We start from the raw sequence: 143,258 nt of genomic DNA, 5'->3' as shown, positions 1-143,258 counted from the left end.
ACACAGAAGAGGAAGAGCTTGAACCTCCTACAAGGAGCATAATTCTACTCTTGATATCTTCCATTTTCTTTCTCCACCATTTTTCTGGTGAAGGATATGTCAACCCCAGGCTACTATAATACTCCATCAAACTAACCCCTATGACCCAGGAAACCCTACATATAAAGATGCATCTTCATGTTTAAACACTTCAGTATTCATTTGTCAATAAACCTTCACAATTCTAGCTCTTACAGACTTCTGGAATTTAAAAATATTTGAAAAAAAATAAGCACAGAGAGCAGCCAACAAACAAATGCAAACTCCCTTTATTATCTGATGTTCATAAAAAAGCCTAAACAAGAGTCCCTGCCCCTAAACAAAAATCCAGACTCTCCCTGCCAGCACTCAATGCAGTTTCATCTATTTCCTTTTTCTAATCCTCCTTTATGCCCATTAGCTGGTCCTTTTAGTGTAACATAGCCCAGCTGCATCTGCACCACTACTATTTAACCCCTCATTGTCTGGTTCCATACTTCAGTATGTACAGCAAAGAGGAGAAAGCTAAAGACCTATGGGTTGCCATAACTAGTCTTATCTGAATTATAATCTTTTTAAAATACCCTAAAAGTATAGACTCTTTTAACCCAATTTTTAGTATTTATAGAAAGAAAAAACAATCAGTATATTTTGGCATGGATAAAAATCAACTTAGATCTGAATCATGAGCATAAGAGTTGGGTGCTAAATTAGCCAGAGTTTACTCACAGCCTGGTGATGTTCTCAAAACCAGGGGAACTTAACCTCAGATTTGGCTGCTGGAGATTATCATTAATTCAATTTGTTGGTCTCAATATGCAGCTTACATGCCTTAAAATTTCTTCCCTTATTTCTCTTGGCTACCGATTTACCAAGTAGAAAATAAGCAGTCATTAGAATACACTTAGAATTTAGATCTCTCCTGAGGATTCACTAGACAATTTAAGTCCAGTTAGACTCTTTCCTGGAAGGAACCATTAGAATGGTTCTTTGAGGCAGCCTGGGATTTAACAACTTTTATTTGTCCAGACTAACAGGGAAGTAAACATTTCATGTAGGGCATAAAGCATTGACCTCATATCATTCTTGCTTTATGCTAAGGATGTTATTAGTAACTCAGAGATTACAGCAAACACATTTGATACTGATAGTTGATCAACGTAGCAATTGACTAATTAGATGAGGTGAGATGTGAGGATTCCTGGGGTATGCTAGTTATGTAATTTGGAAATATTTACCTCCAAGTCACACCACACCTGGAAGTGATTAATTTTTTGGGTGCAGTGTTCATATTATCTCAATTCAGGGAGCAAATTTTCTGAGTCTTATTGTCTCAGATTGTACCTTGATTTTTGTATTTTGACAGAGCTAGGAATCCATAGCACAGATTAAGAAACCTTGAACAAATCCAGAAATACAGTCCTAGTCCTGGAGGTGGTTGCTTTTGCTCCTCATTCTACAAAGATTCTCTCATTTGCTTAACATGTGGGCTATGAAGGGTCCTTTTTGCCCACCACAACGCTTCTCCTAACTTTTAGGGTAAATCCAGGTGTGAATATAAGCAGGACTCTAATAAATAGCCAGAGCTACTGGCTGGACTGAGCTCTAACCAAGGATTGCTGTTTGGTGATTTTTAACCATCAGGGTACCTAAAGACAGGTGGTATTTTCATGAGACTCCAGCATTGCTCTAAGGAATCTAAAATGAACCTTCTTGAGCTATTCTGAAAGCTAGTCAATGCCAAAATGTTCCTCATGTATAGGTCAGAACTTGATGCTTTTTAGGCATATGGGTGTGATTAAATTCTTCTACAATATTTTTCCCTCTCTGTGCAAAACCCCATATAAACAAGTGAGATCTGATCATCCTAACATGCATAATAGTGAAAATTCCATACACAAAATGCTCCCAAATGTAAAACACAAAGAATTTAAGAAAGAAAGAAAGATATTTCTTAACTATCTAAGTTATATTTATCAGCATTTTTATTCATAAGATAAATGTTATGTTTGTTATGTTTATCTTGTGTTCTAGATAAGTAAGGAGTTATTCTAAAACCTTTAAATAAACTGAATTTAATCCCAATCAAAAAGTCACACTTTGAGTCAGATGTGATGTCAACTTTGAAAAAACAGGGTTTCATTATGAGGTATTGTTTATGTTTTGTAGAGTTCATAGGATCTTTGTCAAAGCAAAAATCATGAAAGCTCGTTTCTGAAAGCATTGATGTGTATTGTATTTATTTAGAGCTAAGCTTTTAGTTGCTTTCCACAGCTCTTTTCATCAAAAAGAACAGCATATTCTGATTTGAACAGCAAAAATATCACACTGCCTGAAAGGAAGGATCTGGCTTTCTATTTGTAACGAGTAGGACAAAGTCTGTTGCAAACATACTTGTGCAGAGATTTAATCAGCTCTTTTCTAGATAGTTATGAAGAAAGATATTCTCAACAAAGCTGAGATATGATATTAGAGTGTGATCCACCCACTCACAGCTGTCTTTTAAGCCATGTTTCCTATTCAGAAGCTACTGTTCCACTGAGGTAGCATGACTTGATGTGGACTACCTTTCGTTTCTTGCTTTTCCTGATTTGTTCTGCATTGGAAGGGAAGTGGAGACAGTGGTAATCAGCAGAAACCACCCTGAAGCACTCGAGGTCAAAGTACTGCCACTGCCCATATGTTAATAAGAACTCAGTATATAAGGCAGGATTGTAACAGAGCTAATGTTTGCCTGAGTTTCCAAAACAACTAAGACAAACCTGAGTGTTAATCTATAGAGGCAGAGATGCCCAAAGTGTTCTGTAATCTGCATGATTGAGAGAAATTTCTGAAAAGTAAAACTTGAAACGAAGGTGTTCTGGGGGTCCTGTAAGCAAAATGGTATTATAAGGTATGCTGAATTGTGTACTAGGATTTGACCAAAAAATCCCACAAGATCAGCATATTTTAAGCATTTTTTGCTTTGCTCCTTGCTTTGTTTTTTTTTTTTCTTTCTAGGAGCAAGAAGCTAGCCACTAAGCACTGATATCTTCACTTCTCTGCTAAGAAATGCCCCAATGAGGAGCACAGGAACAAAGAATAGTTCTGAAAATTTAAAAAATAGGTGAAATCACTTTAGATTTTTAGGGAAGGTTTTGGTTGACTGGGACTTTGCTGGTGTAATTCATCCTCCTCAAGAAAAACTATTTGTTTGTTATACTCCCTCTAACTACCACTTCCAAGAAAATGAATATAAAAAAAGGCAACAGCATCCTCAAAGGGAGGACTATTACAGATTTTTGGCACCAATCTTCTTCCAGATTGCATCTATTTTTTAAGCATTTTCAAGGTCCAGGAGTATGGGGGCTCCCAGATCCCACATTAGTTCAAAGAGTTAAAACATTCAGCAAGCTAAACTCCTTGCTTTGGCATGTCTATCAAAGGCTTTGAGCCTTTAATGTAATTGAAAACAATTGTCCCAGTGGGGAGGTCTAACACTCTGACCAGTTGCAGTTAAATACTTGAACTGCCTGAGAAAACTAGAGGGGTTATAAGAATTCAAGGGTAAACTACATGACACAGCTCTGGTGATAATAATGTTCCAGAATTTACATTTATTAATATTGCCTTCTTTTGGTCAGACTCCCACAGGAAATCCTGAGGACTACATGTCTCTGGCATGTTTTATCTTAGATAGTCCCATCCTTGTGGTATTGCGTGCTGATAGCAGGACAGAAGAGTACCTTTGAAAATCTCTGGTCTTTATAGAAGCTGCGGATGACAACAAACAGGACCTTCAACACTCTGGGAAGACAATCCATCTACTTTCCGTAGTTATCATTAAAATGTCTTTCAGACATAGGTCATAGCTGGAAACCTATAAAGGATGTCTGTGTATTAGGCACTTCCCACAAAGCCTGGTCCCTAGCGATTAAAATTTATCACATTGTTCTTCTGGTCACAAATACTGCTGATATGTGTCATTAGTGCAGAGCACTGCTCATAATATTTTGACTTTACTCCAAACATTTTTTTAAATTCTGAGTTTCCCATAAAGAACCCACTCCTGAAGTTTTTAAAGACGCACATTACTTTAACATACTTAAGCCTGTTTTAAAGTTAAATGTACAATTACACAAAATGATTTGATGAGAAGCTCCACATCCCCCACTCTGGTACCTATGATGTAGCAAAGAGTAGTTGTGCCTAAAATCATACAGCCTTATCAGTATATAGGGCAGTTTATAAATACTCCATCTCCTTAAAAGCCTTGTCCTGACTAAGACATTGCTTAGTGCTGCTCTCTTTGAAAGAGTTTCTGGGTTTGGGTATCTAAAAATTTTGTACAATTTTTAAATTTGCATGTTTACTGAAGAAGAAACACAGCATAATTATTGTCTTAATCTACCTTTCTTGCTAAGGTGAAGTTATTTGATGTAAGCTGTACTAGGTCTTTAGCTGTGGGCAACAAAGTCCATTTTTTGCCAGTTTTTCTAAGAAAAACGTTTACAACATCACACCACATATTGCTTTTCTGTGTATCATACTATCATAGAATGGTTTGGGTTGGAAGGGACCTTAAAGATTATCCAGTTCCAACCCTCCTGGCATGGACAGGGACACCTTCCACTAGACCAGGTCACTCAAAGCTTTGCCCAGACTGGCCTTAAACACCTCTGGGGATGCATGTGGGTGTGTCTCTGCTGATGACCTTAGCTGCTGAACCTCTTGATCAACTGTAACAAATACTGAACAAGCAGCAGCCTCATATGCACACAAAAATTCATCTTTCATGGAAATAGTTGAGTGGGTTGAGAAAATAAATTGTATTGTGCTGTTTCTGAGGAGGAGGATGATGCCTGGCCTTATCTTTATGGGACATTGAAGAACCTACTTCATAGCACAAATCTTCCTTCTCTGTGCCATTCCTGGAACAACTGACACCTTGCTACCTGGGACCTTGTCCCACAAGCTACTGTGTAGGGAGTAGCTGAGTCTGGCAATGAAAAGACAGAGGACAAAATAACGACTGACACGGGAAGGCAACATTCATTTCAAGAAGAATCAGTTTGCAAGCATGAAGAAAGAAATGTGACCTGCATGAACATCTGATATAGAAACCAAGTAAAAAAAAAGTCATGCTGCCCTCACAATCTTCTTCTGAGAAGCACTATATTCAGTTTATTCCTTAGAAAGCTAACTTCTTTGTCTGTCACTCACCTTCTCATATCTGCTATTTGCTGTCTCATCCGTTTTTTATGTTTCTCCTCCCTTTGACCAAAAGAAGTCACATTTTCCATCACAAAGACATTTTGTTTTGTGCAAGCCAGGGAGTACTGCCCTGAAAATAGCCCAAACTGAAAATGACAGAGATCTCTGCCCCATATCTTTGATTCTTCTCACTAAATGATGTATTTGAGAAATACAGGAAAAATTAAAAACAAAAGATAAAAGTTAAAAACTTAAGCTGTGGTTTCAGTCATCTGTGCCCAGAGAAAAATGGTCCTTATTTGCATCTTTGGATTTCACAGCATTTTAAAATGAACAAGCAAAAAAAATCCACTCACCTGTGCTCACAAAATGAAAACATTCCCTCTCCTTGTTCCCAGATGGCACCACAGCAGTTTCTGTAAAATTAGCAACATGAAAAAAAAATTTTGCTGATGTGTGAATAGGCTGAAGCCTGATACAAAGAGTATTAAAGTCTCTCTGGCCAATGCCTGCAGTGGGTTTTGGATCAGGCTCCATGGGATACTCGAAAGCAAATTTCCAAAGGAAATTATTTTCCCGTTATGCCCTCCTTGCAGCCATTCCCACAGAGAGCACAGCTCGCTCACTATTTTCACAGAAGCCCTGGAAACAGCATGTATAGTATTAGAAAGCCAGATGATAGAAGGCACTGGAGTTTGTCCTTTGATACATTTCCAGTAGAAATTTCTTGGTTGCCTTCCCCTAAATGTTTTTGGATCAATTTTGTGTAGATTTGTGGGCCTTTACAGGGACAAGCATCACCTCTCCCTTCACACCAAAGGTGCTCCAGCATGAAGGCCATGCTGAGCTCTGTTGAGAAACAGGGTGGATGGTGCCTCAAGGACAAAGGCTGCATGATGGTAGGGACAGGAGAACCAAATTTCAACTCCACCCAGAAACTCTGAGGACTCCCAGTGACTCAGACTGGAACAGGACTGCTTCACAGAGAGAGGAAAAGAAGGTGGATGTAAAGAAGAGAGGGTAACTCAGATCCAAGCTGGGTTGCATGGGGGCCCCCAGCATATGAATACATGAATTCCACTAGCCTTGTGATGTTTTGAAAAGTAAACTATGGAAGAAAGACCAGAAACTTCAAAGAAATTCCTGATTTGGAAATTGTCTGATGTAAAAGGTGTTAGCGTAGAGGAGGGTAGAGAAATAGCCTGTTCTCAAAGGCACTCTACAAGAGGTCAAATGTTGGTCTGGCTCATATGGCCACTTTTTCCAGTTGTACAGTATATTGTGTAAACTAAATATAATGTAAAGATGCAAAAGCTTCCAGAAATGTCATCTTACAGACATTTGCTTGGATGCAATCCATGATTATGTGAAAACATTTACTTTGAGATCTAAAAGCCTTGGGTTACGTGGGTGTTCTGTACATTTTGCATTGGAACTTATACTATAGAGCCAGAAAAGACTGAGAGACTTAATTTGAAATTACTTATGTTAGTATACTGGCCTGTGCTGTACCCAAATGTAAATGTGGCTGAGTATATGTGACAGAAAAAAAAGATAGTTCATGGCATATTGGAAAGAACCACCAGAAAACTTTACAAGTGCCTAGGACCTCAGTCAAACCTCTGCTACCAATCTTATGCTTGCTATCGCCCCAAAAAACAGGTTACTAGAAAATCTCTAGACCAAAATAGAGGTAAATTTTTCAAAAAAGAATGACACTTATTATCCAAATTTTGAACTGAGTTCACCAGTGTGTTCTCACATGACAGGGCAGGCATGACATTAGACTCAGGTATGGTCATGCCCTTCAAGGGACAGAGGCTAGGAAATGGCCTTTTAGAGATCACAAATATCAGTTATTGTCTTAAATCATTATCTTGCAACTTCTGCAACAAGCACCGAAACAATATGCAAACTTCACTGTTTCTCAGTGTTAGGCATATGTTTGTGATGGGCTGGATCAAGCAGCTGTGCTGCAGGGGCAGCAGATTGCAGGAAATGATGGACATTTGTATCAGGTCTCAGTGACTCATCTTGCTCTACTCTTGAGTCTATTTAATTTCTTACTTATGAAAGTACCTCAATATCCCTTTACTGTTTATAATTTGCTTTATACTTAACTAAAAGAAAAAAGTTAAGGATCTCTCCTCCCCATGCAGTCAATACAGAGATGCCCTAGAGCTTACTCGTACTAGTTCTAGAACTGCAAGCTGCACAGCTGCATCTTTTAAGTCTCTAAATAGATCATGCCATTGGAGCTGAACATACTCTTCAGGGACCTCACCTGGAGTGGTTACTGTACAGCACCTGTACTGCTCTGGGTAATGCAGCAGTTCTCTTGTAGCCAGCTGGAGGGTCTACAGCACCTGGTGTAAAAAGGTGTTCTGAAAAGTACTCAGTAGTCTTCAGCAATGGCCAAAAGCATGTCCTTGGCTACTGCAGTGGGTTTGGGCCTCAGATGTTCTTAACCCAAGACAGATCATCTGTGCAAATCCTGAGAAGTGTGCTCCAATGACTGAGACTAAAACAAGTTTGAAGCTGTTTTGCGTCTGTCTGTCATCTGGAATGAATGCCAGAGGTACTGGGGAAAGAGAGGTTAACTCCTTGTAAAATGTATGTCAGCGTTACGCTCTAGGCCTGGAAACAGGCTGGATTGCCATGAAGTCACGGTCCACAGCTGTGGCATGGGGGAAGTAAGGTTTACGGTGCTGGCAGTTTTTTGAAAGACTTAAAAAACTCTACAAGAACTCAAAAAACACAGTTTCCAGAACATAGATTTTAAGAGTGAAATGAGCGCAATGGTAATTATTTAAATTTGAAAACAATGAAAGAAATGTGAGGATCAAATTAGTTAATGCCCATAAAATATCCAGAAATGTCATTTGGATTAGGATTTGGAACTCTTACTGCTGCGTCAGTGTAGCTGTGTGTGGGATAACCTGCTATAGAGATTGAACCCAGGGGCTGGGTCCTGGCTGTTTGCTATCTGCATGCCGTGAAATTCTAGCAGGATTCAGGCTCTTTCAGGACTTTGGACGCAAAGCAGATTCAAAAACTGCAGTATCAATATCCTGATAATTAAAACATTTTAAAGGTCACATTTCATCTGCTCATAGGAATAATTTAAGAACACCAGGAATAAGTTCTGTCTTTCTTCTATTCAAAAGATTCCTCCCATTTCTGTTAGCAGATAGGGATTCACATAAGGAACTTCATTGTAAAAAAGCCCCACATGGCTTGGCCAGTATATTTTTATTGTATATAATACTGTTTTATATAATACTTTTTCTTAGTGTTGTTTATGCAAAAACAAGAATCAGACAATTATGAACTGAAAATTATGCACTTTGTTTCTTTCAGCATCAGAAAACCATATTTTGCAAACGAAAACCTGAGCACCCTAAGGAATATAAAAGCAATGAGCCAATATCTTTCCTGATGTCACAGCCCGAATTTAGTTTAGAGATACACATTTAGCCAAATTTAGCTTTTCTTAAGCTGATAGATATCCCTGATTTCTCTTGGAAGCTGATAAATTTCTCTCTGAGAAACCTCAAGCTGATATACCTGGTGTACTGGATACAGTTCTGATGTCCCCAGCGTAAGAAGGTCATGGAGCTGTTGGAGTGAGTCCAGAGGAGGGACACAAAGTTGGTAAAAGGACTGGAGCACCTCTTCTACAAAGACAGGCTGACAAAGTTGGGGCTGTTCAGCCTGAAGAAGAAAAGGCTGCCTGGAAACCTAACAGCAACCTTCCAGTATCCGAAGGGTCCTACAGGGAAGCCGGAGAGGGACTCTTCGTCAGGAGCTGTAGCAATAGGGCAAGGAGTAACAGGTACAAATTGAAAGAGGGGAAATTTAGGTTAGGTATTAGGATGAAATTCTTTATGTGAGGGTCATGAGACACTGGAGCAGGTTGCCCAGGGAAGTTGTGGATGCCCCAACCCTGGCAGTGTTCAAAGCCAGGCTGGAAAAAGCCTTGAGCAAATTGGTCTAGTGGTCTAGTGTCCCTGCCCGTGATAGGGGGGGTTGGGACTAGATGGTCTTTAAGGTCCCTCACAACCCCTAACATTCTATGATTCTATGATTCTATAAAATAAATGACATAGCACTGAAATAATTGTCACGTTGCTTGTCAAGAATTCCTATTAATTTCCTATTTTTCCCTTAAAAGAATGCCATGGCATCACAGAACTCACCAAGGCTTCCCTCCACTTAGTGGCTGTGCCTGTGCTGTATTACAGATATCTGTTTGTGGAGAAGTTGAGAATTAATTCAGACCCCAAAGTCATTGCTTAAATGCATTAACCACTTAGGTTTGCAACACACTGAAGCAAACATTGTTTACTTCATGTCTTTGGAAATGGGTCCTGGATTTCCACTGGAAGCTGTGTGAAAATTTAATCATAACTGTGAAAACTGGCAGCAAAAGTGTGCCTTTTCATTTAGTGAATGTATTTGTGACAGGGAAGGAGGAAAAAAACAGGGTCAATCTGCCTCAAGTGGATGTTTTGAACTTCCATATACTCAGGCAGATATGGATTTGGCTTCTAACAGAGCAGGCTAAAACCAAGGCCTTTATTTTATGTTCACTTAAACATTTTGAGCCAACATTAGCTGAGGTCACAGCTGAAAATAAAACAGAAAGTCCTGTTCTACTTTTTCATGCCCCAAGAACATCTCCACCTTTTGTTCCAAAGATGCAACAGAAAGTGAAAAAAACATTATTTTTTAGTCAAGCAGCAGGGACAGGACAATTCAGGACTGAGGTTTCTGTGGTAGTTCTGGCTTGTTTTGGTTTGGTGTACCTGCAGTTAGAGCCTCAGTTACACCAACCTGAATTCTCCTGATGTCACAGTGCCTGCAGGGTACTCTTATATGCTGCATATGCTGGTAATGACCCCCTCCTATTTCCTGCTTCTCAAAAATGATACTTTCTGTGGAAGAAGTTCTACTTAGAGCAGAAAAGAAATTAACTCTAGAGATTAAGAAATTCATTATTACCTGAAAGGCTCACTCAGTCTCTGCAAGGAAAGTGGGAAACAGAAATAAAATTTTGTCATTTGGACTGACACTAGCAACACTGCTGAAGGACATGAATTTCAGAGGAAAGCCACTGCCTCTCTATGTTTAGTCAGCACCACTGGTAGAAACATAGTAAAAAGCAGGGGGAACTGGCTGTAATTAAAGCCTTGATCAGCTCAGGGGTTCTTTTAGTTTCAGCTTTCCAAAATCATGATCCCACTTGGTTTTAAAATTGCTTCTGGATCTCAGTTCTGTTTAATTTTATTTCTTCTTAATGGTGCCCAGCATCTATTTTCACTACCTGTATTGTGAAGTTTGGTATTGTTATCAAAAGCCCATTTCTAGAGGTAGCTTGTAATAAGAACAGCTTTCATTAATGATAATCAAAATTATTCTTACAGTGACAAAGATTAATTTGTAAGTCAAATATATTTTTGAGGCTCAGAGGCCTCAAAGCACATGAGGCAATGCCATCTAATCATCACAGCTGATAATTCACTACGAAATACAGGAACTCTAAGCACCATAATGATTCCAAGATGGATTTTCTTCTTACTTAAATGTGAAGCAGAAAAATTATTCTTTGTTTTGCAGTTTATAATTTTAAATCCTTTTAATTAGGCACTTTTATGTTTATTTTACAGTTACATATAAACAGTACCATTTTGTGCTTTTAATGATCTCTTTGCAGTTTCTAATTTTCATTCATTTTACAATTGCAAGCTTTCTTTCTTGGCATTTCCATCTGCTTCCAGACATACACTTCTATAACCAACACTAATAAATTTTTCACCTTCCATTGACATCACAGAGAGGTACTGAATTTCTTTAAAGAGGGCCAGCCCAAGACCTATGAAACCCCTCTCTTTCTTTATTTTAAGAGGGCAGTCTTGCCATCTGCCTTGCCCATCTGCCTAACATTTAGGTCCACACCTAATCTGTGCAAAAATGCTGTATTCCCATTGATCCCAGGGCAGTCCCACTCATGTATATGATGGCTTATGAATGTGAATGTTCCCCTTCTGTGGTGGCAAAGTTACGCTACAGAAACAAAATCCCACTTGGCTTCTTTCTTGGTTAGAGATCTAAACTAACAGTTTATTGCAGGCCACTCAATTATGAGAGGTCTCTGAAAGAATGACCAGATTATGAACTAGCAACAGCTGGACACAAGGCCAAGACAGGCCTTTGATCAGACATACTGACTAATTGCTTTCTTATTCCCTCATTTAAGTTTTAAACTGCCCCAGAGATCTTTCTCCTAGGCTGTACGCTGGTACATTTTGTCAGCTCTTCACTCCAGGGACCACTCCCAAACACCTCAGGTTGTACCATGCCCACCCTCCCTTTTATGCTCTAAAGCACCAGTTAGGTGTCCATGGCAGTATTTTGGACACCTGAAATGAAAAAGCATGTACAAAAGGACATTTGTATTTTAGGGCCATAGGGGATCCACAGAACTCTTATGTTCTGTGCGAGCCCTGGGCAGGGCAGACACAAGTCTGTACATAATGTTTGGATTCCTGACCCTCTTTTCCTTATCAACAAAGATATGGCCTACAAACTATACAATTCAGTGATGAAGCTCTCACTTTGGATATTTGCAGCATTAAGAACTAAGACTTTTTTCTGTTCCTTTTTTGCCCTTTCATGATCTTTTCCAAACAGCAGTGTTCCCTATCTATATACTTAGACTTATATACTTCTACTCCAAACCCTTGATTTCCGTGACTCTGATGGATCATGTTTTTCTCAACTCTTTCCTGAGCTTCTGTCTTATCAGGCTTCAGTGCAGGTCACTAGTCTCTAATGAATTTTATAGGTAATCTGGAGAATGTTTCTAATATGTTACAAAGATTCTGATAAGCTCTTTTTTCATTATCCATCCTAGAGTGTGACTCTCTGGGAGTGAAACCACTTCTCAGGGCTGTTAGGTTGTTTAATGCCCACATATTTATGTCTTAAGGTCAATAAGATCATGCTGGCTGGCTTGTAAAGAAGTAACATAATTGCACCCCCTGCTAAAACCTGATGCAATACTGATTTTAGTCAATAGAAAGATGGAAAATGCTGGTCCTTTTTCAGTGAAGATATTCTGAGAAAAAATCATGAGTGCACAGAGCTTCACTTAAAATAGTGACTGCTCTCTGTCCCGAGAGATTTTCGCTTTCTTGTGGTAAATGCTGTACAAAATGGACTGAAACAATCAAACAATGCAAATAATAATAGGTGATTTTTCCCTATGTATATTTTTTCAGAACAAGCTACATGCATGTGGAGCAGTTCCACTTATTTGTGATCCTGTTCAAGAGGGTCTCTCTGTGACTTTTTTTAATGTGTTCTGAAGCTTGAAGATGTGAGTTGGGGGAAAAATACAGCTAGTAACAAAGAGATTCTAGCTGATCTTTGTTGGGAAAGGAAAGGTTTTTCAGAGTTTGTTCTAGTGAGACATCTAGCTGCCCTTACATGCTAGTATCAGTATAAAGCAGAAGGAAAATGGTTGCATACAAAGCTGAAAGTTTCAGATGTAATTAGGAAAAAACGTATTTTTATTAATCAATAAGAGTGAGCTGAACAATCATATCCCTGCTGAGGTCCCTTTAAGTCTAATACATGCCTAAATTCAAACATGAAGGTTCCAGCACAAATAATCAGATTATTCTCGCCCTAAGAGTTAAGTGCTTTTCTGGAGTAAGATCTGTATAAGAGAAAAAGGGCCAAGTCTACCCAGCTGCAATCCCAGGGAGCTCACGCCAGGTTGGAATCTACTCCAGGATAGATAAATGGCTGCGTATCCATAATTTACAGGACTATAAATATCAAGAACGCTGCTGATGTCAGACGGGAGTGTACAGTCCTCCATCAGGTGACATTTCCTTTGGCTATGAGATGAGTGCCTTTTAGAAAAGGACTACAGGACTGAACAGCCACAGCTTTTTTAAAAAATTTCTCCTTAAAACCCTCTATGTCCCAGTTACTATGTTTTCCCATTGATGGTTTTTAGTTTATTTTAGCAGTGCTTTTTTATGACATGATGTGTCTGTAACAGCTTGAGCATTTGAAAGATTAAATGCCATCTGTCATGTTACTCACATGGGTCTTAGCACGTGCCCCTTTATGGAGACTGCTGAGGGCTAAATTTTGCCCTGACCCATTCAGTTTTTGGGCTCAGAACAGAAGTGTGGCACCTGGAGGGGAAGACAGACACAAGAGGTGTCTATTCTGAGTTCATTCATGGACTGTAGCTACTAAGTCTTAATTAGTTAATGACTGTTTTTGTTCCATTTCTTGGCATGCTCATACTGTGCCTCCAAAAGGGAATGGATGAGGTCAAAAACTTAGATATTGCTTCTTCATCAAAAAATGAAGTTTTAAAAAGTCCAGGGCTTTTATTCTGAAATTTATTATGCATTCTTTATTTTGGCAGGTCTGAGATAAACCAGCAAACATACTAATGAAGACAAGAACTGTCCTGAGGAAATACCTCCTATTAGTTAATAAGCAGACACAGTGGCCTGGATTAGGAAGAAACATGACAACATTGTTGAAAATGAAGACATGTATCCTAAGTGAAGCCAATGGGTTCACAGAAGCCAGGGCTGTGTAACCTGCTGCTGCACATCAAGGTTCCAGGAGAGGAAATGAACATTACACATGTTGAGAGGAATGATACACCAGGGTGATATAAATTTACCGCTTAACTGCATTCATCTTAGAAATTTTAGAGTAGCATTTCTGTACTGAGAGAGATTCCAGAAGAATGGCTGTCCAGTGCAATGTGCCTTCCAAATGAAAAGATGATTGTCAGCTCTCTGGTTCGTTAGTTTTTATCTCCACTGATAAATGAACATTGAGTGGTCAGTTGTTGACAAAAGCCCTCTTTTTAATTGGATATGTGAACTGGACCTTACATAACCTGGCAACATACCATCATCCCTGGACCTTGTCACTCAGATAAAACCATCTTGGCTCCTACAGGAATGCGGGTGTTCAGTGTCGACATTTCTGCTGTTTGGAGGAGAAGATCCCAGACATATATGCTCTAATATAAAAACAGAACATCTTCCAAAGTTTTGGTTAAGTAGAAATTTTCCCAAAATAGGCAATAACCAAGGAAACCACATTTGAAGCCAACTAGAGAAAGCTGCATAGCTTGCATGTTGTTCATAGGTCTGGAGGCAGATATGACCAAGGACACTGAGAGCTATTTGCAAGAGACTAGGGAGAGACCAAGGAGACCCAGAGTCAGGAGTTCTGCTGTCACTCAATCTCCCCGTGGGCCTCCTGGGAAAAAGAAGTTCAAGGTGTCACTAAAGAGACTGTGCCCACATCTGCCGAAGATTTCGTAGCTCATGGTAGATCCACTAGTAGAAAGAATTTGCCAGCACTGTCTTTTTTTTTTTGAACAGAGATCCAAGATATATTCTAAGAGAATTTCAATGGCTGTGAAAGCTAGAGTTCATGAACTGCATACTTTTCCTTCCTTTTTGTTTTGTCTTCTGGATTTCTTTTTAGCTGTTGATTTATCTCTAGCTGGGAAATCTCCCAGTCTTTTGAAATACTTAAATTTTTGTTTTGGAATTGCAACAGGTCTGTATGAGGGTCAGTCAAATTCCCCATCACAACTGATAATACTGCAGACACTCCTCCTTCAGCCTCAGAACAGCTTCAGCTGTTCCGTACAGAGATGACAGTTCCAGCCTAGTCCCAAATCCTGGCCATCACCCCACTGCTACCAGTGCTCAGTCCTACACAAGGGATGGCAAACAGTCCAGGGCCCTCTCCTCACCCAGAACTACTTAGGACAGCCAAAATAAGACAGGCAGTTTCACATCTGTGTGATTGCTTATTTAGCCCATTGCATGGCAAGTGCTCACACAGGATGAGCCACCAGAACTCCTGAAAGAAGCCTGCCTACCAGGAGGAGAATGGTGATTCCAGCTGGAGAACAGCAAGGGCAGATCCCATCTGCCTTAACATAGCCGGCACTGGAAAGGACCTATGACATCCTCCCAACATCTGCCAAAACATCCTCCCATTTGAAACAATCCTAAACAGTCACTAGAGAGGGAAAGGTCAGCCTGTCCCTCACAGCGTGCTGTTGTCTTCTCATGCCTCGTCTTTTGAGGTTCGCGGTCCTCTCTCTGTAAGATAGATTTCACAAGTTAAGAAGTACTGAAATAGGACCAGTTTTGTGGTTTGTGTTTGTAGTCCATGGAGCTCTGAAAAGACAGCTTCTGCAAAAGACAAGTTACCACAATTGGCTTGTCAAGAGTGCTCTCCTGGTGTCTGTTGTGTAATCCCACTGCTTGATGCAGTTCCAGGAGACAAAATCATCATAACCAAAAGACAGTTCAAAGAAGGGAGACTGATAATAGGCCTGGTCTTAATTTGATAGCTGTATTGCTTAATTCCTAATTTATTTTGATGTTAGTTTTAATGACCCAGATTGAGTGATAATTTGGGGCTTCTTTGCTGGGTGTTGATGGATTTAAGTTGTTGAGGTTTTCTTTTTATTCTTTTTATCTATTTTGTTATGTCTCAGTTTGTTTAACTAACATAATAAAGTTATTAATAAAGTTAAATCATTTCTGTCATTGAACAAAACAGTTCAGAATCTTTAAAGAACTGAGTAGAGATCATCCAGCCAACTTAAAAGCCTGTATTTAAATCTTACTTCGTAAACTCATTTAAATCACATGTTCTTACATGTTCTGTCACTTGAAAGTTGTTTCCTTTGAAACTTTCCTCTTTATGCTTTCATACAGGAAATACGATAAACTTGTTTATTTCATTTGTCAGTTTTGTGTTTCTGAATTTCTTCATCAAATCTGTTATCTTCCTTAAGCATCCAGTCCTTGCCCAAGTTATGCGCAGAGAGGGGAATGGTTTTATTGCTGTATTTTCAGCGCTGGAAAGACAAGAAAAGAGCAAGCAGAGGTACTGGCTTCTGAGAACTACAGGAAAAAGAAGACATTAAATGGGCATTTTATTTTGGGGGCAATCTTGCAGGATGAGAAAACCGAATATTTTTAGGATCACGGGATAAATTCACATTGGAAAAGTCCTCCAGAGGTCAAATGGTTCAACTTTTCCAGTCTAATGATGCATCACAGTCAAATACTTGCTGATCACTTTACTCCTTTTCCTGGCCTTGTGTTTTCTTAGTTAGCTCTACTGTCTATTGCTTTGTACTTTGAACTGGCCTTATTGACTCATTAGCATTTGCATTACAGGAGTACGTTTTATTTATTAGTGAACTGGGAAGAGTTAGAAACAAACACTCTATAGGCTGGAGATCTGCTGAAATCAGCAATAAAGGTAATTTTTTTAATATGTTTGTGAAGAGGACCCTGACACACGTGGAAACCTCTCCCTTTCCTTGGTAGTGTGGAGTTTTTCAAATTCTTCAGTTTTCATGAAAGGGAAGAGGGTGATATAACTCAGACATTAACAAACCCAGGGGAAGGAGAGAAACAACAGCTTTTCACAGCTCCATTTCAAAGGGGAAGGAAGGCTGGGAATCCCCAAGGTCTCTTTAGGCGGGAAGAGTTAGTTTAAGAAGAAAAAGATAACTGTTGAGAAATAAGCAATTTCCAAATATTTTTTATCATTGCATCATTCATTGTCCAGCAAGAAATCTCTCCACTTAATGCCCTGAAGAGGAGAGACACTCTCTACTATGGAAATGTTGGTAGGGTTATCCATACTTTTTCATGCTTTGGAAAAGAAAGAAATGCTATGTCTAGATGCAAAAAAAGGCCAGCCTTATTTGCCACTGCCTGGTTTTCACCAAGTATAGATGTCTTTGTTTTCCAAGATCTATTTTACTGGTATCATTTCTCCTGCTGTAATCCCTCTAGTGAATTTTCAGAGGTGAATACCAAAGTTGTCTCTGTTTTTATGAAAGTGGCAAGGATTGGTTAAAATCACAGTGTTTAACCACAGAAGTTACTGAACTTACTACGGACCAATGCTAGGAAGAAAGCTCCTGGCAAGTCTGTGCTCAAGCAGCCCATGAGCAGATGAAAGGTAATAGAAGTGTTCAACAACATACACTGACCCTCAGCTGGTTAGTGAAACGAGGCTGTCAAACAAAACTGGGCAAATTGCACCCCCAAGGTTTTATTTTGTATTGTGTATGCCAGCCTTGGTGTTTCTGTTTATGTGGCTGGTAGCCAAAAAGTATTTAAAAGGCCTTTTCAGACTGTAGCAAAGAAAAATATTCCCTTCCCTATTTTGAACTTGGGGGTCTAGCAGACTCACCCTTTCTGTCTAGATGGTAGAAATTTGGGGTTAGGATTGCTTCTTTCCTTAGTGTTTGCACAGTTTACATCACAAATACATAGTGATTAATACCTACAACTTTCCACACAGAATGAGCCCAAATTTAATAATGATTGTAGCAGGATTTTAACAGTCATTAACCATGAATATTTACTTCTGTAAGTTTTCTTTCCCATGCAAAACATGCATACATGTGGATGCATTTTTAAGGAATTGGGAACTATTCAAAACAAAAGTTATTTTGAGGGTTAGGAAATAGCTTGTCTTACAGCTGCCAAGTGATTTTGGAATAACTCTTTGCATGATGGAGTGGAGAAAAAAATGGAGATAAAAACATCAGTTCTTCAGTTCAAGGAGACTAGATGTTTAAAAAAGGGAAGAGGAATAAAGAATGGAGGAAAGGAAAAGAAGTTTTTCACCTTCTTCTGCTTCTCCATCTAGATCTGCTTTGATTTTCTGTCCTGAAAGTGGGAGGAGAAGCTCCATCTACATTCTCCTGTCTGTGCCCCTTGGCGGGCTAGATAAAAAAGGCAGGCAGCCCTTCTCCTGGACTTTTGTCTCTTCCACTTTAAGCAGGTTTGAAAGAGAGAAGGAAAACACTCATTGATGGGCATGTGGAAATGTCATTAGTCACATTTAGATAAGTTTATAAATGTACAAAGTAGCTCTCAGGGCCAAACATAGGGTTGAGGTGAAACATCTGAGCCTCATCCAAAACTGGGGACCTTCAGCTGGTGTGAATCAGGTATTGTGATACATTCCAGCTGAGGCACCACTACAAGGACTCATTTCTACAGCCTGTAAAGTTCCTGACTTATATTTAGGATATTATAAAATGTTAATAAATAGTTGCAATATGTGAGCACTGAAAAACAGTAAAATGCAACAGTCCCTTTGATTTATTTTGTTCTCATTTTGTATTTTAAAACAGGAAAAGAGGATCCTTTCCTTTACCTTCAGCACGCTCTGTTCTAATTTCACAGGATGATGGAAACCCTTAGGATGGGCACAGCCATTCATGAGAAACATTTGCTGACTCCAGCCTCGCACAACCTATGAAAGTTGCGTACAGATACCAGTATTTCTATAAGCACAATACTGCTTTATGTTAATATTGTGGACTAAGATGAGGGCAAAACAACAATAGCAAACTATCACCCTTTCTTTTCCTTTTTCCTCTTAAAAATGAACAGGCATTTTTGAGAGGAGGAAGGATAAAACCTGTGCTGTAGTGGTGCCTACCTGAGTCCAGGACAACACACTGAAACTTCCACAAAATAATATTTTCATCTTAATGCACCTAAAAATTAAAAAGAAAGGGACATTAAAAGTTATAAGTATTATAACTTATTTAATATTGTTAAAAGTCAAAGTAATGCCATTTGTAGATCTTTTGCCTAACAGATGTTATTATGCAAGATGAACACAAAAAAACACCTCCAAATCTTGGTGATTTTTTGTCTTGTCTCCCAAAATTATCCTTTTCCCCAAAACATAAGAGTATTCTTTCTGGAGGTGGAGAGTATCTAATATATTTAGGATGGTTAATCAAATCAATCCTGTGGGCAGGTAAGTTTTTAAATATGTATTTAGGCAGTCAGAGAAATTAGTTTTGGAAATACTATCTTTTCCTCCCCCAAACTTAGCAGGAAAATTAAGCTCTGAGATAAAGTTAATCAGTGTAAAGTTTACAAAGGAACAAGGGAAGACAAGGAATGGGAAAGAGTATGGCACTGGAAGAAAAACAAGCACCAAGCCTTTTAAAATTTCTTGAGTTTAAGTTGAATGGCCACTACTTCTTGTTCAAACAAAGCAGTCATCTCTACTCCTTCCTGGTATCATGGCACATTGCTTGCAGTGACATCAACTCTTGATTTGCCATAAAGGGGAAACTGCTTGCTTGGATGTTGCTGTAGGGTCAAATGTCAGGGAGAAGATACATACTCTGCAAGCACAGAGGAGCAGGCACATATGGTTTGTCTTCAAAAGAAATCTCAGAGTTCTTCACCTGGCACTGTCAGGCCAGAAGGAGATGTCACACTGTGCAAGCCTGCTGTGTGGCATTTCATTTTATCAAACCCAGTCCTCACTTATGAAACCTGACCTATGGCAGACAAGCATTGTCAGAAATTGTGGGGACAGTGTGGGCTCTCACTAAGTCCCAGAGTGCTGCTTATACGGTGAAGCACTCCTAGCCCTAGCAGCTGCAACCTATTTTCACAAATATCTGACAAGTTTTTCTGGCCTCCTGCCAGTTTGAGCTGTACCAAACACTTCTGTCCTTCCCCTAGCTCCACAGTCTTTTGTAACTGCTGCTCAAAATTTAGACATGTACCAAATGAAGCTCCTTTCCTCCCCTCAATGTGCAGACATCCCACCCCAATTAATTAACCCAACAGTGGCTTCGTCTCTAGAAAGCTGTGACTTCCCACACTTTATCCCCCTTGTTCAGCTTAAAGACATCAGCACATTCCTGACTTCATCACTTGTTAACTCCCTTTTGCTAATAGCCAGTGCATGCTCTCTTGATGGCCCCCTCTGATTTGATATGACTTGAACTCTCATGAAAAAAATGCTGAAGGCTGTTCATTTGCTGTTCTGGCATATATAAAGCTCTGAAGGTGTGTTTTAGCAGGGCTTCTGTATCCAGAATTGAGAGGCTTTCAGACCTTCTCAGACTGTGTTGCAATGCTGTTCATCGTGCAAGCACCTGGTAAGCACCAGCAAAGCCTGAGTGAGAGGAAGACCTCTGCTGTTTTGTGCTTGATTACCAAAGGTTAATTCTTTGGAAAAGTGCCAGAGGACTTAATGGAGGCGGCAACAGCATCATTATATAAAAACATCCTTTTTTTCAGCAGTTATTCCAAAAAATCAAAAACCGCATTCAATATAGCAGCGTGATGTGTCTCCAAACAGATTTTTAGCTATGCCACCAAACCCTAGAAATTATGATACTTTAAAAAAATCTTACAATTTTACTCTCTATTTATATTTTAGAATGGTAAAATATATTTCAAGGATCAAAGGGTTCTCCAGAGATCATCTGCAATGCTCCCTTGCCTAAGTACAGGTTAATTTACATCTTTTTCATTCCAGACAGTTGCTTGTTCAACATGGTCCTTAAAACCAATCACTGATGAGGATCCCCTGATGGAATTCTCTCCTTTTCTTGAAATAAATTACAGTGTTTAGCTTTGAATTTGTTAGAGAGATTCTAAGCCGTTTGCTCCTAGAATTTTGTGTGGAGGTAGAGGGAGAGCAGCAATAGCTGCTTAGAAAAGAAGTCTGGAGCACAGTAAGCTGGGAAACTGTAAAACCATTAAACATCCAAAAAAAAATCAATGTAATAATATTCTACAAAATGTCAGGCATAATCAACTTGGAAATTCAGAAGAAGCACATACATGTTTAGCTGTTCATTTGACTCCAAACTGCTTGGATTAAAGGTACTTAAATGGTCAGACAATAATGAGATTCCCATGAGATTTCTTTCAGCAATCTTCACATTCAACTATAATAAAATAAACTTCACCTGAAGTAATCAAGACTAAAGTTCCTGAAGTCAGGGATGTTTTAATGTGAAAAAAATGAGTTGTTTGTCCTTTTCACACTACACAAAAAATATTCCAATCATTTCTAGCTGATTTTTTCACCTGTTTAGAGGAAGATCTAAAGTATTTGTTTCTAAACCAATACCCTTGAGTTAGCAGAGGTATCCAGCCCCAGTCACTGAAGGCTGTACTTCAGCTCAATGTTTCCTTATATCATTTTCTCTTCTTAAAGAACTAATTATACTCACACTTGAAAATCACTACAAAATCAATTGAAAAGCTGGCATTTTACAACTGTTGCTAGAGTTTATGTCTAGTAGATAACTTAGTACATGATCTGTTCCTCTCCAAACAAATGGTCCACAGCCTCCTGTGTTTTCATCACTCCCTGTGTTTAAAGGACTCCTCATTTCATACATCCCTCACAATATTTCTCAACTCTCAGTATTTACTGCAATTTTGCAGGTATTTATCACTCCAATGTCACCAGACCAAGTTGGTATTGTTATTAGCCTTCCTTTCTGCTTTGAGCTCTCAGCTGGCTTTAGGGGGAACAAAATGACTCTGAATAGGATCACCCCAAGCCATTCCCTTTCTTTCCTTCAAGTCTTTGTTTCTGCCAAGGGCTGGACTGCAAGGAGGAAGAAAAACATATGGGAAAGCTAGCAGTCCTGCCTGATGGTTGCTAAGAAGAGTGCAGACAGCTGTAAATTAGAGCAGCCTCTGTTATATTTTACAGCAGTGTTCCTCTGAGCAAGCCAAAACCTGAAGATGAGAAGGTGCTGCTCACTTTGGGTTGTGAGTAGAGGGGCATCGCAGGCCTTAAACCCAAAGATCCTCAGCAATTTTTTTTTTTTCCTTCATTCTAGACAAGAGATTGCCAGGATAAAGCTGTGAGGAACAAATCAATGAATATTCACGTTTCACCTGGTAACTCCCCATCTGCTGAGACATTTCTCCAAAATTATTGCAGTCATGATGCCACCAGTTGTGACAGGACCTAGGACTGCAGGAACAGGTCAACAGCTGAGATGGAGTTTGGGAAATTCTTCTGAAATGGAGAAAGTATGTCCAGACTGAGGTGCACATCTCAGCTCCTAAACACTAGTTTTCTAGTGTTGACCATGGCTACACTTTGTTTAACAAACCAGGCATCCAAGGCATTTACCTCTCCAGCCATCTCCCTCTGGAACTGCTGTAACATTGAATTTTGTGTGTAGAAAGAACAATGGCTAAGCCCATTTTTTTTCATGGAATACTGCAGAGATCACCAGTCAGAAAGTTTTTACTGACACACATTTCACGTCTATAGAGTGAAAATGATGTCCATGCCTGCAGAATACTTTCTTACAGTCTAGGTAGATTTTGTCCTATGAACACATATCCTTCACATTTCCATTTCCTCCTGCTTCCTTTGAAACCAGCACCAAAACTTCTAGCTAAATGAGAGTGGAAATCTGTTTGCAATTTGTGTGCTTTCTGTCAGAAACAATTGGGCACAACAGTAAGAAAAGTTTTCATCATACCTGTAACTTACACATTCGTTAGGAAGCAAAAGACGAGTTTGACTTCTGATGATCCGTATGTTTGCCTCCTCATTGTAAAATGTAAGTAACAATAACATAAACCAGCCCTGTTTAAACTCTTGTTTATAAAATTCAAGTAGTATTACATTTTTTTGAATAGCTGGCCTAGAATAAGCATTAAAGTAGCTTTCATGCAACACATAATGCCAAAAAATAAATGCAATTCTGCACATTCTTTCCTGAGAGCATCCACAAATGACGTGCAAGGCATACACATTGGCCAGAGGCCATGAGCAAAAGCATTGTGTTAAAACTTTGTATGACATCAAGCCAAAAAACTACTTAGCATTTGTATCTCAGATCTCAACTGAATTATGAATTAAATAACCAAATCAAAACAAAAAGCATACAGCACACTACATCGCGTATCTTGGTTATACGCACACATATACACATGCATGTAAGTGGCATGGATCTGTTGGGAATGGATATAACCTCGGTGTTCTTGTGTGTGTGTGTGCACGAATGCAAGACAGAGACAAAAAACATATTTGGAGCCTATATTCAGGAAAGAACACACTCCCTATGCCAGTAAGTGGATTATATCCCAGGTGGGCTCCCTCTGGTGTTGAGAAGATAACGTAGTTCCCCATTCAACCTTATTTCTTTTTGCCCATCAATGAGAGTGTGTAGTGGTTTGGAGTGTTAAAAAGTGCTAAATGTAACGTGGCTTTATTATGGCAGAGTTCCTTATTCACATAGATCCTTATGGATGGTATAGGATAGTATAGCTTTTCTACTATCTCTCATCCAGTGTTCATGAATAATATATGAGGCATATACATTTATATGTATCTATATATCTGTGCACTTTATTACACTGAGACAGATTTTCATGCATGTACAGATCACTTCTTACGTGAGACAAACTGCAATGCCTTACTGTGAAACTCTTTACCTGTAAGCAGTGTAACACTTCACAGTTAAACTGGAGAATCTGAATGCCCAGAGAACAAAGGCCCCACAACAGCCAGGATCTGATTCTCCAGTGTGTGGAGCATTTTTACAATACCTCTTAAGCTCAAATCATGTCTCTTGATAACACCTGTGTGCTTGTAGAAGTCCAGGCTAGAAACCATGTGAGGCACCCCAGCTAACAGGGGAATACACAATTATCTATTTAACTGCTAGATTCTCAATTTTGGAAACCCAGGACTCAGCATTGTTTAGGAGCATTGTGGCATAGACAATAGATAGAATAATTTTAGCCATGAACATTAACTGGGCACCTTAACCCCAATCTTCTTCCACTTTCTTTACCACCCATTTACCACCTTCCACACACCTAAGGAAGTAGTTCTGGAGAATATCTCCCTCTCATGCAACAAAACTGTCATTCAGTGAGAGAGTACAAGTACCATCCTTTCCCTTATTTGCCAGATGGTAGATGCCTAACTGTTTTGTGATGCAATCCTTTCCTTGGAAAAACCTCACCTCGCTTTTTGTCCTGAGATGGAGGTGGAATCAAGGTGACCCCAGCTTGGCTTTCTGGAAGAGCATGAACTACCTGCAGCCACAGCATACCTCTCCCCTGCTGAAGTGCACAGTAGAGCTGTGTGACTTCCTGCAAAATGACACAGAAAGGAGAAGGAGACAATAAACATACATCTCCAGCAGTTGTTCACAGATGTTTACTGACAGGAGAGAAGTTAGGAGACCAGGCTCAGCTCCCAGGCCCAGGGAGAGCATGTCGTGGTGATCCCAGACCTCTGTTCCTGCTCTCAGCATGCCCAACTTCCCCATTCCTCCTCCTCAGTTCCTGCAAGCCCTCCCTCTCCATCTCATTCTTCCCTTCCAGCCCGCGGCTTGTTCATTGCCACCCACACCCTGGCTCCTGCGTTCTCTGTCCTCACACCCTGTGTGCTGATACATGCTGGCAACACAATGCTTGGGCCAGGTCCCAGGCTTGGTAAAAGCAGGAGAAAAACTCAACATTCACTCTAGTGGCCCTGTTGGACTGAGTCCTGAACACATAAAAGCAAAACTGGTGTTAATTTTCCTTTCCCTCGGACAGTGCTGTTAGAGTTGGCACGTTCTCGTTCGACCGGTGAAATAAGAAGCGGGGGGGTGGGAGCTGGGGGAGCAGGAGCAGAGGAAGAACAGAAAGCATACGTAAAAGGAGGAATGATTGCACACATGTGCTATGAATTCTTCAGCTCAGATTAATGTTTTCCTGTGAATTTAATTGGCTGCCTTCTGGTTTCGGCCAGATGACCAGTTACATTTCAGGACAGCTATAAAGTGGAATCTAAATGAAGTATTTGGACAATGAGAGCCAATGTCTGTGAGCTTTTCCAGAAAATTATTAAATAAACAAAAAACACTAGAACTTCTAACTGCAAAGCATAATTATTATTCTTGTTCATTCATATGTAGTATTAATTTCTACTATGGACAAAAAAGCCACAAACCAACCAACTGCAGCTTCAAAAGGTAAGTTGTCCCTATATACTCATCACATATATGGCATTGAGATCTTTTCTCAATGAACAATCTAGCATCATTTATTGGAACAACTAGAAGGTTACATTGCAAATTAATTAAATTTCAATTTTCTTGTTATAAAAATGCTCTCCTTCCACAGTACCAAACAGTTGCCAAATAGCATTGAAAGAAAAAAAAACTGTGATAGCAGTTAGAGTGGGGGGAGCATACTTGAGTACCAAAAGTGACAACAGACTTTTACTGCTGTCCTCACTTAGATGTGGATTTAGTTCTTTTCACCAGCCTGTCTGCTCATCTGTGCTGGTGAATTGGCTCTGGTGCAGCCAGTCCAACCTCATGGAAGTGTCAGCATCACTCCACCTGTGGGCCAGGTTCTCCCCTTACTGCCCCCTGTGTGGGCTAATCTTAAACAGCTACCGAGAGTCATCACCCGCAAAGGAAAACTCCCAGCTGGCATCAACCCACCACAGCTCCCTCCTAGGCCAAGGACTCTCCTTCCTCTGTGTGGGCGTGGACACATGGCACAAGGCATTTTCTCATGCCTTTGGCAGTTCTTCACTGGTTGGTGGCATAATACACTGGGGAAAATGTCCCCAATCCAAATCACAATCTGTCCCAGCCTTATGAGCTTGCAGAACTAAGCAACACAAGAGAGCAAAGCGGAAAGCAGCTGTTCCTGCCTGGGGACAATTGTGCACAGAGTTAAAGCGGCCCAAGTGCCTACTCCCGCATTTGTTAGGAAACATCCTCTCCACCCTGCACCACAGGTCCCGTAGAGTCTAGAGCCCAGGGCAAGGCAACTGGTCCCTGACAGCTCTCACGAAAATGCTACATGTAACCAGATCAGAAGGCATCATCTGAAGTAAATGTGGTTCCATGGATGCTCCCCTAGAAAGGGTAAAGTTACATAATACTGTCAGAAAGAACAATTTGAAAGGCAAATTGTAGGGCCTTGGCTGTGCCTTATCATTCCAATCTAGCTCTGCCATCTTGGTCTGGACAGCATTTGTCAGAGCATCCTCAGGGAAGGGAAGGGGTCATCACATAATAGAAACATCTTGTAATAACATGACAGCACCTTTCAGAAACAGATGTCAAGTCCATTTATCAGCTCTAATTCATAAGTTTGTAGCATCAAAACTATGATATCTGAATTTACTTTGGTCTCTTATATGTGCTGAATTTGCTTTGCAAATAAAATGCATTGATTTCATTCAGCTGACAACAATGGCAAAAGTGGATCCTCTGCAATTCTGGATAACAGGTCATTTCTCTTTTAAAATGTACCCAGTCATCCTTAAAAGCATCTAGTGGGAGTTACATTTCCACAGGTACTGGAAAATCATATGCCTGTAATTCAAATGCCACAAATGTAAATATTTAGAATGATAACAAATTTTAATCTGTTTCTCAGAAAACCTTGTGACTCTGTTCAGACCTCATTTCTGCTCAGGAGGCAATAATGACTGAAAATGTCTCTAAGTGATATATATGTATGTGCCTAACTACCATCCCATTCTCTGAGCTCACTCTGGATTGAAATCTAGGGTTAGAGGCACAGCAAGGACAAGAGCCAACATCTGGGAATTGAAACTCAGCAAATCTAAACTGAAGTACAATGGAAATTTTTTAACAGATAGGGTAATTGACCATAAGAACAGTTCGTGGAGAGTTGTGATGAATTCTCTCCACCACTCACAATTCCTAAATCAGGACTGGATGTTTTTCCAGTAGATAGACCAAACAAGAATTAAGTCAGAGAAAGCTAATGGCCTCAGTTGTAGCAGGGGTCAGACAAGGGGATACCAAAGGCCTTTCTCGGCCTTATAGTCTTTGACTCTCCTAAATAAAGAGTTCAGGGTTTGCAGATTGTAGCATAAATCCTATTCTATTTCAGGCTGCTTTCAAACTTGGGCAATGAAAGGAGAAGGAAAATAAACAGATGCTGCAAGACAAAATCATGTGAGTGATGAACAAAAAGCCCTATCCATGCATCAAGCATGGCAGAACATCTTCCCAGGGGTCTGTCTTATCAGTGACCTGGTTTACTTTGGCCTATTTGTCAGTGGCAGAAAAAGAAAACAGCCCCAGAACCTGATAACTATATAGGACTGATTGTATCATGTAATGATAATGAATTTGAATAGCTTTATTAGAAGAGCAGTGTGGCCTGAAAGATCCCTCCCCTTTTCATGGACTTTTCTGGGTTGCCTCTTATCTAACAACAGGGTGTTTTTCCAGGGCACAAATACTTTAAAAGCAGAGAAGTGTTAAGAGATTCCTTCCTTGCTTGATAGGAGTTACCTCCTCTTGGATGTGACAATTTGATGGCTGAACTCCAAACCAGACCTGGGGAATGGTCTGGTTTTAAAAGAAAAAGGAAGAAAATAGTTATCTGTTTTGAAAGCAGGCACTATGACAAGTGTGCTTGGGAGCATAGCCAGCCAAACAGTTGACTCATCACAGCAGAGCAGACCATGAACTCCAGCACCATGGGGAGGAGGACGGGAAGAAGCAGAAAAGGCGAAGAGGGTAGTGAGAGTCTCTTCAAGTGGGTCTGCAACTGCAGGGTTTGGCCTATAGAAGAACCATGTCTGGGATTGCAAAATGCACTGCTTTATAAGGCTCCCCTCAGAGCAGGGCTGATTTTGGACTTTTGTGGAACCCTAAAAGCTGGTGACTTGTGGCCCATTTCATGTGTTGGTGTCTTCCTGTCATAAATTTCTCATAATGCATTTTCTGAATGAAAAGGAGTTTCTCAAAAATATTAAAAAGTCTGGGAGAAGACATGGAAAATTTCACCCAGCTCCCTGACAAGTCGTTATTGTGCCCCTTGTGTTCCTGTCTTCACACCACCAGCATGCACTGCAAGAAAATGTGGCATTTACAGGGATGTTTGGGAAGGGAAGTTTGGGAAGGGAAGTTCTTGGAAGACAGATTTCTGGAAGTCCTTAAGTACCTGCTAGGAGGTAAGAAGAAGGAAGAAGAAGATGAAATTTTATGCTACTTGGAACTGCATTTTCAGGATCTTTTTTATTATTTCAATCCCAAAAGAGAGTATATTCCTCAAGCAATGACGGCTTTTAATAGATTGGTGCCACAAACAGGCTGGGTGTACCTCTGAAAGTTTTGTAAAGATCAAAATTAAATCCATTGGTTGGAACAGATGGTTTTGCCTCAGCAAGCCCCATTCAGGATGCAAACTGTATCTTTGTGTCAGATACAGCATAAAATTGATGTAAGATTCCTCATCAAGACAGCCTAAGATGGAACAGATGAGACAGAAAAACATTGAATGAAAGAAAATCACTCATCTGGAGTGGGTAAGCTAATGTGTAATGCAGCTATGCATGATATACTCATGATCACATTGCAAATGTTTGGGCATTGGGATGTGAACCTATATTCCTTAAATGCCAATATTGTTCCAGAACCACAGCACTCACATTCAGAAAACTTTCCAGGAATGGTAGATTGACCTCATTAATTTCCATCTCAATGATGAATTACAGCCCACTATCAGCACCAAACTTTCAGAGACTTCTACACAAAGTTCAAGTTCACAGCAAACACTCAAAATATTGCTGCAATCTTTGGTGGGAGTAGATGCAAGCAAATAATCTGGTACCTTGTGCCTAATGTTGCTCTGCCTCTTAGACGTCAGAATAAGGATTAGGACAACCTATTGGATAAATAGTCAATTATCCAGTCTTTCCTGCATCCCCAAGAGGGTTTATTTTATTCTGTAAAGTATGAGGTTGGACTGCCATTATCATGATCTTCACTTGCATAGTTACAGATGTTGCAGATGGTCATAAGCTTATCTAGCTCTTTTAGAGGCCAGCCACAATATATTATCTTGATGACCACTTATGGCAGTGAACTCTACAGATTAGCTAAATGTTGGGAAAAGTGGGAATTTCCCTTTATAGGGACAAAATTTACCTCCTTTTAATTTTACTGGGAAGGGGTATACCTCTCAGAGTTTCAATTACATGAAAAGGTATGTCTCATTTCTCTGCTGGATCAAAAATAGTTTCAGAAACCATAAATACAATATGATATTTATCAGACCAGAAACTGCACTCATTTGCCAAAGTGCAAACCAGAATGAGACTTACAGCTCCTAACATGCTGGTGGCTTCCTGTAATGAGTTTGCATTTGCGACACCACAGCCTGCCTTCCCTCTCCCCCTCACCACCACCCCTCCCCCCAGCCTCCAACCTTTAGCTTGTCAGCACTAAGCTCTGTCCAATTATTCACCTTTTCAAAAGTGATTTATTTTCAGGATAACCTAATAATGTCAAAACCAACACTGTTATGCTCTATCACCCACGAGGATGGGCCAGAGAAGGAAGGGGGTAACTATACTGGTCCATTTTGCCTTGCACCTTTTACCTGAGGACAGATGAATTTTACAGCCATTGACTTAGGAATCATTAGGTCAGTTTATTGTAAACAACTCCCTTCTCCTCCTTCACACTTCCTAATAACATTACTCTGTAGCATTTCCAGCACTCTTCCCCACCTCCTGTTTCAGAGGGAGTTGTTTTTTTCATGCAGCTCCATCTCTGCTGCTAAGGCATTACACAAGCTGACAAGTGATTTGTGCCACTGAAGAAATTGGGTAGAGTTTGTCAGATTGTTTGTCTTCCAAAGGTTTTGTTAACAAAAATGAGAGCACTCTAGGCACATAGTTCTTTTTCATCTTACAAGAGACTGGTCGAGTCTCAGCTTAAAGACATGTAAACTGGCAGTTTTACATTCCAAATAAGTGGTTCAGGAAAATCAAAACTAGCAGAGTGCTTTCTCTGTTCCTGTTTCCTTTCTTGTAAGGATAATTTCCTCCACTGGCAAAATCTCTGTCCATTTCTACCACATGTGTTACCTGGCTGATGTTGGTAGAATATAACTTAAGGCTGTTTTTACTTCTCCCTCTTTTTTTTTGGCTTGTGCCCACTCAGTTGCTGCAGCACCAGTCATGCAGTTTGTGCTCCCTCTGCTCAGTTCAAATGTGGCACATGGAGGAACAATTTACTCTCTCCCCGTTCATGGCTGTACTAAAACCAGGCAAGACCCTGCACAAAGTTATGTGATGCTTTTAAAAAAAATTGTAACTGCAGCTGAAAGAGGGCTGGGAGAATTTATTAATGTTACATTCATTTATATACATGAGCAAAATCTCATGAACTCTTGTTCCATGACTGTGTTCATTCCTTTTCTGATGCAGCAGCCAATTCACACAGTGGCAAGAGTGTCTTTAAGACTGCATAGATACTTGGGTTTGAAGCTCCTGACGTGGAGAGATCCCCGTACTCTGTTTTAAGTAGGAGTCAACAGATGACTTGGGATAATCTAATTTGTGCAAGGAATATATTTCATTTACATTTTGCTCTCAGAAAAAGCAAAAGCACAGTAAACAACATCTTATCTACACACATATATTCAGCTCAATTCCATGGAGTTTTGCCATTGACTCAAATTGGAACAAGATCAGTCCTTAATCATTAAAAAAACACATTTTTACTCTTGTTCTTCTGCACTTTATGCATTATATAGAAATGGAAGATACTTCTTTTAAGGAATGAACAAGCATTCTGGCATATTCCACAGGATTCTGGATGACAAATTTTTAGTGTAATAAATTGCTCACTCCATGGCGAATTCTTATATGCAGCCATTTTGAAAAAGTTTATTTTATGTGTTCTTTTCTTTTCAGTCATGGGCAAAAGAATATTTGTTTCCTGACATTCTCTGTTATATTATGTTTTATTTAAAAGATGGAAGTTAGGAAAAAAGTCATTTATTCTGCTTGTTTCTTTCATGAGAAAAAATTAAAAAGGCAAAGTTTTTTAAATAATGTTCATTTTCAATCCAATTATAGGGCCTGAAATTCATCCTTGTTATTGTATCCTTGTACTTTTTCTTCATTAAAATTACATAAAAAGTAAGATTACCTATTTTATATAACTAAATAACTTTAAATGTTTTCTTCAATTGTCATCCTGGAGGTATTGACCATATTATTTATTATAAGACTAAATGAGGAAATGAGGACCTGAAATGTCACTTTAAAAGTGCTTTTTTTCAGTCCTTTCTGAAAAACTCCTTCTCACGTATCCCATATGACTATTAACGAGGCTCATTATATTGAAACACATTAATATAAAGCAATTTGCTGATTATCATGTAAAAATCCAGAAAGCACAAATAAAAACCACAAGTAGAATGGGTAGTGTCAAACCAAGAAGTTCCCGACCAAATTCCAAACACTGATCCACTTCTTATAGCCAGCCTGATCCCCTAAAGAGGAGATGGGGAACCATTACAAATGAAATGTTTCTGCTTTTTTGTTTGTGTATGAATGACACTGAAAAATGTTTTTTGTTTAACTGTTTTACCTGGCACTGGATCCTGATGCACTCACTTACATCCTAATGCTGAAAGATGCTTCTTATTAGGCCTTTGTAATATGTACAAGCCTATCTGAAGAGGTGTTACCATTCTGGTCATCATGAGCACTTTGGGTCAGGTTAAGTTATTCTCTTTCTCCTTCTCTGCTGAACTGTGAGCAGAGGTATCTGCCCAGCAGACTGTTAACCTGACATAAATTATCAGAAAGGCTACCACAACAGGAGGAGGAAGCCGAGGAAATGTGTGGGTTAGCAATCACCAAGCCTATTAAACTGCTTCGAAATCCCACCCTTTGGATTCATGTTTTGGCTTGACCAAGAGGCAGGTTGGTAAAGCAAGAGGATCTGTGAGAGTGTGAAAGGGATGACCCTGGAAACAAAATATTGGTTTTACATCGCAGGGTATCCGTTACAGAGAATTTCCTCTGGCGCCAGCAGGTATTTGAGCAGGCATCTGGATGGATCCCAAAGGGGGGAAGGAAATGGAGATGGAAGTTTTTAGAGGGGATCAAGATGTTAAGCCTTAAAACTGTTTGAATGACCCACAACAACTAACCTGCAAGGTTTTGTCTGGGTGATGACTTTGGTGATGTGGGGGGTTAAGGCTGATTTCTTTTCTTTTTTCCTTTTTTTTTTTCTCTCATGTTGGTGGGGAATTCCAGCCAAGACTGCAGAAGGGAACCAGTAAAGGAATGCAAAGTCCACCTTCAATCAGTGATGAAGAAAATCATCTGATCCATCGCAGCCTCCTTTTCTCTGCACAGGACACCCTGATCTTACAGCTGATCCTGAGAGCTCTTTGCTGCATTCCCAATGCTTTTTAAAACACTGTTAGTGGTATTGCCAACTACAATCACAAAATATTGCTAAATGGATTGATAGAATTTTATCCTGAAAGCAAATTTTGTCGAATATTTGTTCGGCTTGGGAAAGAAAATCTTCCTTGGGGGTCTGAAAGCTGATTCATTAAATCTGAGCTGTCTGCTGAAGTGCTCAGTAAAAGTGACTCTGATTTATTTGGATTTGTCACTATAAAGGTCTCTGGAGACAGATATTTATCCTATGGGATTCTTGACAAATTGGCCAAGTGGTCTGGGCAGTCCAGAGGGAGGATGGTCTTCTTTGACCCCTCACATGGCCAGAGAACAGGTAATTACTCCCCCGATCACAAACATGCACCGAAATCACATTGTTGCCAAGACTTCTCTCCCCACCCAGAATCTGGTTATGTGAGCTTGGACAAGGACTCAGATCTGTACTTGATCTCACTGAAAGACACATCTGAGATCAAAGTATAACCTATAGCTGTAGGAATAGGCAGATAATTGGATGGATTTATGCTGATGAGGGTATAGGCTGCTGAACTGGACCATAGCAAAGGTGTTTGTCCTGCTGTGGTCAGAATTTATAAAATACTTGATTGTAATGCTGAAAGATGAGCTTGGACACTAAATTTATCAGTATATTTTAACACCCTCCCACCAAGGTGGACTAAGTCAGGCATCCTTCTAACAGGCAAAATAGAAGAGATGGAGCTTGTCAAAAAGAAGAGAAGAGAATTTTCTGCTGTTTTCTTATGATCCCACTTGTGTGACTTTCCCCACACCATAGTGTATAAGGTGGAGTAGTGTCTAGTGTCAGTCCTTCCCTTTAATTATCCGCTAGCCTGGCTGAGAGCTGTATAAACATGTTACGGTCACTTGCAAGAAACAGATACTGCAAGTGCAACCATCTTTCCCTTTTAACTCTTTCTGTCTGTCCTGCCTCTTGTGGACCTCTGAATTTTATGAAACTGTTAGATCAAGTGCACATTGGCACAGTTTCTTTTCAGCTGACTTAAGCTACTGATTAATTTTATAGTTGTCACAGGGAAATATGCACCTTCAGGACATGATTAAGGCCACTTAAGAGCTATGCTGCCTCTCAGATGTAGGTGAAATAAATTCAGGATGCCGCATCCAGAAGTATTGTTCCAAATTACTGGAATGGAGCGGGTAAGAAAAACACAACTAAAGGGAAGTGCAGGAAAAAATCTGGGACAATGACAGCCTGTCTTGGAGTTAGCTTGCCATTACTTAGGGATTTTCACCTCTCAGCAAACAGTTCTCCTCCCTGTTCACACCCATGAGGTGAAAGAGAGGTTTGACTGATGTCAGTGTAGTAGTGCAGGCCTGAAACATTCAAACTAGAGCTAACCAAGTGGCATCTGAAATAAAGTAGGGGGGGAATTAAACACAGTGTGCTGGGGAATTCTGCACCAGGGACTGTCATTTGCAAGGAATGCACACAGATGAGTTAGTCTAAACCTGTATAACAGTAGAGGATTTGGGCCCCAAATAAACCATTCCAGATCGTGTTCAGCATAAAAAATGGTGTGAAAATAGCTAAAGTTCATATTAGAACCTCAGAAAGAAACACCATAGACTTTTAAAAGGCACTGAAGGTGGGGGTCAGTCTTGTAAAGGTAACAGCAATGGTCTCTTTACTCTACTTGGTGGCTGGATGACTTCAACCCAGGGGTTTTGCCTGGCAATCTGTCTTGCTAAAAGTCAGGGTAAGATAAACTGTACTCTGTCTCTGATTTCTGCAAGAAAGAAAACAATTGAACGACTGGTCATTCATCACTGAGCCACCCTCCCCCCTCTCCGACACCTTGTATAGGGTTGTATATTCTGGAGCTGTTTTGCTTTCCTCGTCCATTTCTTCAAAAGAAAACAAAAAAATCAAGTAGCAAGATATGTATTTTACAACTTTCCTGTAATAACAATGGTTCAGAATTGAAAGGGACAGATCAATAAAGAAATCACTTGACTATTATTATAGTTGCTTGCACATCATGTCACTTGTATCATTACAAGCCACATGTTCAAGTAAGTTTCATATCAAAGGGCCTCCTGATGTATTGCAGGGCCCAGCCTCTACAATTGTGCTCATATATATATTTACCTATTCATAAAAATTTACATTCATTTTTGTATACTGAGGAGCTCAAACTCAGCTCAGATGTAGCTTATGGAGTTATGAATGTGTGCTTTGACCATCCAGCAGTGGAAACTGGAGAATATTGTTTGAGAAGTTTCTTTAGCAACTTTAGTTAGATGAGTTTTTTAAGTTGCTGAGAAACAAACCTGGAGAGAATAAGCCTCAAATTTTATAAATTTGCTGTGAGACAAGCAGTCTGAAAAGGGGGAGGGTGGCAAAAAATGATGAGAAACAAAAGTAGTCACGATAGATGGTTGTAGGAAAAAAGCAGTACCTTGGGGGAGAAGAAACAGTTTGCTTGCTCTGATGAGCTGTGTATGCTCAGCTATCAGGGAAGCAAAGGAAGCTCTACTCCTCCTTCTAACAAATCCAGCTTCATTCTGCTTGTGGTACAAAGTGCTCTTCTTCGGGTGCCATGCCTGCCTGGCTGCTTCCCACAGCCCTGTAAAGAGATGCTTCAGAGCACAGTATCCTGCACACAACACGGCTGCTGCACAGGTGGTACCAGGAAAGTCCTAGAAAGCTGTGAGGTGGAATGGGGAAACTAAAAATAAATGACTCAGAAAGAAGATGAGTATAAAAGCTGAGTTCTCTACAGCCTCACTGTACCCTGAGAGTCTGCATTAGCTCACGGTTCAAGGAAGTGAGACCCTTCATGGAAGAGACAATTAGTTACGAAAAGGCATAAAGAAGCCCAGTAATGGATTTTAACTCTCCTAAGGGAATCCTGTGTTTTTACTGGGGAAGGATTACAGGAAACCAAAGTAACACTTTATTTTTCTTCACAGAGAGCTGGGGGACTTTGGAGTAATTTAGTCAATGGTGATTTGCTACTTGTGCTATAGTGTTACCAATGATGGTACTCCTGGTCTGTTTATTAAACTTTTGGCTTGTCACTCATCACTAGCAGGATCAAAATCCATTGTTTTTCTTCCTATGAAGGCAACTTTTCTATCTTTCAGAATTACTATGAAGTTGAGAGATGAGTGCTTTCATCTAAAATCAAAGTCAGACAAGTATCCATTTTGTAAGACATGTGAGCATAAAAATGTGCCAATGTAAACATCAGGTATCTGAGTGAAAAATGTTAATTGGCATTTCAAGAAATGAGGAGACATCACAAAGATATTTTAGGCTTTCAACATATTTGTAGTATTCTAACATCAATCATTTTCTTGAATCTATCAGGTTATTTATCTTAGCTACCCTCTGTATCCATTACCATAGTGCCTAAGCCACTCATAATGTTTCTGTAGGGCAGGAAAGTGTTCTCATCCCTTTTTTACCACTGAGAGATTGGAGTAGAAAGGATCCTACTTTTGTGGCCACTTAGAAAGCCTGTTAACATAGGAGAAAATCAATGCACATATGCCAGGTCTCTGGCTAGAGTCTTAAAGAAGAGTTTGTCTCTTTTTAATTAGCCCAAGTTTGCACTTGGTTAATTTGGACCATAAATAGTAGAAGCAATGTTGTGTTACACGTCACTGAGCCATTAGCTATAAGACTAATTCCACCAACACTTAGAAATGCAGGAACAATCCCGGGCTTGCATCTCAAAAAGGGTGCTGGCTACACACTACCAAAGAGAGATGAGAGACTCCAGTGAGTTAGGGCATGGGAGGAAGAGAAATAGAAAGATGATGTGTTGTATTGCTATGGGTGCTGCAGCAGGCACAGAGGCTTTCCCTGGCATTACTATTTCTTCAGGACAGAACATAGCTCCCACCTGGGAGAGCCCAAGCTGGCCCCAGACATCCAGTGTGCATTGGCACCCTATGGAAGTTTGCATTGTGACTCCCCTTAAAGGCCCTGTGCTCAGCCTGGCTGAGCAGCTCCCCAGTGAGGGTTTTGCATACATGGAAAACCTTTTTGAGGAATTCATTCACAGTGTTAATAGAAAACTTGTGTGTGCAATGTTACATATCTTTTCCACTCGGTGGAAATTTCAGTCAATCAAGCTCATAGTGATCACAAGGACATCTTTGTTCAGGCCTTACAGAATACACGTAAAGATACTTCTGCCAACAAATTTTGGTATTTGTTAAATGGAACTGTATATGATATCTGGTAAATTTGCTATGTAATCCAAAAGGCCTGCATGAGAAAGAGAGACCTGCCTTATTTTGGTTCAAAATTTGGCAAACGGATGGTTGGAACAAACTGAAATGATATGGAGATTGAAATAAGGCATCAAAATCCTTCCTTACTGTTAAAAATTGGGAGGTTCTGGATAAAATACCTCTCCACACTAGCCTCAACCATCATCTCATCTGACTTTAAAACATTAGCAGATACATATCTCAGTCCCATTCCATTCTTTCTAAAAAAGCCGGGGCTGCTTGAATCACTTGGAACAGATGCCTTAACTTCCTGGCAGTTTTAAAAAAACTTGCCTTTTCTGCTTTCAGTAGACTCAGAGAAGCTCTTAGATATTGTTTTGTATTTCCCCTTGCTGAACTGCGCAATTGTGCTGGACCTGGCTAACAGAAGGTCTGATGACTCATCTCTCTGTTTCCCTCCTTTAACCAGCTTTCCTTCTCAGTTAGTCACACCCCCAGTTAAGAACTGAATACTAGGAAGTTTGAGCATCACCCCAGATCTGTACACACAAAAGAAAAAAAGAAAAGCAGGGAGGAGAAAGAGAGCCAGACTACCTTCACAGTCTGTACTTGAGGCTTTTTCCTCCCTCGCTTCTGTACTTTCAGTTCTTTGGTCCTTTCTCAGCCTTGTGGGACTCCACTGAAACACACGTTTATGGTCCTCTTTGTATGCTATCCCCTGGTTCATTTCAAAAACTATTTTTTTCCCTTCCAAATTACTTAAATAGACTTTTATTATGTGCTTTTGCAATACCACTTTCTAAAACAACACCATTTTCTGTATGTATTATGAACTACGATATGCACCATAAAATCAGAGGACTGCACTGTGGCAAAGTGCCATGACCCCACTTTGGGGATGTTCCAGGAGCTCCAAGAGTCACAGTTTGTGAGGCATGTATAAGGCCTGTCAGAGTCAAAAGAAATGCACACTGACTGTGGTCTTTCCATGTCACTTGAGTAGGATGTGTAATCTGCTTTCTCCTTTGTCTTGCCAGCTAACATTTCCATTTCAGACCTCGTCCACCACACATACGCTCTTCAGCTGACTACTGAGTTTGTTGAACCCCTATGTACGATCGCACATGTGGATAGCTGAATATCACCAGTTTGCTGCTTTGTTATATCAGTATTTTTAGCCAAAATATTTTTGCAGCTATGTCACTGCAGTTCAGCATGTGTTTTTAAAGGCTTAGTGTGGCCACCTATGGTAAAATGCAAAGCCCCTGTGACAAATAGAGCTCAAGGGAGTCCAGCAGCACAAATTGTGGCCAATTCAATCTCTCATACAGTAAAGCAGCCCACAAAGAGCAGGTTCCAGAATGTGATGTTTCACTTGGATGGGAACAGAGAACATAGCCCAACCTACTGTGTTTAATGATGGATGCTGTGGGAACCCGACTTTCAGAAACTGTGAGCACTTTAAGTGAATAGGAATTTTAGAAAATCTGTGTCTACACATACACACATCATGCCATAAACAATGTGAGTAATAAAATCTCACCAGAATAGCTGACATTCTTCCTGCCACTCCCCTACAAAGTGTTCTTCTTTTCCAAACTTCCCTCTGAAAAAAAAACTTTTATTTTCCAAAACTATCTAATGTGCTAATTACTGGAAGGCGAAGCGAACTTATTTCTTATCGACAAATTTTATCATGTCTTAAATTCACAAAAATCCAAAGGATTAGCCAATAAAGAAGCATCACAGAAAGAGATATTCAAAACAAAACAGTTGTGCCTGCATTTTAATTCTTCAATGGCTATTTTGCATAAAATGTATTGGCGGTTTTGCATATTTCTTCTTCATAAAAGAGTCTGCAGTTTATGATGTAAAAATATTTCAGACATGCATTCTGGAAGCAATGCATAGTAATGGTCTCTGCAGTAGCAATGGAAGAGGATACCTCTCCTCACTGTCTGTGAGGAATAAACAATACAGGAATAAATTTGTATAGGAATAAACAATAAAACAAACATGACACAGCCACTTAGGTTTCACAGAATTTTCTGAGTTGGAAGGGACCCACGAGGATCACTGAGTCCAACTCTTCAGTGAATGGCCCATACAGGGATCAAACCCATGGGATTAGCCCCATGCTATTACTAACTGAGTTAATTTCTCCTAGGTTTGCTTCCTACAAACATCCTGCCAAAGGAGATTCACTAGCACACCTGTTCATTGAAAGCTTGGACTGAGCTCCCATGTCAAGGATTAGCTATCTTGTTTCTCCTTCAATAACTTCTATATCTTACATGCTTCTTGTTTCTGGAATTGATGATTAAGACCTGTCTTAATTCCTAATTAAGACACTGACCTTGTTGTCAGTATCTCTCTTAAGCACTAGGATATTTAAACATGACTTTTCTTCTACAGAGGCAGTTTTTCCTATTCTTGTTCTTACAGGCTGGTTTACCCTGTGAGCAGCCCTGCTGATTTTTGTGGAGCCACTCAAGGAAAAGGTATCAGGTGGCATAAGTCTGGGAGGTAAAAGTCACCCAGTTATTACATGTACAGGTACTCCTTGTGGTAAACAAAAGCTCTACTTACATTTGCCACAGATTTTGTCATCAATGTGACCAAAAAAGATTAAAATATTAAACCTGCAATTAAGTATTTTGAGTTTCACAAAGTATTTTTTTCAATATCCACTAAAGAAACTTTTATTGAACTCCACTTCCCAGGGTTTCCATGGGTTTGTGATATTTCAAGGTTTAAAACATCACATGAAATGTAATTATGGCTCCTGCATAATTTTCTACATAAATTATCTTGAAACTACAGTTTATTCCCTTTAAAATTTTCTAATCAATAAGACTGAATTTTTTCCATTCTAGGTATCCACAAAACCTTCAGATAGTTTAAAATGAAAATAGAAAGAAATACTGTTGGGTTGGGGTTTTTTTCCCCCACAATAAACTAAGCCAGAAAAGAGTTTCTCAGGCAGCTCTGATTTTTCAGGGCTCTGAAGTAAGAGATTGGGATTTCCTGGGGAGGGACAGTGATGCTGATATCACATGTGCCCCTTGGGCCAGTCCTTCAGGACAGCCCTTTTACTCTCTTGGCAACAGCATTACTCTTTTTCCTTGTGTATTGCTTTATGTTATTTTTCATAATGTCTTTTACTTTTCAAACTAAAACTGTGACCAGAAGCATACACACAGCACTGGAAATGAGATGTGAAAGGGTTTCAGACCCTTCCAAAGAGCTACTCCACTCTTACAAACAATTTTGATCAATTTCCCCAGCATAGTCCATACTCTACAATATCTTATGTTATTAATACTATTAGTGTTAGTTATTTGTTTATATTATATTATATTATATTATATTATAGGCATTATTTAATGTAAGGTGTGCTAAAGTATGCTTCTAAAGTCCTTCTACCATTTTACTTGGTTTCTAGGCGAGACCAAGAGTAACCAGGAGAAATCTCAGTGCAACCAGATTTTTTTTAAAGCTGCAACTTGAAAACACTAATCCAGTTGTAGTTTTCCTATTGATTATTCTCAAACCTGCCTGAGCACAATTCATGATCAGCTGTCTGCCTGTGGGTGACTTCCTTGGTTGTTCTCCAAATACAAGAAAACACCTGTATTAGGCTCGGGGAAATAATTTTCTTCAGCTCTGGGTGATCTGAGTTTCTTCTTGGGTGACTGTTTAATGTGTAGTGAAAATACAGTGCCGTGATAAAAGACACAGAACATCAGAAAATAAACCAAGCTGTGCCATGCAAAACCATGAGATACTTGTGGAAAGCTTGGCCTCAAGTTCCAAAGCTGTTCTCAAATTACCATGGTATTCCTGCACAGGGAAGGAAAGACTGGAGGCATAAAAAGTGCAACTTCTTTTCTAGAGGGAAATTTGTAACATGACCTAGACCAGCATGAGCCTGTGAGTGATGTGTCCCTCATCTGACACCCTTGAGACCAGGCATCCCAAATCTCTGTCCCCAGCACCCCTGGCATGTCCTAAATGGCCTGTCTTAGTGGGTCTCTTACTTAGGAGTAAGAGAGAGATGTGTGGTCCTGCATATCTAGAGCAATGCAGAGGGGAAAGTAATTTACAGGGTAAATCCACAGATTTTCACAGATATTCCTCATGCCAGCATTTCAACTTCCTTTTTAAAACATGAATGAAGAAGCAAATGCACTGGAAAGGCCAAAAGGACTTTAGCTCCATCTGTCTTTCCCAGCCAGTTATTAACCCAGTGGCCAGTCCGTAGTCCCAGTCATCTAAGTGGAGAGGCAAGTGGTCCCACCCTTATCTGGGGGGCTGCAGCCACCCCAGTTTTACCCTTCCCACAGGATTGGGTTGATTTCCACTCTGTCACTCTCTACTCCAAATCAGGTGCTGTTCAGAGAGTCAGGAGGACTGGGCAAAAGGTGAGTGAAAAAGGATTGAAACCTGGAGTCAGATTAGGGGTACAAACCCTGGGCTTGCCAGGAGAGACATAAGGAGCAGGAAGGTTGGAAACACAGAAGTTCAAGTCATGTAACAAACAAGAAAGTAGGAGTTACCTGGACATTAGAGGATATGTTGGTTTTTTTTAAGTCTGCCCACGCTGCCTGCCTTGGAGAGGGAATAATGGATAAATGTGTTGTTTTAAGAGCATATAATAGTTTGTATGCATAAAGAACTGAATAAAGAACTTATATATGTATAATATTCACGTATATATAATATGTACGTGAGTATACATCACATGCATGCAGTAATCTCCACAAAACGAATACAAAAATGTGTCCTGCGTCTCCTCAAATGTGTGTGGCCTGTATTAGGTCAATTTTAATGACCCTGACTATTTAAAAATATAAAGTAAAAACTACAAATGTGTGGAAATTCTAACGGCTCACAAACATGTATTCATATCTTGATACTCAGAATGCATATGTAGCAGCATACTAAAGGCATTTTTTAAAAGCCAGATCATTCCTTCTGCTTTTTACAACAAAAGTTTAGAAAATACTGAAGTGAAGTTAAAAATAAGTGATGGAAAGGCTATAAGTATATACTGGTTTAGTTGTTTTGTTCTTCTGGGAATTTCTGATACTGAAATTTTGATGGGATTTTGTCCTCTCTGGTCATTCATGCTTAGAGACACAAGCAACTTCAACTTGGTTTTCTGTCATCCTTGCTCCAGTAAGAGTCTTTTAGCTCAACTGTGACATCAATCACTTGAACTATAAACCTCTGCAATGGATACGGCCATTTAAATCTCCACCTGCACAAACAACAATAAGGCCTAGAAAATAAGGTGACTCATAAATCTTAACACTGGTGATCATTAATATTTTGGATCTGCAAGAGCAATGTTATTGGAAAAAAAAGTAATTCATTAATTAGGACTGATATGCTGACAATCTGTTTAGTTTAGTTTAGTTTATATACAGAGAAAACACAAACAAGGGCACAGTTAGCACAACACGAATTTAGGAGTTAGTGAATTGCCCAGAGGCCAGGGCTTGGAGATATGATATCTTAAGGTACTTATCCTATTGTGAGTGGGAAGGTGTTATCTTCCAGACAAATGATAAAGAGAGGTGGTTAAAAGTTTAGATCTACTGTTTTTTCTTCTAGCTTATATGAGCCAAGGAAGAAAGATGGATCAAGAGATAGGCAGGAGTTCCTTGCTGGCTATCAAAAATGACACTCTGCCTCCTACTTTAATCTGCAGTACAGTACATAGCACTCGGCAGACATACCAGTTTGGCCCTCCACAGTTTTTGTTGGGTTTTTCAGCGCATGCAGAAAACCCTATGCGATGCTCACACGAATCAGCAAGAGACTTTTCCTGTGGCTCCAGTGACTTTGGATTAACTATGAAGCCACTGACATCTGAGGCTGCACATTTTTGTCCAGAGCTACGAGAATCCTCAGATAAGCAGCTGAATAAGTGGAATTGTTCCTGCAATAAGAACAGTCCCTGCATGCAGATCTTTAGACCCTTGTGTTCAAAACCCAGGCTGTGGGGCAACCTGTGAGGTTTCAGGAAGAGCATGAGTAGGGAAGGAGCTATGAGAGCAAGTTCCTGTTTCACTGGCCTCTTTGGACTCCAAATGTGGATTTAGGGAACTATTTTATATGGAGAGGAAGAAGTGATAGGACAAGGTTAACTGCTTTCAAAAGCCTGCTCTACTGAGACTGAATACACACGTGCATAAGTTTGTAACAGGAGCATAAGTCAGTTCATTCAAACTATGCAGCAACCCGCTCATTCCCACTTGTGGTAAAACCACTGGGAATATTTGGCTTCAGTGGTTGCAGAGCCTGGCCTAATGCTCTCAGTCCCACCGCTCCCACAGAAGGGGCCTTATCCCTTATCTTGCCTCTTTATTCAGGCAAAACCTCTGACTTTTGAGCATGCACGAATCAGCCGACAAAACACTCCACGGGTACTGCAGAAAGAACCACTGACATCTGCTCTGCACACCAAGTAAAAGTTTCTTTTCTGTGGGAACTCTACCATCCAATAAACATCCCCCCCCCCCGTTTCCTTCATTTCATGCACACCCTTGCTGCCCCATCCACAGCCATACAGACCCTCCCCAGCAGAACAACACTCTCCCTCGGCTCAGTGGGGCTCACAGACTGCTGAGATCTTGGCCACTTGGCACACCTGTGGACCAGGAAGCCTCCGCAACATTCACAGCTGGGAGGACTCAAAGACTGAGAAGGGACCGGGACTTGTCGGACGTCACCCCGGAAGGCTGGAAGAAGTCAGATCCTCCTGCCTCCAGCCCCTGGGCTGTGACGGCAAGGTCCACACTGCTGGCCAGGCGGCGGAGCACTCCCTTCCTGGAATATGCTACTAGCTGGACAGGATGCATTCGCAAATATAATCATCCACAAATCTCCCCTAGATTAGGTTACAGGACAGCATTTCGACGGCACGCATTACAAAGCTCCCTGGAAGGCTTGGCTGGTGGATCTGCTGCTCTCTCTGCTCATGACCCATTTTGGCTTTCATCAAGAATTGTGACACCAGCTGCCTGGGTCATCTAGGAGGCAGAGAGGGGGAGAGCAACCCTGGGCTGTAAAGGGAAGTGGGGAAGGAGAAGAGGAGGAGAAGGAGGAGGACGAAGGGGGAGGATAGAAAGACAGAGCAGGGGGAGAGAGAGTAAGAGAGTTGTTTTAGTCCAGTTGTGAAGATTTGAATCCCAGTTCCGAGCTCTCAGCAAAGGCTTGCTGGGGTACCTCATTCCCTGTCCTGTGCAAAGGTCTGTGATTGGGGATGTGGTGTGCTCAGTGGGCAGGGCCCCTCCCCTGGGCTGGATCCGCCTCTCTTATCCCCCAGATAAATTACTAGTGTCCTCACTAAATTCCTCAGCTTTCTCTCTCCCTCTCTCTCTCCCTCTCTCACAAAATCTCACTCCCTCCCTCAAACACAGGCAAAGCGGGGTTGGGGGGCGGGAGGGCGGGGATCCTCTCTGGACTGGTATTGTGACTTAGTCCTGGGCGGGGAGGGAAGGGGAGGAAAGTACTGGCGCCCCTTCTCTCCTACGCTGCCTTGAAATAGATTTGAGGAGCTGCCCTTCTTTCCCCCCTCCCCCCTTTCCCGCTGGTCGTTTGGCATCTTCCAGACCATGTCCACTGGGTCCCTCAGTGATGTGGAAGATCTGCAGGAGGTGGAGATGCTGGAGTGCGATGGGCTGAAAATGGATACTAACAAAGAGTTTGGGGCGTCCACCGAGAGCAACGAGGAGGGATCCAATGGCGAGAATGGCTCCCCTCAGAAGGGGAGAGGGGCCTCGGGCAAGAGGAAAAAGGCTCCCCCCAAGAAGAGCCCTTTAAATGGAGTGAGCCAGGAGGGAAAGCAGGTACAGAGAAACGCTGCCAACGCCAGGGAGAGGGCAAGGATGAGGGTCCTTAGCAAAGCCTTTTCCAGGCTTAAGACCACCCTACCCTGGGTGCCCCCAGACACCAAACTTTCCAAACTGGACACCTTGAGGTTGGCCTCCAGCTACATTGCTCACCTGAGGCAGATCCTGGCCAATGACAAGTATGAGAACGGCTACATCCACCCAGTCAACTTGGTAAGTCAGAGTCCGCCGGGGCCAGGCGCTCTGTGCGTGTGCATGGGGAGAGGTGGGCGAGGAGCTGGCATGGGGCATGTGCGGGGAGAAAACTTTGCTGTGCTTCTCACAGAGAGTTCGGTGCCAGTGGGGTGGAAAGCGGTACTGTACAAGGGGACAGGCTCCCGGCTACCCTGTTGCCCTGTGCCCTGAGCACCAAGCCTCCTAGGCCCCCTCTGCTGTTCCTAGCAAACCCTTCCAGGAGACAGGCAGCCACGCTGGCCACAAATAAGCAGGGGCAGGCTTTACTCTTTACTGCCCCAGAAATGATTGAGAAACCACAAAGGGTTGATGCCAGCTTTCTACCTGCACGTATAGGAATTTGGGTAGAAAATGGTATGTTTGAGGAAGGACCCAGGATTTATTCTTACCCTGTGTCTCTACCCTAGTGTCTCCTGAAACAACAGTGTCCCCAAGCCCTAGCTTTTTTAAGACAGGACTCTTGGGGCTCTGTGCTCAACCACTCAGGTCTGCTGGGTCCAAGACATTTCTCCTATCCCTTTAAATTGGCACAGGAGAAATAAATACCAGTGCAGACTCCCCAGGGAAGGTGTCTGCCCCAGGCACACTCCACAATGCCTCTTCCTGGGCTCTGCAGTGTCCCTCCTTCTGCTCCCACCACATAAAGTTTTCCTAAGCAGCCCTGGATCTCCCAACCATACCCGGCCGCCAGAAATATCCAGTTTCCAGCTCTAAAAATATGAACAAATGATGTAAACCGGGAGTAAGCAAGATCTGCCTGGGCTCTTTTTAGACATACAGCCTTTACACTGCCCACACGTGCAGACCCTGACGCATAAATGGATCACAGAGAGGAGCTGGGGACGTTTCACTGAGGTCAGGCTCTGCCTTTTGAGCTCTGGACTCTGGGGGACAGTACGTTACCCGCTGTGTCAGCTGATAAGGGCCTGGGAGATAATTTTTGATTAAAAACAAAATCCTCAGAGCAACAGTATGGGGGAAAAAAAAAAAAAGTAAAACAAAACCAGCACCCAATATAGATATAACCTCCCTCCTCTTCCGCACAGAGGCACACCAAAACATGCTCCCCGAGCCGCGGGAGACCAGGGAGAGTGGCCGGGGGCTGCCGGGTCCCGAGCAGCTCCTGCGCCCGGGTAGCGCGGCGGGACGTGAGGCGACTCCCGCGGGTCGGAGTCCCCACGCCGGTCACGACCAAACGCGGGGGGAGGCGCGGCTGCGGCGGGGTGCCCGCGGAGATTGTGCCGGGGGGATGCGAATGTGCCGGAGCCAGGCGGCTCCTTTCTCCCTTCCTTCTGCCGCGTATCACACGGGCTCCGCCGCCCCGAGGACGCCCGGTGGGGCCCGCCGGGGCTGTGAGGCGGAGCGGCATCAGCCGCCGGCGAAAGGCAGAAGGGTCCTTGCCGAAGGCAGCGGCAACTGAGCCTGAGCCCCGCTGGGCGCTGCCCGAAGTGGACTCAGGTGGTGGATGCCGGGCTCAGTCCCCCCGGACGCTCCCGAGCCGGACCCGCTGGTGATATGAGCGTTGCAATGTGCATTTCTCCATATGTAACCCCCTTCCCACCCGTGTCTTTTCCTGGCTACAGACTTGGCCTTTTATGGTAGCCGGCAAACCCGAGAGTGACCTGAAAGAAGTGGTGAACACAAACCGCTTGTGCGGCCCGACAGCATCCTGAGCCCCGCGGCCAGGCCAGCAGCGTCCGTCCCGGCGTGGCCGTGGAGCGGGCGGCGGGGCGGGCAGGGACCCGCCGCGGCCCCGCCGCTGCCCCGGGCCCCGGGCAGAGCCACGGGGAGAGCCGCTCTCCCGGCGCAGAGGAGACCAAATGTGCCCTAGCAAAGACTCCATCCACCCTGAGAGATCCTGACTCTATTTAACTTTATTAAATGCGTGTACAGTCGAGTGTCCTGCAACCACAGCCTTGCTGGTTCAAGAGCTACTAGAGAAAAGACAGAGATCAAACAAAACCTACCACGCGTGTATCTTTTGTCTGAGACCTGTGAAATATGTAGATGCCTAGAAAAACTGACTTTGACAGTCATCTCTATGAAGTAATTCACCTTAAAGATATATAGATATATTTTCTTCAAGCAGATTCTGCTCTATTTCTGTGAATAAACCTTCCTTTCTACTGAACACAGAGCGGTGTTAAGTGTTCGTTTGAGACTCTCGGGCTCGGCGGGGAAAGGACTGAGCCTCCGCCGGCTCCGCCGCTCCGCGAAGCGGCCGCGCTGCGGGGATCCCGCCTCTCCACCCCGGGCCACGGGAGGTCTGCTTCCCCGGAGCTAAAGACCTGGAGCAAACCCTTGGGGGAGGGGATGACTGGGTCCGCAGCTCACCGCGGGAGCCCGGCCCGGCTCCGCAGCCCGGCGCCCGGGCGCTGCGGGAGTCGCCCCCGCCGCTCCGGCCGCTCCGCTCCGCGGGGACAGGAGCAGTGATCTATTGATGAAGTACAGTCGGTCCTCAGCGCCGAGAATTTTTAACTTAAACATCTCCTCTCTATCGATCAGCGTGCCCGTGGGAGATGAGGCTGAGATAAACAGGAGTGCGGGGCGCTCCCCCTGCACCGGCAGCGGCCGCCGGCAGCTGATGCGCCAGATCCCACCGCGCTGTTTAATGTTTCAGGGTTATGACCGCACTGTTTACAAGATGTCTTCGGTTATTTATACTGTTATTATTAGCAGAGGGGCTTTAAATTTCCGCCTCACTTGCTCTTTCAATACCATCCCTCGATTCCGTTTGATACCTGGGTACTTTCTTGCCGAAAGCAGGAGAGGGGCAGCAGGGGCTGCAGGGCCGTCCCCCAGACCAAACCCTCCGTCCCCGCTAGTTGCGGGGGCCGGTGGCAGGGCCCGGGGCGCGGTCACAGGCAGCGCGGAGGCCACAGACCCTCCCGGGGGCTTCTTCCCCCGGATATACCCCACAGGCCGGTGTTGAGCTGCTCCGGGCATCCGTGCAGACTGGATTGTGTTTATTCTCATCCCCCACTTTCCCCCGAGATAACTGGACGAGGTGGCGCGTCCTCCAGGCGACCCAAATTCACCAGTCGGGTTCATGCGTGGGCTAGGTTAGGTTTAATTAAAGTAGCTCGCTGTGAACCGAGGGCTGTGCAAACATCTCGGCCCTCATTATGAAAAGGGCCAGGCCCTGCTGTATCATCCTAATGGTTTTGAAAGGGAGAGCTGTTTAATTTCACTTTTGCACAGCTTTATCTCCATCCCACACAATTAAAAACAGACCTCTGCGCCTGGCCTAACCATGTGCAACTTCACTGCTGTGGACGGGACTGCGCCAGGTGAGACGCGCAGTTACACACCGGGGCTTGACTGACTTGGCGGCCACACACAGACCCTGAACAGACACAGCTTTTGCTGAAGAGACGAACGACTCTGGTAACCACAGCTGAACAGGCTGATTTGCTGATTTCTTTGCCACAGGCACTGGTAAATTCAGTGGGAATTGCTGGTCTGTTAAAGGCAGACAGAATAGAGGCCCCCAGCTTTAAGCTAAGGGCAGATGACTGATAGAGCAAATGTACATTTTAACCTCTAGATTTATTCACTGAATTGAAACTAACCGTTGTATTTAACCACTCAAAATCTCAACTTAAATCCATATTAATTAATGCCTGGTCAAGATTCATAGTGAGGTGCTGATTTCCTTCTAGAAAGCAGAAATTGATATGCATCTGAGATATGCATAAAATTGAATCAAATTTTGAATATTCTAACACATGCTTCTTTGCCACCCTGCCTTGCAATGCTTGCTAACTGCACTCAGCATCTTCCCACCTAAAGAACCATATGCAGTTTTCATTCGCCACCTGAAATACAGCACTGAAGAAAGGGAAGGGGGAAATACAATGGTACCCCATAAAACATGAGGAACACAGCAGTAACCATGTACCAAAAGCTGCAGGAACAGTAAGTGTTGAAGATGCTTACTGTGTACACACTGGCAGTAGACACCATTCTTCTCATACTGCTGTTCACTTTATCTAGCAGTCTACATTGCAAGCCTCCTGAGGACTAAACTATTCCTCAAACATCCTGCACCTTGCTCAGTCCTTGCCTCTGAGCAACAGTTCAGCAGCAAACAAACAAACAAAAAAGCAACAATAAAAAAAAATAAAAGCAACCAGCAGTACACAGAAAGGTAAATAATGACTTTACTCTGACTGTAAAACAAGTAGTGGCTTTATTTCAATTTTGAACACAATGAACATATTTTCCAGAGGCATTTATGTGGCTGGGACCTCCTGGTCCACTGACCTCTTGTGTAAGGGCACAGACCTGACAGTGCTGGCAGTTGGCTTCAACAGCCCAAGTTTCTTACATGAATTAAGAGTTCTACCACACACTTCAGGAGAACAATGAATGAAATTATTCTACCCTGCTGCTGAGTGCAATTTTACTGCAAAATATTTGCAAACAGAAAATGTATGTTTAGTCTGACTGAAGCAATTGATGATTTTGAAAGGAACTCACAAATGTGCTAAGAAAAAGAGGGAACAGGTTTAAATATTGATGTCAATGACTTTAAAGAAAATATTTTTTTTTGCTTTCTTGCATTTCTGTACAAAGTGATGCATTTTAATATTTACCAAAATATACTTATACCCCTTTTTCATGTGGAAAAAAAGTTGACTTGGTTTATCTTTCTGTTTCTACATGGACGTAGATGCAGCTGTGTGAGTGTATACATTCCCTCCTAGTAATGTTTGAATTCATTGCCTGATTTCAGCTAGATTTGACAGAGGTCTCAAAGACAACTAAGTTACTATAATTTTTAATTTTTTTTTGCATGTGTGAAAACAGGCAGCTGAGTAAAGAAAAAGTCTATAAATTTTGCAGCTGAAGGAAGGGCTTCAATATCAGTTCAGCCTTTATTAGATAGCAGAGCATACAGAGCAGAATGTCAGCTGTAGATGAAGCTCCAAACACTGCTTCAGTCACAGGATACAAGTTCATAGAAAACTTGCTTATGGACCTACGTGTTTTAAGATAAGAACTCTATAAAAGTAGTTTAGTTCCATTTGATTTTAATACTAGTATTCTTTTTTGTTTGTTTCTTTGTAAAGAAACCAGTTTCACCCAGCTACTTCATTACCATTTTTCAATTCAGCTAGAGACTAGCAAATCCTTTATTTGCAGTGCTGACTCAGTGCTCAGGCTCCTGGATTTGGTGCTGACATTGTACCGCTTCGCAGAAGCATTCACAGTCTGTAAGGTCTTACAGAAAATACCTTTTAGGCTTATCTTATCCCCTCACTGGGACGGAAATCTGCCAGCCTGAAGCATCGGCATAGCAGTGAACCCACATTGCAGACACCTGCAAACCGCCGTGCTGCTCTGGGCGCTGACTGGGGCGGCAAGGCCACAGTGCTGGTCGTGCCCTCAAACTTCAAGGTGCATAAGGAGAACATGTGCAAGATAGCTTATTCTTCAAAGTGCCTCCAAGGTCAAAATTCCCAACTCACCCCAGAAAATAAAAGACAGAAAATCTGTGTGGTTTCTTCTGTAGGGAAGCTGGTTTGAATCCTGAACATAGTGATAAGATCACAAGCACAGTTTTGCTTGAAGTATTTGTATTTATGACCCCTCAGTTGTGTCTGCCTGAAAAAAACTTGCTTCCTTGTTAACAAGTTACATATATTTTTTAGAAGACAATTTGTGCTGAAACCCTGCTGTCATTATCTCTCATTATAATTTGCAGTAAAAAAAATTTAGAATATGCAAAACACATTAGTTAATTGCAGGTAATAAACTTTCTAAAAGAGAACAAAACTTACAGATATCTGGTGTACAAGTGGAGGGTATAATCTGATGAAATTGCAGGATGTTTTCATTTTTGTCTGGATATCTGAATGCAGATTAACACTCACAGTCTCCCAAAAGCGACAGGATTACAAAAGAAATTTCAATTACATTGACATGAATTTTAATTTCAATGAAATTGAAATTTGTAGCAGCAAACAACCAAGCATCCTGTAATTTCCATGTATATACACACCTGGAAAAACCTCCATACAGAATTTCTCCCAGCAGCCAGATTCAAATTGTTCATGTCCGTTGCTGGCCCACGTAGCACTGACCATTCCCATATTAAGGCTGTGCTATCAAATGCAGACCCACCATCTTGTGCTCACTATTCAACCACAGATTGCTTCATGCTCTTCAGCCCAGCATACTTCATGGATGGGAAGTGGCATAACCAGTAATAATGGCACTTTTTTGTCACTAGTGCTGTAAAGTCACTGATGTATTACAGCTTGGGGAATTTCTGCAATCCTGAGAAGATGTCATAGGTCTGACCTAAAAGCTGTGCTCCAGGAAGGATGGGGAAATGCCACACGTTACCTTTGAGAGGACGGTTGCCAGCAGACTGCAAACCCAGAAAAGTTCTGCAAGTAACTGATTTTTCTTCAGTTCACTTCAGACACTGGTGTCTCCGGGTATAAAACTGACTTTGAGTAGGCCCACGCAGGCAGTCATCCCATTTCCCAAATGCGGCATGGACATACCCTAGGGTCACAACAGTGCAGGGATGACGCATTTTCTTGCCTTAGGGTTTTGCCCTTAAACTGAAACTTGTAAACAGATGAAATGCGTTTTCAAGCCAATGCGAGTGCGTGCGCTCAGTTACACCACCCTCAAAACCTTCTTGCAAGAAAAAAAAGATCATAACAAAAGCAAGAAAATAAAAACCAGTGCAAATCCTTCCTTCACTTTAAATTTTAAGAGCTCCTTTTCCTTGAGCAAAGAAAAAAACCCCAATCCTTATTTAGACTTCAGGCTGCCATGTAAACTATAAGACTATATCCAACTGTAAATATGGATTATCTACAGTCTTGAGTTTTCTCTTGGTTGTTTACAAGTTGTTTGAGAAACAAGGATCAGAAACACTAGGGAAAGAAATCAAGGGTATAGCTACACAGCCAGGAGACCAGAGGAAAGGGAGAAAAAGGCATAGAATAATTCTTTTTCCTCTGATTACTGCAGCTCAGTCCTTGAGGCAGGATGGGTTAGGGAAGGGAGGAACTATCAGCAGCTCCATCACAGACGGGTGGAGCCAGACCACCGGGGAGATGGAAACCGGGATGTTGAGAGCTGCAGCTGCCTTTTCTGGGAGGAACATCTGTGAAAGCCTGCACAGCAGCAGCAGGGGAGGAGGAGTGGGCACAGGCAGAGAGTGTTCCCAGGGATGTGCTCATACAGATAACTGTCCCTGGATGGTTTCCCAGGCTGCTGCAGCAGCACTTCCCTCCCCTGACAGGGATGAGGCAAAGACCATCATGTGGCACAAGCAATCGAAGTGTCAGCACAGCCTCTCGCTTCAGCATCCTGTTTCCTGTGATGCTTTTTGATGGCCGAGCTGACCAGAACGGGAACAGTTCTTCCTCGCTTGATAACATGTTGGTTTTTTCTTACACAGGGACTTTTACACTCTTGGCATCTCAGAGTCAATACACAAAGTACATAGAAGACAGGAGTTGCAGCATTTGGCTGTCCCCTCATGACCAAATGTTTTTCTACAGGAGGCCGCTATCATTATACAGATGAGAAGAAAAAGAGATGACAAATGACTGGCTGAAGGTTCACACGTAAGTTTGGAGTAGGCTTAGGGCACCAGCTCTTCTGGTGCACAAACCCGTAGGCTGTTCTCCTAGGCACACTGAAATCACCAGGGATGTTTGCTCTTTGAACTCAGTACAAAGATAGGAATCAGTAAGGTGTAGGGAGTGATCCTCTCAGGCTGTATATCTATATCTACATCTACACTTACTAGAATAGATAAACCAGGCTATGGACCATGCTCTGGCTCCAACAGTCAGTGCTGTGGCTGGGGTCACATCCACACATACCTGAGTTTTATTCCTCTAACCAGAGGTTAAGAACAGTCCCTGGCATATGCTACTCCAAAACCATGCTTGGATACTTTCTGGGGAAAAGTCAGGCCAAAGGCATAGCAAGGATCCTGCTAAAACCCAAGCACAAAGAAAGATAAGCCTCAGCCTTGTTTTATTTATCAGTGTCACTGAAGCCTTAGAAGCTACAGCAATTGAGATACTTGATGCCTTTGTCTCACCTCAGTCTCATGCTCTTCTCACCTGTTTTCTAGATCAAGCTGCTTTCTTCTTTTATGGGCCAAAAAATCTTAGTGGGGACCCTGTTTGCTATTTGTATCTCATAACTAATACATATGAAAACTAAAGATCATTAGAAGCAAGAGGCCAAGTTCAAGAACAAACCTAACATGAGATTTAAACAATATTATACCCTAAATTACGACATTGAAAACCTCTGTTCATTTGCTACTAGCTCTGCAGTACCTTTTCTACCTGACTTGTGAGTTCCCTGACACCAACATTTGACATATGCCCTCATAGTATCTCTTTCTCACCATTGCCAATTAGCATTAAGTTAACCTCATCCCAAGATATGGAATTGAGATATTCCTCTACTTAAGTCCATGGGAAGAATTCAGACAGCCAGTAGGTGCTGTCTGTACATGCTTAACATCGTTCTGCTGGGGTAGGAAGCAAGGTGGACAGGAGGAGTCGAGGCCAGCACCCCCAGTTTGGCTACAGATACAGCACTGCAGGGAAGCTGCTGAGGAACCGATGTTATCTTCCCACAAATCTCTCTTCCTCATTTCCCTCACACTCAGTCGTCTGATTGTACTTTCACCATGCTTCTCTCTTACTGCCAACAGAAGTCAGTATGCATAATCTGTAAATACCAGTCAGTCACAGAGGCTGAAACTACAGATATGTATTAAATCATTGTAAAGTTTACTAAAGAAAAGGCTCATTCAGATAGTTTGACTTTTATGGTGGGTACTTCACCACCATTTTCTTAATATGCTTATTTTATATTAAATAGTGTACCTAGCAATATATATTATGCAATATATAGATATACACACTATGCAATATATATATACACACACTATAAAAATGTGACATAAATATTTACATACTATGTAGAAACTATATTTATCTTTTCTATAAACAAACATATAAAACAATATATATTATAAAATTAAACAGAATGTTTGAATTCTGTGAGCTGGTATAAGTGCCACTTACAGCAGGGAGGTAACTTTAACAGTGCTGGCATAAGATATCATACTGTACATCATCAGAGAGGTGTGAGAAGGTACAGCTGAGTTTACTGTTTCACCTGATAAACTAAGCCCTGGAGCAAAGGATTTCTTTCCTGACAGACTTCTTGCTGGCTGCCACCCTGAGAGATGTCTCATAATTAACCTGCAGTATCATGTTTGCAGCTGATGACCATTTCACACAAGGTCATTTCCATGGAAGATCCACAACCACTGGTTGGTCCTAGGTACTTCCTCTTCAAACACGAATACTTCAATGCAGTCTTCCACTCAGACATCACAGTATTTACAACACAGCTGCATAAAACTCTCCAGCTAGCCTTCATTGTGGGCTGCCTCAGGGGGCCATCCAGCTTTCTTCTCTCCCCCCTACACTTCCCCAAGTCTACCTTGCACAGGATCTTATCTGATTGAAAGTTAATCCTGTAAAAATAGAAAACTCCAGATAACCAAGCATTTGCTTCAGTCTGATGAGAAATTTCCTTTTACAGAAACCTGCAGTTACTGCTGAATAACAACACAACGAAATTGCATCTTCAGTCTCACTGCTGTAATTACTGAACAAAAAACATGTGCAGTGTCCTAAAGTTCAGTTACCTTGTTTTTACTGCACTATTACTGATACTCCCAAGCAGCCCATGATTCCATGCTGCAGAAATGTTCAAGCACAGGAAACACCCTCCCCACACCTCCATCTCCTCTTTACTTTCCAAACAACGGACTGTAAAATAAAGGCATAGAAAAATGGAATCATGTATTAAGGAAGTGACAGTGTCAGAAATGGCCTCTGTGCCTTCTCTGTCTGATGCCATACAGCCAGCTGGTAAGTTAGAACCTCATGAAGATCCAGATCCTTGGCATCTCAGTCATATTAGTAGAGGAAGCCATGCAGCCAAGATAGAGTTGCATGGAGGAATGGAGACCAGGAAGGGGAGAAGGCAAGGATAGGACAACCAGTTTTGTAAACTATATAGGTATAGAATAAAATTGCAGCACAACTGATAAACTTACAAGTCAAATTAGGTAGGTGCCCAATCACCTTATTTGCATTCCACATTAATGTGATCATAGCTACTTGCTTACATTTGCACATTTTCCAAATATATATCTAAAGATGCAATCTTCAGAACGTTCTAGTCTAAACAGGAAAAGCTCAGGCTGACAAAGCAGTCAAAACTTTGAAATGGTAAGTGTTCATCTCTTCATCAGAAAAAATAATTTTCTTAACATCCAGGAATGACTGCACAATTCTGAGGAATATGTGCTAGAAAAAGTTTTACCCTGAAAAGAGTAAGCATGTGGAGACAGACAGTGGTAATGTGTGCTTGCAGACACTTTGTTTTGAATTTCTATAAACCTTTAAGGTTATGCTGAAAAAACAAAAGCTTAGGCCAAATTCAAGCAAAATCAGGGTTTATAAAGATTTTCTTCATAACTTGCAGATGTGATCAGCTATTCAGAAAAAAAAACAAATCAGCATCTGTTGTGATACAGCCATCCAGAACCTGAAAGAACTGTCAGAGTGAAGACATCACAACACTCTACCCCACTTAACTGTGTAATTGTAATGACTCAGAGCCTGAAGCTCATAAAGAACAAAACCAGCCTTAAGGCACTCTGTAAAAATGCTGGATATACCGTGCATAGTTACTGAACTATGGTAAATTCAGAATCCTGGTTTCCAAAACCTTGCCTCGCTTGCCTGTATTCACCCGGAGGCGGTGGGTTCCGCGTGGATCCGTGTCTATAGGAAGCCACAGGGTGGCAGCGCTGTCACACGCCGGTGTGCAGCCAGCCTGCGAATAGGAGAGAGAAACCGTCTACTCGCAGCTGATTTGAAGTGAGAACTTGAAATACTTATTCTTGACAAGCGAACCTAGTCACGCATTTCAAAGATTAAACTGAATCTAGCAGAAGAAAACATGCCAACTCTAAAGAATTCAAAATCTAAATTTCATACTGTTCTTTCTATCCTAATTAAAGCTATTCTGCTACCACATCATATAACCAAAGTACTAATTACAGAACCTCAGTTTCAGAAAATTGTCAATACAGTGAATACACTGCAGTACACCCATATAAATATATATACATAATTTTCATATACAGAACAATGTTCTTTATAAATCTGAAGTCAACTTGACATATATTTCATTTGTCCGTCGGGGCGGTGAGTCCTTAATGGGCCACATTGCAGGCACATTCCTGGGCTCCCAAGTGAAGCACAACAGCTTTTCCAAGAGAAAATATAAGTGTACCTGAAAAGCAGTTCATCACGGGCTCTACTCCCTATAGACAGACAGGCGGGACAGTGCCAAATTTGGAGGACTTTCCTGGACAGAGAGACCCAGTGCCATCCCAGGCACTCCCAGTGTCCACATGTCCCCTTCTGTCTCTTGTCTAAGTGTGCACCATGTGCTCACTTTGCAAGGATGAAACAATCTGCATATCGAAAGAGTGCAAAACAGCAGTCTTACTTTAGTTGTTTGAACATTAGAATCACAAAAAAAAGTACTGAGGGCCTCACAGAACTCAAGGGACGTGGGCATATTTGAGACTTTTCAGTCACCTGCTCATATCTTTTTTTCACTTGGAGTGAGCAGCCTGCTCATGCACCAAACTCCCACAGTTTACTGCTGTGGACTATCCCTTCAATACCAAATAAAGTCACTTTAAATTAAAAAAAAAAATTCAAATAATTTTTAAGACAAGAGGCAGTGACCAGAGCCCTGCTGCAGTACAACAGGCATGTATGGAGCAGGAATACTGGCAGCGTGCTCTTGCTGTGAGCTCTAATGCCTGCTGGCTTCTGTCAGACCAACGCTGACCACTCGGTTTAGTCAGAGTACGTGTGGAGCGGCCAAGCCAGAGACCAAGGGGGCTGTAGCAAGCTAAAGGGGAGACATGGTCGAGCTGAAGCCTGTTACCAGTTTTACAAGCTTTAGGACACGAGACAATGGCAGCAACTGATGCACAGGAAGTTCCAGCTGAACATGAGGAAGAACTTCTTTACTGTGCAGGTGACCACGCACTGGAACAGGTTATCCAGAGAGGGTGTGGAATCTCCCTCACTGGAGATACTCAAGAACCGTCCGCACGCAATCCTGAGCCATGTGCTCTGGGACGACCCTGCTTGAGCAGTGAGGCTGGACCAGATGACCCACTGTGGTCCCTTCCGACATGACCCGCTCTGTGATTCCGTGAGGAGCGGCGCACCGCGGGCCCGTCCCGGGGTGCACCCGGGCCTCCGGGGGCGGCGGACGACAGCGGAAGCCCTGCAAGCGCGGCCCCCTCCCTCCCCTCCTCCCCTCCCTCCCTCCCGCCGCCGTGACTTCCGGCGGCCGCTCTAGCCGCGCCGCGTCTATGCCCGCGGCGCTGGGGGATGTTTATTGTCGCGGGGAGTCGGCCCAGCACCCGGAACGCCGCCGGGTGACCGGCACCCACCGACCGGCACCGCGCTGCGCCCTGCCCTGCCCTGCCCCGACCGCCGCCCGGCCGCCCGCCCGCACGGTAACGGCCGCCACCCGCCGACGGGCCGCGCTCCTCCTCCTCCTCCCCCTCGCCGCGTCTCGGGTCCGCGGGCCCTGCCCGGCAGGAGCCGCCGCCGCCGTTGGGCCCCCGCGTCCCGCCCCTCTCCGCCGCCGCCCCTGCCCGGCCGAGGTGAGGGAGGCGGCGCGGGCCCTCCCCAGCTTCGCCGCGGCCCTCCCGGTGCCTCCCGCCGCGGTGCCGATCGCGCCCGGGGCGGGAGGGTGTGCGTGGCCGGGGCCACCGGGGCAGGGAGGGAGAGGAAGGGGCAGGGCATCCTGCGGGGGAACGGCCCGTTCCCCGACTAGCCTGGCCAGCCCGCGCCCGGCCCCGAGGGCTTTGTGGCGGCCCCGTGCCCTGCGGCGGCCGATGCCCGCAGAAGCCGGCGCTGCCGAGCGGCGGAGCCCGGCGGGGCCAGGCCGCCTTGCTGCCTGCGCTTTGTTTGTGCCGTGCCGGCCGCAGAAGTTTCGCGCTGGGGTTGAGCGGGGAGAACTAGTTGTTGACCAGAGCGTTGTGACGCTGGTGCATGTAGGGCTTTGAGTGAGATTCCCAGCAGCGGGAATAGGAAGGGTACTCGTGCTTCCTCAGCTAGGACGCGCAAATGGTAAAAATGTTTGACTGGGAGGGGGTGAGAAGCTTACCAGTTGCCTTAAAATATTGTGTTACAGCTAAACATGTTTACTTTTCTTACGACGTTTCATCGAATTGGAATGGCCACTGAACTTGTTTCAGACTTTTGTCATGCATATGATGATTTTCCACATATTTTAAAGACCAAAAGGACTCTTCTTAATGCTTATCATTCAGGCATTCCTGGATGTTCTGAGGGAAAGATGGCACAAACTTGAGTTCAAGCGCATCTTTTTTTGAATATGAATGGACCTTTTGATGAGAGAAAGATTTGAGGAAAATGGCCTGTTATTAATTATTTAAAATATGCTTTCTTGTCTTGCTCTTTACACTCTTTGGTTTTATTCTTGCAAATGAATTTGTGTTGTATGACCCCACGGAGATGCAGTAGGCTTATCCAAGAGATTTGACAGCAGGTTTGAGGTCCTACTTGCTTATGGTATAGCTGATATTATCATTCTGTGCATTGATCTAATTGAACAAATCCCTGCTTTGATACTGGCTTTGCTTGTATCTGAAAATTTTCTCCACCAAAATATAAATAGTCATGACTGTGCAAATCCTGAAAGGTGAGAATAGTGGCTTCAAGGTGGCCTTTTGCTCTAGGCACAGTTTAACTTGCCATTGCAACAGAAAGTAAAAGCTTGCCCCACTGGCTCAGTAACTAAAAAAGTTGTTTGGACCAGAGGATGTTCTACACATCCATATGTTGCTCTTGGTTTCAGGGAATCATTCACCTGCCACTGTGGCTGTATTATGTCTAAGGATTCAAGCAGATTTCAGAGGTCTGTCACCTCCAACGTTTCATATGGACCTGTTTTCTGAGGGGCTGAACATAAATCTTTAAAAGTACATCTTCAGTGGAAGGATGTAATCAACTCTCCCCATTCCTGAAAGGCTTTATTTATTCTCCATTCCCATATGGAAACATCCTGCAGAGGTTCATGTTAACTTCTTCAAAGATGCCTTTCAGGCATTAGTTTGACAAATGTCTACTGATGCAGTAATGATCAATATCCCTTCAGCTGGGCTGTTGGACTTGCTTGTGGAGCTGGTCAGTTTGTGAACTGCTTTGGAGAAAGGTTAAAAATAACCAGTAGAAGTTGCTTATACTTAGACTGCTGGTGAAAAAGGTGTTTATTAAACTGTTCTGACATTAACATAACCATTGTTAGATATCCCCCATCTACCTTTATAGCTCTGAGTTTCTTGGATCAAAGGTAGTCAAGAGCTTAAAATAATACTTTGTTTATATACCCCATCCCAAGTGCCTTTCCTCTTTCTTTGATGATGGTGCTGTGGTTGGTTTGGAACTTTCTGAAGACAGAGTGCTGGTTTTTTTTAGATTGTAAGATTTCAGTGCAGGGCCTTTTGTCTTCATGTGTGTTTATAGAGCATCTAAAATAGTATGTCCATACTTCTAACAGTGGATGTATAGGTAATGCTTTAAGAACTTTTGTGTTCATTCCTCCCTCCAAAGTATTTCTCATTCTGTGGAGTTTCTCTAGTTTCTAGTGTATCTAGTGTAGGATACATTACAGTGTCAAATATCCTTGCATTAGCTTTTGTTGTTGTTTTTCTTTTTGTGTTCACAATCATGCTAAATCCAACTACTTTTTTTCCTTCCTGTTTTTTTTTTTTTTTTGGTTTGGTTTGGTTTTTTTCTCCTAGGGTAATATTCCAGATGTATCCCTGAAATCTATGTTGAAAAGCAAGAACAATCTTCTAAAATTTCCCCAATAAAACAAAATAATGCAAACTTCTGCAGAGATATATTTGAACTTCTTCCCTCTGTTGGGTTAGATTGTGTTACGCTGGTGCGAAACAACTTGAAATCAAAGTTAGCTAGTTTCTTATGTTGGAGAAAGTCAGATGAAGTACATCATTTAAAAGAAATGCTGTACATGTAGACAAATTATTTTCAAATTTAACCTATTATTAAATTAGCATTAGCTGGCAAAACATCATTTTGGAAATGAGATTTAGACTGCCAAAATTCTACAGTTCAGATGAGAGAACCTTCAAAGGGCAGAATTAATCAACAAAACCCAAGCTGAGCTCAATAAAATCAACTTAAGCATTTGCAAATCCTGAACTGGAAAGAACCAGATGTTTGGTTTCCACTTAACCTCTGTTCTGCAAGTGTAACTGCATAAGTATGGAATATAAATAGGCTTATATGTAAGGAGCCCTATTTTCCCCATTTTGCAGAAAAGATATAGAACTGCAGAAATTCAGGTTTTGGGAAATAACAGTCGGTGCTCCGGTAGCGTGTATGAATAGCAGAGAATACCAGAGACAGCTGGGAAAGAGGAGGATCAGAATGTTCCAGCTGGTCATGCTGCTGGAGATAGGTGTAAATAAGAACATCTTTCTTTCTTGAACATTGTTAGACCTTTTTTGTAAACATGTTCCTCAGATTATTATTTTTTTGATGTAGTCCATGTATTTTTATTTTTTTAAAAAGTTTAACTTGCTCTTGTTCTCATGGTTCCTGTGAATTGGAAGTTGTTTGAGGCTTCCCAAAGAAAGGTAACAGGACATCTTCCTCTAGATTATTTTTTTTCTTTGTTGTAGGTAAGGTGTGAGACATTAAAATGAAAGCTTAAGTCAAAGATTGTGATAGGTTACTCTTGCTTACTGCTTGATCACAAGTATCCAAGCCTAGAAACATTTTGGTTTACCCAATCTTTCCAAACCGTGCCTTGGAAAAGTTTTAACTTTGTATTTGTATGCTTGATAGGAATGGGTGTGTTCGAAATCATTGCCATAATATATACAATTTCAAATTAAAAAGCCCCTCTCTTAGTGTCTGTTTTCTTGAGCTTTCCGAGCATGGCTAATTAAAATAAGGGTATACCACTGTAATCTGTGTAATTTTTGTCCCCTTAAAATCTATGCAAGTAGATTGTACTTCTAACCAAGATACATTGTAATTGCTGAAAACATCCTTGCTGACAGCTCCACAGCCGCCTTTTTGCCTTAATAATAGATCTTTTCCTTTTAAATTGTAATTTTCCTCTCTTTTCAACCACTTTTTCCTTTGTTCTGAATGAGCATGTGACTTTTCTCCCTGGATCTTTTTAAGATAAGCCATATTTTATGGGGACATTATCATACGGTACTGTGGTGTGCTTAGATGTTAGCAACCTTTCAAGGGTGTTATGCATGATAGTGGTGTTCTTTCAGAATGTAGAGGCTCAGTGTGCCAGCAGGCGATTGCTGACAATTAGGAGACACTACTGATTGGAGGTATCTTGTTGACAATCTTTCCTGGGTTCCAGTAAATGAACTCAGCAAGAGCGGGGAGCTGGAGCCAGGGTGGAAAACAAATGCCTCTCTGAAAATGCCATGGGTTCCAGCTCCGTGATGGCCCTGCCTGCATGCCATTCAAAATCTGCACATGTGCTATCTTTGGATCTGGTGCCATAAATTACTTGCCCAATCTGTAGTAGTCCATCAAAACCAGATGGGATAAGTAATCTCTAACTTTGAGGATTCATGTAATTTTTGGTTCAATAAAGAAGATAAAAAAGGGATCTGGGAGTACTAATTAGTTACTGTTTGTTCTCTTCTTTTCCTGCATTTCCTCCACCCCCACACATAACCTTTGGTTTTTCTGTTTTCTTCTTGCTGTTTCTTCATTTCTTTTCTGTATTATCATCCATCTTGCCTTTTCTTATACTGGACAAGCCAACAATTACAGAATAATTCTTTCAGCAGGAAACAAGCTGCAGAGTGTAAGCAGTGACCACCACAGCAGCTGACCCAGTACGTTGTGCACATCTGCCATGTAGTTTGTTACTTCTGTATTGTCAGTGAGTGGTAGTCAAAGATGCACCTTGAGTTCTCAATTACAGACTATGGCATGATGTTTAGGGAGTTGTAGTCAGATGGAAATACTGATAATAACATCAGTATTGTATCCTGAAGATTTCTAATATGGAACATAAGGCCAAAACATTTAAAGTGATATAAATATTTATGGTCTCTTAGGTATGTTATTGTTCTTGATGCATGGTGTCCTACTTCTTCCATGGTAATGACCATGTGAAGCATTTCGCATATGTGACATATTTTCTTTGATTTCATTCTTTGCTTTCCCTTTTGTTTATTTTGGATGGAGTACTGCTAAAATTTTTATGTAAGTCCTTTTCACTGTATACCAATGATCTTATTCTTTTCCCCTCTTCTTTTTTTCACCTGAGATCTATTTGAGATGTCTGCTGTCTTGGCTTTGTATGGTTACTGAAGAGATATCGGGTGTTCTTGGGCTGGGGTGAGTGATAGCCCAACTCCTGGTGTTAGGATTCTTTTTCCCAGTTGAGGTGTGTGTAAGGAGTGTCGCCTTTGATGTGCGTGGGCAGCCTGGATGCCTCCTGGGTGCCTTAGGTTTGCAGTACATGCACTGGGTGGCCATCCTGTGCCTTCAGTTACCCGTGCTTTTCCTCAGAAACACTCGATTTCTCTCTGCCCAGACAATGCTTTCCTGTGGGCAGTGCAGAGGGTCAGCCCAGGCTGTTGCTGCCACCATTTTGTATAGTTTGCTTTAAGCTATTATTGGGAAAGATAGGCCAAGAGTGCTGGATGAAGATGGGAAAACTGTGGCAGCAGGCTGTCTACAGACTGCAGTTTGTGTAACCTGTGTTAGTTCAAAGTTATTTGTAGGCTCATCCATTCCAACACAAATGTCAAACTGTTCAGAATTATCAACTTCAGTCAGAGAAGTGCATTTTCCTGAGGTGTCTAATGACATCCTCAAATGAGCTGAGGAAAGGTTATCCACTGGAGCTATGGAAGAAGTTTCAGTAATCTTTACAGTGTCCTAATATACTTGGTAAGAATTGTAACATATTTAACTGGCAATTTAAAATATTCTTTTACACATATATATAATGTCTATGCACTTCATTTCTATTAAGTCTGGCAACATGGCTTTGAACAAGCTACCTCCTATTTTCTAGCACAAAGGATGTAGACACTCACCCTCCCATCACACTGTTAAGTGAGTCAGAGTGTAGTCACTTCTGCTTCTTGTCTCTTTTAAGGGGCAAATGTATACAGTGGCATTAATAGGCAGATTGCTATTGGTGTGTTTAATTTTTGTCATTTTTGCTTCTCAGGATGTGATCTTCGTGGTGAGCTGGTGAGAAAACTGAGTTGTAATTCACCCCAATGGATGCGGACAGTGATGTTGCACTGGACATTTTAATCACAAATGTAGTGTGTGTTTTTAGAACAAGATGTCATTTAAACTTGAGGAAGATTGCATTAGAGGGAGCAAATGTGATATACAAGCGTGATGTTGGGGTAAGAGATTCAGCATACCTCAATTATCTGTTTTTAGAAATGTTCCTTAAGCTAAACATTCTTCTGCCTGATACCTGTGTATGGCGGATAGAGAAAAGCAAAATTTTATTTCTCTATTTCTCTTGTGGTAGGTATTTAGTCAGTAATACACTACATGTGGAGTAATGGGAGTGATGAAATGCTGTCTCAGGAAACAGCATGTAGTGAGGTGAATATTGGGATGAGCCCTCTTACACCTCAGGGTCTGTTTTGCCTCCCAAAATTTGATGTCTGTGTCAAGAAAATATATCTTGATATGGAGTCAGCAATGTCAACTCACTGTAATAAGAAAAAAAATCAGCATGGTGCTCGTGGTTTTCAGCTTTTTATTCAGTGAAAAATACTTTAATTTAATCTATTTTGTGTACACCAAATCATTGGCTGATATATTTCATGCTTATTTTGCTCTTCTCAGGATCTAGGGTTTTTTAATTACTGAAAGAGATAAACGAGCAGTTCAAGACTATCAAAAATAAAGGAAGTTTTAGTGTAACTTTAGTTGATTTGGGTAACAGATAATTTTTTTTCCAGTATGAAATTGAATTACTGCTAATTTCCAATTTTTCCACTTTCCTTTTTTAGAAGGTTTTAATGAAGCTTAGGAAACCTAGGATTACGGCCACAATTTGGTCCTCAGGAAAAGTTATTTGCACAGGAGCCACAAGGTGAGTTCATGACGATTCTTTCTTTAGCTCTAGATCCTTGTGTATTTTAAAATACGACATTGTAAATGAAGAAGAGGTGGTACTTGCCACTGGTTAGATTTGCTCACACTGGATCACATGAAGATCCTTGTCAAGCTGCGTATTTGGGAGGAAGTTTTCTGCGTGAAGTGTTTGCCTCAGATAGTGTTGAAATCTTAAACAGTATCAGTTTAGCTTTCTTGGGAGAGCAGCAGGGAAAACTACCTTATTAAGAAAATCCTAAAGAGATTTGGGAAGTCTTTAAGAATTCTGTGTGTTTACCTAGAAGTTGAGACTTGGGAAGGGATGACCTTTCTTGAGGATATCACTTATTTTTTCACGAAACCCCACCTGAATTTAATCAAGTTTTATAGTGTTGAGGGACTGGAAAGAAGCAAAAGCAGACTCAGTTCAAATACATCTGAGACTCACTAAACTCTTAACAGCTGAATTCCTTTAAGACATGTCTGCATTTTGAAGTAAGGATAAGGTAAGGTACAACAGTAAATTTGCATACTTTCTGTGTATGATCTCTGTTCCAAAATGAAAGAGGATTGTTCAGGATGTTAACTCCAGACTACCCATGATCTTATTTATCCGGTAAGGGTACTTAAAATCATGTATGACCAAAACATGTCTCACTTCAGCTGGAGCCAAGTACCAAGATATTCTTCAAACGGGCATGAAGGACTCCATTTGAATGTCTATCTAGTTAAAATGTAATACTTACAGTCAGATAAAGGGAAGGTTGTCCATGAGATCATGGCTGGTGTGCTACATTATATAATGATTCATTTTGTAGTCTGAGTACCTATTGTGGTGTGTGTGTGTACAGCTGTTCACTCTATTTCTGTTAATGCTAGATTCTTTTCTTTCTCCTTTCTAGTGAAGAGGAAGCTAAATTTGGTGCCAGACGATTAGCTCGTAGTCTACAGAAACTAGGTTTTCAGGTAATTCTGATGTAAAAGGACTTGCATGACTCAAGCAATGCTGCTAGTTCATTTTTTAGAAAGAAACAAAGAAGAGGGAGCGTAACAGTTTAGCAGTAAGCATGTTTTCACTCAGATGCCCCTTTTGTGTCAGTATACATTTTCCAGATGCTGGTTAAAGAGAAGCTGTTTTGTTTTGTGGATTTCAGTTTGGTTTGGCAGCTCAGAGTAGTGCTTCTTCACTGGATAATGAACAACAAATTTGGTTTAATATATGAACCACCCACAGATGTTTCTTAGATAGAATTTACAGTACCTCAGAAGATTTATTTGGAAAAAGTACTGAAACTTTACTGTCATTTGAACATAATTTTCACTCATTTCTGGTGGAATAGCAGATACATTTCCATCTTAATAAGCGCAAGTGTGAGCCTCTTAGGGAGGGAAAAAAGTGTTCCTGCACTGTCATGTAGCACAGCTGGAAATAAGCCAAATAAAATACTTAGGACAGGAAACACCCTCTTTTATCTGGGTTTGGATTAACATTACTAGTCAGGAACACCACTTGCATTTCACAGTAAGGGTTGAAAAACAGCAACATGAACGACTTAAAATTACACGATTTGGTACTCTAAAACTTCCTGATAGTCTGTTGTGCTGTTTACACACAGGTTCAGTTTAGGGACAGACAATTAGACACAGTAGCTGTTGTTTTCAGGGAGAGACTCCTTTTGATTGTATTACATAAAGGCAGTGGTGGCAGGCTATGCTGGTAATGCTGCATCAGACCCCAGCAAAAGTGTGACACTCTTACTGTCACAAATGTGTACTTTGGACCCAGCTTCCTAAAGTTGGAATGGAATGTTAAGTCAGTGAGGTGCACAGTGCTTCCAGGGTGGACACACCAAGTTTTATCATAAAGTGAGCAGTTTGTATTTTGAAGATTAAATTGATCTAAGGCTAAGTTGTTTCTTTCTAAATATCTTTCTAAAAAGTATAGACTGAAGAAGAATGGCCATTTAAAGTTTAGGCAATCTCAGAAAATGAGCAAAAGTTTCCCCAGTGGCACTGCCAACACTGACCTCTCAGCGGTGCAGTTTCTTTGTACAGCAGTTGTCTGTTGGCTATTTTGTCATCATCTAAAATGTCCATGGTAAAGAATAACTGAAATAGTTTGAGTTGGGTTTCAGAAAGTTACAGAGTAGAAAACCAGTTTGCTTTACTGGCCACTGGACATTTAAAGCAAAACAGCTGTCACCTTTTGTCTTATTCTTTGCTTTAATAAAAATGGTGTATAGCAACAAGGCATTAAAGAAGTTTGCAACAATATTTAAGTTTCTTCTCTGCTTACTTTGATGTTCCATGAGCTGTTAAATTTAGTTTCTTTTCAGTGGGGAGGTGTTTAGTACAGCAGTTTGAGTTGTTTCTGTGTCTCATTCTTAAACTGCACTACAACCATACTGCTGTAGTGACCATGATACAACTGTGAGGTATCTAGTTCAGCAGTTACTCCACCACAGAAGGATAATGTAAATGATCTGAGTCCATTAAGTACTGTTTAGACGCCTGTTAGAAAGGCATCAGTCTCAAGGTTTTAATTTTGACTCATCAAAATATCCAAAGTAGTACCATTGTCTTTTTTTTTTCTGCAACCCATACATCTGAGTTGCTGTAAAGTAAATTTTTAATGTCTTTTTTTCCTCTCTTTTGAAAAGGTAATTTTCACAGATTTTAAAGTGGTGAATGTTTTAGCAGTGTGCAACATGCCCTTTGAGATCAGATTGCCAGAATTTACGAAGAATAACAGACCTCATGCGAGGTACGGTAGGATTTTAAAGAATTTTCGTCCTGATATGCTTCTTAAGCTTTTATTTTTTCAGTTCTAGGTCTCTCTTTTTTACTTTTCATTTTGTTTTCTAGTTATGAACCAGAACTTCATCCTGCCGTGTGTTACAGAATAAAATCTCTCAGAGCTACCTTACAGATTTTTTCCACAGGCAGTATCACAGTTACAGGTATTTTAATGTCAAAAAATAAGTATTTAACCTGTTGGGAATATGTAACTTTAGAGCCAGTAGGTTTGGGAAAGCAAGATGTTTAAAACAGTCGAAAGATAATGATGAAAAGATGTAGTTTCCCAGTGCTAGCACCTAGTTCGTTTTTGAGTGAAAGTGCCAGAAGAGTTGTAGAGAAAGTGTTATTATTGGTAGGTTCAGAAAATTAGTTAGACTGAATGTACACAGTCTGGCTCTTTTATGAAACCAAATTTGAATATTTTTCTTTTTTTCTTCCTTTTGTAGTGCTGTTTACTCCACTGCATTTAGCATTAACATTCCTTTCATAAATACATATTTCCAAACTGGAGATTTATGGAAACTCATAGGAGAGCTTAGCAATTTGCCATAAATGAAGTTGACCAATGTTTGCAGCCATTCAGACTTGTGCTCTCTTCTGTTAAAGCTCAGCTAAGAGAACCACCACTGAATCACAGGCATCAGTGATTTTTCCCATGTAATCTGAGACATGATTGTCCTGGGTCTTGGAGAGGCCATGCCATTTTTTTCCTCTCTCTTCATCACTTTCATTTTTCATTCTCTTTCCTGTTTGCTTGTGAGGTGTCCTCCACCAGTGTCCAGGTACAAGAAGTCAGGTTTTTCAGAGAATACATGTTAAAATACTACAGAACCAAAAAAATAATTGTGTATCACTTTAGCAGGAATTATGTCTTGCACTTGTTAGAGCTCAGCTACTGGTTCAGAAGCTGGGTAAGGTTTTTTTTTTATTTTCACATCTTAATTCCTTAACAAATATGTAGCTTTACACGGAACATTTCCCACAAAATATTGGAAGCAGTGTTTTCTAAAGAAGACAAACTTCCATCAGATTTAGTAATCTAAAAATAAAGGGCTAAAAAATATTTCAGCATTGCAGTATGTGTTCTGAACAGTGCCACTGGTCTAGCCAAAACTAGAAACTAAATTTAAAATAAATAAGAAGCCTTAGTATCACTGCAGTAATAAAAAGCTGTCAGCATGTCTTGTCAGCCTCCTAATGAGATTCAGCTTCTCTTTAAGATTCTTATTACTTCATTACTTACAAAATCACTTCCATATTTTCAGAATTTTCCTTTCAAATATGAAGGTAAATATGGTAAACATAAAAGTTTTGCATCCTTATAGTTTACTTGTTGCAGCAAGTTTGAAATATCTCAGACCTCTGTTGATTTTGTAGGCTTCTGTTTTGCCTCTCTTCTAGACAAAAAAAATGTACAGGGTCTTACACTTCTTATTCTAAAAATGTTTTAAATTACTTTTCAGCCTTACTGCACTCCTTCTCAAGTGCATTCAGATGAAGTTTCTTTTAAAGATTCATATTTCTGTAGTACTAGTACTTGTAATACCTCTGACTCAGAGAATTTTGTTTGAGATACGTAATTAGAAATGTTACAAAAAACCCAGGAAGGTAGGTTCTTTTAGTGGGAAAAGTATAAAAAGATTAGGTTACATTGGTAAAAGATACTAAAAATCACTGGCATGTAATAGATAGAAATATTATTTCTTCTACTCCAAAATGAGCAATGAGGGGATGGTTTAGGAGGTTTGTTTTGTTCGTTTTTTTCCTTCTCTTATATGCCATAGAATGATGATCCAGTTTTCACAACTCTTTAGCCTTACAGAGAGTAGCACTTTTTTGCTGGAACTATTTGCCTACTCGTATTCTCACTTTTAGAAGGCTTTCTTGAGAACCTTCATTTCTAATAGCAGCCAAATTTAAGGAGGGTGTAGTATCTACCCAGAAGACAGGTATCTTTCACCAGGCTTGTTTTAGCTGAGTGCTTCACTCGACCAGTTGGAAAACACAGGAAGAATCCTATTCTCATCCATTTGCTTTCTGACTGAGCATGTAAAACAATAATTACTCAAGTAACTTATGCTTAAGTTACTGTTTTGGGGAGTCATTTTGAACAGTTCTATATACTTGGAAGAAACTTTTGAAGTCTAAAGTGGGGTTCCAAAAACCCTGAGTTCGCACTCATCAAAGCATGTGAGAAATTGCTGTTCTCCTTTATCTGCATCACAAGCTTCTATCCAGAGGTAATGTCTTCTGGCATGTTACTGCTCACTTATTTGCAGTCTTAATTTTTCATTGCGTAAAGTGGTCTAGTACCACCAGAAAGCATTGCTAGGTCGTTTTTCCTTTTCTTTGCCTGGATGCTCATAAATCATGTTAGATAACCTTCATATGCTTCATCCTGAGATGATAAAACCATTCCCTGGCTTGCAGGTTTTGTCCTGAGATCATTGATGAAGCTATTTGCAAAACCCAGGATAGAAAGTAATAGTCTATAATTTTCAAACCTAAAATAACCTTGCTTGAAATGAACTTCTTTTAAATCCAGCACTGTTTAACAGTAGCTTTTGTTGGTAGATTTTTAAAGCAAGAGCTAAAAATAGCTAGGCTTAAAGAAATACAAATTCCTAGAAGATTGACATAAGTAAAAGAACTTCTTTTACCTCTGCACTCAGCCTCTTCTCTGGGCTGTTTAAGCCAGTAAATTGAAAATCAGCCAAGTTGTCATGAAATTAAATGACAGTATTATTTATTTGTAGTCAGTCCATTGATCAATGTAGAATATCTTGCAGATTTAGTCACAAGAAAAGACTTTCACATGAAAAGTGGTCAGAGAAAAACTTTCCTAAGTTAGGAGAAATGGGGGAGAAATTATTATTGTTTATGGTATGAAGTTGTGATTGCTAATAATATTAAGGTTTTTTTAAAGATACTGTTGTTGTTTTAATTTCTGATTCTCTGATTTTTCTCTTCCTACTGCCTTTTTTTTTTTTTTTTAACTGTGTCTCAGGGCCAAACGTAAAGGCTGTTGCCAGTGCTGTGGAACAGATTTATCCATTCGTGTTTGAAAGCAGGAAATAAATTTTGTAATTCACCACTTGATGGTTAGGTTCCCTAACCGAGCACCTTCAAAGACTGCTGCACATTGGACTAAAAGCAAAAAGGAAAACTGGACCAACCATAGCAGAGGAATACAGACTCTTTTACTTGCTCATGGCCACAGTATAGACTCCAGTTCTTTTGGATTTTACTCTTAACAGTGCTGTATTGTAAAAACAGAAGTTTACAAGATATGAAATTGCTGCTTTTAAAAAGACGTTCTATTTATTTTTGCAGTAATTTCTGTGTATTCATAAGCAAAGCTGTCACGATGTGCACTACCTTTAAGACTTTTTTTTTTTTTAGCTTGAGCTTGTGTTTTATTTGTGAATAGTCTTTTACATTTTTGTATGCTGAATATTGGGCACCAAAGAAGCTGTAAAAGTTATCTTTTTCACCTGATGAATGTGCACAAATAAAAGTTTGGAAAATATTTCTCTTCATACCTGTTCTGTTATATTCCTTCCCTTTTTATATTACAACTAAAATTGTATAGTTGCAAATTAATTTGAAGCAATGTAAGAATAGTCTTTTGCTGATACCTTCTGTTTCTGTTTGTAGTATGTGTAAAACTTTGTGCGTGGGCTAGATTGAAATCTATAGCATTTACATGTGTTTATCCAAGGATGAAATTTGGTTTGTTCCCAGTTCTCTTAACTACATGCTAGACTTCAAGTATTTTCTTGCTGTTACATGAAGAGAAGACATTTCTAAATAGAAAGGTCTACAGCAAGTGTTTTCCTATGGATGAATCGTAGAACATGCTGAGTTGGAAGGGACCCATCAGGATCACCGAGTCCAACTCCTGGCCCTGCACAGGACACCCCAGGAGTCACACCATGTGCCTGAGAGCATTGTCCAAACGCTTCTTGAACTCAGACAGGCTTGGTGCTGTCACCACTTCCCTGGGGAACCTGTTCCAGTGCCCATCCACTCTCTGAGTGAAAAACTTTTTCCTAATATCTGTACTAAACTTCCTCTGACTCAGCTTCATGCTGTTTCCTCGAGTCCTGTCACTGGTCACGAGAGTGAAGAGATTGGTACCTGCCTTTCTGCTTTCCCTCGTGAGGATGTTGAAGACCACAATGAGGTCTCCCCTCAGTCTCCTCCAAGCTGAACAAACCGAGTGACCTCAGCCCCTCCTCGTAAAGCTTGCCCTCCAGACCCTTCACCATCCTCGTGGCCCTCCCTTGGATGCTTTCTAATAGCTTAATTACCTTATCAACTTATGAAGCTACTGTAGAAAAAAACAACTGCCTTGTCCACCTACTCGATGCAAAAGAAAAAAAATTAAATGTGAACTTCAGGAAAATTGTTGTGCTTCAACTGGAGAAGATGTTGTGGTCACTAATCCAGCCCCAGCCTATTGCTGAATGATTAACACAGACCTTTTCTACACTCGTCTTACTGTATACTGTTTTGATGACAGGAGCTGCCAACAAGCAATGAAGCTTGATTCTGGCATGTATTATCATTGGTATTAATCTTGGACTTGGAAGCCAGTAGGTGTTTCTCTCAATAAGTGCACATATGAAGCAGAAGAGAGGTGAATGCTTAAAAGTAACTGCAAATGCTACTTTTAAAAAGATACAATAAATATGTATAAATGTATGTATGTCTTTTTTCCCTATCTCACTGAAGAAAATGTAACGCTTCTCTTGTGTGCTGCAGGTAATGTACAATCCTAGTGGGTGCTAAAGATAGTAAACTGAGCTGTTACTGTACCAGAAATCACAGCTTCAAAAGAAAGGTGGAAGAACATCTGGAGGAAGCAAATGCCTGGCATGATGGATTTAATCTGCCTGAGGGGGTGGTATAGAGCTTGGGGCTGTCAGTAGTGATTTTGTGCAGAAAGTATGCAAAGGAAGGAGTAGTATGGGAAGTGCTTCACCAAACTCCTCAGAACAAAAAGAAAGAAACAAAACTTTGCCATAAGTGGTATGCTCATAAAAGCCTTTTTGAATTCCATGTGGGTGTCAGAATCAGAAAATGGTTTGGGTTGGAAGGGATCTGCAAGATCATCTAGTTCCAGCCCCCCTGCCATGGGCTTGGAAACCTTGAAGTAGACCAGGTTGCTCAGAGCCCCATCCAACCTGGCTTTGAACACATCCCAGAATGGGGCATCCACAACTGGGCAACCCGTTCCAGTGCCTCACCATCCTCACAGTAAAGAATTTCTTCCTTATACCTAATCTAAACATTCCCTCTTTTAGTGTAAAGCTGTTCTTCCTTGTCCTGTCACTACATGCCCTTGTAAAAAGTCCCTCTCCATCTTTCTTAGAGGCTACCTTCACGTACTGGCAGGTCGCAATTAGGTCTTCTCTTTTCCAGCTGAACAATTCCAATTCCCAGCCTTTCCTTGTAGGAGAGGTGTTCCATCTCTCTAATCATCTTGGTGTCCTCCTCGACTCAGTCCAGTAGGTCCATGTCCTTCCTGTGCTGGGGTCTCCAGAGCTGGATGCAGCACTCCAGGTGGGGTCTCACCAGAGCAGAGGTGCAGAATCCCCTCCTTCACCCTGCTGGCCACGCTGCTCCTGAAACAGCCCAGGATACAATTGGCTCTCTGGGATCCAAGTGCACATGGCTGGGTCATGTCCAGCCTCTCATCCACCAGCACCCCAAGTCCTTCTGGGCAGGGCTGCTCTCCATCTGTTCATCCCCAGCCTGTGTTGGTACTGGGGTTTGCCCTAACCCAGGTGCAACACCCTGCACTTGGAATTCCTAAACCATATGAGATTCCCATGGGCCCACTTCTTGAGCTTATAAGAGGGCTTATAACCATGAAATTAGGAAGTTGAGTTCAACAGTCAGGGAATTCAGAAAGTAAGCAGGGAAAAGCTTGCTACATGTAAGTTTTCCAGTTTGTATCAAATAATGTGGACCTTGGCACTCCTGATGTAAATAAGGATTTTGTGCACAGTCAGAGAGAGCAACGAACAAACCACCATTAGGGAACACTAGTTATTATTATTATTACAATTTTAAAAAGAAAAAGCAGAAGGTATTTGAACAATGAAAAAAATTGTAATGGGTTTTGAGGGACAAAGTGTAGTCCTAAACTGATGAACAAGGATTTGGCCATTATAACTACAATAGCTGTCATAGATTAGGCTTGCCTCTTCAAATCAAATTACAAAGCCCTTGAGTGCTACCAGTGAATATCTGGAGCTTTTATGAAGAAAATGTGTCTCCTAAATTTATCTGTGGAGAAAGAGGAACATTTTGCTTTGTTAGCACTGTCACGTAGTGTGAAATCTATCTCTTAGAACAAAATTGAAAGCTAATAATGAGCTGCAATGTACTAAAATGGGCACCGTTTCTTTTGAAGTGCTGCCTAGATCCATGCTAGCAGTTTGACGCCTTTGTAACAATCCCTAACAGTGCCAAAAAGCACACTACCAAACTTGCAGGGTAGTATTGAAGAGAATAATAGCAAATAAAAGAGCCCTTGAAATGTGTGCCCACCTGTCCTAGCTCCAAGGGAACCTCAAAATGTGAAAACCACATTTTAAAACCTCTGATGATGAAGGGCATCTGGTGGTGTATGCTTATGCTCAGGGATATCACTCCATTTCCTACTGCTCTAGATAGGTAGGTCCCCTCCTCAGTCTGGAATAGGCCTTGCTGCTGATGCTTTCTGCTTCTGTGTGTACACACACACCCACCCCTTTCCCATCATCACCAGCTAGCGTTTGTTCCTTTGCCATGTTGTGCTGCCTCCACCCAGGCTCTCACTACCAACTCCTGCACCCTCAGTAGGAGATCCAGGCCAGGCAGCGTGTCCCAGAGTGATGGCCTCACCTCCGGTGTGGGGAGCGGTGCTTTGGATGAACTTACCTGTCAATCTCTTCCTCAATGGCCATATTCATCTGTCCCTGGTTTCTCCATGTGGATCCCATGCAAAACTCCCCATAGTGCTCAGCTGTAGCACTGCCAGTGCCATAAGAAGTTTATTTCACATTCTTTAGAGAGAAGGGTTGGTTCTATTTATACACCCTACTAAGGGCAGTAGATTGATAACTATGACTCATTGCTGGCTTGTGGGTTGTCACAGCTACTGGAATTTTTCCTGCAGTTCCTAGCACCATTTTATCATTCTCTGACTTGCAATTAGTGTTACCAGAGAAATTTGTGCTTACGTTTTCAAAATTGTATCCTGCTTTTTTCACGGATTTGCAAAGTTCTGAATTCCAACCCATTCTTTCCCAGCTTAGTGTTGCCTGCATATTTAACATGCATATTCTGTTCTGTAATCCAGTCCATTGATGAAGATACTGAATAATTTTAGATCTGAGACAAATTTCTTTGTGGAGTACTTCAGAGATCCAGGGATGTGATTTGTAAGACGTGTCCCTTTTCTTCCCTTGTATTTTCATAGTGGATGAGATGGTGAGTGCCAGCTCTGTGTCATCGGATGTGCAGGCTTTGTTATAAAAGACCTGTACAATTATGGCTCCATTTATAGGGTTATATAAGGCAAAGTCTGCAGGACTACAATTAAGACTGTAGCTATAATGATTTTTAAAAGTTTTTGACTACAGCCTCATCACTTTTAGGAGTTACCTGAAGGTCTATTAGTGTCTCGTCAGTAAAACCTGTATTGAAACTATCCCTTCTTCAGGATTATGGCATTTTTATTTATTTTTTTCTGCACTAAACAGGTATGAATAGGAAAAGTTTAGAAGAGCTTGCAATGATCCCAAAACCTGTAAACTGGGAAGACAATTTCTATGGTATGTTCTGAGTTAAATTGATTTTTGTAAGAACATTCAGAAAATCTATTACAGAAGAGGTTTGTTTGGGAAGCTGCAATGCTGAGAAAGATTTTGCAGAAGCTCCCTTCACTAAATACAATGTAATAGAAATTAAAAGCCAGTACAGACTTGGATTGTATGTGCTAACATCTGCTATCTAGAGGCAGCTATCAGAAAACAGTACCAGCCAGAGCAAATGGGGATGCTAAAGGAAATGCAAATAGTCCACTACCTGGTAAAGTCCAGGATCAGGAAATGGATTAATTTCCTGCAATATAGTCTTACTTAATATACAGTAGTCTAAATATTACTGAATTTAATCCCAGGCATGTGTTAGTATAAGAATGATGTTGACAGCATGTTTGTCAAGACTACCCAGAGTCACGTTAATATTTGTCATTCTGAAGCTGACTCAGTAGAATGCATGATACTGCTAACCATCCTCCAGCATAAACATGAAGCAGTTGAAGAGATTTTCATAGACACTGATGCTATAAAATTAAGGCTTCCATCCTGAGGTAGCTAAATTTTCAGTGACTTCTGACAAATAATGGCCTTGGCTTCAACAGTTTGTTTTCAGGTTTTGAATATGAGCTCACTGTCTTGACTAGACTTGCTCATATAAATTTGTGATGTCAGTATCTAGAAGTGCCACCACATGAGAATCTGATCAGAACTGATCTGCTTTGCTCAGAAGTAAAACTTTATCTGTGTCAGTAAGTCACTGTTCCTTCTGTCACTGCGCAGAACACAGTCAGGTGGTTTTAATGCTATGAGACAGCAAATAAAGTGGGATCATGTGCTTAGTTCAAACTAGTATCTGCACTCCAGCTGACTGTGTCAGTCTTGCTGCTCAATGAAATGCTGGAAGACATTCCACTTTGTGGCTACACAGACAGTAAACATGCTTTTAAAGCATGATTTGTTGTTTTTTTTTCTTTAAACAAGGAACATTTATTTATTCGTTAATAAATATTTATCTACTGATCACTCTAACAACATCTATTAACCCACTAAGAAAAAAAAGACCAATGTTCTTTTATGGGAGCCATATGGATAACCCTTTGTAGGGGCTTGTTGAGTACTTCAGGATACACTTGCTAAGCAATAACCAAGAACTGGACATAATTTATGATCTGCAGTGATTACAGTTCCTGAACTCCCTGTGTGCTGCCATGTACCACACAATTCTCACTTTCTGAGTCCAAAAGTCAAAGTCTAATGTGCCCTGTGTTGAGAAATAAAATTGTTTTGGCATCAACTCTGGTACTTTCAGTTTCCAACTTTCCTGGAACTGAGAGGCCAAAGAAATCCTCTCTCCTCTTCTGTAAGGCCACCATCAGTTTGGATTAATTGATTATGCAAATCATAGAATCACAAAGGTTGGAAATGAGCTCCAACATCGAGTCCAGCCTTTGACTAAACACCACCATGCCAACTAAACCATAGCATTGAGTGCCACATCCAGTAGTTTCTTGAACACTTCCAGAGATTATGACTTCACCACCTCCCTGGGCAGCCTATTCCAATGCTTAACTGCCCTTTCAGTGAAAAAAATCTTCCAGATACCCAGCCCGAACCTCCCACGGTGCAACTTGAGGCTGTTTCCTCTCATCCTGTCACTGATTGCCTGGGAGAAGAGGCTGACCCTGACCTGGCTACCCCCTCCTTTCAGGTAGTTGTAGAGAGTGAAGCATTTAATGTCCCACATTAAACAATTTGACTATGTTTTCTGAGGAGTATTTTCTAGGTCAATGAATCCTGGCCCTACTGAGAAAATGTATGTAAAATTCCTCTTACAAGTTGACTGTGCTTTGCATTATAAATAATTAAGTTTAGCTGAACAAGATCCTTTTCTAAATCTTGTTAAGCTGAATCCTAAATTAATTTATAAAAAGTTCATATCCAGTAGTTCTGCATGAATGTCATCGTTTGCATTCCATAGTTGTCCATTTTCTGTTCCACAACATTGTCTCCCCTAACTTACCAACAGAGAGTTGTTAACCCTTTTCAGCCCTATTTTTGCTAGCCTAAACAGACCTGTCTTTGGTAGGCTCCTCCTATGAGACTCTTTCTTCTCCTTGGCACCCCAGTTCTTTGCCCTTCTTCCAGACTGAACTCTTTTTGAATATGGATACAAGAATTGTGTGCGATATTCCAATTTCCATTCACCTTCTGTGTGTAAGAGGTGAGTGACCTCAGGGGACGTGAGGGATGCTGGTTTGAAACAGACAGAGCCCAGATTTCCAGTTAGTTACAAACTATAACACTCTTTAATGTTGGCTGTAAACTGCCACTGAAAGAAGTTCTACCAAGAAATAAAAGAGATAGTATCTTGTTTATAATAATGATACCGTGTGTCCCATCAGTGTGAGCATCACAGAACATTTTCCATTTTTTATCAGTCTTTTGGTGAAGGCTGCTTTGCTTGCCCCGTGTCTAGTAGAGCTGCTCTTTCTCTCTCTTGGCAAGTTGCACCGGCACCAGTTTCTCTCTGCGCTGGCTCACCGCGCACAAGGGCGTCCTCACGTATTTCCTGCAGAAGCACAAAACCCCGCACAGGTTGGCCACTGCATGCAGCCGGCAGAGCGCTCTCCCTGCGGCTCACACCTGCCACTGACAGCGGGGGGGCCCGGCAGGACGGCAGAGAGCACCCCGGAGCCCCCCCAGCGTCCGGGCCCCGGGATGCTCCGGCGGCTCCCGGGATGCTCCGGCGGCTCCCGGCGCTTCCCCGGCTGCCCGCGCGGGGGCGGCCCCGCCGCACGCTCCGCCCCGAGCGCCCGCGCACCGCCGGCTCCGGCGGCTCCGGCTGCGGCATGGATGTGTGCCCTGCCTTCAGAGGAGGGGGAGGGACAGCCCGAGGGCCAGCGGCAGCACAATGGTTAGCCCATAAACTAATTAGTCCATAAACAACCTCCTTCAAGCCTGGCTGAGTTGCACATATTCTCCTGTAATCTAAAAAATACAAATACAGAATGACACTAAGATGTTCACACATTAATTACTTTTACTACCAAAAAAGAGGTATCTAGACTCGTAGGATAGTTTAGGTGGAAAAAGGCCCCTAAAATCATCAAGTCCTGCTGTTAATCTAACACTGCTATCTTCACCATGAGACCATGTTCCCAAGTACCTGATCTAGTAATTTTTGAACAGCTCCAGCAGTGGTTATTCCACCACTTCCCAGGGAAGCCTACTCCAACACCTTAACCACCCTTTGAGTAAAGATATTTTTCTTAATATCCAATCTAAGCCTCCCCTGCCACAACTTGAGACCTTTTCTTCTTGTCCTGTCACTTGTTGCTTGGGAGAAGGGACTCTCACCCAGCTACAACACTCAGTAAAGACCCAAGAAAATGCCCATCTACAGCTATCAAAATTCACGTGACACCCAGGACAAACCAATTTGAGATACAGGATCTCTCCTTCCCATTTTCTGCATGCAACCCAAGACACACATTCCTAAATGCAAGATCAGAGTTGCCCTCCCATCCAGGAATGCCAGACAGTGACAGTGCTGGGGATCCAGGCTCGGCCACAGGTGCTCCTTAAAGGAGTCCTAAAAAACCATCTTGCCTTCAGCACCAACAAAATGTTTGCTTGGCTATTGAGATCAACATGTGCAAGCTCAAGCCTTGAGAGAATCAGACTTTTCCCGCATAGTTTCCTTTTTTTCAATACGTGGCATTGAAAGGCTTTGTCCCTCTGGCACCTGGGCGATGCCAGTTGCATGTTTGGTACTTACTGTTTAGCTAGTTCCATGGATATTTGCTCCAAAGAGCATCCTTTTGTCTCTGGTATAAACACGATAACAAAAGCCAGTGATGCTAGGCTCATTATTGTGTAAATGAAGCACACCCAGGACAAGCCAATGAGCTCTACAAAGGAAGAAAACATGTCTTTTTTAATTTTCAAATATCGTGATTTTTCTTCATGGTGCTGTATTTTATAGGATACAGCCCCTAATGCACAGGAGAAGCTAGAAAGAATCTAGGCTGTTATTCTTAGCTCACATAGTTCTAAAAGGAAGAGTGGTTTGGCTTTTTCTAATACACCTTATGAAAGAAAATTGATGAACCCATATTGCCCCACTTAGCAAGAACCTATTGGTTTATTTTGCTTGTGGTCACTCTGGATGAAAACAGTGAGTAGCCATTGTTACTGCTTTGTGGGAAGGCAGTGGGGATCAGGAATGCCTTGAATTTTTGCCTGTGTCTGGTTTTGGTGCACATTCTTTCTTGGAGCAAATCCAAGCATTTTTCACACTGTTACAGTTGTCTCCAGCTAATCCTCCCCACCTGTCAGTACCCAGCATTTCCACTGCGAGTCATGGGTGCTGTGCCAGAAAGTGATCCAAGAGCAGACTCCTAATGGGGCCATCCAAGAACTAGTGGTTTTCTGAGCCTACAGTCCAGGGGCAGGTAGATCCTCGGGCTGAGGGATGCACTCTGCAGCCCCATTAACCCTTTTCCCTGCTAAGGTAAACCGGAACAGCTGAGACATTTATCAGTTGTGTCATGACCTGAAAATTGCAGCTGAATCTTCTAATCTAGCTGGTACCTCTGCATCAGCACCTAAGTGCAGATGCTGCTGGCCACTGTCACCTCCGTGTGTATTCATTTGACAATAGAATTCCCAATTCTGCCTTTCTGCCATAGACAAGCAATGCATATGTTCTTGTACTTACACTTTCATAAATCCAGATTAGACCCAGTTAAGCCAAGGGAGTTACTGCAGCTTTACAGTGATTGAAACTGAGACCAGGATAACAACAAGATGCACATTAACAAGTAACACTGCATGACAAGAGGGGACAGGGAAACAGCTGACACTGAGCACCTGAGGTCTGCACTAGGTGGTTTTGGGGACATTTCCTTAGGAGTAACCCAAGTCTGGTCCAAGGACTGAGCAAGTATTAGCAGCTGGAGTGCCTGCATTATGCATTTTCTGGTTTGGTTTTGTCCAAAAGCTTGTGCAGTTCAGGAGTGCAGTTCTGCAATGCAAACCAAAGTGCACTGAGTGGGAGCAACTGGATGGTTTCCTTCTGAAGAAGACCCTTGATCCAATTAAAGTGATAGTGTGAACACAGTGAACTTTACCTGTCATATTTTTCCAAGATAGTACTCGGGATGGAGGATGTTGGTTTTTTATTTCTCTCTCTCTTTTTTGTCGTTTTTTTAGGAAAGAAAACACAAATGTGAAGCCCATTTTAGTAACAGATCACACTAATTTTCAAATCTGTCTCAAAAAACATCTAACAGGGTGAAAACCACCTCAACTTTTTATGAGTTGATTGTCTGCCTCTGGTGGAGAGTAATTTAGACTTAAGGGAAACCTGGAATTCTGTTCCCTTATATATTTTGATTTTCAGCACATATATTCCTCACAATAAGACTAAAAACTAAACTTTTCAAATCCTTGTATAATATAAAATTAGAAAAAAAAATTGCTAATCAATAAATTTTAGCATCACCATTTAACCTTCCCTTTTGATTATCATCACATTAGAAGTCACTATATGGTAGTCCGCTTTCTCACATTCAAATGTGGAAGACTTTTACCTCACAAAGACTTTTTTTTCTAAGGAAAATTTTCTCCAAGCCAAGACACTCCTGTGAAAAGGAATGAATTAAATGGAATTGTGTTTAAAAATGTCTGATCACAAAAGATGTGGTCTGATCTAGAACAGAACTTGAATTGAATTTCAGAAGATGCAGGACTTAATCCTAAACATTATGTATTTTCAGCCTACTAAGGCAACAGTACTTCCAAAACTTGAGTTTCACAGCCTGTGGAGTTGATGTGCAAGGTGGTCTGACAGCCAGCACTGTGAGGCTGAAGTTACTGGCACAAACACAGAAAGATTTGGTGGGAATGGTGAGGTTACACTGACACCTAAACAGAGATCTTGGCTCCTGGGGTATCACAGCTGCAATTTTAGCAACGTTGTTTGTACAGGAGAGATTTATTTTTCCCACTAGGAGAATATCAGCTTGGAAGGACACAGAGAAATCTTACCAGTTACAGTCAAAAACGTCAAGGAGATGAGGAGATTTATACCCCAGTTCATGCTAGATGTCAAAGCCATTGCCCGTCCTCTGATCCCAACAGGGAAAATTTCACTCAGGACCAGCCAGGACACTGAAATACAAGGAAAAAAATGTTGTGTTTGGAAGGATGGCTCTCTTTGCTGTACATCTAGGTGCCCAGGATTCAGGTGAGGCCACCTGAATGAATAAGTTCATTTTCAGGGGGTTAGTTTTCAGGGAGTTTGTGAGGGCCCATGCTCTGCAGGCAGCGTGTGCAGCAATCAGCATCACCCCAGGTCACCATCCCTCCATCCCTGCCCGGTGGGTGCCTGAGCCAGTGACAGGTGGCACTGGAGTGGGAAGGTGAGCTCTGACTGCACATCTGGGTATGAAAGTGAGTTCTGATTAAATAACTCTCAAGTGACATAACACTAATGGAAGTAGGGCAGCAAACCAAACTAATCTTCAGCCTCAGAGGGGCACTGTGTGTTTATACCACCTTATAAATCAACCTGCCACACTGAAGTATGCTTGCTATTCCAGCTCTCTGCTCCATATAAATGAGATTGCTGAGGCATAAATGAAGAGAGAGGGACTGATTTTTGACTCCTTCATATCACGCCACACCACACCACAGGCGATCTAAATGCTGGTGTTGCTAGCTCACAAAAGCAAATTCAGACATGAAGAGCTGGCTGTGTAACCACCTTGATAGCAAGAGCAAAAAGATAAAAGGACACATTTTTATACCGTTCCTGATTATCAGAAAAGAAATGAACAAAAACCCACAAACAAGCAAACAAACAAACAAGCAAACCCAAAGCCTAGCCAAAAACCCACTCCACCCTCTCCTTTTGTTGACAAGCAAGATACATTAGCAAGAGGTTGCTGTGTGGAGAGGTTGTGGGTTAGCAGATGACTGGTACAAGAGCAGTGAGAGACACATGGATGAGCTGTGTCCTCAGGTCCTTGGACGTGGCCATTATAAATTGCTCCTCTATGCTGTTATTTCTGCACAATGAGAGATGGGAGTTTACTCAGAACCCTTGCACTGGGTAGTCTAAAATATACATTTTAAAAATAGGCTCCTGTGTGTCTAAGTGTGTTTCACACTGTACTACCCCTTCAGATGCTTGTAGAATTCCTGTGTGACAGCACTGGTAAAAGTAGAAAAAAAAAATTTGTTTCAGGAGGAGACAAAAAAGGAAATGGGAAAAAAACCCTGAGTTTAGAGTCAACAGAGAAGATCTGAGCAAATTCTACATTTCTTTGTACCATAGATTTGAATTTAAATTTTTTTATGGACTGGCCCAGATTTTTATACTTTTTAGAGAAAAATAATAAAGCTTCACTCCCACCATGGGATTGACTCAGAAGAGGGATAATTTTATTACAGAGAATCAACACCACACTTCATAATGGCCTAACCCTGTTGGGCATAGTCAAGTGGGCATAACACAGCCGCCACATCTAACAGTAGCCATAGAGAGGCTTTCTTTTCTTTTTTTTTTTAATGACATGGATCACGTCCAACTTTAACGCACTTGCTGCTGACAAGACAAACGTTGCTGTAAAGAAGCGCCCTGGGTGCATTCTGTGGTGTGCCTACAGATGAGGCAGGAGCAGAGAAGAAGCAAGCTGACTTCTCAAGCAGGTGTTTTTCCCTGCCAAGCCAGCTAGCCCTGCACCTGAGCAAATTCATAGGGATGTCATGATTGTATTTTGTTCCTCCTCAGCACCAGGGCTGTTGAAACCAGTATTGTTAGTCACAACACCTGAAAGCAAAGCAGCAAGTAAGCAAGAGGCAAAGGAGCCCTTCTGGGTGGTGCATGTGCAGCCCCTGCAGTTCATCTCCCCAGGATGGCCTGTCAGCCAGCACCCAAGCTCAGCTGCAAAAATTATTACACATCAAAAACTGGTAAAAGATACACTTACCGTCACATTAGAATTAAAATAAAGGTTGAAAGAATTCAAACCCACTTTCTGCTGGGCATAAACCAACCTCCAGGAACAAAGCAGCGTTCTGGGCACTGGAGGATGGCTCATGCTGCAGCTGAAATGTGTGGCACTGTGGCAACTCCAATACTGTGCAAGGACAGATGGGCCCTTTCAGCCTAACTGATAATTTGTCTGGAGGTTTGAACCGTGTTGTTTTCCTGTTAAGAAACCAAAATACTTGAGGATCTGTATCAGCTGTAATAGTGGTTCTCTGCTTTTATTGCTAAACCATGACAACCACTTCTTTAGTTCAGACAGATCCCACCAAAACACCAGGACTGTTCTTCATGTCTGCTAGTGGTAGCTACACCCACTGGCATGGCGCTGACCTCTGCTTAGCTGGCAAGCAGTGGATAGGCTCATTCCCCTGGGGAGAAACAGCAGTTGTAGAAATTGGACACTACAGTCTGTTTACTCCTTTCCCCAAGCTGAAGCAGCAATAACCATCGATTCTTTGCTTTTAGCACCTCTCTGGGATTGTGTTTACTATTTGTACCTTTGCCAAAAAGCAGCAGCTGCTGTAGGCATGGCAGAGATGTGACTTGCTCTGGGGAAGCCAGCAGCTAGGTTCAGGCTCCCATTCATAATGACTGCAGCTAGCTTCTGCGCTGTGCACACAACACTGCAGAAATTTGACCTTCAGGCTCCCAAAGTCACTGCCAAGCCACCCATGTGCTCTGCCTTCACCAGCCTAATCAGTGGCATTCTACAGGGGAAATCAGCTTGTCCTTGAAAAGAGGATACAAATACCCCACTCCACCTCCCCACCCCTCCATCTGCTGTGTCATCTAACAGTACTTCCAAAGGATGCTGCGACAGTAACCACACTGCACACACTCAGTAGCTTTCAATGTCTGCTCCGGCCACCCCTGGCTGGTGTTAGTGGAATGGATGGAAAAAGAGCTGGTGCTCCCCAGGTCAGATGTAGGTAGGAGATGAGGCTAAGGGCTGGACAGCACGATTCTCTGTGCTCGATTCAACAACTGCGGGATTTGTTGCTGCAGGCAGTAACTCACCTTTGCTGACCCACAGTGTGTTGTGTGTTGACAGCAGTTAAGAAAAATTGTGCAGTTTAATGGTCCTTTATTATGGTACAATACAGAGAAAAGAACACACACTGCAAATGCAGACAGAAATACTGCATTGGGTCAGAAAGCTTAACTGTTTCATTAAATATCATAGAAACTAGATGGCCTGATATTCCTTGCCCAAGTGGAAGGAGCAGAGGATTCAGATATAATAAACAGCGCCATGACCAGGATGGTGACATTCACCTCTAAACAAAATCACAGGGGCTGTAAAAGCAGGAAACAGAATAATAATGGAAGATTTCAGCTAGTCCCATTAAGACTGAATAAATCACATAATGGAGAACTGTGGTGGGAGTACATTTTGCATACCAGAGATGATGGTTCCTTTTAGCACTTTGTTGGATGTTTAATGAGAGAAAAAAATCGTGCTTCAGTGCTGAACCTGGGTAGTTCAAGATGCAACCATGACCAAGATGCTCTGTTATACTAGTTATAACATTTAAAATTCAATATTTTTGTTGAAAGGGAAAAGCCAAGAGCCTACCACATTTTGTTTTGAAAGAACAATAGTAACATAAGCCTGCTCTCTATAAAGATCGGGATAAGGGCTTCAGTGGTGCTACAGAGAATGTTAAAATTACATGGTTGAAGGCTTAAAATACACATACAACCAAATAAATGAGAGATAGCTCAGCACAGATAAACTACTGAATAAAGAAAACTGTTAGAAATAGGAATGTACCTTTCAAAAACGTGCACGCTGTATCCAGAGAAAGCAAACACAGTATGGTAGCTGAAATGTTACTTGTGATGTCATCATCAGGCAGCTGAGTGTTTTGAGAGTGTGATGGCTGAGAGGGTGAGAGACCAGCATCGGAGGCAGTGACAACCCAGCCTTAAAGAAAACATTCCACTGGGATGCAGGAAGGGGGCACCCTGTTAGACTGTACCGAGCTCCTGGCTGGAGCTAGGATAAAGCTGAGTAATCTCAGCCTTGAAAAGGGGAATGTGTACAGTGTCCTGAAGAAGAGTCCTAAAGAAAACCATGTCATTTTGAAAGAGTTAAGGAACATGGGGTTAGAAACAATGAGCCACTGTGCTTTTCAGTCTCAAAAAGCTTTGGTGAAGAGTTGTGGGATAGAAGAGTAGTGGGTTTAGTCCCACTCTAAAAGAAACAAATCAAGAGAATCCATGTGAAATTACCGGATACAGCAGTTAGGTGAGGCAGAAGGATATGCTTTTTCACACAATGTGTATTTCAGCTGTGGAACTCACTTTCACAAGATGCTTCCAATGTGAAAAATATTGGTCAATTAAATCATTAAATGCTGGGTGTTAAACGTTATTTCTCCATATGTGTGGAAAAAGATCCATCCAGAACTATTGTTCACAGTAGTAAAAATAAATCCTCAATATTTTTCTTGAGGTTTTCTAAACTACAGATAGGCAGCAGGACAGCTGTGCATGCTGCATGGGCCTTTTCTTCTGCATTGTCTCTCAACACTCATTATTGGCTATGGTTGGAGGCAGGGTAACACACTGATTAAGTGGACATTTTGTTTGAGCCAGCATGGCCAAACTAATGAAATTTATACCTGGGCTGCAAGCAAACAGACATCTCAAACTTCATGTGATGTCTTCCTTTTACTGCTATGCAGTAAATATAAAAAAAGAGAAATTAACATACGTACATCAGAAAAGCAGAAAAATCTGAGAATAACTGAGAAATACCATGAGCTTGAGGGTGCTCAACATTCAAGTGAGGTACGTGAATGAAAAATGTCCTTGTTTTGACCTTTTTCTTGCCAGGAGGTAGAAGCAAATTGGAAGGTGTTCAGCAGCTCTCATTAATGAAATATTAGATTCCCTCAGTATTCATTTGCTGCTTAGCATTTTTTTTCCTGTACCTGCATTGCGTGAGATCAAATTCTTTATGGTGAGATTTAGAAAATGGCCATTGCAATACTTGAAAGAATTCAAGTTTCTGAGGTATAAACTCTGGAAAGTGATAATTTGACTTACAGCTTAGGAGGGAAGTAGGCAGAAGTATTTTAGACTTTGAAAAGGAGGACTGGGTTGTTAACAACACAAGGTCCAAGAGAAGATAAAGAAGGGATTATCGCATGAAGTAACACAGACAGACCATCTAAGAATGTGTAACAAATGATCAGTGCTGGGGAAGGATGCAAACAAGTCACTGCGAAGCTGCCGGGAGACAGCAGGACTTGGCTTATGACTGGCTTTGCCAAAACCAGATTTTTATTCCAAGCTTTAGAAACCCAATACGTTTTTCATTTTCCTGGCTTCTGGCTTTGCTGGGTATTACCAGAAATAGCCAGGTGGCCAACCACTTCCCACTAGAGGCCAGATTCGGTAGTAGCTGGTCTTGACTTCCAAGGACACGTTGGATGGCACAAGCCTTCATATTGTGTGCAGTGATGAGGTGAGTGCACCTGTGAGGGCACGCAGAACTGGGACAGAGCTGGGCTTGGGGGGACACACCTGCTGCTGTCACACACCAGCACTGTCCCAGCACGGCTCCCAGCACCCACATAATACAGCCCTGGGCAAAGCTTTCACAGCAGATCCAGTGAAAGTCATCTGGGGGGCTGGCAAAAGTGAGGGATGCTTAGACTGCAACAAGGAGAGGGTGAGAGGGAGTTTGTCCTTTTCCAAAGCAGATAAAGATATGACACACAAAAAGTGGATGTAAAACTCTGCCCAAAGTTTTGTGCAAGAGGCCAAAGCAGATGATCATGACTGGTGTAAAAAACTATGACTTTGCTTAACAAGAGCCATTTTTCTCTCTGGCTCGGCCCCATAACATGAGACTAAAGTGGCTGCTCAAAATTAATAACTGGCAAATATAGAGCAAATGAGCAGCTGTATTGCTTTGGAGAGCATGTAAGCTGCCAGCAGAGTGCCAGCCTGACAGGGTCAAATCCTACCCCGTGTCTGTGCACCTTACAAGAAGTAGAATTGCTGTACTGCTGAGAGATGGGGGAGTCAGGAGAAGCCTCAGCTAATCTCATGCCTCTGGCTGCATCCTGATCTCTGCAAATGAAGGCAATAAATATGTACTTTAATTCTATGGCTGCCAAGGTGCTTCTCTCCAAGCAGCAGACTACTGTTTGCAAGATACCGAATGCCACTGATGATCCAGAAGGAGCTGACGTGGTGTGGCAAATCTAAATTCTTTTCCTTTTCTTCTGGTACACCACAATTCTGTTTCTAATGGTTAACCCTTTAGGCTGACTCCTTGCAGTAAGAATTCCTTTAGTAGGACGTGTGGAATTTAATCCTTTTTTTCTCTGAGGCTGTATCACAGTACATAAAAATTGTTGCCAAATGTTTGTACTATTTGCATCACTATCTAATAGACAGGCTGAGCACTCTCATGTGTTTTTTTAAGGAACCTTGCAGTGGACCATTGAAATCACTCATGCCTCCTCCAGTTTATGTTAGAGCAGCAGGAGGGGTTTGGGGGAAGATACTGATTCCAAAGCATTACCTCCTTCATCTATGCTCTGGGCCACTTTAGAAGGAGGCCAGTGACATGTAATTTACATCTGTTTTCCTAGTGATCCTTCCTCCCTTAACCTTCTCACCACTGTAGATCTTCATTTTAATACTTTTTTTTCTCTTTACTACTCAAATTTTCAGCTCCATGAACTTGAAAAAAATGCTACGGTTCATATGTGCTTTCCTTTCAAATGCAAGGTGTTCAATATATTCTTAAATCTGTTTTCAGTGGACTTCAATTACTGTCCATTTTCATCTAGAAAGAACAGTCACAAATGAGCTTTCTTAGAGTGATTCCCATCCGAAGGACTACTGGGCAAGTAGGGATAGATATATAAGGATCTAGAAATGGTAGATTTCTCTTAGTTAATGTGATTTGTAGACCATCTTGCCCAATAAAAGTGCTCAGCAGCAAATCTATCAGTAGAATTGTCCTGGTTTCAGCTGGCAGAGTACGTTTTCTTCTGAGTAGCTGGTGTAGTGCTGTGTTTTGGATTTATTATGAGAACAATGTTGATAACACACTGACGTTTTAGTTGTTGCTAAGCAGTGCTTTCCCTAAATCAAAGAGTTTTCAGTTTCCCATGTTCAGTTTTCCATTTCCAGTGAGCAGGTGCACAAGAAAGTGGGAGGGAGCATGGCCAGGACAGTTGACAGGAACTGGCCAAAGGGATATTTTGTACCATAGAGCATCATGCCCAGATTATAAACTGGGAAGAGTTGGCCAGGAACCACTGATCACTTCTTAGGAAAAGTCTACCCATCAGTCAGTGGGAGGTGAGCAATTGTATTGTGCATCACTTGTTTCTCTTCGGTTTTATTCCTCTCTCTCTCTGCCTCTCCCTTTTCCATCACAGTTATTGGTATTGTTGTTATTATCATCATTATTATAAGTAGAACTATTCTTTCTGTTTGTTTGTTTCAATTATGAAACAGCTCTTATCTCAATTCATGAGGTTTAACATTTTTTTCCAATTCTCTTCCCCACTGGGGAAGGGGCAGGGGAAAGAGTGAGCAAGCAGCTGTGAGGTACTTAGTTGCCAGCTGGGGTTAAAAAAGAAGAATGCATCATAGCCTTACTGTTGGCAGATATGTAATAGTCTGTACCTCTTTTCAGGTATCCTAAGAAAAGTTGTTTTGAACTGATGTATGAGATGACAATTCTGTTTGCAACTGGATACCACAGTCACCATTTCTCTCATCTTTCGTTAGACACTCAAATTCTCCCATCAAGACAGAACAACATGCAGAACAGCAGAAAGAAAAAGAGAGAGAAAAAAGAAAAATTTAAGCAAGCTTTCAAGGGAGAATGTGCTTATTATAATAAAACACATATTGCCATCCAAAAAAAGGGCCTTTTAATTAAAACCTGAAATATGTATTCCAGTTTGTAGGTGTTTATTTGTTCAGAATATTGAATCCAGGATAATCCTTTGAGGCATTTGCAGAGGAATGACTGCAGAAGCCAGAAGCCCTAATACATGAGGAAGCTGGTACATTAATTAGTTCGGCTTATCGCATATTTCACTTCTACAAAGTATGCAGAGGAGAAATTACCCAACTGGGTGGCATAAGTGAACCTGTTTTTCCAGTATTGAAGGGCTAATGGTGGTCCTTGAGGGGTTGCACAGCAGAAAAAAAACTGTATTGACACATCAACTGGGGGCAATTTAGGCCTTTGCTCTTGAAGAACAGAGATTTATTTGTGTGCATGCCTCACAAAATTCCCAGTAGAAAGGATAAGCAACCTTTTACAACAGTGACTTATTTAGTGAGAGGCCTGTGGTGATCCAGGTTTTTTTAAGTTCCTCACTGGAAACTGCTGCCCATGCTTTGCTTTGGTTGCTGCTAGAGGAAGGCAGTGAGAAGGAAGGTGTGAAGGCTCTGTGTTCAACCACCACAAAGTGCCTTTTAGTTCTGTTTCTGTCATAAGAGTTTTCTGCACTTAGGGTTTCTTTTCAAAGGCAGCAGAAGCTCTTCTGCATGCCCTTGAGAAAATCTTCCTGGCTTTCTTCCCAGAGCTCATTGTGGCACAGAAACTTGGATGCCATGGGAGAAACAGTCTCCTGACTTCATGCACTAACTTACCATGCTCTTTGCACTTTGGCTGACAGTCTCACCTTCCTCAGCAGTGCCAGTAAGGTATGTGATTGATTGCACATTTTTACCTTTTTGGCATAACTGTTCTCTTATACTTCATAATACATGTTTTAGTTTCATGAACTTCAGAAGTGAAATAAAATACTGACTTTGCATTTGAAGTCCTACTGACAGTTTTAGCTTTTGCACAACGCTAGCCCAAGATCAGCTTGCCTCTAAAAAATTCTTCCCCAGCCTTCTTTCCTGAAGGAAACTGAATTTTATGAAGTTTGACAGATGACCTGCAAACTTTTTCACATATTTCAGTATCACAATGGTCTTGTCTCCTAGAACATGGTTAAGGAAACAAATGTGAAATCTTTTATTGTCTTTTATAAGATTATCAAATAACACTACTATTTACTGAATGCTTAAATGTTTAAATTTGTCCCATAAAATAAGAAGGGCAAATGTGACTAATGTTAAGGAGCCTTGACTACCATACTAAAAGCTTCTAAAGAAGGATATGCGAGGCTCACTTGACAGTGCACCACTTTACTGAAGATAATGTTGCTGTGGAACAAAAGAGCATGGTTAGGCCCAATTACTAGCTAGAATCACAGCAATATAAATTCCCTAGGGGGTTTTTATGAAGTGAGTCTGGAGGTAAAACGCTCCATTTTGACCAGTGGCTACTAAGCAATATGACCTAAACTTTAAAAATGTGCACGACTTTAAGCACAGGCTCTATTTCTCTTAAGCAGCACCTTTGTATCAATGAGTTTACTAACACAGAACTATTAATAAAGAGATATTTACAATACCCAGAGCACGAAGCTCAGAATACTGACTCAAAACCCTCTTTAAGTGGAGAATAATACACCAAATCACAGGTAGTCACCTACCTTTCAACAACAGATTGAACCACTGTCGTTGCAGAGACACAGAAAGAGTGGCTGGAGCATGGTATTGTCTCTCCCTCTTTTCACAGTACCCAGGGCTCTGTCGCTCAGAAGGCAAAGTGCTTGGCCTGATCCACCAAGACTTTCCCCCATTAACATACTTAGAGCTATGAACAGGAGCACAGATGTCAGTGAAAATGATTTCTCTGATTTCAGGTGTACTTCACGATACAGTTTAAATTCAGTCTCAGGGTTGAAATACAGTAACATATAATAAAACTAGAAGCTCCCACTGACATTCCCATGTCTCATCATTGCAAAAGCAATTTTTCCTTCTTATGACCTTTTTGACATTTAAAAAAGCCCCCCAAATTTGTAGGTTTTATCAAGTGAGATAAGACAAACCTACTCATCCGATTATTTTAGAAAGCACCTTCTGCAATTTGAAATCCTATAATTAACAACCAGCTATCCAAAAATATCTTAAATTGGCTTGCACTTCACTACTACCATCAGTCTTTGAAAAGGCAAACCTGTTCCTGGGATAGCTGATGTGTTAACAAGAGGCTTCAGATAAACTTTATCTAGGGCAAGGAAATAGGGAGAAGTGGGCAACTTACAGTTCTTGCTTTATTTTTCATTTTGGTATGCAGCTTGGTAGTACAGACACAGTGTGAAACAAAGGCCACGGGAGGCAGCATCTGAACAGCACAGGAATGACAAACTAGATAAGCACTTGGAGTGTGGTATTCAAACCACGAATGCATGCATTAAAAGATGATTCAGTACAAATAAACAGTGCTAGGAATCTTGTCATAAAACAAAGAATCCAAGATAACTTTTTGGTTATCTGAAAGAGGACTTTCTGTACCATTTTTCAGTGAAACATGCATATTTCCAAGGTTTATTATCTTGATTAAATTCCAACGTAGCATTTAAGCACTTGATTGGCTTTGAATAATTGATTTAGTCCTCATCACTATCCCATTTTCCAGAGTAAACCACAAAAAATCATAAAACTGATGCTTCTCATTTCTGTGACATTTAAGGTCAGGCCACAGCTGCTCTGAAAAATGTAGAAACTCAAAAATAAAACATTGTAAACAAATGTCATGCAAGATAATGTTGAGCATGAATGTCTGTTGACATCAGATTCCTGTGTACTATAAATTAATACAACAACCACATGCTTTGTAAAAGCCTGAAATACTGCTTTAATGTCAAAGTTATTGATGTGAATGCTAGATATCTGATTTTTTACCAGTATTTTCCAAGACAGTGCAAAACCATTAAGCTTACAATATTTCAAAACACAGGAATAGCCAACTAAATCCATGGAGGGTTCAGAATTTCCACACTGATTGTTTTCATTCCCACAAGATTTTTCAGTTTCAGTAGAGCATTTGGTGGCCAAGATTAAGCCCAAGACCATTAAGGAGCAGAGAAAAAGCATCCTATGCAATCTGGATTGTCAGGATGGCAAGAGACAACCTCTGTCATCAAGTCCCTGGGCTGTTCAGTGTCATGTCAAACCAGCTATTCTGGGTTTTGTTACAGATGCATTTAGCAACTGAGGTGAAAGACACATAAAAAAGTTCAGCGTTTAGCTGTGCTAATGAATCATGCTTTAACTCAGGTAGCCAGTTAATCTAACAATCACAGGACCAAAGTCAAAGGGACTAAATTTGTCTCCAGTATAGTTCTCTGGGCTTTAGGGCAGTGTTCCAGGTCTGGGTCTTGGCTTGCTTAGTCCAGTGAAACACATAGAGAGAGAGACCACCCCAAACCACATAAGATTGTATAGAAAAGACAGTGATGGACTGAAGATGGACCTGCTTCTTCACCTCTACGGATTTTACTTTTCTTGTGAACCCTTGGGCTTTCTTCCAATCTCCTTGATCTTTCTTGCCTGATCCTTCTTCCCCACTTTCCCCAACATGGGTTTAAAGCTGCATTTAAATGACTCCAACAATAAGATGTAGAGAACACAAGTGGGTTTTTACGTGGGAATAGAATAGAATAGAATAGAATAGAATAGAATAGAATAGAATAGAATAGAATAGAATAGAAAAGAATAGTTCAGTACAAAGGGACATACAGTGATCATTAGTCTAACTGCATGACCATTTCAGGGCTTACCAAAAGCTAAAGCACACTGTGTGTGGAATGCTATCACACAGTCTAATTTAGTTTCCCAGTCACCCCAAAGTCCCTTAACAGCCAGTAAGGAAGGGAGCATTGTGCCAAAGAAAAGGTCATAGATTACACAGGTTTCACAGAATATTCTGAGTTGGAAGGGACCCACAAGAATTATCAAGTCCAGCTTTTAAGTGAGTGGCCTGTACAGGGATTAAATGGGGGTTGAACCTGCAACGTTTTATTCACACCATGCCCTGATTTAGAGAGCAGGGGTCTGAAAGCCCCCCGTTGGTGGATAAAATATTACCCTTTGTTGATAATCTGAGGAATCTGGCTCCTGCATCAGTTAGATTCCTAAATATGTTGAAACATCTGTTCCATTTTAGAAAAAAATTATCTCAGTTTTAAAGTGTTCATTCTAGCTGATACAAATTTAACTCAGATATACTCGATATGGCAAATCTGCCTAGGTTTAAACCAGAAATGGACATCTGTCATCCTAAACTACACTTTCATCAGCAAAAATTTGCTCTTGAGTTGTGCCCTAACAAGGGGCTTCCCTTTACCAACTTCCCTGCATGGATTTTTTTCCTCACAGGGCTGAAAACCCACACGGAGAGTTCCCACAGCAGTGAGATGGTGCATGACAGCAGGGCTTGCTGGAGAGCACAGTCCCTGCACCTTCCTGGGGAGATCCAGCCTGGGGGGCACAAAGCCCCAGTCCTGGGACTTTCATGTGGGAGGAATTTAACCAGTGTGAAACTAGTAAAACAAGAAGGCAGGCTTGGTGGCCTGCCACCCTTCCCGGCACTAAGATAAAGGAAGTGACTGTAGTGACCACAAGCCCCTGGTTTGTTCACCTGTGTTTATCCTCTCTTGTGCCTGCTCCAACAGCTTTGAATCTGCCTCCTGTAAGTGCCGCTGCATCCACACAAGGAGAGAAGGGAGATGTTAGGGGTCCCCAAATGCAGGAGGAGCTTTAGTCTGAGGTCGCTGTGAGTCAGTGGTTGAGAGTCCCCTGGAGAGACATCCTGGGGGGAAGTGCTGCCCCCAAAACTGCCCCTCATTTTGTGGTTCCTGTGCTTGCCCTCCCCTCATACATGGTCTGCAGACATGGTCTGCATCCACTGTGGGTCCGGACCTCACAGCCCTGGATACCGGTGTGTTGCTCCCACAGCCAGCTGGTCTCCTGTTTTATAGGTAATGTACTCACTTCAGAAGCCAAGAGGAAAGCCTGCTGTGAGTGGAGTGATAAGAATGTAATTTTTTTCTAGTTTTCCAATCAGAAATATTCACCTGATGGCTGAGGCTAGCAGATGGCCACAGAGGGCATAATATCCCAGTCTGAGAAGGCTTCCTGTAGATATTTAATTCCACTCTTTAACAGGTTTTTAGCAATACCAAAGTCCAGCCAACCCTTCAAGTACCCACTCATGGGAGCTATGCTTCAATGGGACTGCAACAGCAATGCGGAAAATCAGGGTTTGCAGTAAGCTCTAAACTCCTCTTCCAAGACCTGGTTATACACTTAATATGTTGACCATAAGTATGTTAAAATATATTTTGGGGTTTATATCTACATGGATAGGTAAATGTGGTATTTCTTTGTGCCAAACCCTGAAACCAGGGAACACTTCTCCAGCTGCAGCCACTGACTTGCCTTGGGTGTGTTGTGGCCACAGCAATCTGTGTGTAAAGAAGGCTCTAAGTGCTTGGGGTGGGGGCATCTCTGCAGCTCACCTGAAAGGGGAGCTTGTCTCCAAGAAAAGAGCTCTAGAGTTTATCCCTTGGCTTTGAAGAGCCACACAAAGCTGGCAGCTGCTCTAGGACATGAAGTAATAGAACATCTTTGTCACGGGTTGGCAGAGACATAAGTACCTCTGGACTTTATACAGCTAAGTTTTGAGGTTTTGAGGATGATTCATGTCATGAAATTGCCCCTCAGTCCCACTTGTAGGTGTTTTTGTGGATTTTCATCGGCAAGCTCAGCATGAAATGCCATGAAGCCAGCAGAGCTGATGTGATTTGCTCCAACAGATTATCCCAAAGTTCATTGGCCAACTGCCTAAATGCTTTTACAGTTATAAAGAAATGAGTTTAAGAACTTGCAGAGGAAGAGCTCTTGTGCAAGGCACCAATGCCATACATGCAGTCCAAATGTATACATTTGACATCCCTCTCTCATTAAAGATGTTCCTCATTCCACACCAAAAAATCCCTGAGATGTTCATTCTCTTCAACTTCACTCCCACGATATGTGTAAAGAGGTACTGCCCAAGTCCTGTTTTGCTCAGTTGCCTTTAATTTTCAAGAACAAATTCAGACTGGGAAAACAGATGCTCTGTTTGGTCCAGGCTCAGTCTGCATTACTTGCTTCTCAGCCTAGGATTTGCTGGAGCCAGTCTGATTTATTTTTGACAAAGAGCATTGCCTTTAGACCACATTTCATCCCTGCACACTTGTGTGTGGTGCCACTATGTTTCTTCCAGCTACTTACTGGTGAGATCATCTCACTCAGGAGATATGCAGGAAATATGGAGGGAAGTTGTCCCTATTCAGTATTTGATCATAAATGCTGCAAAAGGAGATTATCAAGGCAAAAAAGCAGCTCTTTGGTACTAAGTGCAATCTGACATCTGAATTTTGTTCATCAGGTCTGTGAGGAGAGCAGCAGGGCTCTGGGCACTCACTCTGTTTCAGAGAGGCTAGACCTGCCCTACAGTTGCTAACCAAGAGAACTCTCTTGCACATACTCCATCCAAACATAGGAATCCCCTAGTAAATGTCTGATAGCCCAGGAGCATGGCTTTCCTCATTCCAGCATCTCAACATGTTGTATCACACAGAGTGAAGGAAGTGACACCTCTTTATCAGAAAGGACCTCTAGATTTTGCCCCTCAACAGGTTTGAACAGAGCAATTGGCAAATGAGATGCTCTGAAACTATTTCAGTTAACTCTCCGTCATTTAGTAAGTGGTCATGCATGGTCGTGGCCCTAACCAGATTTTTTCTGTGTGTCCCTTGTGTTAAATCAATTTCCAGGGTCACACTGACTGATCACATTTTAGCTTGGGTCATGAACTGGTGATCTACCTCCACGCTGCACTCATCTCATTTGCCTGCACTCGCTGATCCCTGTGAAAGGCATAGCAGTGCTTCTGCCAGGCTCAGATTCCTCCTGTCCCTCCCCTGTCCACATACAGCAAGTTCCAAGGCTTCTGTTTGCAAACGTGGCCTGCAAAGAATGAGGAGCCCCTCGCACTCCTCACCGTTCACGCGGCAGCCAGGAGTGGTTTCTCTGGGGCTCTGCAGGCATCATTCCCTTGTGAGAACGGCTGATCTTTGTTTGACCTTTCTGACACACAGAGAAAGGTAACCCAAGACAAAAATGGGTGTCAAGTAAGCTCCCTTGGCTAATGACTGAACGCCTTGAAATGCCTCTGCAAACACCCCAAGAGAAATAGCATGTGCTGTTCTGTGGTGTAATGCAACACTGATTTGTTGCATCTACAAAACGTCCCCATAATTGTGTGAAATTTAGTGTGAACAAGCAGTTGAATTGCAGTTCATCAAACATAATTAAACTGAAACAGAGCAGCAGAAATACCCCTTTTATCTTGTGTAAGGGCTGATGATATAAATACAGAGCACCCCAGAATCAAAAAATTGACTAAGCAGATGCTTGCTAGTCTGTGAATTCTTTTATAATGCAAAAACGACTTTTATCTCTCACTGTCTATTTTTGAGTGCTCATCATTGTGCTGCCTGGGTGCTTTGATAAATGGCAATAAATATATTTAGCACATGTTTAGTTCATTAAGAAAATCAATCTACTTTATGTAATTTGGCAACAAAAAAGAAATCACGGAAAAAATACATTTATAAATGTCTGCTATGCTAATCTGGACTGAACTATCTCTTTAACCAGAGGAAAAAAAAAAAGAAGAAAATGGGTAAAAAAAAGTACAAAGTAATTAAAAAGAAGATGATAGAACTCAGATTGTGTGATCTGTCCTGTGAAGAGTGTGAAGAGTGTGTCATTTCCTAATGGTGCTGCTTAAAGTCTCCTTTATCTCCACAGAACATAATGCAGCATGGACTCAAAATAAAGTGGGTGAACTTATTCCAGAAAGGGCCCTGTGGTGTGGAAGGAAAAGAGCAAGATCTTCTCTACTCTTTGTCCAAAGGATGCTGATTTGATCTACAAACAGAGGTGTCCCCAACAGCACCTTCACCTTAGCCAGCCATTGCATGGAGGCAGGCATTGCACGGAGCATGAGATATTTCCATTGAAAATACAGTGGTGCAAGGGTTACAGTGCTTTTGTCCTCAGGTGCCCCAGGCATTGCCTGGACACAGCAGCCATCAAGTGCAGCCTCAGTGCCTCTTTCCCATTGCTGAGTAGACAATGGAGAACACTCTGGTCCAGACCACAGACCACATTTAGAGATGAATAATATAAATATGTTAAAACTGTTTACGTATGCAGAGGGGTTCATTTTTTTCTTTACACTCAGAAAGGTTCACTGAGGATAAGAAAGCTAGGCTTTGAAAATACATTCAGGGATTAGGGCTCCAAACAGCAGATGTTGTAGGCTGTATATGAGACACAAATCATAACCTTGCATCTCAATCCAGACTATTTGAGCATGATAGATCCTTTGAAGATTCCAACAATCTCTTGGGTCTCCCACTCTTGCATTTTCTATATGCTGTAAATTTTAACTGAACAGTGTACGTTCAAAGGCAGGGAAATGGCTTGAAAGTGCAATACCTGTATCTCTGCTAGACCTGGCCTTCACTTGCTAGGTAAATGCACCTGTCAGTATAAATTTCTTCACAGTGGTTTTATATGTCATTTCTCCATGATGGAGCTGAGAGGGTGCCTGTTCTTTCCCATTTTCTGTTTAAAAGCATTTGAGTTCTCAGCTCAGGAAAGAGGTCAAAAAATAAGCACTGGCCTCAGAGACTTCTCGGATCAGCCTGGAAAACATGTCAGTTTTTGTAGCCCTCAAGAAAATAGACACTGTTCTCATTAACTGTATATTAGGCCAACTCAAATGACTAAGAACCCATTTACAGCCAGGTCACCAGGAAAGCAGATTTCAGCAGGAGGCCAAGACTGAACATGTGACCCCACTCTAAGGGTCATTAAATATGTGTTTGAAACACCCAAATAAAAGTTCAAGTAAGTTTTTCTCTTCAGGGTTTTATCCCTGGTTTTGAACGTATGTCATAGAAAGCAGAATCCAGCCCCAAGACAATCTTCAAGGGAACCAATAACGCTGGAATAACACAGTCAAGCTTGCTTCCCTGGCAATGAATGCTTATCTCACACTGCTCTCCTGGTGAGTAACGTTTAAAATAAATAAATACTGCAGGAGAGTTGTTGTTAGTGCAATTGTTGGGTTGTACCCTTGTGGCAAGCTTTTTATCATAATAGTACAGAAGAATACAGTTTGTTTGCAAGGCAAGTTTGAGCCAGGGTGCAAAAGCACATAAAGTCTGTTAATAAATAATGAACTGTGCATGTGGGTTTTGCAGAGTGACTCAAAAAATTGACCCCTTCAAAGTACGATGTTATGCAAGTGCTATTGAAACAAAACAAAAGAAAATGGAGAGATTTAGTTTCTAGTCCCTTGGAATGACAGACATGGTCTCCTTTGGAGAGAGTGGGACCCATGCAAGTGCAATGGCAGCTGCAGCAGCACCTCGGCTGTACAGTGACACACCTTTGTGTCCTTCCACTGGTGGTATTCCACACAAGTAATGGCAGTGGTACTACAGCTTGCTCATGAATTATGATACCTTGAATGTGTTTTCTACATCTGAAGACTATTACACAGTCAGAGAGACAGATCCTCAGTCGGACTCAGACAGGTTGGTATTTCATGGATTTGATGATGTCATACCATACAGAGGTCTAGAGCTTACCATTATATTGGGTTTATGAATTAGCAGCAGCAAATGCCTACACCTTAACCTTCCCAATGTAAGGACACAATAGACTAGAAAGAGAAAAGAAAAACAGGGACTCCATAATTTTGCTCTACAAAGCTAACAGCAGTTTTTGACTGAGGAGGGACCAATTAATTACACTGAATGGCAGGGAGATCAGGTCATTGACCTTAATGGGCAGGGCCTCTTCCTAAAAAGTACATGCCAGGCCTACCAGGATGGTCTGTGACAATACCAGTGCGTATCAGCAGAAAACACTGCTTTGGCCAACTTAGGAACTGCCTAGTGCCAAGCAGGGCATGTCATCCCCCCACTTAATAATGTAAGTAAATCATTACAAACAGTTAGAAAAGCAAAACACTTACTTGGTCCAAGACCTATGGAAAATGCAGCAACATAGACAAGCAGGCTGGCCAGTGAGAGCCATTTCAGGACAACAGGGACCTCCCCACTTTCCATGTGAGACCCTGTTGTGCTTTTGCCTCCTGCCAGGGCAGTCCCATTCAGTTCTCCTGTCCTGGCAACATCTGGGCTTTGTACATCAAATGACAATCTTTCTGTTGAAGCCATGCTAGCAAAGAGGTCCTTGAGGCTCCCATTGGTGACAGTGAAGTTTCCTGGTCTCTGGAGAAAGAAATCCTCTGGAGATTGGCTTCTACAGACCTTGGTGAAATTCACATGTATGTTACGGTTCACTAAACCCATAGTGACCAACGATACTGCCATAACAGAAGAGCCAATACACAGAAAAGTTTTACTTCCAACTTGATCCACAAAAAATGTGGCTGGGACTGTGCTGACCACTTTAACCACCCCAACTCCAGTAGAAGCCAAGCTGGCAGCTTCATCGGTCTGGAACCCAACTGACTTCAAAACAGTCGATGCGTAAAATAGAATGTTGGGTTGCCCAGTTGTTTGCACAAAAAACACTAGAGTGAGTCCTACCAGCATTCGTGCCCTCATGTTGTTTTTTGAACGAAACAGGTCCAAGAAACTATACTGATGTTCATCTTTCAGGGAAGACTTAATCACAGTAAGCTCTTTAGTAGCATCTGATGTTTCCCGTAGCCTCTCCAGTACTTGTCTCGCCGCCTCATCGTTATTTTTCATGACAAGAAACCGAGGGCTTGGTGGAAGGAAATACATGGCAATAGCTTGCAAAGCACCTAATGGAATCACAAGGCCAAACATGTACTTCCAGCCGTGAGATACGCTGGCAAATGCATAATTTGAAATATAGGCAAAGAGAATGCCTATCACAATCATGAGTTCATTTAATGACACAAGGAGGCCTCTTCTGTGCTGAGGGGCGATCTCGGCAATATACACACATGTTGCAATTGATGATAATGATATGGAAATACCTATGGCAATCCGGCCCACAATGAGTATCTCGTATGATTCATAGGGCAGCAAAATCAGACTACCCACCACAAGTAAAGAAGATGCAATAATTATAGCAAGTCTCCTTCCAAATCGGTCAATAAGAAATCCACCGGTAAGGGATGCAAATAAGGCCCCAAAAAGCAGGGAACTTACAATGACTTCCTGCTCTTTGCAAGAGAGTGTTAAAACACTACTCATCTGAAGAAGGGCTCCAGAGATAAGGCCCAGCTCATAACCCATCAGAAGTCCACTTACAGCAGCAATAGCAGAAGATAGAAAGGTGAATGTTCCACAACCTGATAAGAAAATAAACAAAAAAAGTTGAAAGAGTGATTTCTGCAGCATTCTGACAATTAATAATAACTTTATTTGATATACCAGTTTAAAAATCTCTCTGTAACTTTTAGGCAAATCAGTTAGGTACAATACACATCCAGTAGCAGTGGTGGCATAAAAAGCTATTTCTGAAAAGAAAAAAAGTAATGAATATAAAATCCTCTATAGTTTTAATGCTTTTGTGTCCCTTATCTTCCTGATCAGAAGTCAATAAGGTTCTGATCAGGTCCTAAATAATTAAACCTTCTACTTCAGAATATCATTGCAAAAAAAGCAATGTGAGAAACCAATTTTTGCCTTGAGATTTTTCAATGCTTTTCCTAAGCTGAAGAAGTCTCATCCACCCAACTAATACAAGGAAAGCATAAATTTCTTAGCCAAATTGCTTCAACCTTGACTTGAATAAGTAACAAGTTTTCTCTCACCATTTGTTATTTCCTTTGTTTCACCTGAGGATGACATGAAGGCTGCTGGTACCATTGTTTTTATTTTGCCAAATGGAGACTTATTCAATGAGCACCAGGCTGATGCAGCTATCTGGGATATTCTAGGGAAACTGATCTTTGAGGCAAGCTCATGAACTTTCTGGGCTTTGCTCATGTCTAAACTCAGATTCTTTGGAATATCTTGATCAAATATTTTGCACCGCTTTTGACAGCTGTAATGTCAGAAATAAGAAACAGATGATGAAAACAATGCAGATTATATGCCTTTGAATGTCCACTTTAAAATAAACTCATTTTACACAATTGTGATTCATTGTTTATTGTTACAAGATAGATTTGACTGATCATATTCTACTAACTGTGAAGCCTTTTGCACCCTAAACCTTGAGGAATATATCAGTTTGTTATTGTTGGTCTTGTTCTCTCTCCCAGCATGATTTTCCTCTCATCATGATGTTGGCTGCCACACAACTAGGAAAAGAGTAAATTGACTTCTGATTTTCCAGTTAGTTAGAGAGATGGGATGGGTCAGAGGAAAGGTAGCTTTTGCAGCATAACAGAGTCCATATTTAGTTAATTCTCCTGGAGTGAGTGGTATATGGTCTAATTGGAAATTATACACAAAGTTTGTTTATTTTTAGCTTATTTTTCTAATGCTTTAAGGCTCTTTGATCACGCTGACTGCTCAGAGTTCCTTGCCAGTAACTTTTGAGCACTTTGGTGAGGATCAGCCCCATTTGACAGAGGATATTACATTTCAAAAGTAAATCTTGAACAGAGAGAAGGAGAGCAGTTACATCTGCACTACTAAAGTAAACAGCGCCAGAGCCCAGGCCCAGACCCTGGCATGTGGCCACATATCCTACTAAATTGCTGGCAGAATCCCTGGCACATTTGCACCCCAAACCACTTTGTGTTCTCCTAACAGCTCCCAGAAGCAAACAATTCCACCATCCCACCCTGCAGCTACTACACAGGAAGACGGATTGTTTTGAAGGGGAACGAAGTATAGCTGTGAGCAATGCCTCCGGGGTCAGGGCAGATGTGTAAGCCCATTAAGTCTATTAAGAGAAGTATCACCTAACTTAAAGTTAGCTCTCCTAACTTTGAGCAAAGCAGAAGCCAAACAGCTTCCGAAGCCCAGAGATACTGAGCGCATCAAATGCACCTCAACTCACTCAGCCACTGAGCTGGTGTGGCTGGCAAACCAGAGACAGATAAGAGGTAGGAGAGAAGCACATGGTTTTTGTCTTGATGGGTCATAAGGACACAGGGGGAATGGGAATACTGTGAAAAATCTTTCAGACGGTGGGGCAGGTGATAGATTTATTCGGATGGAGATGGGACATCTTGAAGAAACTCTCAGAAACAAATTTGTTCCATCACTGGAGCATTTTGCAATCTTTTTTATATTGTTGTTGTCCATAGCTGTTAATACGTCTAAAGCTTTTTCTTCCTTTGTATCTGCAGCATCTGAGAGCACTTCACTTATTTTTAATAGAGGTTAGTGCATGGGTTAGAGCAAGGTCCTGCTGTACTTCCTTCACCCATTGAACAGTACTTCAGTGGAAGTACTGCTGACTGCAGCTAGGCTGCTTTGTGATGCATGTACTCCATCCTGCAACGCGTGCCTGCAATATTTGTTTTATCATTGCAAAACATAATTTCTCCTTCCCATTTATACTTTTGAGTTTCCTGCTTGCTGTATTTTATTATATCTGGAGAATATACCCTTCCAATGAATCCTGGCTGGAAATCTGGGCTGGCACAGTGTTGCGCTGAAGGAATGAGCTTGCATATCAGAAACTAAACTGCTAATTTGATCACAGTGCTCTGCCCAAACTACTGCTCAGTGCTGGTGTTTGTGCTTTTTTGAATATCTCTGTATTGTACATCATTGAGCCAGGTACATTTAACCTAAGATTTTACCTCAGTTTTTATATTATGGAGTAGAGAGCATTGTGGACATCCAGTCTGACATTCACAAACAGCTCACCATAATCCTTCAGACACACTTCAATTACATTTTTCTGAACTGGGCAATTTAAAACATTCAGCTTTGATTTAAAAGTTGCTAGTGATTGAAAACCCATGACTTAAAGTCATAAGTTAACTGCTTTCACTGTAAGTTATCCGTAAGTTATTTCTAGACTTAATTTCTGCAACTTCAACTTCCAGCCATCAGATCCCATTGTCGATTTCCCCATACTTAATTGTGTTCACTAAGTACTTACAGCCTGTCATTGAGTCATCTCACAGACATCTCCTTTTTAGCTACTTACCCTGTGAGGCTTTACAAGTTTACCACTCCCTTAAGTATTCAAACCCTGTTCTTTGAACTTTATCCAGACCATCAACTTCTTCAGTAAATTGTAATCTGGACCCAGTGCTCCTGCAGTGATTGCACAGAGCCAAATAGAAACCTGACATAATTATTCCAGTTCTGGTGGACATTTCCCTCTCTATTTGTCAAAGGATTCTCACAGACATGTATAGGAGCTCATCTTCTGGTTATCCTCCAGGAAAACCAACTTATTTTCTGACTGGATTCTTTCCAAGGCACTGCCTTGCCTTTAAATATGGCCTGCCTCATTGCATCCTAATGGGGAATGCAAATCACTTTACATTTGTCTGTATTAAAATACATAGGATGGGTTCAACTTACCTAACATAGAGACATCTACATCATCTCTAGATTTCTCTTGTAACCACTGGAGAAAAATAGGCATTTCTAGATGTCTGAATTAGGTCGAATGGCTACTTCTCTCCATTGCCTATAAAAGGAAACTGTGCGGCTTGCTCAGATGCAGATGTCTAAAGTTAGCAGAGAGGAACCTCAGACAGCACATTCACTTGCAGTCAGCAGGCCAAGGCATCCAAATTGCATTCAGCCAGTGACATATACCATTTATTAATCACCCATCACATTTATCACCCACAAATAATCTATTACTTTCTTCCAAGAAACCGAGAAAAAACAAGTAACAGAGGGGCAAAAACTGAGTTTAAGGCTCTCCAGCAGCAACAACAGAAGCATGGACCGTGTACCCTACTGATACTTTGAAGTCTGTGTCCTGCCTGCACAGCTTTTATTTCTTAAAATGTTGGAGTGACATTTTTGTATATTTTCAGTTTCTGAATGGCAGTATCAAGTCAAATATCTTGATAGAGTCCACCACCAGCACTGTTCTTTACAATCCAGACTGTGCTCACCTCAGTCTGTGGTCCTCAGACAATCAGAGAAACTGAGATGATTATTTATTCTTAGTCTGAGAGGCTGTACGAGGTGGATGTAGAGCTTGGACACCTGGGAACTGATAGGGAAATATTCAAGCTCATATATTTCTTGCTTCTCCAAGTAGAGGACCTTGACCAATGCCTTCATGTTTCTTTAGTTTGTTTTTACTGGGCCAGCTGGTATCCTTCTTCATGTGTCCAGTGACATATGCCCACAGTTGTACAGAAATAGTGGAGGGCTGTAACTAGAGCACCCCCAAATGAACAGCAGATCCTGATGTGATGCAGAGGGAGATACATTGTCCTTTTGCATCAGCAGCAGCAAAGTCAGCAGTTACCTTGGTGTCTCTTGTCCCTCACAGGCACTATTCCACTGAAAAACATTGTTATATCACAGGTTTTGTTTTAACTGGTGTACCCAAAATTGCCTGCTCACAACTGCCTGCTGAGTTAAACCTTGAAATCTCTGCTCAGTTTCCCTTCATGGCCTTCCTCTAGGCAAAATTCTCTCTGACTTCAGCATATGTTTTGCTTTAACATTTCCAGATAAAGCATGTTGCAGTAGTTGTACTCACAATCCTTTTAAGTGTCACTTTTAATGATGCTGCTGGCAGTTCTTAGGCATTCTTTTTTTAACAAAAAGCTTCTTTACATATATATATATATATATATATACACATATATTTGTCTTATTTTTATGAGATGCTAGCAAAACACATGGCAGTGTACAGCACAGGGGAATAAAATATTTTAATGATAGCTTCCAGGGAATTTTCTCCTTCTGTCTGCCACTAACACCATGGCTAACGAGTGTGTGGCTGGTATGTGACAAGTGATTGGAAAGTCTATTCTCTAGTTTCCCATGTAAACAAAGTGGTTTCTCACAACTGTTGTTCAAGTCAAAAGCAGCCCTACTTGGCAAACAAACCTATCTTTAAGAACATTCGTTGGAAGTGTTTATGCTTGGTTCCTGAAAAGGAGACCAACTGCAGTTGCAGTACAGCACAGAGTACTGACAATGAGGCTGGATGGGGCCAAATAGTAAGGGTGTGCCCCTTTACTTATTTTCAAGCACATATCTGGGAAAATAGTCTTTCCAAAGGCATAGTATTTGGTCTGTGCATGTATTTTATGGGCCTTAGGGATAAATGATCAGTGCCAGGGAAGATCTGCAAGCAGGCTGATCTGGGGAACACCACTCTTCACCCACCTAATGGGAGGGAGAGATATGGGAAAGGTGCTTGGGAGCCCTTTCCAGCTCAGTTTGGCAGTGCTATGCCCCACATTAGCCCAAACACCGAGATTTCTGTGATGCAGTTTTTCTTTGCTTTCTACCAAGAGATCATTCAGTGTGCATATAGAAAACTACTGGGAGGGGGGGGGAGGGAGATTACTTTATGTAACCTGTGCAAATATATCTATTTTGATAGGAGGGGACTTGACAATCTCTTCCACCATGGTACTTTCTTCTGTTTACTTTGATTTAATCTGAGATGAGAAATGTCTCAGTTTGGAAGGGAAGTTCTTTAAATCTTTGCAAATTCTTTGATCTATTTAGACATTTGGAAAGTGAATTCAAGCTCTGTCAACTGTTGGTTAATAAGCACAGATCAGAAAACCACAATGAGTTGAATTCATTGCCTCGATATGAATCCACAGCATGAAATATCTTTTTTTTCAATAGAATAAGATATCTACTTTTATCTGCAATAAATTTTAAAACTACAGCATCTGTATCTGAAAATTTTAAGCTATCTTTAACAACGTCTTTCTTCTCCATCTGAGTGCTGTCTGGCATACAAAAAGTGTGTCTTTCCAGGGAAATAGTATTTAAAATTTCCCAAATTGTCATTAAGGAAGATTTTGCTGAAGTGTATAGTATGAGGATCACAATTTTTTTTTTAGGATAAATGTTTGATGGCATATATTAGGAACTGCTGTATAATTAAATCATGGTTTTTCTTCTCATAAAAGGTGATTCTTCCATTTTCATGCTATTAGGACCTTTGCTGCACTGTCAGTCACTTTCTCTATCTCATCCAGTTGCCTGGTATAAAGAGATCTATGTTACCCTGTTGCTCTATTCCAACACCTGAGGTTTCTTTAGATCCAGTAGCTGCTCAACAGGTGCATTTCTCCTATTAGCTAGGATACATCTGATCTAACTGTCCCTCTAGAAGTCTGGCATGGGATCTAGAACAGTTACCCAACAAGATCCTATGGGATGAAATAAATGGTAGCTTTGGGGTGAAGCTATATTGCAAACAGAGACAGAAAATCTCAGAAAATATTAACTTTAACCAAAAATAGTGTCAGGGCCGTGTGGGATCACAACCACTTGACAAATGGGACTCCTCCCACCCAAATGTGAAAGGCAAACCCAAACCAAATATTTTGTAAATGGAACTGAAAGAGAAGGTGGAAGGAAGCTAATGTACCACTCATTTTCACACATCTGAACTCCTCCAGTGGTGGGAAGCACTGTACACTTTGTACAGCATAAGCCAGATTAATGTACTTTGTAAACAATATTCAAATTTCATGAACAAAAGCCCCCTGACAATGATGGAAAGACAGGGAATACAGATCCTGGGCAGACCCACCCTGGCCATGTACTCTCTAACTGCTCTGCTATGTAATTTCATTATGTCAACAGGCAGCCTGTCCCCTCATTACATTAAATGGCATTTGGGTTCTGTTATTTTAGTTTCTAGTACGAATCAACAAGTTCTTTTAATTTCTAACTAGGTAATTGTATATTCCTCAGGTTACTGCTTTGATTTTTGAGGGTAAGGACAGGTGTGTAATTTGCACATACTCTTCTGACCTTAACCCATGTGCTGCAGAGACTTTGCCATCTGTTTATTGCTATCCCATAGCCATCTGCACTGCTCTCCTCAGTCCCTAAGGCAACATTAAATATGTCTGCACACCTACTGACTTTCTGTTCTTGACTAACCTCTGATTCTAGTATCAGAAGACACTGCTTGACTGATCACTATTATGCTCCAACAAAGCATTTGTGCCTATGGTATCTGAACATTCCTGCATTAGTCAGTTCATTCAGCTCTAAGTGAACAAAATCTGCTTGGGACGTTGTCATTTCTGGCTTCTGACCCTGCTGTCCTGTTTGGGTACAGCTGCCTTGTGGCTGAGAAATATCATGATTGTGGGGCATTATCCCCTTCTTCTTATCATCTGTGAAAGAGGCTGAAGTTTCAAAATCATGCTGCAACTGAGAAAAATTGGTGGGGTAGGACAGCAAAGATGAAGAGCTATGAAATTCAGTTTCTGCACTTAAAAACACTGAAGAAATGCTACAGTTGTTTTTTGAGGGTGTCAGTACAGAAACCCTGTTTCTTCCTGAAATGCTAGGGAAGAAAAAAACAGGAGGGAGATGCTGTTCCCCCACCCTGTACTGTCCCCCTGAATGAGCAGGTGCAATGCAATGCCTGGACTCCCTTCACTCACTTTGGTGTAAAGGGCTGAACTGCCTCTGAGTATGCAAGGACCAGATCACCACTGTTGTTAGAGAGCAGCAGGTTCTCCTATCTTTCAGATGGCTCATCTTCATAAAGGAAAAGGATTTACACAACAGACAGCACCTACACGAGCAGTAGGACCGAGGCCTTTTAGGGAAAGTATCACACAAACCTTCATTCAAAATTCAAGCTGGCAGTCCCCCTCCTCACTCACATGTTCCCCTCGAGCACTTTTAGTAATTGAGAAGGCACGTCCCGAGAGTCCCTTGGCTGTGTGGGGCCGTTCTCCCCCAGCCCCGAGCATCAGCTGTGCGGGCAGCTGCTGCTGGCCAACAGCTGGCACTCAGCTCCTGCCTCCTTACCTGTCGCAGCCGGGAGCTGGGGCCGGCTGCTGCCCCGGCTGCTCTCCTCATCCTCCCCCGCTCTCATCGTCTGGCTCTGCTGGCTGAGCTCCTCCGTGCTCTGCCCAGGTACCATCACTACCCCCTTCGCACCTTGGGCGGGAGCACTTCACAGGGCTGTGATCCTTCCCCGGCCGGCCAGGAAAGGGCAGGTTGTTTTCCTCATGGCAACAAGTTGCTGAAGCTGGCTGAAACCAAATGCAAACCACAAAGTGGTTTGTGAACAACTTTGTTGCTATTTCAGAAGGCTTTGCCCTTTGCAGTGACACAGGCTGTTGCTATTCTGGGGAGCCTATTGCAGGCGAGGGGAGGGCCGTCTGTCGGAAGTATTGCTTTTGCCTTTTAACAAATAGTTGAGACATCAGACATCTATGCACAGCTCCATGCACACTCCTTACCTATTCGCTTACAGGGTCTCTCTCCCTTTTTCTCTGTCTCTCTTTTCCTCCTCTCCCTGGTGTTTGTATCCACAAGTTTTTAGCAGAGAAGACACACTGAAGAGGAGGGTTTGAAGTGTTTGCTGTGTCAGCTAAAGTCAGGGCACTGAGCACACACACGCGGCATCGCTTCGTTCTAGTAACTTATGAGCAAGTTATGGTGAGAGGAAAACAACCATGGCAGCCCTTTGCAGCCTGTGATAGTAGGAATCAGGACTTTTCATGGCAAAGATGTACATGATATTTTACAAGCAAGTGAAGGGCAAGCCACCCCTCTTTTCCATGGCAATTTTTTGTAGAAAAGCTGTCTCAGCTATATTGAGCCAAAGACTTGATTTTTGATCGCTGCTGGGAGTCACTCCATCTTCACTTGCTTCTGTAGCAGCAGTGGCCAGAGGCTGGGTGGCAGCAGCAGGGAAAGCTTACAGTGGGTGCAGGTGAGAGGCTGCCTGCCCTGCTCTGTGCTAGTCCTGGTGTGAGGGGCTCCAAGTGCTCTCAGCAGACCCGCTGCCTCCATCAGGCAAGTTGTCCAAGTTACTCCCAGTGGGAATCACTGATGTATAATCTGGCAGTGCTGCAGGCTTCTTGTTTGTGCTCTCTCATTGCTTGCTTGTTTGTTTTTGTTGTAATACACTAATGCCTGTAGATAGCATGTGAGGGAAAGGTAGAGGTAGAAACCTGGTAGCTTTTGCAGTATTTCCAGACAGGAGAATTCTTAAACATTTTTCCTTATATAGAGCAGCATAATACACCCTTTATCGGCGTTTGCTTAGCAAGAAAAAATGTGATGAAAGACACTGTAACTGCTCCATTTGACAGCTGCCTTGCTGTCAGCTTCAGAAAGTGGAGCACCAGGGATGCCACGGGGGCACTGCTTTCATTGGGGAGTTGAGGTTTTGGCAGTGCCTTTTACATGTAGTTAAATGAGTCAGCCTAACTCTGCTCTCATGTGTTACATACTTTCCTTGTAAAATGTCCACGTGCCAGTCGGTACAGGACGCTGTCAGGGCTGTTAACAATTTCTTGACACACCCAGAGAGGTGGTGTTTCCTCATGGGATACGTGCAAAAAGTAATGTTAACTTTTAAAGAAATTAGTTGTATGTTTTGGGGGAAAAAATGAAAGGCTGTTTAAGCTGGGGAAGGAAAGGAAATGTTTTCATAGATCAAATTCAGCTGTGATAAGATTCCTCTGTGATAATGTGGTGTGTAATTGACCTCATCTAACAACCCACACCTCATATAACCCACAGCTCTGCTCAGTGCAAGCTCTCTGAAAACTCAACTAACTCCGTAGATACATGGCTGTTCCCACCTCCCTTTACACGTAATGGTCCTGGAGATGCCAGAGAACTGCAGAGGTGCCTGTGGCAACTTGACAGGGAGGAAAGTTTTGCTCCCAGATGTATGGCCTCAGAGGATGCTTTGGGGTTTACTCTTCCTGCTGAATCACTCATCAGACATGGCCTACTACTGATTTTGATGGAAGTAAGAGATGTAACACAGCTGTACAAAAAAACCCTAAATTAATGCTGTCCTCCAACTAAATATACTGATTATATACAGCTGCTGGCACAGACAGACTTTAGCAGAATTTAAAAGCTTGTCAGGAACTGCACCTTCCCTGAACAAGAAGCATACTACCCCCAGGAGTAAATAATACAAAGAAAAGGCTGCTTTACATCGAGTTCACAAATCTTATGATGAACAGATTTTATGAAATGAATGTTAAGTGAATACAATAGTATTAGTTAGTGAATACAATAGTGAATTTAATTCCTTTTTTTAATAGGAAAAAGGTATTTTAGACAAACAGTGGGATTTCTTTTATTTACACCTAGAGTTCAGTCCCCTCAAAAGCCAGAGCCTAGACTTATTTTAAATGTTTACCTTCTTGTTTACTAAGAAATCCAGTAAAATAATACATTTTTCCTTTCCAGTTCTGCCTTTATTTCATGGTATCTATGCCAGCTGCAGCACAGCAATGGTTTAACTTTGCCCCCTGGGGTAATCTCAGGAGGTATGTACCTAGCTTTCACGGAGGGTAAAGCAGCCAGTAGACACAGTACAAACCGTAATGGCCAGAGAAAACATGAAGGAAGACGTCCTTATTCTGAGGGCTTGTGTTTGGGCTGCCCAAAGGGCAGCGCACCCTTGCCATGCTGAGTGAGTGCTGCTCAAGTGCCAGGAAGGTTCCTGGGCTTCAACCTGCTCCCTCAGTTACACCCTGTGCCAAAAAACTGTATCAGTGTAATATGGTCTTTGGAAAAAAATGTTCCCAGTAAGTGGAAATGTGAAATATTTTAGCCTGAGATCTGCTGTTTGCATGGCATTGTTATGAAGGATGGGCTGCAGTGTCATCAGTTTCAGCTGATTGTGAAAAGCCACAGCTCAGCCCGTGTGAGAATCTCTTATCACAACTGTGGCAAAAATCTGAGGCATTGATGTTATTGGTGTTTACTGGTGCTAACTGGGAACCCAGAAAAGGAAGGAACTGGAAAAAAGCTGATTCCAGCCAACAAAGGCAAACAGAGAGAGAAAACAAACAGCCTGTGCTGGTTCTGTAGTCAGGCCAGTTGTAGAGATCTATGAAGTGCAGCAACTGAAACCCTTGCTGGTGGCCACAGGGTCCTGGTCCCACAGCCCAGTACCCTTTCCGCTTCCCACCAGAAATAAACAGTCAAGCAAGCAAGAAAAACTCTGTACAACAGACATGACTGGGATAAGGAGGAAGAAAAGGAAGTGTTCTTCGATGCTTTTCAGTTCTCCATTCTTTTCCTCTCATTCTTTAGACTCTCATGAGTTCTCTCATTCTTTCCTCTGCCTGTGCACAATACTCAAAACAATCTCTTGGCTGGGGCTCTGTGCCAGGAGCAAGGTGTCCCTTGGAGCAGGGCCAGGAGCCTGGCCAGGGTGGTGGCAGGCTAGGACAGGACTGCACCTGCTCTGCCCCTGTCATGGCTACCCAGGAAGGGAGTCCTGCTGGAACCAAGGGGCAGGGAGAAATGTTGCCAGAAGGCAACAAATCCAAAATGCTGAGGTGGGCAACAGATTAATGATGCTCTGCAGAGCAAAACCCCTGGCTTCAGAGCTGTGCTGTGGGAGGCTGGGCAGAAGGCCACACCCTTCGGGAGAAAAAAGAGTGGGAAAGATTTAGAAGCCCAAAGCAGGAGAGGGTCAGGAGACAGGCAAGGGGTATGAGTGTAACACTCTCATGAGATTCCCCTGTTGGTTTTATCCACGTGCAAATCATCTTTAGTGGTATCTTCTCAGTTCCTTGCTTTCAAAACTGGCCAAACACTTTAGTACTAGAAACGTAAGTAGGCTGGATAAAGAAGATAAGATAGTCACATTAAATTGCTGAATAATCTGTCTGGAAAATCTGTGAGGTTGATGTGGGTGTTTCTTCTAAAATCTCTAGTTGTGATTTGTATTTGTATTTCTGGTGACCTAATAACTCACATCTGGGACTGTGGAGAGACAGGGAAGTTTGTAATAAGCCAACAGAAATTAATTAAGAGTTGAAGAGTTTTCTGAATCTGTTTTTGTAAGCCACTTTCATCAGAGTTGGGGTAAGTAAGGTCATCTTTTTTCTGTAGATTTTATGATTCTCAAAAAGAAGAGAGTGGAAGTCTCCCAATTAATTTATTTGAAAATATAGAAACAAAGCTTCTCAGCAAACTATGGAGAGCATTTTCTTGACGTATCAGCTTAAGTTACTTTGCCTTCATCTTTGGTTGTTGAGATTTGCTCTGAGAACTAATAGTCTGCCATTTGCAGAACATGTTCATGAGATAGCAGGCTTGGAACAACAGGAGGAAGGCTGGCAGGACAAAAGAAGGAGAGTGGCATGGAGAGACAAGAAAGAAATGGAGAAAAAACAAAAGAAAACCATACTCTTTATTAAAAAAAGCGGTACCAGTCTAAAAAAGCATGAGTAGCCCTTACCATTAGTGTTGACACATTGATACCCACACACGAGGAGGAAAATATGCCAAAATTCCAGTTATGGAGCAATGAGAAGTGGATGAAAAAACCAGAGAGCTGCCTCAAGAAAGTAAAATGATCCATCCTTCAGGAACTTTGAATATAAGGATTATCATTATTACTGTTGTGCAGCAAAAAAATCTCAATTCAGGAGTCAGATTTGCAGAGATGCTTTTTATAAATGTAAGATATACTTCATAAACACAATGTTTAGGCTATGCCATCTGTGTCATTTTGCAACTGAATAAACTCCAGATACATCAATAAATGGATAATACTTAGTAAGTAAATAAATAATATAGTCTGATGTCATGTAGAAAATCCGTGACAGAAGTGAGAACAAAAGTTTTTTCATTCTGAGTCCCATGGTTTCTTACTAAGTCATACTCTTTCTGTTATGTTCTTACTCATTGAGAGGCACTGATTTATACCAATATAGTTTTATCTGGCTTTAAAAACTCAAATCATAGACACAGTCCAGAGCTCATCACACTTCACAACTCCCTCCAGAGTCCCTGCTGACTCACAGCATAAATATTTAATGCTTTGGTCTTCTGTTAGTGTCTTCTTTAAAAGTACTGTTTAGAAGTACAATGTGGCCTTGGTAAGCAACTCTAAAGACTTATGTTTTGGCAGAAACTTGAAATCAAACTGAAAGTAAGAACAGAAGACTGGAAAATACAATATCAATAGAATTGAGCTGAGAAAACAAAGTAAAATATAAATTTTAGTTCAGGTTTCTACTTTCATGGCTTTGTAGCCTTTCCAACAAATAAAAGGAAAGGTCTTTTAGCTTCTGGGCAACCCGAAGGGGCCACTTGTACTTTGTTGCTGAATAACATGTCCGCTGTTTGTCATCACACGCTGTTCTTTCCTGTTAGCTTCGGATACTTTACCTTTTTTTATTTTTTACAAATCATAGAAAGAGCAGCCCTTACACTGGAAAGAAAATTGTTCATCTGAAATAAAATTGGGAGGCAGTGCACATTCTCAGTGCAAGGACTGAGCCTGGAGAAGCAAGTTGGTAATGTCACCCACTGCTTGTAATCAGGTGGTTTCTAGGAATTTACAAATAAGGTGCCAAAAATGGAAGCCCTTAAGATCATTGTGCAGTGGAAAGGGGAGATTGTTCTGTACTCTTGTGATGAATTGTTAAAAATGTGTAAGCTGAAATTCCCTTTGCCTGTTCCAGTTTAGGAAAGGGATGTACATTGCTAAGAAAAGTTTGAGTTGCTGAAATGTATTATTTTTGTTGCTGGGAAACATTTTCTCCCACATGGAATATGTCAGTCACACAGGAAATGCAGTCATTTTCATGGTTTTAATTATTTCCACTGAGAAAGTGTTTTGTTTTCTCCTGAAAATCTTGTTGTTGCAAAAATAAACAACTAAATGTCATTAACGCTCTGCTTTGACTTCTTGCTGGTTTTTGACCGCAGCTGGCAATCTGAAAGCAGTTTTACATGCATTCATTAAAACCAAATGTCTGGGTAAAGCTTTCCAAAGTCCATCAAAATTTTCAAGTCATTGCAGGCAAGCAGGAAATGCAACCAGCCTCCAAAGCACAGGTCATTTTGTGCTCACTTAGTGGTCCTGAGGAAGTGAGCAGTGAACACTCCCTCAATGCGGTAAAATCTTCAGGTCACCTGTTCCCCAGAACCTCTGTCACCTGGGTCCATTAACTGGTAGCAAACGTGGTCTTCAGTGGACACTGTGCATCTGGAGGTGTCTCAAATTTACTTTGAGACTACTGTTTGCCTTCAGAGCTGGAGATACTGAAAGCTCAGTAGGTGGAGTGACAGATCTGTTAGAACCCAGGACAATACAGGGGAGGCTCTTTGGAAGAAATGGAGGTTTTCTGCCCCAGAATCCTTCCCTCTGCACATAACAAAATCCCATCTTTTGAAATACAGGTGGGGAAAATGCACCCATGGGAGCCCCCAGGAACCTCATCAGGGAAGAAACCCTCATCTGGGCTGTGGCCTCAGAGAGGATCCCCAATACACATCCTCCAAAAGCACGTGGTGGGGATTGCAGCCTCTTGCAATTCAGGGGCTGGCATTTACTCTTCTGGCATGGGTTTTTATTTATTGTTTGGGGTTTTTTAAGCCCAAAATACATATCACCTCTGGCAAAGCTGATTTTATGATGTTCTGGGTAGAAGCAAACCCTCTCTTGTAACTTTCTGTTTAGTTTACCAGCACGATCTGTATGAAAGACTTCCCTGAGCAGCTGAGAACTGCAGTCTGGGGGGCCTGCTGCTGCCTCCCTCCACACCCCCGGTAAAGGCAGACATGGCCTTGCAAGAAGTCAGCTGCCATCTGTCACCAATGTCCCTGTCATCCCAACGCGGCTGCTTGGCTGACTTACTGCTGTGCAACAAGAGACTTCAGCATTAAGGCTTGGGTCTCTCTGAAGACTGCAGAAGTCCTGGTGCACTCATTTGCCTCCTACATGGCAGGGGCAGCCAGCCTGTGAGCGACTCCACTCAGCAGACACCCTCCTCCCTCCCTTCTCATTCAGATTCAGACTCTGTGCTGCTCAGTTTGGCTTAAACCTCTCTGTGGCAGACTAATCACTGAAGCATTAGTTGTTTAAATTCACACTGATGAAATAGCTGCTGGCAAAGCCCAAGGGACTGTCAGTGGTACAGCATGTGCTGTGCTGGGCACTCACAGTGCCCTGAAGAGCCACTGTACTGCCTCTGACCAGGAATGCCCCGAAGAAAGAATGTTTGAGACTGGGTTCACAGCAAACAGGCTGCACACAAAGCTTTAGCCTTCCAATACAGCTTCTAACTTCAGCAGGTCTTGTCAAACAAGAGAGAAGTTTTGTAGTTAGCTCTGATATAGTTTAGCTCTTGGAAAAGACTTTCCTACCATGGACATAGTGCATGAGGAAGATTTTTGGGTATGTGGAGTCAATAGGCAGAAAGCTACTTACTTGGTTGAAGGTTAATTTCACACCACAAAAAGTAATCAGAAACTCCAGAGCAGCACTAGAGGGGCTGCTTAGTTGCAGCTACTCTTATGAGAGCAAGGAAGCTTGCAAGTCTCTTCCTGGCTCCTCTGGGAACATGAAAGACACATTTTCCTTCTCCAACCTCATCTCACTGATTTTTGGGAAACATGGTGATGAGTTTTGGTACTGCCTTCAACTTCTCTCCCTTCAGACTGGGTTTGAACACTCTCACGTTTTGCCTTCTTCTCCAAATCTTACCCTTTCCTAGGTAGTTACCAATATGCACTCCTCAAAGGAAAGTCTCTTCTTCCTGGTCTGTGACTTTCCTGAACTGCACCTTGGCTTTTTGCAGTGGGTGTCTGTTCCTGCCTGATAGCAGCTCTCAAATTTCAGTTGTTCTCAGTGAAAATGACCTCACACCCCCCATCACACGCACACTCGTGCATTTTTACTCCAAGCTCTTTGACCTCTCCTTTTCCTGAGCCCACCCAAAGAGGCAAAGCAGCTACAGCAGTGAGAAAGGAAAATCAGGCCTTCAGTACCGTTTTGAAAAAAGTCCCAGATCTCTGCAAGACATCTGACTTTGAAATGGCTTTCTATGTGATTTAGAGATTTTTCTAAGTAACATGTTCAGACATATATACCCACGTTTACAGCTGTGAGGTTTGAATCCCTTGGCAGTTCTAGAAGCTAATACACTTGTGCCAGCTCTCAAACTCTTGGACACATGCCATGGAAACCAGAGGCAACATATTAGAGTGCCTAATTCCTGGAGTCTTATGATTATCACATCTACACAACCCACCCTCTTAGCTGTAGAAACTTGAAAGCCTGAGTTAGTTAAGCTTCGTTCATAGAAACTCAAGAGTGAGATCATGAATTAAATAACTCGGCATTTTTTATTTTAAAAAGACATGTTTTCTAAGCCAGTATTTTGATTATTTTATTAAAGGTTTAACATTTACATGTTAAACATTTTATCTTCAGCTTTAACATACATGACATTAAAATTGAGGAGAAGAATCAGTTCTATGGATAGAAGACATTTAATCCTTCAGGTTTATGACTGCAGGATAGTTGGAACAGTCCAGCCCTTGCACCATTGACATGGATGGGGCAGTAGGGGGCAGGTACCCTATGGACAGTGCTCAGCTGTGCAGCAACACACCCCTGGTCCCAGTTTTGGCTGGGATAGAGTTGGCTGGGAGACATTGATCACTGCTCAGGAATGGGCTGGGCATGAGTCAGTGGAAGGAGAGCAATGGTGTTGTGCATCATTGGGAGTTTTTAGGTTTTATCTCTTCCTCTCTCCTTTGATGATGATGATTATTGTTATTTACTTTGTTTCAATTATTAAATTGCTCATATCTCAACCCACCAGTTTTACTTTTTTTCCCTTATTCTTGTCCCTGTCACACCAGGGCAAGTTAGGGGAGTGAATGAGAGGCTGCATGGTACTTAGCTATTGTCTGGGGTTAAACCACAAGACCTCTAAAAGGCAGGTTTTCAATTTGCCAGTTAAAAGGGAGGGCCTGAGCACAGCCTGAAACTGCTTCATTCACCTGAAATCCTCCCTGCCAAGGGAGACGCCTGTGCCAGTGGCAAGCTAGAGCAGTGAGGGCTGGGGAACACAGCTGCAGTGGAATTCCCCTTTAACTATTTGCCTATGTCTTTTTGCTGGTGTTGGGAGCTAGGGGCAGGAGCAGAGCAACTTGCCTTATCAAAGTCTCCATCTCTGTATTGGATCCTGGCTCCTCAGAGATAATGGGTGTCATGGAGCAAGTGGGATTTGGAGGGAATTTTTAGAGGAAAAGCAAAAGTGCTACTGCTTTGCATGGTAACTGCAGCTGGCCAGGTGTTTGCAGCCAACAGATGGGCTTGCACCTACTGCATGGACTCTGCAGTCTGCTGGAGCTGCACAGGCTGCTCTCAGATTTGGCATGTCTGCTTTCAGACAGCTTTCAGAGACTTCCCACATCATTCTATCCCTCCAGATTAATTTCTAAGTGACTGCTAGATCAAATTGAGGTTTGATCTCTGTAGGTTGCTGTGAGTTTAGACAGAAGAGATCTCTGGGCAACCCGACAAGCCAGGGGCCACCTGGTTCCCTGTAGATGTGGCTCCTGCCTGGGCTGTGCCAGTCTGGGAAAGAGAGCAACTCACAACTGTCTCAACAACAGCTTGTGTTGTGCCTCCCTGCTTAACTGAGCAGAGAAAGGAACCAAACAGCTTCTTCTTGATGAAAATGCAGGTTTGTCTCAATGACTCATATCACAGATAACCACAGATATTTTGAGTTGGAAGAAACCCATAAGAATCACCAAGTCCAACTCTTAGGTAAATGGGGCAGTATGAGGATCAAACCCATCACCCTGGTGTTAACACCATGCTCTTATCAGTTGAGCCAGTCTCAGGGTCCTGTAAAAGTGTTCTTCATGTTTGAGTACTGCATAGGTTGATTTCATGCACGAGGGCATCTGGAAACACTATTACAAAAGGCAGCTATGCACAAGCTGGTAAATCCCAGAAGCAGAGGGTATTCATGCTTCTGTTGCTCTGCACTTTTGTGCACATGCACAACAGATTGTTTAATATCTGTACTACATACAGGTTTTTTCACACACCCTCACCTTGTTCAGTACACATACAAGATAATTATTAGCTAATAATGTTGTGGAGGTCTGTGGCACATCAGAACTCAATCTGCAAAACCACAGCCATTGCTGCTGCCTTTATAACCTACAGTGATAGTGAGCATTACGATGTTTGGGGTTTTTTCAGCCTTTGGTATTAACCTTGAAAATGGACATAATCCGTCACAGAAACATAGTTAGCAGTATAAAATGCTAGATGGTACTGTAATATATAAAAATGTCATAAGACCAAGTTAATCCACCTTTAAAACATGACCAAAAAAATGAATGGATAACATTAACTCTGCACTGGGATTGAGGAACCAAGAGGTGTTATTTTAAAACCCAAAACATCCTTTTTATTTGGACACCCAGTTTGGCAAACCTAGGTTCTGTCCTTGTGATTTAGTATTTACCAAGTCTTAAAACACATAAAAGCAGTTACTATTGACTGTTCACACTTGGGAGTCTGGAACACAAATGAAAATAAAGCTTTAGCATTTCAGATCACGCAAAGAGGAAAAGTAGGTCTGACAGCGTCCCCTGTAGGCCATCTAGTCCATCTTCCTGCCCTAACAAAAGGCCAGCTGTCTCAGCCTCCGCTTTTTATCTTTATTGCTAAATTTTTCCTGTCTAACCTGCTCTTTAAAAACGCCTAAACACAGAGATTTCACTGTCTTCTGAGGCAGGTGTCTTCCAGTGCCTAATTATGCTCGTTGTTAGACTGACGTTTCTCTTAAACCCTCTGTACAAGTGCTAGTCCATCTTTCCTTGCTTTGTCCCTGGGGGATATGAAGAACTATATGTTTCTCTGCTCTTTGAAGATACTGGTTATCTGCTGCTGGACTCAAGAGCCCTCATTTAATCACACCTCTCTTGGGGGGATGTTGCCCAGAATGGAACATGCAACACCGGTGGAGGCCTTAGGGCTGCTGAGTAAAGCAGAAATATTTCTTCATGACTCTTATGTGTTAATTTTTCTGCTTATATTTCACAGATGTGATCCTCACATTTCTTCACAACAGTGTCAGCATTATTGTTCATTAACAACACAGGGTATCTTACAACCTCAATTTCCTTTCTGCAGAACTTTTAGCCAGCCTGACACATCCCATTTCATAATTCTGTAGCAAATTACTCTTACTTAAATGTATAATTTTGTGGTCTAATTGACTTATTACCCACCCTTTTTCAACTCTCTATACTAATTTGTCAGTCTTCTGCCCTCCTGTGTGCCTGCAGCTCCCCTCCCAGATGAGTGTTGTTTGTGGTCTCCCACACAAAGTTAATACACACATCTTATAATGACATGAGTGATGGAGGAGGAAGAAAAGAAGAGAAGCAGACCCAGGAAAGACCACTGTGGAAGTGACAACAGATTTTCCTGCAACCTGACAATTATTTGTTAATAATTCTTTATATTTGTTAAGAATTAATAACAAATAATCATAGTTACTTGCAATTATATATATATAAAAGCATACTGCAATTATTTCCCATGTATTTAAGAAAGAAGGCATCTACCAATGAACAAACTGACTTGGAAAGTCCAGTGTGGGTGACTTCCCTAGATTCAGGGACTGAACAGGCAGGGGTTGGAGCTTGACTTTCATCTACCTCCACAGTGGGGCAATTTTCTTCATGCTGTTCAGTTCAAAACTCTCTGGGGTGGCTGGATGGGGGCAACTCTCTCTTCCTAAGGAGAATGAAGGGCAAGGTGCAGCTTCTTGGGCATCAGGAGCTGGGAAGCAGTGACATGACCTGCTCCCTGAAGACAGCATCTTCAGAGACTTCGGCTTTTAAGCTCTAGCATGCCTGTACATGCCCTAACTCCTGATTTAACAAAACCTAGGGTTTTGTCAGGAAGAGGAAAGGGTTCTTGGCATAAAGATTACCCCTGCTAACTGTCAAGCTTATTAGGTGCCCACTGAGGGTCTACCTTTAAGAAACCAATTGCCTTTTACATTCTTCACCCTCTGGTGACAGGAATGGAAACAGGAGACCTGACATGGAATTCGTAAGAGGCTTGGAGGGAATTATCCATTATGGGCTCTTTGCCTTTTCTCAGAATCCACAGTTAAATGCATTACACCAATGTCATGTACCTCCTTTATCAGAATTGCATCATAATCTTTGCATTACATAAATCCCTCAGAATTGTGAGCTCACAGAAACAGATTTTGTGTGGTTGCTTTCAGCTTCTTGAACACAGACAAGCAAAACAAGCTTCTGTTTTATGGGTTTCAGTTTAATACAGTTTGGAGGGGAGAAAATCCACTGCTTTTAACGGGGATTTTTTTGAACTACGTTAAAAAAAAAAAAAAAAAAGTCTATTTTTTACTCCACTAGAGGTCACCAGCACTATACTTTTCAAAGTATACTACAGGAAAGAACAAGCTAATTTCAGTTCAAGGACTTCACGTGGGACTCAATTATGTGAAGTGTTTGACCAGCTAATCATTCCAGAATAACAGTACCAAACTACTTTTGAGAGCCATCTCACAGAGATTTCTGCTTTGACAGCTGGTAATTTTTCAGAAAAAAAAAAACCAAAACAAACAACAAACAAACAAACAAACAAAACAAAACAGGAAAAAAAAAAACACAAAACCCCACCCAATCAACAAAACCCCAACACTTTAATTTTGTACTAGTTTATTCACACCACAAAGGATAGCTTAGAAAAGTTAGATCATACAAAATAAGTACACTGAACAATCATTTTGAAGTGCTGAGGCCACAAGTAAAAAGAGGAATATTCACTAATGGCAGAGCAAATTAAAATAAAGATTTGAAATTAGATTCTGTGCTCCTCCTTTCCTGTGTCCAGCTCAGTAAATGAGGACCAGAGAGGATGTTTTATGTCAAGATACATTAACCCAGACTTGGGAGTTGCCCTATGGATACTCCAAAGTCTGTAACACTTAGCAGTAGGCTGGCAGATACCTCTACCTGTGGCATCTGCTGCCTCCTCACTGCAGCCATATGGGGACCTAGTCTGGGGTCCCAGAAACAATTTAGCTCATGAGGGACACACTCAGGTCAGGCACTGCTTTTCCTGCAGTGCTGTGCTCTCAGCTATCTTGCCTCTTCCTGGGGGCTTGGACCTGAGCTCAGCAAGTGGTTGTCACATCTCCATTGTGGGTGGAATCACAGCTGGCTAATATCAAATTTGTTGTGATAAGTTATAAAACACCCTCATCAGAGCCAAGGGTGGCAGTAACAGTCATTAAATTGGTTCTCTGTCTCTCACATATCTGGAGATAGGAGTTTCCTAAAGGGACCACCAAAACTGCCCTTCCACTGCAGCAATCTGAGGCTTCTCACAGCTCCCCTCTCGCTTCCCTGCAGCACTGTTGCATCCACTTTTCTCCCCCCTGAGCTGCACTGTGCAGTTATCTTCCTCCATGTCGCTGCAGCAGTGTCAAGTTGAAGCCCTACTTAACCTGTTATCCTAAGGCCTTAGCATGGCCTTGTCTTGACACCTCATCCTATAAAAAGGATCAGGTCCTAGAGCCACAGCCTATCTATATTAGTCCATGTTGTATTTTTCCATGGATAATGCAATCACAGGCCTCAGCATGCTTTTCCAGAGGGGAGTAGGGCCATCACACATCCTGCTGCTCCCGGAGATAAGGGTGCACAATAGCCCAGTTCATGGTGCACAGCCCATAGCACACCAAAAGGAACTTCACCTTTGCTGACAGACCAGGTCAGGGGCCAGGCAACGGGAAACAAAGAGTCTCTTCCCAGAAAGTCATGCACTGCTCATGAATCAACAGATATCAACAGCAAATACAGCTGCCAAACACTGTGCAGCTCCATGAGCAATGGCTTACACATAAACCATTTCATGAGTTCATATGCACCTTTGCAGAAATCTTCCCTGTGTTCTGCCCCCAACACTTTGCAAAGCCTTATCCCAGTTATCTCCTTGTTCTGCTGTCCACTTTTGGGCCTACCCACATTCCCAACCTCACCCCTCAATGGACATCACCTTGTCTGTGCTCCACCAAAGGAGGTCAGGAGACAAAGGACCATCCTCCTGCATGACACTCAGAGCCCCCACAGTCCCCATCAGCAGCAGAGCAGTTCAGCTTCTGCCTGTGAGAGAGCAGCAGGTGTCAGGCAGGGAGCAATTCACAACAGGGCACCAAATGTGTTGGCTGTATTGTTTCTGGGCTTTTTGAGCACTTGCCAAAATGCCAACTCCTTGCAACACTCAGCTGTGGGAGGAACATGGCAGAGAGATAAAGAAGGTAGCTGCAACTTCCTAGTGTTTCTGGCAGCAAGGAGTGATTTAGAGGTATCAGAGACAGCAAAACCCCACCTGCTTAGCTCAGCCACTCATGTTTGGGATGTCTGGAGCATGAACGGGAGCAGATACTTTCCAGTGCTCCGCTGTGAACTACGATTTTGGAAAGAACAGCTAAGCCACTGTATAAGTGAACAATTTTATTCCACACTTACACAAACATCAGTTGTCTTTATTTCATGGCAGCTAGTGCCTCTCAGCAGCATTGTCACTGCAATGAAATCTGTGTGGTTTACAAAGAACATGGTGCTTCTCTAGTTCTCCTCCCGGTCATTGTTAACATCGCTTTTGCCCTTTCTTGTTCAGGGTCAAAGACCCAATGTGCACAGCTTAAGCAAGGCCCCTGGATGGAATAAAATTAGCCTTTCACTAAATCATGGATGATCACCCCCCCTTACTTTTGCTCTCCTCGAGCTCACTTATGAATCACAAGTGGCATGGACAGGTTGAACAGGGATTGATCATTCATTGTCCTCTTAACATAGTAATTCTAGGTCATCAGGGAAAAGAGGTAGAAGAGAGATCTGGGAGATAGCTCACAGCCACAGCCAAGCACCATGGCTGTCCTCCCACAGTAGAAACTGACAGGCAAGACATGGCCTCTGGTGTTCAAGCTGACACTTTTCTCTCATATCAGGAAACGTGGAAGTTCTCTTGCCACAAGAAGGTGTGATGACAGGACAGGGAAATGCACTTTGTTGAAACTTAATCTGGTGAGCCGGAATGCAAGCGGTAGTGAAGAACATTTTCTGTGGTTTCTGCACAAGCTCACTGCTGAAGTGAGCACTGTACATCCCCTGTGGGCCTGCAGAGCCAAGACTGAAAGCCTGGCTGTCTCACCTTGCTCACTGTAGCTGTCAGAGTTGGCCAGGATAAACATCGATCAAGCTAACGATGTCCCTGCAGCAGAATTGAGTGCAGGCTGTCACACCCAGCTAAGAAGCACAGTAAGTATTTGACCTGTCAAGCTCCCTGCTAGCAGCCCTCTGCCGAGGGTTGGGGATGTTCACACGGTCTCCTTCGGCAGAGCAGCTTACAGGTACCTTAAATTTAGTTCAAGGCTGCCTGTGCATTCATGCAGGCATGCTCTGGTTACTGGGTGTACACCCTCCCGGGGCGGGTTCGACCTACAGTTTGGGAAAAAGGATTTCCTACTGCTGACATGCAATACCATGCCCCCTCCTAAGTATGGCAAACTGGTGCTTTCATCATGTAATTTTGGATTAACCCAAATGGGAAAAGCTTCTTGTATCACTTACCTGGAGGGCAGAAAACCTGACCTATTGTGCTCTTCTTGCTATTGAGGTAAAAAGGATTAAGATAGAAGTAGTATACGTAGAGTGAGAAAGTATCAGGGTATACCTCTGCTGATTTCAAGATGCAGCTGCTATCAGTGTTTGGGTTTGTGCTTCTACATCTTCTCTTTTGTTATATTTGGAGCATAAATTAACTTGTCATACAAGTCATTAAGGAGCTGTCATTAATAAGCTTATTTGCAGAAAATCAGCACAGAATATTTAAAATAAGTGCAATTAATGCTCTTCTGATGAAGAGTTTATAAAAGTTCTATAATCCTAGCTTTGGAAGATATATTGGTAAACTGACACTATATTCAAAGGAGGAAAGGGGATTAGATTTTGCACTAGATGTGATCAGCTAGGTTCTGAATTGATTCTTCATTTTAGTAACGGTGCTTTTCTAGCTGCCTTCTCAGAGTGAAGATTTCAATAATAATAATAATAATAATAATAATAATAATAATAATAATAATAATAATGAAGCCACATTTATAGAGGACTAAGCTTCCTGGAAATACCACAATTGAACTCACAAGCTTCTTAACATCCTTTTTATATCCTGATGGTGTAATCAGTGTATTTTTGTCCTTAGCCAGCAAGTAATTTGGCATTAGCGCTTCACCTTATTTAGGTCGTTTGAAAAAGACTCCTGATCTACGGTGAACATAAAGGGAGAATGTAAAATTGTAAAGACCAACAGCCTAAATTTAGGAAAGGTAACAGAAAGCATTGTATTCAGAGCTAATAGTATTGTGGGAACAGGGTACAGTCAGGTGTTTCAGTTCTTAAGCAAGACTCCCTATTTTGTGATGATAACAACCATGATGGCCAAATGTTGCCTTCAGTTTTAACTATGAAAACCCATAAGACTCTTTGGCCTTACTGTAATTTATGTTGACATAAATAAAAGCAGATTTTTCTCCTTTTTTTATTATTATTTAAAATTTTACCTTATTTGAAAATTGGCCAGTTTAAAAAAGATTTAAACAATATTTTCAGTCTTTCAGATAGAAATAAATTTCTATTTGGATTTAGAGCCTCCAGGACTAATTTGGAACCTAACTATTCTGCAACAAGTTGTTTTTGAGATTATGAATTAAAAATCTCAGTTAGAATAAAAGTTTCCCTGGAAATAAAATGTGAGCAATGGAGTCAGGAAAAGCTGAGATGTGAAAGTGTCGCGGGTTGGGTTTGTAACCGGGCGGAAACACCAATTTAGTGTAGTGGTTTGGTCTAAAATACTCATTACTGTTTATCTTCTGTGAGATAAGAATTAGGAGAAATGCAAAGCAGGCACCAACTTGAATGAATATAAAGAAGTTTATTAACAGACCTAAAAGAAGAAAAGAAAAAAATTATACCACCTTTAGAACTCTCCTCCTCCCCCCACTTTCCTCCCGTCTCCCACTGACAATGTAAAGACAACCCTTAAGATGTTCAGTCTGTTTACCACTTCCATAATAACCTGGTTCAGTCCATTTAGAAAGAGAAGTCTCTTTTTGCTCATGCTATGAAAACAGTATCACACCGAGACAGCCACCCACTTCCAAATATTGTTCAGTCCATTCAGGAAGAGGAGTCTCTCTGCTTACGATGTGAGTCCCTTCCCCCGACTTGCAGCTTTTCCCGCAACTGCTTTCGAGGGTCCACTCTTGAAAGTTTTCTGGGGTACAATTTTAAGGTTGAGCTGTTCAGAAACAAAAAAAACAGAGGCCCTTCTCCTTCCCTGGGAGCAAAGGGTCATCTTCATCTTTAAGACTATCTCTGGAAGCATCTCTAGGAATTGAGGTTTTTCTCCTTTCCTCTTTGGAGCAGAAGTCCTCATCTGGTTCATCTGGTTCATCTCTCCCTGTCCAAACTTCTCATGAAATTACAGCTGCATCAGCATCTGCCTATTGCTTATGACTTGAACACTCCACCCCCCATATCTTCATGAAATTACAACAGGATACTCTGATATATCATAGCTTCACAACAGACTTTCAGCTTTAAGCATCTCCTCTCTCTCTTCCCTCAGGTTTTCAGCTCTTCACAGCAATAAAAGGGTTAATCTCACCTCGGCCTTGCAGCTGGAATGTGACTTATCGCAGTTGGTCACTGACCTCTGCCGGACAGAGGTGCCGCTTTGCTGAATCTCGGCCGCAGTGGAGAGGGGGGGGTTCCGAGCCGCTCCGGCTGCCCATGGCAAGGCAGTGGGGGGGGGGTTCCACAGCTGGAACAGGCCCATGGCTCCAGGATGGCCGTGGCCCGGCCCGGCCTGGCCCAAGCAGGGTCTGGCTGGGCCCACTGGCCCCTGCACGGGGCCTGCAGCCACCTGTGCCAGCGCCGGAAACGAGAGAGAGCTTGGGGGGGAGTTTGTCTATTCTTAAGTGTGGATCACAGAGGCGGTCACAACTTTAAGTGGCTTAAAGAATTGTCCATATTCAAACTGGCCAGCTGATAGGTTCTATCAGGTCCCAGAGGAAGCTGTAAGCACCCCTTAGCAAGGATATCCCTTCCGGGACTATGCTTGCTAACCTATGACAGAAAGGCCTTACATTTTAGATCTGAAAGGATATTGTTAAAGATGTCTACAACTCAAAAAAAATTGGGGTCAGATTGTAGAGGCTTGCTATGCCATGATCAGGGCAGAACCTGAATCAATAGACTCAGAAAGAAAGCTGTCAAAGGTGCATGTCAGTGCCTTCTACAGAAAATTAAGCTACTATCTATAGAGAGAAAAGAGAATATGTGAGATGTCTTGTTTGCAGAGAAAATGTGTCTGAATCTGACAAGGACTCAGAGATGAGGGTGTGACAAAGGGCAGACAAATAGAGGGGGTCACAGGTAACTGGGGTGATGGGTTTTCAGGTGTCATCTTTGTGAAACCAAATTCCAATTACAATTCACTACTCAGTGGTGGGTAAATAGAGAGGTATAATAGATCCTACTTTTAATATGCCATTACATGAGTAGCTGTTGGATTCTAAACTGTAAGCAATGTGTATCTTATCTCCACGTGTCGTGGGTTTGGGTACTGCATGTGCCTGTATGACTAATACTGTATACCCAAGTGTCATCCATCAGTGCTGAACACTGTGCCAGGAGAACAAGAGCAGTGAAAACTGAGTTCTTGAATTCTCATCCAGGAAAGGGTATTAATCTCTGTTTTTAAGTAGTCTATTCAAAAAAGCAATTCTGGAACTATTGCAGCACTTTTTTTTTTTTTTTTTTTTTACTTGAAGAGGACTCTCAGGATGATATGATAACATAAAGGTGTATTTGCTGCAAACAGATGAAAGACCTTAGCTGAAATGAAAACACTGAATAGCGACCATGTACTTGGCTATACATGGAAAAAATAGTCATTTCTTGGTTCATGTGCATCCATAAAATGCTAAAGGATAGATGAAAATAATCTATTTGCAATTCCTCGCACTTGGTAGATATTTGTGACTTGTCTAATTTAGTCTTATAAAACTGCCCCCAACAGAAAATTGTAAAGATATATTGTAAAAAAATATTTTCACTATAAAAACCTGCTTACAATTTTCAAGTGGTTGTGGGACTAAATTTTTTTAATTGCTCAGGAAGCTCAGACAAATTCCAGTAAAGTCAATCTTGTTGTGCCAGAACCAAACTGACAGAAAGAGAGGTGAGAATCAAGCTCACTCTGGTTTTTTTCACTTCACAATCAGTGATCTTCCCAAATTAATTTTAGCAAATCATATTTATCAAACTTATCAAGTTAAAAGGTGTGAACTGCATTCAGACAGTCAAGTATGAGCATTCTTGGATTTCTGAAATGACTGGAGACCTAACTACATAATGGGAAGAAGAAAATCTTGGATGCATGAACATCTTTAGGAGAAGATTATCTTCCATCTGTGCTTATGTGGAAGACGACACTGCTTCTCTCAGAGCCTTCATGTGGACACTATAGTTGAAAGATAGGAACCATGTCAAAATGTTGCACAGTCCATGAACATTCCAAGTGCATGCTGGAGCATGGCTGTTGGGGTCTTGGGCCCTGACACAGGGTTCTACACAGCAAAACAGAACAAAGGTCCTGTTGCCAATAGCCAAAAGCCTGGAGCCTCGATCCAGCACCTCTAACCTCCAGTTGCAATCACACAACTCAAAGGGATTGCTTTCCCATAGCCCAGCTGGCTGACCATCAGTGGCTTTAGCACATACGTGAGAGTGCTGAGACAAAGTCTCACTTTTGCCAAAATATTGCTGTTCTGCATCCCTTTACAATTCCACCCCAGTGCTCACCATTATTCTGTGCCATAATAAGGAAAAGGTTATGGGACCCTTCTCTCTTGATTAAATGGACTGCTATTTTGGCTCAGTGGTCTGTGGAAACACATTGGCACTGTCGGTCTAACCCAGATGTTGAGTAAAGCAGCACTTACGTAGCTTGACCGTGTAAGTTTTACTTTACAGCCTCCAGCAGGGACAAAAGCCACCTCAGCAATGGCTCCATAAGTCAAGGGAGGGAATTCACAAGCTCTGCTAGCAGTTTTTCTTACCAGGCAGTTCCAGTCAAGGTGACATGGAAACCAAGAGACATTGTATGTCTGGCCTGCCCACTGCAGCAGGAGCTGCACAGTTGGTGTGAAGGAAAACAGTAAATATGTAACTCTTTACTGTGAGGGTGGTGAGGCACTGGAACAGGTTTTCCAGAGGAGCTTGGATGCCCCACCCCTGAAAGTGTTCCAGGCCAGGTTGGATGGAGCCCAGAGCAATCTGGTCTAGTGGAAGGTGCCCCTATCCATGGCAGGAGGGTTGGAACTAGATGATATTTAAGTTCCCTTCCAACCCAAACCATTCTCTGATTCTACGATTATATGAAGAATACACATCGGAATGCACCAGCAAGAGCTATACTACACGCAGCAGTAGAGCAGGTACTCACCAGCATTAACTTGGATTCATGTAAACTGTCCCAGTAGAGTGAATATGTCGTGGGCTTTGTGTGTTATAAGGCTCTAAAATCTGGCTCAGAGTGACTAACCACAGTATTTTAGCATGAACAGTTGGCAAATTATTTTTGACCCAGATGGTAACAGGCCCTCATCAAACGTTTGGTTTGACTCATGCCAGCTGAATAGCTCTGCTAACGGTGCTCTCATGTTATATGAAAAATTGGTTAACAGGTTTACATGATTTAGTATAACTCCCTGTAGATTACGGCTCTGTTTCACACAAGAACTACTCTGTTGATTTTCTAATGGAGGGTACCAGTGTCTTACCTATTTTCAGCTCTTTGTCATTACCTGTCATAATACTGTGCATGATGGCAACATGCCAAGAGATGCAATGTCATGTTAGTAATTATTAATAGATAATGTATATTTCAGGGCAGATATCCAAAGTGGTAGGTGTTTTAGAAATAATAAAACAATTTTTTTTTTTGCTTTTCATATTTCTTTTCTAGCACTTTCTGTTTTATAGGCTGCTTGTTCTACTTCTCATCTCCTTGTTGTCAGTTGCTGAAATACTTCTTTGTAGTGGCCACAAAATAAGGAGCGGCGTATCACTAGTCATCTGTAAACCTTAAGTTAAAAATCCATGCTTTGGAAGCTGGTCATCACATCTGTTAAGCCTTCTACTGGCTTGCAGTCATGTTTTAAACAAATACAGCTTTTTTCTGCTAAATGTTTTTAATTGCTTGCAGGGCTTATCAGCATCTGCAGAGGTAAAATACTTCAACTCCCTAGTGAGCTGCATCCTTTCCAGTTAGTTCCATGTCTTTTGATATCAATCCCATGTGCCCAGGATGTGATCTGCTAAACACACACCGACTGTGAGCAAAATATGCACATGCTGAATGATCATCTGAGAGGGAGGAGGAATCTGTTTTAAGCTACTGCATTTACAAGTCAGTGAAAACTCCATTTATAGGCAATGGAAAGAAACCATCCCCTCCAGAGCACCCAGCATCTCTGTTTAAGACAAGTGAGATAATTTTCTCTCTCTGGGTACCTGGAAGTTGCTGTAAAGAGACTAGGTTGCATGCTCAGGTCTGACCCATACTGATCAAAAGATATGGTTCAATTAACTTAGCCATAGATTGTTGACTGACATGTGGCCCAGTGTATCTCAGTGAACTGATATTCCATATTCAGAGTTGAAAAATTAATAACTGGATCATCTCTTATTAAGCAGGAATGGTTCTTACAAGTCTGCAAATTTATCATTCACAGCACATCAGTAAAATATAACCTTAGTACCAACCTGATGTCTGGAAGCCAAAGTGATCTTGGAATACAGAGAAACTTTAGACCCAAATCTGGAAACATAAGTCACATTCAAGACCCTCTTTAGCATTAGCCAATTAAGCACATCCCATAACTCACTTCCTGGTCAGCACTTAAAATAAGTATATGGACTACTTTGTCCCTTCAGAAAAGCTAGGTCCCTGTATACCCACACATCATTCTTACTTTTTATTTCAGTGTTCACTTCAGCACAATCAGTCATTAACTGTGGTTGTATGGTATATATTACTTCTGTTCAAATCCATACAAAGTCTATTTTTTGCATCTATAATTGAATTGATACAGAGCAGCTCTCAGGAGGAAGCTACTCTGTATGGCACATACTTTGTACTTGGGGAGACATTAGCTGTACAGCTGTCTTCAGAGCAGGATGTGCATTTACCTGAACTAATAAATTTATTTCCCTGAGAAAAGTAAAAATGGCAACTGATTGACTTACAATATAGTTTTGAAGATATATAGGATTGTGTGCTAAATTTCTACTCTCCAGTAAACTATTAAAGAATATTATTTCTTTAGAAAAGTAAAGAGAGATTTCTGTAGATTTCAAAAGTAAGTATATGGATTTTCTATACCAGAGCAGAAAATCTCAATACCAAGCCACTAGAGAACAATCATAGGTATAGACTCCAAAGTGCAGAGGGAAAGATGTTTACAAGAACTGAGAAAGCAGGATAAAGCCTAAGAAGGCTTAGGCTTTATCCTATAAACCACTTATTTGTGTGCTTCATGTATTACATTCATAAAAGATGGCCTGAACTGTGGGATATCTCCTCCTCATCAACATGCGAGAGACCATCCACGGAGTACTGAGTTCTTCACATCCTCACGCATGGGGAGAAATGATTCAGTTAGCAGAACCCTACCAAATAAACAGGCCAAGGCTGTGGATCATTTCCCACATAGCCTAACCTTTCCAAATAAGGAACTGCTGAAGGAGCCATGGACGCGGTGCAGTGTTGTTGTCGCCTGGTGCTGCCTATCCCTTCTGCTGGAGAAGAGGGAGAGAGGCAGCACCCATTGCAGCAGCTGGCAACCTAGGCACCAAAAAATACTCTGGAGGGGACTCCTGCGTTAGCCAGGTGCATCTCAGAGGCAGATGAGTCCAGATGGGGATGTTACAGGGAAAACTGAATCTGACAGAAGGAAGCCTGGGCTGAGTGAGGCCGGCACAACTCCAGGAACGCAGCCCCTCTATCATCACGAGTTGATGCCTCTCTGCAGGAGGAACTGGAGCTGTGACACCGCTCCTGCCCCTCTCTCAGCCGCAGCTTGAACGTGGCTCATGCAGGTGCAGGAGGAGGGCACCGTTTCCCAGACGCGTCGTCTCCCACGCCCTCCTGTTCCTGCGTTCTGCCATCCACCCACTCACCGAGCCCAGCGTCTCCCTTCCCAGCGGGAGCCGAGCGCTGCCCGGAGGCACCACAGGGTGTCACCCTGGGCGCGGGCCGGCAGCGCGGGGGCACCGAGCGCACAGCGCGGGGCACCGCTCCCTCCGGGCCCTACAAACAGCGCAGCCCCGCTCCCTCCGGGCCCTACAAACAGCGCAGCCCCGCTCCCTCCGGGCCCTACAAACAGCGCAGCCCCGCTCTCTCCGGGCTCTACAAACAGCGCAGCCCCGCTCCCTCTGAGCCCTACAAACACCGCAGCCCTGCTCCCTCCGGGCCCTACAAACAGCGCAGCCCCGCTCCCTCTGAGCCCTACAAACAGCGCAGCCCCGCTCCCTCTGAGCCCTACAAACAGCGCAGCCCCGCTCCCTCGGGCCCTACAAACAGCGCAGCCCCGCTCCCTCTGGGCCCCACAAACACCCAGAACTGCAGGTGACCAAACAGACGCGCATGGGGACCATACGCTGTCACTGCAGTGCCCGTACCTGTGCAGGAAAGCCTCAAGCTACCGCATTTCAGTCTGTGAAAGAAGAGACCTTTCATTCAGAGCCTGACCTGACTCTCGAGCAATCTGCTGGACAAGTTGTGTCTGACCTAAACATAAATGCAATACATATCTTTATTAATTGTTTGGGGAAAGTTTTGGAAGCATTTTTGCAGAAACTTTCCATGACCAGTTCTAGCCAGCATGGAAAATTTTATGCCGGTCTTGAAATGTAGACCTTCAAGCAGAAACTGTAACTGTGGGGAGCAACAGAAACCTTTACTGCAAGTTGTCATACCAGCCCTGCTGGGGTAACTACAGCCACATGGTATCACATAAACATCTGTAGATCTGGTAACTACAGTTAAATAGAAACTTAAGGGTGTGCAACATTTCATTCCTCTTCTTAGAAGAGTCCAGATGGGCCTGGATTCATGTCCCCTACCTTTAGGTACCCCAGGTAAGATGATGAATTAGGGCCAATAGCCAAAACACTTTTCTAAGCAGCATCCCTCATTTTTAGCACCTATCTGTAGAAATGTTTCACTGGAGGTGGAAGGCTGTGCTAGAATCTCGGTTTTCTTCATTAATTTCTCCAGGCTCTTTATAAGTGTACAGAGGGTGGGCATAAACTACTTTTTACTCATATTTTGGAGGAGAGACAGGAACCTCCTGCTTAATTTGCTTATGATCCAATCTGTCCTCCAGTCTGCTGAGTATAAGGAACACAAGAAAAACAGTCACTAAGAAGTTTCTCTAATCTCTGTAAGGCTCATGAAACGGTTCGTGGCTTATGGGACATGGAGATAAGTAGCACAAACTAAACCACGTGAGATGTCTGCATTTACGTATTTAAATGTTTTTGCATGCATTATCAATACACTCCACCCAAAGAGCATATGAAAGCCCAAGCATGCTTGCCATGCAGAATACAACATAATAAGTGTTTTAGGTTTTGTTGCATTGACCATTCTGCTAAATAAAGCTATCCAAGCTGGTGGTGGTTACAACACGGCCACCAGCAGAAAGCGTGGATGACTATGTCCATTTTATAAATGAGTGAAATTAAACCACAGATTCAGCTCTTAGTCAAAATAACACATAATTCCTATGTAACCTGTCAGGAGTCCTAGCCCTTTGCTTCCCAGTGCAGAGACTTTTCTCTAAAGGAAATACAGACCTTACAGGCACAGAATTCGGTAAAACAAACCAATAAACCCAAAACCCAGCTGACTTCCACAGATTCTCCCTACAGGCATGACGGTAATACATTAAAATCAGTGAGATTAAAATCATGGACAACTTTTTCCCCTTTTCTACACCAAACAATTGAGGTGGCATGTGTTGAATATTCATTGCTAGCAGTTGCAGACTTTTGCAGAAAGCAGCAGCAGCATAATAAGCCTACGCATGGTAGAACAGTTAGAATTACAATCAGACATTGTTTTTTAAAAGTAACCCATTAAAATAATACCCTACGTCTTGGCAGAGATGAAAAGCACATGATGTACACCTTTGAGTCGCTGGAGTTTTATGCTTCTTTGTTATTAATTACTCCAGCAGGTTTTTTCCTTAAAAACCATAGACGGTATTTAATGTTCTGTTACCCTGGGGCTGCAGTTCTCTGCTCGTGTATCTGCACGCAGCACCTTGCTCATGACTGGGAAATGTGAGGCAAAGATAATGTGTATGCACAGCTTCGTTGCTTAGCAAGTACAGTTTCATTTTCTGCAGAGACAAATTAGCACTATATATTTTAACATCTCTAGCCTACAAGTCATCGGCATAAAAGATGTTTCAGAAACATTATAGCCGTGGAAGACTTTGCAGAGCCTGTCAGTACACTATTCAAAGAGTTACTGAATGCATGAATTTGGGAGTTTGTTGGGAGTTTGAGGGGGAGGTGACTGCATCTCTTTCAGATAATAACGGGATCTGAAAGGTTTCTTGGCTGCCATAAATTAGCATTTTCAGCTCTGAGTGTGGTCTCCCAGAAACAGTTCATAGCTGAAGCCGTACACGTTTTTCTGTTCCTACATCCAACGGATAATAAAGCATGGAAAATTACTGCAGGCTTTTATCTCAGAAATGAAATGAACAGAAATACCACCCCTATTAGAGATTTGCTTACACTGCTGTTATCGCAGCAGCCTAAGCAACATTCAACTGTCCAACTTTTCTCAGCAACTGCTCATCTGGGTTCTCAGAATTGCTACCACCACCAACTGCAGTACCCAATGAATAATGGGAGCTGAAAATAAGGTGCAGATGCTCAGCTCCTCAAACAAGAAAGCCATCCATCACCACACAAAAAACTGAATAGAATCACCTCAGAAGTGGTTATCTTACTTCTTGGCCCAGGAGTGCCCCTCTTGCAGGCCATCAGGTAGTAGTACTCAGTAATAAAAAACTATTCAACAGTTTTAGATGAATAGTCAGTTTTACCCCATCTGCAAGCTTATGATCAGTGGGTGAAACCCAGCTCCTGAATAGATTTTGGAACACTGGTAAACTCGAGGTACAGTGCACTGCCCCACATCACAGCAGCAATGTTTCATGCTCCAGGATGGAGTCCCAGCAGGGACTGCTTCCATCAGCCTCACGATAGCCGGCTTCTAGTGTAGGTCTGCAACACATTGTTAAACAGCTCCAGTCTTTGTTACCTAAGGACGTAATTCAAGTGTAGTTATGCGTTGTCTACACCAGAGAGCAGTACCTTTAGTGGCAGAGAAACTCATTTTGGGGAAGTGGGAGCATTTGCACCACAAAAGAAAACTCACTCTGATACACAATCACTCTTCACAGCCCCAGTTGGAAGACCAAGTTGTATCCATGTACTTTGCCAAGTTGTATCCATGGTAAGAAGTCTACAGATGGAATAACCATCACACACCTAAGCAAAATTATCTTAGCTGATTGGCAGCTTGGATTTATTTTAATTATTTTTTTTTTAATCTTGCTAAAAACCTTTGTTTTAAAATAAGACAGAGTTTATGGAAGTATTTTTCAGGATTTTACTGCAAACCAATGGGTCTGGTCACAAAAAAATATGATACATATAACCAGGTTAATTATATTACATTACAATGATGGTATACATTACAAGTAAGTCTGTAAGTTTAAATATACATCTAGAGTTACAACTGAATGTACAGATCTTTTTTACAATACATACAATCAGGAATGAAAATCCCTCAAACCCCAAGACCATAAATAATGCCCATTTTACAGATGATATCTTTTAAACTAAAAGAGAAAAAAAAAAAAAGAAAAAAAAAAAAAAAAAGAAACCAACAGCTTTGACCGACTGCAGCTGGGGCATTTTGGTCCATAAAAACCCTTTCTAAAAATAGAAATCTTTTTTCATAGCAGCAATGCTTTCTTCAAGCATTTGGATACAAGTAATTGTGAGCCCATTTCAATAATTTTAGTTGACAGTATAGATTTACAAAAGAAATTTCAAAATTACACTTAATTTATCTTCCAAATATGGAAGAAACAAACGATGCCCCACATTGTGGTATCCTGCAAGTGTCACACTGATGCTTTAAACTAAGTCCATCTGTAGTACGCAGACCACACGCATACCATTTGTTCACATAGTAAACCCACATAAATGAACTGAGAAACACACTCTGCAACAGGGAAAGCTTTGGAGCTCACAAGATCTCATCAGAAAAAAAGGCACATTTCATAAAATCCTTATCACGTTCAGATAGATCTTCAGGCAAGGCTTTTCGAGCACGATTACAAAACAGCTTGTTCTTACTCCTACGATCTGCCGTAGCAGTCTATGGCAGCAGTCACTCTTGTTTTTTTCTTTCCCAAGGAGACAGCACCACTTTGGGGGAAGAACAAATGGAAACGAAAAGCCTGTAAAGCTCATTTAGAGAGTGATGTGCTCTTCAAAAAAGCTTCCAGCAAACAGTGTTGTTGAAATTAAGGCTGCAAAGCTGCCATGGTGGAAATGTGCAAATTCTCTTTCAAGGTGACTGGTCAACTGGCAGTTCCACCAGAAGGCCAAAAAAAAAATAAAAATAATGGTAGTTATTATTATTTAAAAAAGAATAAAAGAAAAATGTTCACAAGAAAGAGTCCACAGGTGGGGCATAAGAGAAGCCCAAAAAAGCTTCAGCGGCTTCTTTGACGCTGGCGGTGATGAGGATGCTGTCTGGGGACTGGCCAATGGAGTTGGGGACCGGCTCATCTGTAAACTCCGGATCAAAGTGTCGCAGGTCACTGGGGCCGCTCTGTGGAAAAGGCAGAAGAGGAATTTAGACCCAAATATTTTGTGAGTGGGCAGTTCAATTCAATATGGAGACAAGCACCCTTGTGTGGACACTCACAGTGTTATCACCTCAGGCCCACTGTTTAGCAGCTTTTGACAGTTTTAGTTTGACCTTTATTTTGTATCCTGTTGCACACTGTCTCACTAAAAAAAAGATGATTCAATTTACTATGGCTACACTCACACTAAGCTCATGCAGCCCAAGCTAAATGCAAACATGCCACTCTGCCTCACAGCAGTTTGCAGGGGAGGACTTTGATCTCCTAGTTATTAAATGTAGTTTATAAAATGCTCAGGAAACAATGGGGAACAACCTCCACAGCCTGATCCCTCACTTTACATGTTAGTATTTGACAAGCCAAATGTAACTCTGCCTTAGGGAAGCTCATTGCTCTCTGTACCTTAACTTCCCCTTGGTAAAATGGGGAGGCTAGGGATTATTTTAAAATTGCCATGTAAATGAAGCATGTGAGACAACAAACAAAACAGCTAAATTTAAATGGATTATCAGCAAAAAGTCAATTACCACTTATTTTTAACTTTGTTTGGACAGACACGGGGGAAGGAAAGTTGCACTCCCCAAACAGCCGTCTGGCCACTTGCCCCTGGCTCCTGGGCAGCCCACAAGGGGTAAAAAGACACTCTCCATGCACTCTATAATTAGAAGTGATACGTACCACATTTGGGTTAAAAGGGGGTGTAATCTTCTTATTAATGAGATCATCCCAGTTAATTGGGGAGAAGAAGATGTGATTCTTAATCTCCATCTGTTAAGAGAGAGAAAAATAGATTAATTCAGACCCAAGCTAATGTAAACAGTATGGCCCAGTCATCATCCTGCACTGCATGTGGGCACTGGCCAGTTTGCACTTACAAAGTCCTCCTTGGCACCAAGTCTCTTTGTCCTGTCCTTCTGCAAGAGGCCTTCCAGGAGATGTCTAGCCGAGTTGGTAATATTTGGCTTCAGCTGCAAGGGTTTATTCAAGATATTGTCGTACATTTCTGCGGTGTTCCTGCTGTAGAAGGGTGGCTGTGGGAAGCAGAAAAGAAGTTAATGAGGCTGACAGGCAGGCATGGGGTTTCTTGTGGGGAAAGGTGGAGTTAGCTAGTTTGATCTGTCATGAAGGATTTGTTGCTTACCAAGCCATAAAGCATCTCATACAGGACTGCTCCAAGGCACCACCAGTCCACAGTCCGGTCATAGGGCTGCTTATGGAGAACTTCAGGAGCAAGATACTGTGTAAGAAAAGGGAGAGAGCCACATGAGCTACAGGGATCTTTACATCAGGAAAGCCTCCCCATTCTTAAATGAAAGCAGCTTACTGAATCCCAGCAATAGCTAAGCTAAAGGAAAGCTACAAGATTTTTACAAATAGGCAGATGGTTTGAGAGCTGCTCTCTCCTGCTCAGCAAGCTCCACGTGTTCTACATGCCCTCACTGGCAGCCCTGTATTAGAAGGCCCTACTCGTCTAACCAGATGTACATACACGTGGGACAAGTCAGTTTTCACTGATGAGAACAGCTCTTGCTGTTGCTCTGAGCGTGGGGGCTGAGGGCTGGCCGTACCTCTGGTGTGCCGCAGAAGGTGGAGGTCGTGCCATTGTGCTCTATGTTTTCTTTGCACAGTCCAAAGTCAGTCAAGACAATGTGCCCCTGTGAATCAAGCAGGATGTTCTCTGGCTTCAGGTCCCTGTAGGAGGAGAAGAAAGAAGAGAAATGTTAGTTAGAGGAGGTGCAGTGAAAATATTTTGGGTGCAGATGTTTACAGAGGTTTACTAAGCCACTACAAAATATTAAAAGCAATTCCAAGCACCTACTGAGCTGAACTTTTCAATGCTTATTCAACAAAACACATATTTTTTCTGTACAACGAACTGAACAAGGCTGCTCACCGATAAACGATGTTCAGGGAGTGCAGATAGCCCAGTGCACTGGCAATTTCAGCAGCATAAAATCGGGCTCTCGGCTCCAGGAAGCAACGCTCCCTCTGGAGATGGTAGAACAACTACAGGAGACAGAGAGAACAAAGTTGTGTAAGCGGCGCCAAAGCCTGTTAACAATGCACTTAATTAGACTCAACATATATAGCAAGGGAGAACAATAGCAGGAAATGGCCTAACAACCCTTCGGTAGTTCAAAACTTGGCAAGCAGAAGCATTCAATCTAGTAACTTCTCCCCCATGACTTTTCCCCTTGCAACTCTTTTTGTATTTAAAAGGAAGGATGAAAATGTCTACCCTACCACCATGCACATGATAGGAAATAATATTAAATTTTCTTACTGCTTACCTCTCCACCATTGATGTAGTCCAGGACAAAATACAATTTATCAGCAGTTTGGAAGGAAAAGTGAAGCCCGACCAGGAAGGGGTGTTTCACATTTTTCAGCAAGACATTGCGTTCTGACATAATGTGCTTCTCCTGAAACACCAGAAATCATTCATGTTTAGTACACTTGCTTAGTAGTTGCAGTAAAAATGTATTTGATGGACATTGCAATGGCATCGTGAAAGGCAGCTTACCTCTTTCTTCTTCAGGATTGCTTTTTTCTGCAGGACTTTAACAGCATAGAACTGCTCTTCTGCCTTATGCCGTGCAAGGAGGACCTGAAAGTGCATAAAATTCCAGAACTGAGCAATACTGAAATATAGAACAACTCATAAACACAACCAGCAACAACCCTTTACGTTAACTGCTGAGCACAGCTACGTCCCTCTGGTTCAATGTGCAAGCCCTTTGCTGGAAATGCCTAACACTGTTACCATGCTGGCAGATTAATCTAGCCCAAAGATACCATGTCTAGTTTCTTTCCCTTCCAAAAGCGAAGTAAATCTATTCTTCACAGCTCTAGTGAACCGAGTTCCCTGGCTCTTTTTAATGACTCATTCAAATGCAGCATCCCTGCTCCCACTCCCTCTCCCTGCACTGGGCAGCAGGATGTGCTCAGGTTTGGTTTAAGTGACCACCATTCACCAAAGGCAGTACAAACCCCACTTTCTGGTATTTCACAGAAGAGCTCAAGAGTAAATAAATTAAAAAAAAAAAAAAAGTTAAGCTTACCTTCCCAAAACTGCCTTTTCCAATCACTTTTAAGAAATGGAAGTCTGATGGTTTGGCATGTGGGTTGGATGATGGGCCGAGATTGATCTGCTGTGAAGGACTGGGCTAGAAAAATGAACAGAAGCCACATTCACTAAAACAGTTCAGCAGTGAGAGTCTCAACAATTTCTCTTTTTTTAAAAATGTAATTAAAGTGACCTTGAAAATAAAGATTAACACTCTTCCTGCCACTAAAACTTGATTTTTAACAGAAACTTGATTTTTAACAGATATCTTAAACCAATAGGCACTGCCTAAGAAGAGTCTAACAACCATAGCTTACTTAGAAGTTCTTGTTGAAGTCTTAGACTAATTCCATAATGAAATAACAACTAATAACACTTTTTAAGAATTTCTTCCTCATGTCTGAAACAAAAAAGTTTCAGTCCAACCCGATTACTCTTTCTTGTTTACATTAGTGTGCTATGAGCTGAACTAGCACAATATTCATGATGCTAATTTTGCTACACTTCTATTAGTGGCAGAATTGATGTTCTAAAAACGTCACACTTGAGTAAAATCCACTTACCGGAGGAGAAGGATTAGCATTCATAAGTTCAGGCTCTTGAGGCTGAGAGATTTTCAAGATAGACTGAACTTCAGGGCTGCAAGGATAAGAGCACGCATGATTAGGAGAGTCGCCAGGCGCAGCAGGCAGATCTTTCCACCAGAGGGCAAGCGTGTATCGCGGAAGAGTTCTGGTTGAGCCTGCTACAGAAGGCAACCAAAACAATCCATTCGATTTAAGGAGTAAAATGTTTCTAGAGACAGTAAGTTTCATCATACAAAGAAATTTATTTATATGATAAGTACTGCACAAAATAGGGACGGGTCCCTAGAAATCTTCTCCGACTTATTTGTCCCAAACCGAGCTCACAGAGATCGTTGAGAAGTGAGTAACACCTCAACAAGACAAATTAACTCTTCTGTAACAGTCATGCCGGAGGCATTACAGTAAACAAGCATTATTTTTAAACTAGATCTCACAATATGTAGTGGTATTTGTGACTGAAACCCCGCAAAAATTCTGATACTTACTGCTTGCATGCATAGGAGTTGGTGGCTATCTTCTGAATGAAGTCGTTTAGTCCCATTCTTCTCTGCTTCATAAAAGCTATAATGTAAAAGGAAAGGAGAAACAAAATCGTTAAGCCAGAAAAAAAAAAAATCACAGAGAGAAAAACTACAGCCCCTTGAATATCTTCAAAGAAGCCCCCAGGCCGCTCACCGATGAGGATGGCCACCATCCCCCTCATCTTCGAGTAGGTCAAGGTAGAACCAGACGCCTCAGCTGCTTTCACGGTCATTTTGAAGCGAGAGGGGGATAAACAGCAAGCGCACCACCAGCTCCCAGCACCGCACTGCCTTGGCGGAGCACCCGACGGCGTTTAAGTGGCGGCGGTGATGGGCGGGACCGGGGCGGGGCGGCGACGATCGCCCCCCCTCGACGTCCTTTGGGGGGCGGCCACTGGTCGCCTCGGAGGACGTCGAGGGTGGGAGGGGAAGGCAATCGTCGCTGCCTTTACCACCGCCCTACCTTGGGCGCAGCCCTCAGGGGAGCCCCCCCCCCCGTATCCCCCATAGCACCTTGCCTCAGGATGCCGAGCATCCACAGACAAACGCATCAAATCCCTTTTTTTTTTTCCCTTGACAGCAAACTCCCGAACCCCGTCTCTCTCTCTCTCTCCCTCTTTCCTTTTTTTTTTTTTTAATCCGGCCCTACTTATTTTACGGTTACATAAAGTTGAAATCTGGCTCTATCTTTAGGACGACCACCTCTTCCGAAATTGTGGGTGTCCCCCCCACCACCCCGCAGCCCGCGTCCGCTCGCGGTCCCGCCGCACCGGCTGAGCGGCGATAAGGGACGCTGACGTTTCCCTGAAGGAGCCGCAGTGACTCAGAAGAACAAAATTTCCTGCCCGGTTTTCAATAAAACAAACAAATGTCCCTTCTGTGCACTGCCCTGATCCTGGCTGGGATATAACCAAAAGGAAAAGAAAAAAAATTGAAAAGAAATTTAATGATAAAAAGGGAAACAAAGGGGCGAAAATGATCTGTTCCCTGAACTTGGAGGAGAGAGCAGAAATCTGCTTCTAGAAAAGGTAGGGAGATGACCGAGGGCTGGACAAGTGCAGTAACGGGGGGGGGGGGGGGGGGGGGGGCGGGAAGAAAAAGGAAAACAGCCCTGCTCTGCAGATTTTGTTTTTACTGTACACGGTCATTTGGGAACACCGTGTACCTGCGATTTAATGGCTCAGTCGCTTCCTCGCGGGAGCGCCGGGGGCACATCAGGAGCGCTGGTGCATGCACGAAGCCCAGGGTGAAATGATGCAGCCGGGGCCCTCCTCGCAGGGGGCGCGGGAAGGCACGGCGGGCTCCCGGGCAGGCTCTCCCCCTCCGGGGCGCATCCCCGCTCCCAGCCCTGGCACGGGTCAGGCGCGTCCGGCGGGTGCCGAGCTCCTGCGCCCTACCGGCGGCTGGAACTTTCCACCCGACGGGGTGTTATTCATGCGCGTGTTTCGCCTCGCTGTCTGAACGAAGGGCGCTGGGCTGCGGCCAGCGGCTCCAGCTGCAACTTGCCCCCATCCTCCCCCCGCTCGGAGACCGTCTTTTTACTCTTTATTTTCTTTCTCCATACCCGCTGCTGCTGCTGCCTCCCCCCACAACCACTGCCGGCCGCTGGGCGGCATCCCTTGGCAGCTGCCTGTACCTCCGCCTCAGGAGGGGGATGGCAACACCGCAGCACAGCAGCCGTCACAGGCAGCAGCTCACCCTGAACAGCAAGACGGATGACCCGGAGAAGAGAGAGAGACCCCTGCGAGTTTGGCACAGGTCTTTAAAAAAGTGCTGCAAAGGCCTTATAGGGAAAGAGCAGAGAGGGATGATTGCCGGCTCCGCTCCGAGCCTCCGGTGTCCTTCCCGGAGCAAGGGGCCCTTCCCGCCGTGCCGGTGCGGGAAGTGGAAGGGAGCCGGCGCCAGGGAAGGAAGCGGCGACGGGAGAAGCAAGGAAATGGGGACCGCAGCTGGCAGGGCTCTAGGTTCTCCCACTTGTTGCTTTCCTGACTCTGTTGCACACAGAAACTGCCACTCTCATTAATGTAAATGAAGAGCAAAAAAAAAAAAAAAAAATCCCCCAATAAAATGTGGGATTTAAAACTATCCTTAAAAAAACAGGCTTGACAGATTGGAAGAGACACAGTTTTTTCTGCCCCTTTGTACTGTTTTCAGAGTGCTGCAGTTAAAAACCACTCAAGGTCCACAGTTTGGAGGGTCACCGGAATCCCCGTCCCCTACCCGCTGCCCCCTGGCATCTCCAGGCTACACGACGATGGCCCCCGGCACGCTCCTACCAGCTGTGCACAGAGGCGAGCGGCTCCCAGCCCCCGGGCAGTCTCCGGCACAACCCACCCGCTGTTCTGCACAGCTTGCCAGAGGCTGACACCCACTGCCCTCCTCCCCGCTCAGCCGCGGCCCCCCACCCGGCCCGCAAGCGCCCCCGCTCCAGACGGCTACACCAGCGCCCTCGCCCCCGCTCCGCGTCGGTCTTTTTGCAAGGGCTCTGCTGCTCTCGCCAAGTCACCTGGCCTCCGTTCGTGCCAAGCGCTGCCTCAGCTGTACCCCACACGCACCCGCCTGTATTCCCCGGTGCATCGCTGAGCGGGGACCCCGCTGCTGGAAAGGTTCTTTTCCCCGCGGAGAACAGTTCTCCTGCCAGGGCGGAACGGTGAACCCACCTTTCAGCGAAGACTTCTCCTCTTTGCCCCTCATCTTGCTGCCTGCCGGGACCCCGGGCGCGGCGCGGCGGCGCGGAGGCTGTGGCTGGGCTCCCGCTCCCGGCCGCTGCTGCAATCCCGAATAACTCCCCTTCCTGGCCGGGCGGCCCGCAGGCAGGAGGGAGGCGGCGAGGACGGCGAGGCCGGCCGGCGCTCCCGCTGACCCCTTTATGGACGCAATATCGAGGGCGGCTGACATGCGGGAGCGTTATAAAGTTCAGCACGGGCCGCCCCGCACACTCTGCCCCGTTGCAACATCACCCTCAAAATTACTGTAATCAGCGCGCACACAAACACGCACGGGCGGAGCGGGGCGGGGGGGCCGCTCCGGCCCTCCCTGACCTGCCGGCCGCCGCCAGCCCTGCCCCACGGAAGCTTGCGCTGCCCACGCTCCCCCGGCCAGGGCGCGGTGCGAGCGGCCGCGCACCCACGGCGCGGGTCCTGCGCCCCCTTCCCTCCGGGACGGGCGGGGCGGGGGCCGCTGCTGCTGCTGCCTGCGGGGGGCGCGGGGCTGCTGCCCCCGACCGGGCTTCCCCGCCGGCCGGATAGCGCCGGGGCGGCACCGGCGCCCCGCTCCGACCTGGCACCCCGCGCCTTCCGCCGGCAGCGCCCCGGCGGCGCCCCCCGCCCGCGCGGCACCGCTCCCCCGCCGCCGCCCGGCCCGGCCCGGCCCGGCCCGGCCCGGCCCGGCGCCGCGCACCCCGGCCGCGCCCCGCCGCGGGAAGCCGCTCGCCGCCCGTGCGGCACCCACCTGCCGGCCTCCGCAGCCGGCAGGGCCCTCGCCC

General features: G+C 42.4%; 4 protein-coding genes and 1 long non-coding RNA gene across 14 annotated transcripts; 2 read left to right on the top strand and 3 right to left on the bottom strand.

Moving 5' to 3' along the window:
* Nucleotides 1-13,623: 13,623 nt before the first annotated feature.
* Nucleotides 13,624-19,653, bottom strand: LOC138107286 (uncharacterized). 2 transcript variants are annotated; one of them, XR_011149378.1, is made up of 6 exons: nt 19,468-19,653; nt 18,766-18,823; nt 18,478-18,576; nt 17,943-18,089; nt 15,946-16,147; nt 13,624-15,380 (listed from the first exon to the last, which is right to left on the bottom strand). It is a non-coding gene; the product is annotated as an uncharacterized lncRNA (long non-coding RNA). The 2 variants fall into 2 exon arrangements; XR_011149377.1 differs by having other exon boundaries at nt 13,624-16,147.
* A 24,359-nt stretch (nt 19,654-44,012) lies between these two features.
* On the top strand, nt 44,013-46,790 carry TCF21 (transcription factor 21). Its single transcript, XM_069010737.1, has 2 exons — nt 44,013-44,636; nt 46,241-46,790. The coding sequence occupies exons 1-2, from the start codon at nt 44,187-44,189 to the stop codon at nt 46,328-46,330; spliced, it is 540 nt and encodes a 179-aa protein (XP_068866838.1). The 5' UTR covers nt 44,013-44,186; the 3' UTR covers nt 46,331-46,790.
* A 10,315-nt stretch (nt 46,791-57,105) lies between these two features.
* Nucleotides 57,106-71,455, top strand: TBPL1 (TATA-box binding protein like 1). Of its 4 annotated transcripts, none has more exons than XM_069010733.1 (7): nt 57,106-57,288; nt 63,057-63,243; nt 63,865-63,947; nt 64,852-64,915; nt 66,610-66,713; nt 66,815-66,909; nt 69,756-71,455. In XM_069010733.1, exons 2-7 carry the CDS (start codon nt 63,109-63,111, stop codon nt 69,824-69,826), a joined length of 552 nt encoding a protein of 183 aa, XP_068866834.1. In that variant the 5' UTR covers nt 57,106-57,288; nt 63,057-63,108; the 3' UTR covers nt 69,827-71,455. The 4 variants fall into 4 exon arrangements, with proteins under 4 accessions (XP_068866834.1, XP_068866836.1, XP_068866835.1 ...); XM_069010735.1 differs by lacking the exon at nt 57,106-57,288 and adding an exon at nt 57,328-57,438; XM_069010734.1 differs by lacking the exon at nt 57,106-57,288 and adding an exon at nt 57,613-57,907.
* A 5,397-nt stretch (nt 71,456-76,852) lies between these two features.
* SLC2A12 (solute carrier family 2 member 12) lies at nt 76,853-107,818 on the bottom strand. 5 transcript variants are annotated; one of them, XM_069010727.1, is made up of 5 exons: nt 107,506-107,818; nt 98,622-99,938; nt 80,617-80,739; nt 78,344-78,476; nt 76,853-77,134 (listed from the first exon to the last, which is right to left on the bottom strand). In XM_069010727.1, the coding sequence occupies exons 1-5, from the start codon at nt 107,618-107,620 to the stop codon at nt 77,038-77,040; spliced, it is 1,785 nt and encodes a 594-aa protein (XP_068866828.1). In that variant the 5' UTR covers nt 107,621-107,818; the 3' UTR covers nt 76,853-77,037. The 5 variants fall into 5 exon arrangements, with proteins under 5 accessions (XP_068866828.1, XP_068866831.1, XP_068866830.1 ...); XM_069010730.1 differs by lacking the exon at nt 76,853-77,134 and adding an exon at nt 79,698-79,759 and having other exon boundaries at nt 78,395-78,476; XM_069010729.1 differs by lacking the exons at nt 76,853-77,134; nt 78,344-78,476 and adding an exon at nt 90,163-90,326 and having other exon boundaries at nt 80,661-80,739.
* Nucleotides 107,819-134,312: 26,494 nt separating this feature from the next.
* Nucleotides 134,313-142,748, bottom strand: SGK1 (serum/glucocorticoid regulated kinase 1). Of its 2 annotated transcripts, none has more exons than XM_069010725.1 (12): nt 142,435-142,748; nt 139,739-139,814; nt 139,230-139,305; nt 138,662-138,766; nt 138,124-138,207; nt 137,891-138,022; nt 137,494-137,606; nt 137,168-137,291; nt 136,741-136,836; nt 136,475-136,630; nt 136,278-136,367; nt 134,313-135,562 (listed from the first exon to the last, which is right to left on the bottom strand). In XM_069010725.1, exons 1-12 carry the CDS (start codon nt 142,670-142,672, stop codon nt 135,395-135,397), a joined length of 1,458 nt encoding a protein of 485 aa, XP_068866826.1. In that variant the 5' UTR covers nt 142,673-142,748; the 3' UTR covers nt 134,313-135,394. The 2 variants fall into 2 exon arrangements, with proteins under 2 accessions (XP_068866826.1, XP_068866827.1); XM_069010726.1 differs by lacking the exon at nt 142,435-142,748 and adding an exon at nt 139,929-140,095.
* Nucleotides 142,749-143,258: the final 510 nt, after the last annotated feature.

The sequence above is a fragment of the Aphelocoma coerulescens genome, chromosome 3 (assembly GCF_041296385.1).
Source record: "Aphelocoma coerulescens isolate FSJ_1873_10779 chromosome 3, UR_Acoe_1.0, whole genome shotgun sequence".
NCBI classification, from domain to species: domain Eukaryota; kingdom Metazoa; phylum Chordata; class Aves; order Passeriformes; family Corvidae; genus Aphelocoma; species Aphelocoma coerulescens.
The sequence above is the reverse complement of the archived record's forward strand: the minus strand, read 5'-3'. Positions and strand labels throughout refer to the sequence as shown.

What these genes read in the sequence shown, in the direction of transcription:
- TCF21 (XM_069010737.1), top strand. Translation starts at nt 44,187, where the DNA reads ATGTCCACTGGGTCCCTCAGTGATGTGGAAGATCTGCAGGAGGTGGAG. An exon ending in ACATCCACCCAGTCAACTTG is followed by an intron (nt 44,637 to 46,240) that starts GTAAGTCAGAGT and finishes TCCTGGCTACAG; the next exon opens with ACTTGGCCTTTTATGGTAGC.
- TBPL1 (XM_069010733.1), top strand. Translation starts at nt 63,109, where the DNA reads ATGGATGCGGACAGTGATGTTGCACTGGACATTTTAATCACAAATGTA. An exon ending in AATAACAGACCTCATGCGAG is followed by an intron (nt 66,714 to 66,814) that starts GTACGGTAGGAT and finishes TTTGTTTTCTAG; the next exon opens with TTATGAACCAGAACTTCATC. An exon ending in AGGCAGTATCACAGTTACAG is followed by an intron (nt 66,910 to 69,755) that starts GTATTTTAATGT and finishes ACTGTGTCTCAG; the next exon opens with GGCCAAACGTAAAGGCTGTT.
- SLC2A12 (XM_069010727.1), bottom strand. Translation starts at nt 107,620, where the DNA reads ATGGTACCTGGGCAGAGCACGGAGGAGCTCAGCCAGCAGAGCCAGACG. An exon ending in CCAGCTCCCGGCTGCGACAG is followed by an intron (nt 99,939 to 107,505) that starts GTAAGGAGGCAG and finishes TTTTCTTATCAG; the next exon opens with GTTGTGGAACATTCACCTTT. An exon ending in TTCCATAGGTCTTGGACCAA is followed by an intron (nt 80,740 to 98,621) that starts GTAAGTGTTTTG and finishes CTTGTATTTCAG; the next exon opens with TGTCCTGGCTGGTCCTGAGT.
- SGK1 (XM_069010725.1), bottom strand. Translation starts at nt 142,672, where the DNA reads ATGTCAGCCGCCCTCGATATTGCGTCCATAAAGGGGTCAGCGGGAGCG. An exon ending in GAAAAGGCAGTTTTGGGAAG is followed by an intron (nt 138,208 to 138,661) that starts GTAAGCTTAACT and finishes ATGCACTTTCAG; the next exon opens with GTCCTCCTTGCACGGCATAA. An exon ending in CAATCCTGAAGAAGAAAGAG is followed by an intron (nt 138,023 to 138,123) that starts GTAAGCTGCCTT and finishes CTGGTGTTTCAG; the next exon opens with GAGAAGCACATTATGTCAGA.